General features: G+C 35.8%; 3 protein-coding genes across 5 annotated transcripts; 1 reads left to right on the top strand and 2 right to left on the bottom strand.

Annotated features, from left to right (window-relative positions):
- Positions 1 to 51,010: 51,010 nt before the first annotated feature.
- On the top strand, positions 51,011 to 68,454 carry LOC129266474 (potassium voltage-gated channel unc-103-like). The gene is made up of 11 exons (XM_054904330.2): positions 51,011 to 51,098; positions 52,627 to 52,815; positions 53,759 to 54,031; positions 54,623 to 54,865; positions 56,725 to 56,875; positions 57,611 to 57,819; positions 58,654 to 58,785; positions 59,759 to 59,879; positions 60,351 to 60,544; positions 61,057 to 61,291; positions 62,595 to 68,454. Exons 1-11 carry the CDS (start codon positions 51,060 to 51,062, stop codon positions 63,644 to 63,646), a joined length of 2,838 nt encoding a protein of 945 aa, XP_054760305.2. The 5' UTR covers positions 51,011 to 51,059; the 3' UTR covers positions 63,647 to 68,454.
- Positions 68,455 to 69,135: 681 nt separating this feature from the next.
- On the bottom strand, positions 69,136 to 81,387 carry LOC129266475 (obscurin-like). The gene is made up of 11 exons (XM_064103448.1): positions 80,282 to 81,387; positions 77,100 to 77,193; positions 76,286 to 76,615; positions 75,516 to 76,005; positions 75,160 to 75,317; positions 74,587 to 74,895; positions 74,067 to 74,220; positions 73,349 to 73,494; positions 72,664 to 72,786; positions 71,640 to 72,250; positions 69,136 to 71,213 (listed from the first exon to the last, which is right to left on the bottom strand). Exons 2-11 carry the CDS (start codon positions 77,155 to 77,157, stop codon positions 71,205 to 71,207), a joined length of 2,388 nt encoding a protein of 795 aa, XP_063959518.1. The 5' UTR covers positions 77,158 to 77,193; positions 80,282 to 81,387; the 3' UTR covers positions 69,136 to 71,204.
- A 393-nt stretch (positions 81,388 to 81,780) lies between these two features.
- Positions 81,781 to 115,606, bottom strand: LOC129266476 (cell adhesion molecule DSCAM-like). Of its 3 annotated transcripts, none has more exons than XM_064103445.1 (17): positions 115,290 to 115,606; positions 112,269 to 112,420; positions 111,150 to 111,294; positions 105,428 to 105,607; positions 104,351 to 104,443; positions 101,854 to 101,981; positions 99,115 to 99,292; positions 98,386 to 98,510; positions 97,349 to 97,505; positions 96,337 to 96,499; positions 95,485 to 95,636; positions 94,413 to 94,564; positions 93,855 to 93,972; positions 93,037 to 93,206; positions 86,875 to 87,001; positions 84,041 to 84,190; positions 81,781 to 83,505 (listed from the first exon to the last, which is right to left on the bottom strand). In XM_064103445.1, the coding sequence occupies exons 1-17, from the start codon at positions 115,372 to 115,374 to the stop codon at positions 83,282 to 83,284; spliced, it is 2,499 nt and encodes an 832-aa protein (XP_063959515.1). In that variant the 5' UTR covers positions 115,375 to 115,606; the 3' UTR covers positions 81,781 to 83,281. The 3 variants fall into 3 exon arrangements, with proteins under 3 accessions (XP_063959515.1, XP_063959514.1, XP_063959516.1); XM_064103444.1 differs by having other exon boundaries at positions 83,969 to 84,190; positions 115,290 to 115,562; XM_064103446.1 differs by lacking the exons at positions 81,781 to 83,505; positions 84,041 to 84,190 and adding an exon at positions 84,197 to 84,360 and having other exon boundaries at positions 115,290 to 115,562.
- Between the last annotated feature and the right edge of the window lie 28,573 nt (positions 115,607 to 144,179).

Here is a 144,179-nt window from a genome sequence, read left to right as displayed (position 1 = left end):
TTTACAGACTTTCTCACGAAATCAGTATTTTACTGCAACTACTGTCATTTAGCTTTAATGCTGTGTTGTTTATGTAACTAGACGTCTGTGTAAATTTTACTTTTATTCACAAATTAAGATTAGAAACAAGCCTTCACATCTGTATTATGTTTTCCTCGAAATTCGCTTAACTATGTCTAACTTCGATGTTCAATTGCTATTGAAAACCATCTTTGCAATCAAGGCAACTTCCACTTGAAATGCCAGTAATGATTATTTGTCTCCTCTTCGTCCAGGAGACGTGAAATTATCTTATCTATCGGATGCTTATGATATCATAATTTTCATCATTCACGTTTGGGAAATGTGAAGGATGAAGATGAAAATTACATCTACGTATCGTCATGCATTGGAATGCCGCATTCCGTATGCAAACTGTGCATGGACATAATTGAATAGCAAATTATACTGGCAATAAAGGCAACTGAAGTTTAGATAATAACAACCCCCATGTCAATTAAAAAAATAAAGATAAAAGATTAATTATGATAATAACAATGGTGACCATGTTAATGATATATTATGATTACACAAAGAAATTAAACTAAAAATTAGGATGATAACAAAAATAGTAACGTTTATGAAAATGATAATGGTGATGATATTGAGATGCAATTATGATTGCAATAGTCATACATTCTTCAACTATTCACAGGAATTGTTTTATACCAACAGGCATGCATTTAATGAACACAGTATTAGTACAGTCATTACATCATTAAAGAAACCCCGCTGTCAATACAATGGTGAACTATAGACCCATGATACATCGTACATACGCCTGAAACACCTTTTTTTAATAGTTAACCTAGAACCTACGCAGAATTCAAGGTCATAAACCGATGAATTATTCAGTGATCATCCTTTCCGTGTCATTCTTCTTATGAAGGCTAGATCTAATGAAACTATGTTTGATCATTGATGCATACCTATACTGTGGAACGCTGATGTTTATGATCTGTTCTAATTATCGATAGTGTCTAGCTGAGATACCATAACACACACAGCCACCTGTTGTCTCGCCAATATTGATCGCCTTAAAACAATTGGAATAGGCACTATCTGATAAATGTTGGGGGGTTAATATTTTGTTTTTCTGTTTTGTTTTACTTCTTATACTCGATTCACATACGATATTAACATAATTCATGTGATATCTCTTGATTAATGCTATTTGTTTTACTGTCAGTTCCGGCTTCATTTACTCTCATGCCAATGCACACCCAAATTCGCTCACTCGGACATAATCATTATCCACTTCGTGCGATGTTTCACCCATTCATCCACCCTGTAACCTGTTGCTATCAAAATGTAACTCCAACATGTAAGCGCAACTATATGTTAAACCGATTTAAAAAATGTATACTCTATATCAGGGGTTCTCAATAGGTGGCGCGCGCGCCACTTGTGGCGCACCGAGCCTTGCGGAGTGGCGCTTGGGAGCCGGTATAAAAAAATAAAGGAAAAATAAGGGAGAAAAAATGTATCTACCAGTAACCTGGCAATAAGGTTTTGGTGATCATTTTAATACAAAGAGAAAACAAAAACTCTTTACTTGACACTTAATTGCTAATTGATTTCCTCAAATTCTGTCCAATTTAGCACTCGATAACCCCTATTATGGAGGATCGATGGTGTTCTCTTTTTTATTTATTCTACGCTGTACAAAGTTTTTGTGCCGCACAAGTGATTTGAAAACCCCGTTTGTAGGATTTCTATTTCAACGGCGAGAAATTTTGCATTTCCAGAGTATACGTTTTGGTTAAGAGTTAAACATCAAATGATATGATATTCAAAGAACATCCTGATCATAAAAGATTATGAATTTGGGACATAACAAGCAGAAACTTTGTTTCTGAAGCCGATTAAAATCCGATGTTGTAAAAGTGAAATAAATGTATGCTCAGATGCATTGTCTGCCGTGATTGCCTGCATGCACTCTTGCTTAACATGAACTGAATGAATGATACTGCACGTGAGTTATAGAGAGAGAGGGGCAGTTGGGGCGTTAGTGCAGTGCAACGCCTAATTTTCAGCCCTTGCAAAATCGGGGAACGTAGCTTCAACCACTGGCGTACAGATGGGGGTGACGATTGGGGGGCCCAAGTGTTTCATGGCCAAGAAAAAAAAGGAGAAAGGGAAAGAAAAGGAAAGGGAAAGAATGGAATATTGTATTATTTTCTTAATATTATGTCAAAATATAGATATTTGTATTGCAAAGTTCAATATTTTTGCTTCAGCTGCCATATCTAGCCCCCTCATTTTTTTTTTTACTCATTACGCCACTTGCTTCAGCCAATATATCTGGGGCAGAACAGTCTGAACTAGTGGTATCATTGGTATGTTGTGAAAAAGTCACTGGTCATTTTTCTTTTAATATTGATATTGTGTAGTTTGTTGGCATTTGTATTTCTTCTGTTGATATTAATTAGAGCCCCTCTGGGCAATTTAAAAGGCCTCATATTCCAAAACGTCTGGGGGCTCTGCCCCCTCGACCCCCACCAGGGGCCTCTGAACCCCCTCCGCTGATACATTGCTGGTTTGCGCAATGGACAGTGGAGCATTACAGATTCTCAACATGAAATGTGGCGCTTCAAAAAAAGTAATTGAGAATGGCTGCTCTATATAGTATGGCTTTTGTGCAATCGCAATACTGCAACATCGCAACTGATATTTCATTTATTTCGTTTGTAATTCTTCATATCTGTCATTGTATCACTCCCCTCAAACTCACAGACCAAGACACAAATACTCATGCACAAACCTTCCCACAGATACACACACGCACCCTGCATTTCTTCCACACACACACAAACTCACCCTTTCACATATCACTCCTCACGCGCGCACGCACATATGCGACCCTATACAATAACCCACTCACCCACGCCTTCTTTATCCATATGCCTCTATATCCCATTCGCCTTTCCGTTCATTTATCTATTTTTACCTCTGTTTTTATTGTGTCTGAAAAGACATCTCCCGAATAAGAACAAGGAAGACACAGAATGTTAACATAGCATCTTAATCGAACGCACAAACGAAGTTAACACAAACAAGTCGGTCAAACCGACTTTTGAACTTTGCTGGACAAACCGGGTTTTCCACATCCGTCTGTTGTGATTTTATTTCCTTTAAAATAATCCTTCCGGGATTGAAAAAATAGCCAAGGTAGAAACTGCACCTGCCTCCACGTTCTCTATAATATTAATAGCACTATTGAATTAAATATGCATCATGCAATTCCTCGGAGAAGTACAACGCTCACCTCCCCCAGTTTCATGCCGTTTCCAAACTCACAGTACTAAACAGGGTCGCATTTTATGAAACTTTTTGCGCCAACCGTGCTACTTGGGAGGTTTTAGCCCAAATAAGGGACCACTCCCTGTCTTAAAATAATGAACTTACTCCCGGATTTCTAGGACATGGTTTTGCATCTATGTCATGCATGTGTTGATCTATTCTCTGTTTTAGGGTTCATTAATAGTAATTACTCTTTATAAATCTTTTCATTCTTTATGTATAGTGCTTGTTAAGGAGCAAAATATTATTAAAACTGAAAAATAAACATTAAAAAATGTTTTTTATTCGTCTTATTCTCTACATTAGCCCCGTTGGTACCTGAAAAATGTATTTAGCAATTAAACTTTAAAGTATTTTAATATTTTCTGTTCGAATCCACCTTTTTATTTCAAATTTGAAGCCCCCCCCCCCCTCCAACCCAAGACCATAGCGATATCCCACATGTATTTAACATGATTGCATTGTGTCTAGTATGCATATGGGGAAAGGTATTTCAGAAGAAGATAATTTCTGCGCTGAATTTTTACACATTGCGAAGGAGCACTCAGAATGTACTATCTCTATCTACAATCTAGTAGCTTAGAAATGAGTCCCAAGGCTTCGGCATGCTGCATCCAATCGTTCCTCCTCGTCTTATCATCAGAGTATCAAGTTACAGTAATTGAGTAGTGACCATTGTCAGTCTTATCCGCCAAGACAATTGTAAGAAGGGAGTAAGTGACAAAGTAGCAGTTCTTTTAACACACAGATATAAACTTTTAACACACACGGATAACACATTTATGTTATTGGGGAAAGTGATGTTCTAGTAATCATACATGCACGACCGTGGTACGAAGCCATTTCGATGTAGTAATACAAAATACTCATATCTTATTGTTGACCTGGACCCATGTTTACCATTTCAACATGTTCAAATTGATATTTCCATTTATATTCATATCAGTTCGATGATTTAAAAGGGATTACAAAATGGAAAGAATTAGATTTCTGTATTGTATAATTATGTTCACATTATGTCGATAAAACATGTTTGCTGATCTGATATGATTTTAATTTCATCTTGTTAATGAATAAATGAATGTCTAATAACAACTACTACCAAGTTGGTAACTCGGAACACAAATCACATCTATCAACTAATTTCTTACCTACGTATATATGTTTACACTTCTTAGCAGTATTCAAGCACTGCAATCACCAATATTCTACCAACATGCAAGTAACGCCATAGTCATAATAACTGCGTGCTTAGGTCTCCCTAGTCGGGTTCTTACGCTTATTTAAACTTCGGGGTTCAAGGACAGTATTTGGCCAGCCACTTTAATCTGATTTTGTCGTTTGCTTCCTTTTGCCGACGCGTAGGTCAGTAATGCTCACTCATTGAGCCGACATAGTTCCACCACGAGGTCATGGGTAACATTACGATGCACGAACCGATATTGGTGAAATGTTGTTGAGATTCAGATGAGGCACGCCTTAAATAGCAAAAATGAATTACATATTTATAAAATAAAAATCAATGAAATCATGCTTGCCCATTTCCCCCTTTCTTCACATAATTATTCTCTCAAAAGTTAATCACCTAATAAAAAAAAGGGATAGATAATTTTGTGTTAACAATATCAAGATACGCGCATAATATATATATTTATATATTATGCGTGTCTTGATATTGTTAATGTACTTAAATGAGTTGAATATTTATTTTGTTTAGTTCGAAAATATATATTCTTTTCTTATTTCAAAATAACATTGGCATAATTACTTGTTTTTATAATATTGCAAACTAGGATAATGATACTTACTATGATAGTCACCATAAGGAGTATTCCAACATAAACAAGTAATTACATACTAATTTTCTGACGCAAGAGACAAGACAATTTAAAGGAAGTGACACATTGGCCATGTATAATAATAAAAAAGCTATTGTATATTGCCATGATGCATTTATAAGGCATGTAAATCCTCTCGTACAATTTAGGAAAAAAGGGGATTGGGAAATAAATGATATAAGATGTATGGATGCAAATGAAGAAAAGCTTAATGACTTGCTAGGTAAATTGATAACAAAGTGAATAAGTATATGATTAAATGTTTTCTAATGATAAAGAATAGACACATAGAGAGATGAATAGATGAAATGCATTGGTAATTATTGAATCAAAAGGGAGCAAAGGGAATAAATGAACACAATCAAAACTAATAAGAAACAATTGATGTATTGTATATCAGTAGTTAAAAATGACATAAGGAAAATTAAAGTAGATATCAAATAAAACATGTATTTATACAGTGCGTATAAAAAAAATGTAATATTTTTTTGTAATATCTTGAAGATTTTTCCACATTTTAATATTGGCACAGATCCATTTAAGCAAATGACGATATAACTGTTGAAAGATATTTCCGCTTGAGTGAGCACCACTTACTTTTGAAAAGTTAGTGAAAAATGATTTGCGCAGAACTTTAAAATAGTTATGCGAATACAAGTAGACCTTAATCATGAAGAACATGTAAAATTTAGCTAGTAAAATTTATTTGAAGATATCTTTTACCCTTTTTAACTTGTTTCCTTGCCCAAAAACTTCGAAGAATGCATTGTTCCCCACCCCACTTCCTCACACACCGAGGCCATCGTGACGACATTTGCTTTACACTGAGCTGTGATTTACATGAAATTGCTTAGACTTCATTTTCATTTTGTTAATCATTGTCAAGCTTGGAAAAATTTGGAGAAACAAGTACAAATGAAAAATGAAATGTAAACCCACTTTAAATGATAAAAAATGCTGGAGATGTCTGATATAGACTTTTGTTCAGATTTAATTATGTCCTCAAATCCAGCTGGCGTAAAAAGGGTAAAGGTTGTGCTTGCTAAGTGTTGACATTTCAATATGGGTGGCAAAGTTGTTACAAAATGCTTGAATGTATCCATTTTAATTCAATTGACTAAAAAAAGGGAAATGTATGAGAGATGTTTCGCAGGGTGAGTTTGATGTCGCCCTTTCTCCTTGACACAGCGAGAAAACGAGCATTTCTGCGCAAACAGATTTCTGCGAGCTTTACAAAAATGGACAGTGCTCACTCAAGTGTAGCATTCTGTCAAAACTTTTACTTTCATTAGATAAATGAGACCCAAACCCAAGATTATATGTGAAAAATTACCCACATGTTGTATACTTTTTAATTCCCAGGGCTTTTTCAAAGTGTAAACTTTTTTTGATACGCACTGTAAATGCGGCCATTGGTAAGCCGCACGCTCCAAGGTGCTCTCATGCAGGCGCATCACTCGTATTTCATTAAGTTTTATATGAGTGGAATAGATCAATAATTTCACGAGTAGAGACCCACTACCTACCAGGTGCAATATGATTCACTTAAGGCACACACTTGAGATAAGAGAAAGTATTGGTTATGGATGAAATTATATCTAATATTTGTTTCCATATGATGTACGTTAGAAATGGGAAGCCAGAAACATCAGAAAAGGGGTCATTTTTTTAATTGTATGACATAATATTTTTTCCCAATGCATTGTGAAGGTCGTAAGGCAATTTAGTATTATGCCGACAAATGACACTGCAGCTTAAAAAGGAGGGCGGAGTAAACCTCCATTCATTTTGCCCACGAAAATGTGGAATAACATAAAACAACGATATTTTATACAAGTTATCATAAAATTCGTAAACCTGATGAATTTTGACATATTTCTTTTCATGTGTAATATGATACCAAGTATCAAAGCGCAGTTGAGTATATGCACATAGTAACTGCGCTATATAAATGGACACATTATTATTATTATTATTATTCAATTCAAATGAAAGATGGAATTCATAAAAAAATATTGACGGTAAATTAATTCTGCAACTGCGTTTTATGAAGAAATTATTTTCCTTCTTCTTCTTCTTGTTCTTCTTCTCATCTTCTTCATGTTATTGCTGTTCTGCTTCTTTATTTTCTCCTTCTTCTTATTCTCCCCCTTTTTCCACTTCCTCTCCTTTGTTCTTTTTCTTCTCCCTCTTCCTCTTCATCATCATCTTCTTCTACTTCTGTACGATCGTTTTCTTTTTAGATGGAAACAACATGCGATTCATGGACAGTCACATACCTTTTGTAAGAATATATTAAGCAGTAAACCTTGCTCTTCCTATACCTGACTTAATATTTAAAGCATTTTATTTAATATTTTACGCCCGCACGAACGTGCATGCCCGATGTAGCTTCAATGAACGAAAGCGAAGGATTAATCTTGAAGCCGTGAGGAGCATACTATTTCATAGAGATACGGCGCAATGGAATAGTAGCCCGAGGGCGCATGGGCAATTGAAAGAGACAAATGCTATTTAATTACGCTTCATCGTAAGGTGTCAAGATGAAAATGGGGTCGAAATGAAATCTAATGGTAAGGACGGTAGAGAATGCTATCTAATGGTATGGTGGTGTATAGTAGTATGCTATTGCAGTCGTTTCACTGACGTCAGTGTTTGAATATAAAATTTCCTCTTATTTCATATGAGAAGACAGTTAAGTTATTGTTATTCTTACAAATAATAACGTGTACCAGAATATTTTGGTCTGTATCTTTCGTTTTTTTTACAATCGTATGTTCGTTAAGGCTTTGTTAAAAGCCAATTTATATGAAAGGAATTGCCAGTGGATATTTTTATGTCTTCGCAATATCTTGCTAAAATTAGTTTTTTTTTTCTATTTAGATTTGTAAAGCCGATCTGTAAATTTCATAGCAGAATTATATTAGCTACTCAGTTTGTGCTTCATAAAATATAAGAAAACGTAAAGAAAAATTATATTGACTTTAATGTTCAGTTTTCGTCACAGTTTCTAAGCGTTTAAATATGATTTCCTCTCATCACTTATATTTCCTATAATGCCATAATAAATTTTTAATACATTCGTTAATTTGAAAATTGTTCTAAATGCCTTCACATGCCATTTTGCCATTACTTATAATTTTATGTGACGCTGTATTAACGACTGGTGAATGTTCAATGCATTTGTAAATTGCAGCAATGGGAGGATAATTGCCTATAATAGTTCTTGTTAATTGGAATTTATGTCTGCACTGTCTGCATTTTCAATCCAGTCTAATGTCCCTTTTCCACTTTCCGCCTGTATTAAAACCAACATGAATTTAAAGTGGCTTTCCCATGCAATATTCCATTGGGAAGCATATCCCACTTGTAACAGTGCAAATTAATTTATTCTTGTCGGCGTATCTAAAGCGTGGGAGGGCTATATGAAGGCTCCGTGCCCCGGGTGCGATTTTAAGCGACTCACAACGAAAAACTTGTTTCGGTTAAATTACCGCATACATTCGTAATTCCGAAGCTTCGTTATTCCGAAGGTTCGGATATTCCGAAGGTTCGTATTTCCGAAGGTTCTTCATTCCGAAGGTTAGTTAGTCCGAAAACGAAATGAGGTTCGTAATTCCGAAGGTTTGTTAGTCCGAAAACGAAGTGAGGTTCGTAATTCCGAAGGTTCGTTAATCCGAAAAAGAAATGAGGTTCGTAATTCCGAAGGTTCGTTAGTCCGAAAACTAAATGATTAACTAACCTTATTTCGTTTTCGGACTAACGAACCTTCGGAACAACGAACCTTATTTCGTTTTCGGATTAACGAACCTTCGGAACATCGAACCTTATTTCGTTTTCGGATTATCGAACCTTCGGAATAACGACACAAATGTTCGGATTAACGAACCCTTTTACGTTTTCGGATTAACGAACATCGAGGTATAGGCAATTTACGTGTTTCGGAATTACGAACCTTCGGAATAAAGAACCTTCGGAATTACGAAGTGTAACCAAATTAAACATATGACAAAGAGGGGAGAAGGTAAATGAGAGAAAGAGAAGGATAACTTGCTGTCTACATGGTCTAGCTGCAAACTGAAGGACGATTATAGAGAGAATGCAATATTTGGAAAGGGGCGAAATTTACTGCTTGCCACCGCCTATTTTGTCAGTACGCCATACCTTTTCCCCTGCTATCATGTTCATCAGTGTATATCGACATCGTATCCAAGTTTTACCACCATTTCGACTCAAAGCTTAAGTTTAAGTATTTTTTTCTGTTAATGCACATAGATTTGATTCTAGGGATGAAAGTATAATTATAGATGCCACGTATTAAGAGTAATTCCTGTTTAGGTTCAAGAAGGGGAGAGATTTACTGATTTACATAATCTCTTCTTAGTGTCATATGGGTATACTTGTAATAGATTAAACGACCATTTGTATCCCAAGAAGCATGATTCCCCTTTTTGCTGGCATGTAAGAAATCAGAACTTGATCTAGCTTCATTCTTAGCTTATGTATTCCATCGCGGGAGCTTTCCGCATGTTTGGCTCGTTAAGAGAAATGCGTAAGATGAGGAACAAATCCCCTACTCAGATAAACCCGCATTTAGGACGCCAGGCACAATTTTCGGAACAATATTTGCCCTAAACTAGCCCTTGATTGGTGCTACGGGCGGTGTATTATGAGGATATTATGTGCTGGTTTTCCCTAAAACCCAACTGATGAGAAAACACCGCTACAAAAGATCGGGAATATGAGACCGAGTTTTACTTAAAGTGAAAGTAGATTTCTGACGAACATCAGGAGTAATCATTTCCCCTTTTCGCTTTTGTTTCTCCTTAAGCAGGTCATAAGTACTCTTGTGTCGCGTGATACTCATTTTTTTGCTGAAGCTGTTGCGTCTTGCATGTCTTGCACATCTTAGTCCGTATGCATAGTGATAAATTCAAGAAGTGTAATTATAAAGAAATTTCAAACTTGAATATATTTGTGCATGGTTGTATCGGAGTGTTGGCTGGGTGTCTGTAGCTGTTCAGTATAATAAAGCTACATGAATGTTACGAAAAGCTGCGATGTCAATTAGCCTATACAAAAAAGGAAGTTAAGTGAGAAAAAAAAAAATGAACGCAATATATAGGCCTACTGCTATAATTTGTGTATATATAGATTTAGACTATTTAAAAAGAATGATTCCAAAAATTATTAACAAGTATCAATGTGTAACAAAAAGGAGGCATTTATCATATCTTCAAGATTTGTTCAGCTTATTTTTTCCTTTCATCCACGCGTTGATAAGTGGGATTATGTCTTTAATCCAAAGCTGCCCAGGATGAATTTCTTAAAATCATGACCGACATTCCTCTGCTTCTTGTCTGTTTTATTCCAAGTTATCTCATGGAATGAAAAGGTCATCCCGCTCCATACACTAAGTGAATGAACCCAGGCAATATTACATTTCACTATTCATCTGCCTCCATACACCATCTTCAATATAACAAATGGCGGGGAAAAGAGGGGTTTCATATTGCTGATAATGATGAGGACCACTCATGGAATTTCATTGCCAAGTAAACTTTTATCAAGGAATTGTGAATGGCTAAGCGATGTTCTAAATGAGACGAAATTGTATTGAACAGTACATGCGACAACATAAGCATGGACTATGAATGTGAGAATGCAAAAAGAAAAAAATATTATTCTGAAAATGCTGCCTTTTTATCCGATAGACATGGTAAACGCACGTTCGACAGATTAGATATTAATTATGTTTATTTGATTTAGCATGTTTATTTTGCAGATTAAATCACCCTCTTCTTGAATTCCTAATACCAATGTTTTATGTTTGCCCCCCCCCCCTGTCATTAATCTGTACTTTACATTTGTAAACCTCTGTTTGAGACAAAGCCTTACCGAATTTCCTGAGGGCAATGCCCTGTTTTTTTTCCAGTTTACTTCATCAGACGAGGACCGGTGATAGAACGGGTTGAGTGAGAGGGGTCAGAGTGTAAGTGCTTGATAAAGAGAGAGAAAGAGGAAGACAGAGAGAGTTAGAGATAAATGAAATCTTGGTTTGAATAAACTGTGTGTGTGTGTGACAGAGAGAGTATATAAAGAGGGAAATAAAGGCAAAGACAAGGAGTGGCGGAAGGGGGGGGGGGGCAGGGAGAAAGATATGAGGGGATGGAAGATTGTCCAAATTAATATTGCTTCCAGATATCTCTAAATGTATGAGGATAATCTAGTCATCCCTGTGTTTATTTTTGTACATCTTTTTTTTCTTCTTGAAATTGAGTACAATGTACTTGTCAAGTAATATTTTTAATCAATATGCAAGAGAATGTTATAAAATGTTTTGTAGGCCTGTTACTCTATTCTTTTGTTAAGTTTACTACTCTTCAAAATTGAAAACATTTTTAAAAATACCGTATCGAATATCGCCCTGGCATCTAAATGAGTCAAAATTATGCACAACCAGTCTGCAGGATTCTATTAAGACAGAACTATGAAAACGAGGAATTGATTTAGACTGGCATTTTCAAGTAACAGTTCCATTTCATAAGTGCTTTATGCCGTGGAAGGCGGTTGGTTATTTACATACCTTTTAGTTCATTAATTATGACTACTCACCTGAAAATACGCCCTAATCTACGCTTTAAGTGGGTTAGTAGTAATAACATTGCAAGCTCTCGGCAATTTCTTGAGTACCAGTTGATAAGGTTTAGGTACGGGTTATGTCAATAGTTACGTCATAACTGCTAATGTAACGTAACAGAGAGAACATCAGTGTGTTATGCCGGTCAATGAATCGCTTACTTGCCCAGCAGTCAATATACGACTATATTTGCATGATTCTGAAAGTAAATTACAGTGTATCATCCAGGGGTATATATTAAATGCTAATGCCCTTTCGTCACAATCAGAACGATCGTTTGAAATAATCATAGCGGGGAAATTGGGGGAAACAGATATTGAAAGTTCGTGAATAGAGAGATTACATTGAATTTCCAATTCCATTGAGTTATGAGAAATGGATTCATGACATTTAGCCTCGATTTCAATTTTGTTAGTAACTGATAGGAGGGGCTCGGGATGAATGATCATAAGAAAATGGTTTGCATATAATGTAGTCAGGGGTCACCTGAACTTTGAAGAGATGAAATATTTTTTTTTACTATAACACAGGAGTACATCAAACCCTCAATGCACAAACTCTGGTTTCGTATATCAACTACGATTCAATTTTGTGGAGTATGTTGAACTATGAGTCAATTGTTTGGAGTATAAATGCAGAAAATATAGAACGTAGAAATGTAAGCCTGTCCTGGTTTAATTATGAACAAATCCCAACATCAACATTTGAGAAGTATTAAAGTGGTCACGTTGACTGCATGATGATATTTTCTACTGTCCAACATAGTAACAAATTACAAAGATTATGCGTACCATTAAGATCTATTAAGAGTGTCAAAAGTGTAACCAGAAATTATTGGCAAAATGTCTTATCACTCAAATTTTCATTCGCAGTCATCATATTCCTCGTTATAAAGTCCCATGACTAAATTAAACAAATAGAAATGATACAGGTACTACATTCATTTTCTTTACCTTATTAAATATTTGATGATGCAAAATGAAATTTAAATTTAGCGCTGGCGGGTGAAAACCATTCCTCCTTCATCCGCTCCTTTTAGAGTTTTTGGGTTTACACTACCTCCCCCTCCTGCATGAAATCCTTGCTACAAATGTGCCGGTGAAAGTCTTTCTTTTGGGTGTTACCGCACCCATTGGTGAACTTTTAAACTTGAATTCTGGTTTTATTGTGAATGGTTACATGACACAAGTCCGAAGACTCATAATATCATATTTACAAAGTAAACAAAATGTTAATGTATATCATTACACAATATAATAAATAAAATGAAACGATCCAATCTAGTTTATTAAGGAATATTCCGTTAAAAGCAGTCATAACCAATAAATGCAAGTCAGAGTCAAGCTTAACGAGGATGAGCATTATCTATTAATTACACCTTTGGGGTTTTCACACGTCTTTCATCTCTGAATTATGGTCAATCGCTCGCTACGATGGTTGCTTTCAATCATGGCGATAGTTTTAGAAAAGACCGATTAATATTTCAGACTGTCTTTATCCACACTTCCTGGATCCAACGAGCAGTTATCTGTGCTGGGAAGAATAGATATGTCGTATTCGCAAAAAGGATTCAGAAATGCATCGGTATTTGCCCGTGCACTCTCTGGGGAGTTGACGGATCACCAGTTGTCGTGTAGCTATTCGAAAAATGATTTGTAAAACAAATTGAGTATTCAAGTTTAATGATCATTTCTCTATTTCTTTCACACGTTTTCCGTTTTAATTGGGCCTATCAGGCTTCTTTACAATCATAGATAGTGAGATGTGATCCGATATATGAATGAGATGCAAAACTTTTTTGTCAAATATGAAGCAGGCCTGTATCACGATACATAAATATTACCTGTTGACCTTACTTCTCCCCATGGTATGTTTTGGGAATGGTTTCATACCCAAAAGGAGAGGAAGACTAAATCATCTCCATTTTGATCTCAACATACACCCACATTATTAGCACATACACATTATCATCATAGAGCTATTAGCTCCATGCTAGCATATAGCAATGAATGAATGACTGACCGAAATCTGAGTTCGGGTAGTCCTTTTGACGACCAGCATATGCCCATGAAAGAACGGTGTACCTTGAAACCACTACAGTCTCCTTCTTCATCATGGAAACACCTCGAAGTTACATGGCTAAAAATTTGTTGGAATTTGCCAAAACGTATTAGAAGCTTTGATAATAATATTCATCCCATCATCACCATCCTCCTCCTCACCATAACCACCACCATCATCAACATCGTCATCATCATCACCACCATCATCACCACCTCTACCCGCATCATCACATATCATCATGTACGGAATGTGGCTCCGACCAATGGCATCAAGGCTATTGGCCACTTTGGTGTATTCACTAAGCGTTAAGTGAATTCTTTAACCATTCCATACCCCTTCTTGATGAAGATGACATCTGAATGTTAACCTCTCTCTCCCAGAATGACCACACTAGGAAACTATTAATCATTTCTGATGCCTCTCGTCTCAAAGATGCGCTCTTTTATTGATTAGTGCTTCACTGGCCATGCAGGTAGAAGGCCATGGATAACAGCAAAGTCTATACTGCCTGTCAATCAAGTCGTTTACCTCGTACTGCGTGTAAACATAGACCATCAATACTCCATCTAATTCCCAAAGACCCAAGTCACACTGTTATATTCACAATGTGCCAAAGGGTTAAGCAATGCCACACTGAAAGTGACTAGTTTCAAAATAAATCATCAGCACTAGAGTCTCTATTGAGTGTAACCTATTGCCGTATAAAAGCAGAGTGTACATTGAAACAAGCGTTGAGAGAAAGAGTAATTAATTCCTTAATGCATGCGTCTTACTTTACTTTTGGTAAATTCTTTGACCGATATGTCACAAAGATCTGTTTTACATGGTGGTTGATTTCATTTCGGCTATATTTATGTCTTATGGTTGCTTATTTGTTGAATATATATTATTTAATTTCTTAATCTATTTTGTCTCTGGTTTTCTTCATCTTATCCTCCTCCTCTCCTTTTCCGTCTTCTTTTTTCCTTTTCTTCTTTTTTCTTCTTCTTTTTCTTCTTCTTCTTTATATTTTTGTCTTCGTCGTCGTCCTATTCAGCCCCTAGATCATATTCATCTTCCTCTTTCCTTCCTCTATCCATGTAGGGTCCATGCTCTATCTGTTCATATTTTTCTTCTCACGTTTTACCCATCGTCCATTTACCGTGATATAGTGACTGTAGTGACGCCATGTAGGATATTTATTGATATTTCTCTTTTGTGATAACTCAAGTTTGCTAAGTACCTTGTCTCCATGATTGATAGTAATCCTTTTGCACATTAAGTCTGGTCTGGATTTGGCTGTTGGATTCGTTGGGTAGGGGGGGGGGGCAGCTCTTTTGACGATATTTGCAATGGACACCAAACCTTCCCACGCACTCTGCTTTTTTTTCAAAGCATGTGTATACTAATATGTAATTTTCACATGATGTATTCAATAATTTTATTATAATTTTGAATTAATCGTCTTCATATTTGGACAATAATTACAAAGTGTGTAATTGATTTAAACTGCATTCATATTGGCAAATGTTTTAGCGTGTGTAAATGTTTAAAATAATCAATACATGCTAGGTGTTAGTCGATTTCCTATGACAAACAGATAAAGAAATGATAAATTTACGGAATTTTGTGAAAGGGTTGAAATACAAAATATACAGGTTTATACTCACCCCTTCCATGCCGTATCTATGTCTATGCCCTTCTCTATCTCTCTCTCTATCCCTTTACCTCTTGTTTGTTTAAGCTATACGTTTCCACGTGTACTAGATATTGACCTGTTCGATAGCAGCCGTCTCCCAACAAAACGAACCTGGTGGTCATTTTGACGCCTCTTCTCTTTTTCATTAATTCAATATTTGAATGAGATTAGAGGATGGCAGGACAATCTAGTTACAGGAATAATTTATTTCCATATCGGATTTCATATTCATACCGGACTGTTAGTGTAACCTCTTAGGTTCATCAATAATTGATGAACGCCCTAATGAAATGAATATTTCATTAGAATAGTCGTCCATCGTTTTGTCTGCAACGAGATATAAAATCATGCAGTTCAAATAGTGAAACTGAAAAAAAAAAACCATAAAGTGTTGTAATCGGGCCATACTTCCCTTGTCGTGGCTGGGGTATTGTGATCGAATTATTGCTGATGGAACTTTAATGAAATTGCCCCAGTTCCAAGTTCCACTTACCTCTTTGTCTGGAAATATCAACGCCTTAACCAGTTCATCATTTTGATGGGTAGAGTGAGTTGTAAATGATTTTCATCACATCGTTACAATGATGCCATAGTTTGTTCTGTTAAAGTACCGCTGAAAAGGATAGACGTAATGCTGTACAATTAGCATGAATCGTTCGTGGTAACCCATATGCTCACACATGTTGTAAATAGCTTCATGATACTTGGAAACTTTGATTTTTTTCTTGCCTTGAATGAATGTCAGGGCATTATAGTGACGAAAATTCATACCCCTATACTTATTATAGGTCTTAATTTTGTGTACGTTATCAAGGATCAGTGGATATTTTGGTTTATTTCTCTCAGACAAATGAGAGGAAGCAATTATCACGAATGTTTATTATCTTACAAATTAGTGCACTGTGCAATATTCATGATATTGCCTCCCTGGGTAGCATTTTATATGCCATTTATTCTCAACAAACCAGACAGATCTCAGATCCAAGGGAAATGGGTATCTTTTGATGCCATTGCGCGACTTTCATTGGCTAAGATTTTAAACGCAGCCATCTAATGAAGATATGAAGTTCCTATCACACATTACACAGACTAGGATAAACTTTTAGGAACGTAGGGACTTGGTATATTCCCTTTAAGTGGAGTACTCTTCTATCTTGCAAATATATAACCATCATCGCATTTGTATGGATGATTTACGGTACGGGCTAAGAACATAGCTAAGAACGACAGAACATGGTGGCTCATAAGTATAGCACCCGCCTCATGTACAGGAGGTCGTGGGTTCGATCTCCGGGCGCGAACCATGCTAAATACTTGAAAAATTTGATCTTTTGCCTTCATGGAAGTCGTTCAAAATATTAGAATGGAGAACTGTATTATCATAATGTTGGTTTGGAGATGGCTTGTTACAAATATCACATTTCTTTAAGATCATGTCGATTGGCATTTAAGGAGATTCCCAAGTCATTTCACATAACGGAACCTTAACCAACTGGTAAAACCTTGTCCATATTGTTTGGTAGACTATTGGCTTTCGGTACAGCATGACGAAGGAAAGTGATTGTATAACTCTATACAGAAACGGATTATCAATGCCGGTTGCCTCTTCATCGGTTGGCTCTTCCGTATACATGGTATACCTCTGTCTATGGGGCATCCTAGCGGCGACCATGGGGCTTCGTCTACATTTCATCCTAACTCGCTCATGTTTGTTTCTTATCTAAGCACGTGATCAGCTCCTTTCCACATGTTACCTTGTCACCTGATATATGAAGTGGCGGGAAAACTCGCCTGTAATGAATGATAATAATCTTAATGTTCCTAGCGACCTAGTAAAACGGAACCTTTCGCTTGCGGGAAGCCAGGGCTGATTTCCATCTGAAAGACTCGCAGTCTGTTGCTCCGGGGAGTTGTATATTCCATCATGCTCGCTCTGCCGTTCAATTAGACCATCCCTTCTTGTTTCTTCAGCAGTATTCGCCCGGCAAAGCAAAGTCTTTTCAATAAAGAAAAATATAGAGGCGCTCAACGAATCTCCTATTCATGAATAGTCAATGCCTTCATGTTTATTTGTCGTCTTCATATGAACACCTCCCAACATTGCTTTCCATCTTTATTATTTGATTTGTGTATTAAACGTGCTCTTTCACTCATTGCCGAGTCAATGAAGTGAAAATATAACATATTAAGTACTTACTCAGTGTGCCTCAATAATGCAAATTTGAAATGGCGTTTGAGAAGGCAATTATGCAGGTACACGCTATCGTCCACTCGTTCATTTTCAGTAGTTTTACTTTCTGCTTTAAAAACATTGACTATGCGTTCCGTGTCTCTCCCAAAAGGGAGAAAATTACCGTCCAGGCGAACAACACAGTCTCATACATAATAATAATAATACAAAATCCGAATGACTTTTAAAAAAAGACGGGATAGGAATCGCAAAGGTAAACTCTCCTTTAAAGTGCCAGGCCACACCGTAAATCTTGTTCCAAAGGCAAATATGATTTAATGCATGACATCCATGATGCATATCTAAAAAATATAAACCTTTCTCATACATATTATTTATTTTGGTTAGAAATATGGTGGCCAATCAATCTTTTGAGAAATTCGGGACTTTGCTCGGAAGCATAATGCACCCGTTTTCGTTATCGCATGAAGTAAATCGGGATGCATTTCAACGTCGCTGTGACGCAGTCTGATAGTGCTCTTGAACATACGTCATGATTGAGTTTGGTATGCAATCATTTTAAATTTCATGAATGAATAAACATAATTTTTATTATCCTTTGACAGTCAGAGCAGTAATGCATTATCAACGATTAGGCTACATAAACATTAATGATTCTGAGCTATCTGTTGGTAAAAATAACTTATTTGAAGCTTCGCGAGACGCTACTTATTTATTTTTTTCTTCCATGTCAAATGTAACATAATATTAATGTATATTTTTTTCTCTTTTGCTCTGACAGACGGAGTCATTGGTGAACCCTGGCTTGTTCTAAGTCAAGAAGGTATGTCATTACTTTCCTTATACCAGTATTTCTGATTTAATTTTTAAAATTTTCTTTGATATTGGCAGCGCAAGATTTAATGCGAATCAGTTTTGATATATCATTATGTATATAAGAAGGTAGGTGAGATAGATGGTGAATCAAGAAAAACACGAATGTTATGTTGTTTTCACTGAATAAAATAAAATTGTTAGTATCTTTAAAGATCACGTCAACCCTCTATATAGTTCTGGTCGATAAAAGGGCAAATCTTAAGAAATTTTTAAAATAAGACAATTGTATGTTATTCACAGCTACCGGTAACCAGTAATCGAAATCTAGTTTTAGCCTTTATCAAGGCTATCATCATCGTTTTTGTCATCTTCAGCCATATCATTATATAATCAGTATTCAGCATAGCTAATTTTAAATTCACACACGATTGATATTATAATAGCCAAACGCATGCTTTAATTGATTGCAAGGACCAGAATTCATTGACATCGAAAATTCAAGCTTGAATTGTCGAAATTTGTCTTAATGGTTTTAAAATTGCAACTGGATTTCTGCCAGAGTTAACGGGGATTCAGAAAGGATTAGGACATGGATTAAGTTTGTCATAAAGATATTGTTTGAAACTGGTTCGTGGAGTCAATTGGATTTTTTTGGCTGCCGTGTAATCAATGGCAGTAAATTAGGTTTGATTGAAAGTTTCAATCAACATATGTTAGTCATGGATATCATTTTTATGTATGCAATCTATCTATTGATAATCCTAACCCAGATAACAGTGATAGGTTCTCCATAATAAATGTGAAATCGTTTATTTCAATCAAAGTGAGTTTTGACATGGTTGAAGACAGAGAGATTTAAAAGCATGAAAATTCACCAATAGAAATATTTCGTACGGGCGCATGTTCTTGTACCTGTGAGAAAAGTTTCGCGTCATGGTCATGACCAGATGGCAAAATAACCTGTTTACTGAAATACCAAACCTTTTTTTTTATCTACACGTACATAAAACTAATTACACACGCAAACATTACATTGTTTAGTCCTTGGCTCCTCATCCAATCTACACTGTATTAGTTTCAGATTGTTCTTACTATTTTTAAACGCCATGTTGTTTGTAAGTTGAAGGCAATCACTTCGAGTCTCTAGTGCTGTTCATATTAAAACATATACCATGCATGGCCATGATTTTCATTAGGCGAGTATCGTATAGATGAAGCGAGTATTATATCAAGTTATTTATTTACTTATTTCAAATCTTTATCCAGAGTAGCATGTTCAGCTTTATAAAAACAATAATGTCAAATTACACAATATGTACAATTAAAACTTCATAAAAATCACTGGATCACTGGTCTTCCGCGGGGCTCTGTAATATTATCTACGTTCATAAAACACGTAATTCGTAACATAAAGAGAACTAAAACATTTTCTTATAAAAATAATCACAACAAAACAAAACAAAATAAGGCATTATATATACACAAATAAGACTCAGAATGAGAAAAAAAAAATGATAAAGAGACTAAGAGAGAGAGAGAGAGAGAGGGGGGGGGTCAATACAGAGAGAAAGAGAGGCAGACACAGAGAGAGGGAGAATGTGAGATATATGGAGAGAGAGAGTTGAGGAGTGAAGAAATAATGTGTAATATCTGACCAATCAACCATAATCCATTTTTATATGATAGCTCAGGAGACAAACTAAATTGAAGAGGTAATTATACATTCATAATAAAATAAAAAGCATGGGCTGCAAGTTATGGGCAGCGATCTCATTTTATATCCCCGATTGCATTTAGATTATTCAAGTAGTAGTTCAAAGGATGATGGTCGATTTCTAGTCACGTTATGGTTTTAATCAGACGGTAATTAATATGGCAGTACACCAAGTCAATACAGACAGACTCATAATCTTTCCGCGAGGTAAAGCGTTTATTACTATGGAATATTGGTACAGTAGCATCAGATAGACCGACTTCAGAGCGATACGAGCTATGTAATTCGCATACGTTATTACTTACAATGTATAACTAATGACGAGGAATCGGTCGGGTTGGAGTTGGTATCGATGGTATGACTGAAGCCACTGCTACAGATACTTCGGTCACATTTGCTCTATGGCGGCCGTACGGCAAGTCGAAAACAGCCGTTTTAACATTTTTTTTGTACCAGCTACATTATAAGTGGTTTAAATAAGAATGAATAAAACGACTGTTTTCGAATCGCCGTACGGGCGCCGTAGAGCAAATGTGACCGAGGTATTATTTGCAAGTAGGATAAGAATAATTTCCAGATTTATAAAGTTTTAAAGACATGATAGAGTCAATGAACTTGAAATAAACAACGAGATATGAGCCACTGAAGGTTGCTTTATTTGAATTGTTATTTATTAGTGGTTAAAGACGGCTAAATGCGACAGGTATTAGCCGTTAATTTCGGCTAATTAGCGTTGCAATAGACGGGAATTACAAAAACGTTCTGACAACATCTGTGTCCATCTACAGTCCCATTATTATCACGATATCCTCTTAACACCCCTTTCATCTCTGTTTGAGGGTTTCCTCCTGTCCTATTTTTCTCTCGTTTTTAAAGACTTTATCTTCTTCCTACTTCTTCTTCTTTTTCTTCTTCTTCCTTTGCTTCTTCCTCTCCTTCCCTTCTATTTCTTCTTCTTCTTCCTCCTTTTCTTCTTTTACTTCTTGTCCCCCTCCATACTCTCACCCTTCTCCTTCTCTTCGGCTAACGATTCGCCTCATTTAACTGCCAAGGAATCTAGCAATTAAAATTGTGTGTGTGCTTGTGTGTGTGTGTGTGGGTGTATTTGTGTAGTAGAAGTCCAGGTAGGCAGGTGTATACGAATTATATACAGTGCGTTAATGAAAGTTAAATAAGAAAAGTCATTCAGATATTTGACTTATTCTACATAAAAGAAAAACCCGCAGGCCTTGTCACCCCATTCTGTATACCCAACTTCCCTACCATTATCTACCACAAACACTAGGTAAAACATTATCACAGGGGCCATAATCACCCTCTCCAGCATACCAATTATAAACCCATCCTTAGAATTATCAAGTGCACAATTTAGACCTTGAGAAATTGCTCTTGGAAACAGGCTGTCTAGACGTATGCAATTCAACGTGTCTAGAATACCAATGACGCAGTACATATATACATACACTATATATATCATATATATTTTCTTTTTTCATGAAGAAAAAAAATAATATAGCTTGTGTTAAACGAAATTGTATAAATTCATATACGTTGTTGATTGAAAACAGGTTTACCAAAGCTGGGATTGCAGGGCGGGCTGGGCCCTTACATTTAGCAGAAAGAAAGAGGGGTGAATGGGGGAGAGCTTGAGAGAGGAAGATTGTTGATGGGGGGATTCATCAATAATATTACGATGGAATGATATCAAATGAGAGAAAACGACGGTAAAGAGGGAGATGAAAACATTTTGTTGAGCGAAAAATAAATAGAAAAAGATAAACAAGGGAAGGGGGGGGGGCACCGGAGTGAATCAGGATAGAGGGAGGGGTGCATCCAATTTCCATTTGGATTAATAGTACGACATAAATAAAATATCGACCATTACAGCAATATATCGACACCATAAACTGCAGATGGACTGTAATGGGCCATTTGATGTAGGATATACCAGGTTATAATACAGGCCTAGACTCTCGGCATAAACTTAAATGTCGGACAGTCCTTTCTCATCAATACTGATATAGGATGACAGACGAAAACAACAAGGTACATGCACGCCAATATTGAATGTCGTTTTCTCCTATTCCATAGCCTGGACACGATCTTTGAATCCAACTTTATATGAATCTCGTTTTTTTTTCTTATTCAATTTTTTTTTCAATTTGCAAATAAAGTGAAAAAATCGCCCATGGTTTTCTATTAGGAAGTGCTCATTCCTCATTATGACGGGAAATATTATGCGAGAATGATTCTTATAAACACGATTTTTTAAATCAGTATCAAAGAATAGCGTTAGCTTCAAAAGAGTCACCTCGCCAGTAAGCCCTAAAAAAAAAACCAGGTTTCTAGCCATTCCCCAACTCCAATCAATCACAACACTAATATGTACCTTTACATCTTTTTATTGGAAACGGCGATTACATATTTTGAAAGAGAGGGGGGCTCGTTAAGACTTCAAAAAGAGGACGTCTCCTTTTTCTCTAATGAAAAATATAAAATGAAGATAAAAAAGGGGTATTATACAGTGCGTATCAAAAAAAGTTTACACTTTGAAAAAAATCCTGTAAAATTATACATTTGTAATATTCTGAAGATTTTTCCACATTTTAACATTGGTACAGATCCATTTAAGCAAATGAAGATATAACTGTCGAAAAATATTTTCGCTTGAGTGAGCACCACTTACTTTTGAAAATTTAGTGAAAAACTATTTGCGCAGAACTTTGAATTAGTTATGCAATTAAAAGTAGACCTTAATCATGAAGAAATTATGGAATTTAGCTAGTAAAATTGATTTGAAGATATCTTTTACCTTTTTAAACTTATTTCCTTGCCCAGAACACTTCGAAGAGCGCATTGCACCCCACCCCACTCCCCCACACACCGAGGCCATCGAGACGATATTTGCTTTACAATGAGCTGTGATTTACATGAAATGGCTTAGGCTTGATTTTAATTTTGTTAATCATTGTCAAGCTTGGGAAAATTGTGGAGAAACAAGTATTAAATGTAAACCCACTTTAAATGATAAAAACTCAGTGAAAAAATGCTGGAGATGTCTGATATAAACTTTTGTTCAGATTCAGTTATGTCCTCAGATCCAGCTGGCACAAAAAGGGTAAAGGTTGTGCCTACTAAATGTTGAAATTTCAATTTGGGTGGCAAAGTTGTTACAAAATGCTTGAATGTATCCGTTTTATTTCAATTGACTAAACGTGCAAGGGAAATGTATGATAAAATTTTCGCAGGGTAAGTTTGATTTGGCCCTTTCCCCTTGAAAACGAGCATTTCTGCGCAAACAGATTTATGCGAGCTTTACAAAAATGGACAGTGCTCACTCAAGTGTAAAATCCTGTCAAAACGTTTACTTTCATTGAATAGATGGGACCCAAACCCAAGATTATATGCGAAAATATTACCCACATGTTGTATTTTTCAAAGTGTAAACTTGTTTTTGATACGCACTGTAGAGTTAGTTCAAGTTCAAGTTCAGGTTTTATTCAAAACCAAAAACATCACATCATAATCAAAATAGATATACCTACAACGCAAATAAGTCCATAAACATACATCAATTAGATTATAGCATAGACGAATTGGTTTTAGGACCCATTTAAAAGCAAAGCTTGTGAGTAGGGCCCTGGAATACTTATGATTATTAACATAAAACATAGGATATACTAATCTTCAAGATACACAAGGAGAGAAGGTTAAGATGCTAAAAATAGAATTGAAAACTATTACAAACACACATATATACACACAACCACGACCACATCCACCCACATATGAAAATACTAAACATAAATGAGTAAGTCATCAACTTAAATGCAAATACATCAACTGAAAATACATATTGAAGGAAATTAATCACAATCTGTCAAGAAAGCATGTTTTGGATAATCTTTTGAACATGACCTGGACGTTTCCTTTTTAGACGACTCTTCTTTTTTTCATTTTTGTTTGTCACTGAAACAATCATACGGGGGCAGGGAGGGCAGCCACTACACCCTCGTGGTGCTACTCTTCTTTTAAGAGACAGTAGCCGATATAAGATAAGACGATGGTGACATGTAGGCAAGTAAGTTGCTATAGGAATAAGTCAATGAATATGCAAAAATCGGCGCAATATGGGGATATAAAAAGGTGGCGACATCTGTCATTTTGATATCAATTCATGTATGATCCAAACCACATGATGGTTTTTATATAGGGTATAACATAGATATTTATAGCTGGAGAATTCGGAGGAAGAAGGGGATGTGGTGGTCGGGTGTAATTTTTTCTCATAATGTAGGAAAATAGAGATTGTTTCAGGAGTAGATCAAGTTGTATACCAAATTGCAAATCATAATGCTAGTTTCAACTGTGCCCTTGTTCGTTTAGATTTTTAAGCATCAGTTATCAGATAAAGTACTATTCATCACTAACTCGTTCTTCGGAAAGAACGTAAACCATCGTTTGTTTGATGCTTGCTTGTAACTCATAGGGAATGCTACCTTCCCAAACACAAGCACATAGCCGATTAGTAGTTCTTCAAACCCCTTTCAAATAGCCATTAGAACAGTCCTGTGTTAAATTAGAATAACTTTTCACCGAGCTGATGATATACTTTGTCAGTATTTGAGACAGCTGTTGCTTACGAGTCTTTTTCTTTTTCTCTAATTTCGTTCATTCACAAAATGATATTAATGAAAATAACGTGATAAAGGTAACAGTACTACTACTACTACTACTACTACTACTACTACTACTACTACTACTACTACTACTACTACTTCTACTACTACTACTACTACTTCTTCTTCTACTACTACTACTACTACCACTACCACCACCAGTACTACTACTTCTACTACTATTACTACTACCACTACTACTACTACTACTACTACTACTGCTACTATTACTACTACTACCACTACTACTACTACTACTACTACTATTACTACTACTACTACCATTATCACTACTTCTACTACTACTACAACTACTGCTACTACATACTACTTCCATATACTACTCCTACTACCACTAATGCTGCTGCTACTTCTATTCATATTGCTTTTACTTTTACTACAATTGCAAGAGTTGATTCCTCCCTCATTTCTACTTTCGTTACTCATACCAGAGGGTATTAATAACTTTGAGGATCATGTTTAAAAATTGGAAAATAACCGACCTTGGATGTTTCTTCTAGGAAGCCGTCTTTAATTAATGATGTGAGAAAAAATAAGTCATTTAGAATATTAGGGATATAAGCCTGTGTAGATTATAGAATTACGAAACTGTGATTATAACAACAATTCAGGAACTTAAATAAACACATCAAGACGGTCACAGCTCGCAGGGATATAGCAAAATGAGGCTTATATTCTTATTTCAATCTGAAATATCTTGAGAGTTGAATCTCAACCGATACTGTGATATTTCAACACTAAGTTTCGCCCTTGAAAAGAAGCACTCATTCCCCTTTAAAGAGAACGGAATCGAATTTGTATTCAGCGATTTCTTAACTTATTCAAGAAGCTGGCAATGTGATTGATGGCATCCTCGAAACACAATCTCTTATTAGTTTAAGCGGCGATTCGGCAACTTGGGATGTAAAGAAAAACAGAATAGCACGGAGCAGAATGAAGCAATCAGAATTATTGAAACACAGGGGTAGCTACAGGGATATATCTACCCTTATCCTTTTTTTTCAAAATATCAAACAGGGAACACAAAAAAGGAGTACAAACCGGTAGACCGTTACAGCAAATAACATGTAAATGAACTTGCCTATGCCCTTGTATTTTTAAAATAAATAGACAGGACTCAAAATAAATTGAGGTTACCTCGAGTTGAATAAAAATTGATAGCACCGACTTAATTGATTTGATAAATGAGCAATTATTGTAATAGTGTGTAATGCTTTCCTCACAACGTTAGCGTTAGCAAGGATATTTTCATTTGCTGAGTTATTCATCAAATTGATTAATATCCTGCAATAGACATTCACGGTCAATCGGTGAGAAGCATGTCCCTATTTATAAAAGGTACACTTTAGACAATGTAATATGCATCAAATTAAAGATTATTTGAATCGTCCTCGCGTTTCCCTTTTTTAATAGGAAGGATTTGTTTTTCATTATTTGTAATAAAATGAGACTTATAACACGCTGTTATCAAATATAACTTTGTGGTCGATTCCTTATTTTACCTTTCTCGTCATTGTGATGTTGCCATTATAGTTCATTTTGTGCACACATATCAGATTGATAAGATATGACATTATGTAAAAATTATTTACCAGTATCATGATACACATTTTTAAAATGAAAATATGTTTTATTTCAATATATTTATATATTCATTCTGATTTATTAGCGGCGTGCATGGTGTATATTTTATTTCTAGCGTTACATTGTAATCGACGGTTTTGGCTCGATTTTTATTTCAGGCATGTCGTATTTCAGCATGTTCAAATTATTGATTTGTATGATTCCCACAAGAAAATGTTGTTTTAAATCAAGCCTCAGTCTAATTCGTTGTGAATCTCATGAAATCTTCATCAAACCTCTATTGACATGTCCATAAAATATCCACTCGTAAAAATACACGTATAGCAGTGAGTTCACTTAATCCTGATCCAACCTGATTAAATTTCTCCGAGTGAACACATCCCTTCCGCGAACAAACTGCGTGAAATCAGTTATTGCACTGATTGTTATGGAATATAGCACTCACGCTTAATCTTATTCATTAGATTCGGGAAACAAGTGAAATTGGTTGATAAAGACTCTGGGTCATGCTTGGAATAAATCAAAATGAAACAACCGGTAGAAGGCCTGACGTGATGAATCATAACATAGAAATGTATACGAGGGACTGCATATGATATCGGTGTCGGATCAAACACGATTGCGTGTTGTTTATTTGTGCGATGTTTATATAGCTGTTGAATTAATTTAATTCAGATGATACAATGTCACATGGACCATATTTTGGTAGTCAAATTTGCCAAGGTTGATAAAACATCTTCTAAGGCAGGATTTGAACCTGGGGCTTTGGTTGTATAGACCCACATTAAATACATTACATTTTATATATTTATTGCAAAACTGAAACAAGTTTCATATTCAATCCATCAGTGTTTTTTTCTTCAGAATAACAGTCTGTTTAAAAAAGAAATCCTAGGTTAATATTCAGGTCCTATATGTTTAATTATGATCCAACTTAAAGTATTCTATAAGTCAGTCCTAAAATTATGTGAAATTGATAAAATCCAATAATTTGGTTACTTAACAAGCAACTTATGCTTTAATTGGTTCTTTTCTCACGATGAACAAAAGTACATTTCGTATTTTTCATTAGTATATCCCATATTACCATAAAAATGAAATGATACTGATACAGATTCCTGCCAGATTCTGCTTTCCATAGCTAAATCAAACAATTACATGTACAAGTGCAAAGCCGTATCACACCAGTCATGGGGCAATTTTGACCGAAACGATGAGTATTAAATCAATAAAACCTATTCAAAATTATTGATATTGATGATACCAACTGCATTGTGGGGAATCTATTGTTCTACAATTCAAAAATCCGATATATGCGATGGGGCTACATGTTATCAAGCTTTATTATACGCTTTCCAATTTCGTTGGGATAAAGGTTTGGGTAAATAAAACCGATTTGCTGATTTTATTTCCCTGGTATCCTTTTGGGGATTGAAATCGCTCTGAATGTAAATTAAGTATATATTGGACCATCCACTTGAACAGTGAAGTTCTGGCGTGTAAATTATATTCCTCACTATCGTGCATTATAATTATGTAGTAAATGCGATATACCGTCGTGCGCCAGCCCCCACCAAATCAGGTAGAATAAAGTATCACGAAGGGGATTATACTAATCTTTCGGCATACAATGAAAATATTCATCAGGTGTATCCCCAAATTGCAAATAATGCGTAATCTTTGGTAAATGGATTTTCAAGACGAATATATACCTGTCCATCTCTGTATTGGAGCACATGGGAAGAGATTACACAATACTGACACCAGGGATACAGGGACAAACGAGGACTAGAAAATTGAAGATTAACCTCGTTCACAGCAGAATCGCTGTTAATGCCCCTGTCACAGCTCGTTAATCGACTAAAATCGATCGATATTATGCCACTAGTAATAGCGCAATGGATTCAATCGGTCTGGAGCTTGTTTCGCCAATGTGACGTTTCCATGATCGGAATAGCTTCGATGAGGCAGGTATATATTTACGCTTCAAAATTCATGGATCGCATCAGATTCGACTGGAGCCATTGTGTGTTATTGAGGAAAATATTCGAACTGAAAGCTCAAATGACAACTGTACAAATTGCGACGTTGTAATGTAATATCAAAAGGATTCGATTCATAAAACGAGTCGGATTCTAGGTTTTTGTATTGATACGAACATGTATTTTGGAAGTTAACTTTCAGTCTTATGACATATGGTAGATACTTAGAACAATTCAATGGGATCGATATAGAGTAAGATATTCAACATTGTCCCAAATTTGCTGATAAATACTTATTTTATAATTACTGACAGCACTAGTTGTACATAACTTGATCGCTGCTTTTGCACACCATAAGCGAAATATGTATTTATTAAACAAAATAATAAGAAGAAGAAACTGGTGCAGAGCGATAAAAGAAGCGTAAATGTACATACTTTTTTGCTGGTTACTCCTGCATAAAACAGCTCTTGTTTGAATTCATGGGTTGGTCCCCCGTAACGATGTTTGCGGTGTTATTCTTCAAGTTTCCGTCGAATTAGCATCTGGGCCCCCAACCACATCCTCTCCCATGGCTTCGAATAACCGTCTTTGCTCTTTATAAAAAAAGCTATGATCTAACAATGGTTGGATGCATGAAGCCCTATGGCACATGAGAAGATAAACATGATAAGGGTTGGTAAAATGAAGGTGAATCTCGCACATAAAAGACCATTCAATATGATTTGAAAAAAAATCAAGAAAAGTCAGACAAAATACTGAAAATATGATCAATATCGGACACGTAATCACAAAGCGATGACATTTTGAAGATATGCATTATGTCTTGTGAAACAGTTCTAGGCATGCCTTAATGAATATTCAATGAGCAAACCGATATCATCTCCCGACTTGTTCTTTTATATTTATATACGATATCATAATTATTCAGAAATTTTCTTCTAAGAACTAAAAAAAAAAAAAAAAGAGTGTTAACTGACTTAGTTTATTAGTTATTCATTGCTGCAACTTATTTCATTATGATGGAGACATACCATTCACTGATTTATGAATAACAATGAAACGAGTATGAATTCATGTAATAACATAAGAAAAAAGAGGGAACTTTAGAAGTGACATCATCAGCCAATCTAATCAATATTCATGACGATGTGTATTATTGTTTTCACAAAATATTGCTAAACTTCAAAATTCAATAACTTTGTTATCAGATTTTGATGAAGTGTTTAGTATATTGTTTTGTGAAGTTTACTTTCAGCGCGGGTCACCCATTTAACAGCACTAGAATCATAAACATTTCATGATTTCATAAACATTTTCCATTTAAACACGTATGTTTTGATTTTAGTAAAACATCAAAGGTCCATCAATTGCATCTTCTCTGGAAAATATATACACATGTATCTGTCGTGTTGCCCTGTTTATAAAGCACGGCAACGAATCAGAGTATGATATTGAATTATGCAGTGACTGTTGAATTCATCATTTCTTTAATGGCCATCGTGCCAAGGCAGTTGTCAACCTGCATGGCCAATATCATCAGAATGGCTTCCTGACTACATGTTTCATATTAATATATATTTTTTATAATTTGCAGTAATGTTTGCTATTAGATTAGTAATGAGTGTACACTCTCTTGCAAAGACATGAAGATGAAGACGCCAGATCGTATGCATGGGACCACAACAGTTATTAGTAACTAAATCCAGGCTGTACTTAATTAAATCTAAGCCATGAATATCTAGCTAAGTGACCTCTGTCCTGGAGGCATGCACGGTGAAACAGCTGATCTGCTCATTTGGAGCATATTTTCATGAAGAATATCGATCTGAATGCTGTTTTATTAATGCTTACCAGCGAATTTGCCATCATGCCCTTTCACAGCGCATGTTCTGTACCGCCGTATGTTTGATGCCCGATACGGTGCATGAATGAAATGTCACGTAGTTATGGGATGTCCCTACCCGCACACACATACCCCTATTTGAGGTTCAGCTCATTTTTGATTCTTTATATTATTTTGTGATGTTCAAAAACTACAAGACAGGTTCCCTCCTGCTTCCGTTCCTTTTTTTGTCTTCAATGCTCTCATCTTTGCTGTGTCTTCCTCCTTCTATATCATTTCTTTTTCTTCTTCTTCCTTCTCCCCCTCCTCCTCTTCCTCCTCTTCCCCCTCATTTTTTCTTCCTCCTCCTTGTCTTCATCTCGTAATATATTACTATCATATCTCTTTTTGTTACTTTTATTTCATCCATCCTACTTGTTTGAATTTGCTCTCCTTCATCCCTCCAGGCCTTCTCATTTATAATTTTCTCTTCTGCCCCATTTTGTTGTCATTTACATTTGTTTTACGAATCATTCCTCTGTCTTACTTCTTCTTTTACCTCTTCAGATACGTCTTTCTATCCACCTTCATCGCTTTTTCCTTTAATGTTCTTCCATTTTCATTTTCCCCCTTCATCAGGCACAATGTCCACTTTTCAATTCTAATCTTGTTGTTTTGCAAAAAAAGAAGAAAAAAAAGTAGATCATTTTCGATCAAGCTTGCAAACGAGACCAGGTATGTAGATTAACTGTTTTGTGATATTCAGGGAGTATTTTACCCTTTTTTAATCGATTTCCTTTCTTTTTGTTATCGTTTATATTGTGAAAGTTGTTCATCTTTGTTCCAGCCCTTCAAGATTCAGACAGCAGTGGGATGCTGGAGTGCTAGTGTCTGGTTTTGGCGGTTAGGATTGGGAAAAACCTTAACCATCATTGTATATTGGGCTACATAACCAGGCTTACCTCCTAGCAATACTCGAGAACATGGCCTTTACTCAGTCTACTTTGCTTTGTCCATCCAAGTAACAAATCACAAGTTGGTGTTGATTTGTGCCATTTCTGTAAGAAGCGTTTGACTCCTGCAGCGAATGATAAAAGCAAACATTATACAAACTGTATAAAGGCTATGTGAATGTGCTTTATTGAGTGTCCTACACCCTCGGGCAGAGTGCTGAAGAAAGTGCTTTGACTTCTTCCAAGCCACGTTCACACTGTTTTGCCACAAAGGTGAGATGAAAAACAAACTTGCACTGAAACTGCAATTGCGTTTAACCAGTTCTCATTGCATAAACTTTATGACATTTTGCCCCCATGGCAGGCTCTAATGAAGATGGTATGCGCTATTAGATGGCGAGATTTGAATATTTGAATATCTATCATGTGAAACATTTTTAGAACAGTTGATTTAAACATCCCTCTAGAAAAAAAAGGAAAACCAAAAAAACATTGAGAAACTGCAAAGTCCAAACCCGATCATGCATTAATCCCGTGCTCTACATGTGTAACACTAAGGTATACACCATCGGGCCAGCGCGGTTGTACAGTTTACTATGCTAATATATTCTCATTTTAATGACAGTTCCACATTCATGCTGTTGGCAACGAGGCCAATGCTTTCTAATTTATAGCACGAATCTTTCGAGCTTGAATATTGCAATTTATTAAAGAATCAAGCATTGTTACATTGTCATTGACAAATTAATTTCTTTGACTATCCTATAGCCACTGTAGGTTCCATTTTCAAGTGTGAACGCCGCAATTTCACTGATCATTTGTTCTCTGTTGGAGTGGTAGTAAATTCAGACCAAGTACCTATTGACCTGAGGCTGTACTTCGGTCACTCAAGGACAAAACCGCTGATTTGATGACCTGTCTCTCTTTCTCTTCAATCTTATGTCATCTTCCTTCATCTTTCACTCGTTCTCTCTGTCTGTATTTCCCTTTATCTTTTGCCTTTTATATCTCTTTTAATTTATTTGTTTCTCTTTCTATTTTGTCTTTATATCTCCTTTTCTTCGTGTGTCTTTCTCATTCGTTTTTATCTCTCTCTCTCTTCGTTATCCGCTCATCTCTTGAGACAAAAATATAATCCTTACCCCGAGTCCAGGTTCTCTTTGATCATCTCCCTTTTAGCAATCTTTGCTTACGATCCGGACTATACCTTTTGAGCTTAGAGCATTTTTTTTTCTCTCTATCTTGTTTATTACTATTATTTTTGTTGTTGTTATGAACCGACTTCTGTCGCAGAGAACACGACCTCGTTAACACAATTATCTGTTGACATGGTGATGTGATGGTTAAGACCAATAGTGCCCTATACTTGTACCACCATAAATCGACCGTGCCTTTACTCATAATCCAATTTTACAATTGCAGACTTGCTTCTTTTATCGTCTTTGTTCACGGACATTTATCTAATATCATCATTTGTTTTGCTGGTGTTAGCGCCTGAAGATTATACTTATTCTTGAAACATACTTATCCTTCCAAACGCCTTCAGTGATTAAGCATTCATTTGCAAAATGATACTTTATCTATCGCAGTATATTAAAATACATGGCAACGTATTACATATATGTTTTAATGATGCTGTCTGTGGCATTCGGTCAATAAAATTAATGACTGCTTTCACCTGTTTTAATTGTGTCTGTGCTCAGTGATTCAAATCGGCAAGCAACACCTCTTCAGTACCGCCCACTCCATTTAAGTAGCACTTGATTTCCCACTCTTTATATTAACTGGGTACTTTCAAACACTAAATGAACTGAACGTTTGTCACACTAATTAATCTTAAGACGTTTGTTAATGTAACTGTAGCAAGAAATGTTATGAAAATAATGAATTTTGCAGAAAATTGTGCCTCTAATAAAACAAAACGCAGTTTCAGTAGTTTAACATCTACTATAGATAAAATTATCCACAGTAGTTTGTAATCTGCCATAGGTAAAAAAGGAGTAATTAAATGTGTTTTGTGTGTGTAGAAAATCATTACTGCTGGCTATTTGGGTATTATCAGTGGCGGATTCCGGTAGGGCCACATGCGGCCAATACCCCAATCCCCTTTTGAGCGCAAAAATAAAGATTTGTTAGGAAAATATATGTCGTGCCTACGCCAGTGAGGACTTTTCTTGTTTGTCTATTTTTTCCCTAAAATAAATCATCATTAATCTGGATTTTAAAACTTTTTATTATCATTATTATTATTTTTCTATTATTATACTAATTTTTTTGGGGGGGTGCGGGTTGTTATTTTTTTAGTACAACCACACCCCAACCCCTTTGGAAAATCACAGATCTGCCCCTGGTCATAACATCAAATATATATTAGGTTGGGGAAGGGGCTCATGAAAATAGTTTAATAGGGAAAAGGGGGAGTGTACCTTAAAAATAGAGTTAGCATCCATCATAATAACCTCAAAATGCACCTTGATAAAAAAGAGCTTTGGAAATAAAAAAATAGTGAAGTCGGATTTATCCAATTAAAAAAAAAAGATAAATCCTGTTCTAACATTAATCACGTGATTGCAAATGTGAAAAATGGAGAATGGTATCGATTATTTAAAGCTTGATTACATATGATATTGAAGTAAATAAATTCTTATAAGTATCTGGTGTTCCTTCCCGGTATACAAAATAGATGCATGCTTATTCTTTACTTTAAAAAAATACATAAATAGGCTAGGGTTTACATTTACATTCAAGATTTAAAATCAATATAAAGGATATGCATACGAATCAGAAAGGTTTTACTGAACAAAATCGTCGTGAATCAATAGAAAGAAAGAAAAAACAAACATTTGTAAGTAGGGACTGGTATGGTCATTATAGTAAAAGGAATTTAAAGAGGAAATGACCATGACTACAGCATGTTAATGAGGCTGTGGTCGAAATCTGGTCAACGCATCACTACGTAGTCAGAGTTAATTGTTAACAAGTCAAAGGTCTGGTGTAAAACCATTTCTATTGCGCTATTTTAAGTTGAGCTGTTGTTTTCCTTCTCCAGTTTTTGTTTGTATTCGATTTAATGCTTGCATGTATGTTGATATTTTTCATCGCCAGAGGGTTTTTTTTCTGGGTTGGGCTTTCGTTCTAGTTTAACACTTTTAACACTAAGTCTTTTTATAAAAACAAAACAAACACAACATTAAAAAAAAGTTTGCAAACGGAAGCAATACAATAACACCCCAAGATCGATGTATAAAGCAACGACCATTTTTTTCGTAGCGTATTGTTATGATAAAAAAAAAATATATATATGATATTTATACTTAAAATGAAAAATCTATCTAATAGGTCGTCTGACCTTCAATATATGTGGTAACAGGTACACAATGAGTGCCTGCCACTGTCGGGTTTAGAAGAGTTTAACATTTAATATTCATTTACTATTCAAATCAATAACGTAATTTTGATCAAATTAGCAGTCAGTACAATAAACACGCATTTTGGACCATAAATGAAATGTTGACGTTATCAAGTTTGTGACAATTGCCAGTGATGTCAGAGGAATCCTATAATTCATCTCAACCTTTGTATGTCGCCCTACCCCTACACACAAGAAGTGTCTTGTCTAATTTTGTATCGACGGAGACATGGCAGACGCGAGTTATCTTGAGATATCTCTCTTTCACTGTTACTGTATCTAATCTGTTAATTTTAATATTTATAATCCCATTTCAGTACTTTTTTTCGGATATGTCACGGCACAACAACCATAGAGCCCACACGTGATTAACTACAAATGCACCACGAAGAAGTTACATGTTATAGGTCATGTTCCTTCTTTAAATGTGTACCCAACGACTCTATGTTTAACGCGTGTGGTCAAATAGGAATTGTAATGACAGTTAAATTAGTACTAATGAGAGTTTCATAACGTGTGTACCATACCAATGTTGCCCCTTTTCAATGAGTTCATTGTCGATGAGATGGTAAAGGTAGTATAGATACTGCAAAGGGGGAATGGAAACATAATATATACACACACGTCATGTATTTAAAGCGAGGTGGGGAAGGGGTGTATAAAGGGTACTTCTGACTAATGATATAATTCTAGATGAAAATATAATGACTGGCAAATATCAAAAGCAAGCAGAAAATGCTTTTGAAAAAATCGAAAAGTTAATAAGGAAGGATTTGTTTAGTTTATATAGAAACATTTAATGACATTGTTTAAAATACTCCCATAGACCAACACCCACCACCACACACACACCACACCTACACATACTCGTACCTTTTAATTAATGGTGTCCTTATGCTAACATTATTTGTCTAATGTGACTTTGACGCCAGGCGATTCTCACTATATTTTCATCTCTAACAGTCTAATATATTTTTGTTCATGTGAATGGTCAGTATTTGGAACAAGTTCATTGCAAAAAAAATATCACCATATTGATTTGACGATCCCCATTCTGCTGATAATAAACAAATACAATTCGGCACAACGACAGATAACAATTTTTTCTTAATATTTTTGCATTTCATTTTTCCCTTTAGCCAATTCCTCCTTTCTGTTTTTTTGTTGTTGTTGCAATTTTTGGTCATTTCTGTTTCTTCTTTTGTTCGTTGTTATTTTCATTTGTTTTTAATTTGGTTCATGCTATAATTTCTATTCGTTATCGATATCCCTCCCGCATAATTTCCTCCTTTTTTTGGAGGGGTCGCTTTTTCAGCATTCTTTTGCTTACTTTGTTATATTTTATGATTTTAGACCTTCCACAAAGATGCAGTATACTCCAAAGATTTAAACTGTTGCCACCTATCAAGAAGTGATGAAGTACGATTTTAAAAGGATTGAATAATTTTGAAGAAAGTATGATTTTACACGTGTGTGTGTGCTATAAAAGGAAATGTGTGACGGGGTGCGTGTGTGTTTTCTCGATCTATGAACACATTTCGTTCAAATAAAGTGTGTCACAATGGCATCATTGCATTTCGAAAGCTGACTGTACTTATCTTCTTTGTCGCGATGGGCACTCACACGGATATGACCATACTGTCTCTGTTACTCCCAACTTATTGGTTTTATAGTAGTTTAATGACCGGCCTGGTTCGTAGCTTTGGGGTCATCAAGTGAATGTGGCGCACGCCCTTGTCCTATCAAAATCAATTTTGCTCCTTCATATCTAAAGTGTTAAACTATTTTACAAATATTTGCGAATCACTTTCATGTACACGATGTACACTATCCAATATAAACATAATGTTCAGCGCGATAGCCTACGCTATAAATACCGGGACGAGTCTAGATTTCAACAAAGGTTTCAGGTTTCAACAAAGGTTTTAACAAAAAGCTATGTCTCAAAACTTAGAAAAATACCTCTGTAGTCATGGAAGTGCATATGAAAACCTGATGTCATCATTTAATATGGCGTCTTGATTTATCTATCAAAATGCCTTGGGATCACCACTGAAATATTGATATCTCAATATCTTAATAAAGGGATTTAAAGCTAGTATATTAGTATTTTCGCACTAAACCACAATATAATTTACCACATTGGTCGAATAACGCATCGTGCGCAATGGAGTTTGCAGAGACAGCTAAAATCAAACGCAAATTGATTTTTAACCAATTAAACGCACTTATTAGGGGCTTGCACTTGATTTAGTTCTTTTATGCGTGTGTGTTAGACACACTGGCCCGTATTCTGATAGCAGGTTTAACTTAAACTCAGGTTTAAAGTTGTGGTTTAAGTATGGATAGCCAATTGTTACATAAATCACTAATAGTAGAGATATCATACTTCAGCTCATTTGGCTCTCAAACCATTCATAATTGTCTAGGAAGTATAAATATATCATTGTCTTCACCATCGATGAATCAGGAAAGAGCACAGTAAACATAGGAAACGTACAACTTAATAAAAATGTTGATACTTATGGCTTCCCATACTTAAGTTAAACTTCAGAACACGGGCCACTGTCTTTATTGTGTGCTTAAACGCAACACTTTTTGCAACGGACCTCGGGTGGGTGTTTCGTAAAAGCTGTTCGTAAGTTATGAGCGACTTTACGAACGACAGGTGATCCTTTCTTAAGGTAAATTATGTGCACACAATTGTCTTAGGTTTAAATCCTAAAAAAGGGTAACCATTCGTTCATTAAGTTGCTTGTAACTGACGAACATCTTTGTGAAACACCTACCAGGTCCATGTGAACTTATCCCTAGGAGGTGTCTAGACGTACCGCCGGATGGTGTTGTAACTCGAACCTCTCGAAGCAATATCAATAAATTACACTAATGTGAGCAGTAGACCTCCTTTATTAATCATGCTTTGCACACACCCTGACAAGACTGTCACTGCTAGTTCATCTTCTTTTCAGGCATGAGATTCCATGCACAGATCGGATAACGGTGTAATGTTCGGATTGGGAACACTGGGTTAGGGTTCTGAATTTGCTACAATTCTAAGAGTTTTTTAAGGAATTTTCCCGCTTTCTGGCACAATGCAATGTATATGTAGGAAATTCCTTGAGGAATATACATTAGGGCCTAGGCCTATAGTGTGGTGATAATATCTGTGAGAGGGAACATAGTCCCAATTCTAGAAGACTGTAGTAAGATACGTAAGGAAAGAGAGGGAAAGAGACAAGGGGATAGAGAGAGAGAGAGAGAGACGATAAATTAAATATCCATGATGGTAATGAACCTATCAAGGCCTTATATCATTTTTAGCGAGTTATTCCATGTGTTGTGAATTTAAAAGATTATAGAATAGTTGGGAGGTGAATCGGGTGAAATATTATATGAATTTATTATGACGTTCATATTACATGAATGTAGCGTATATTTATTCCGACCCCCCCCCCCCCACACACACACACTCACCCTCACACTTTACGTCAGCAATAATGTAAAAATACATATTTTTATCGTAATTGTAGCACTGTTGGAATGAGGAGAATTTTGAGCCCCACTCTTTAGCTCAACTCATTTGTACTGCTCTCTGAATCTCCATATTAACATTTCTCCCCTGTAAACGTACTCCATCTTTTCCTTCAAGCACCTTATTCTCCACAAGTTTGCTGCAAGGGCTTCACAAGTCGGTGATAATGTGACTTTATCCGCTACCTTTCTCTTCCCATAAGCGCCCTTAATCCCTGGCTCTTTCCGCCTATCCTCTTGCCTCTCCTTCTCTGAGGGCATGGACTGTCAACTGAAATAACTCACCATTCCTTTCTCTCAATCTGTACAGTAAATATGTGTTTCCAGGCGATACGTCCCCCGCACTACTTGAGAGGCGCTACTCAACCTGATAATTGTACAAAGTGCGAGCGCTTTAGCATGCACCGCCAGGGGCGATGATATTGTCTGCTGACCAATGCAACTGTTTATTGAAGAGGTATTTTTCTCAGGGAAATTAAGCTGCATTTCTACAATGATGTCATTCTTATGATGATAATAATAAGCCAGCATGTATGAAGAACACTACCAAGCATATAAGTTATGCGAGAATACCTAATTACATGTTCAAATGTTACGTCATAGTACGCTGGGAGCATTTTGATTAGAAAGAGTTATTTTTAACATTAATCCGTAATCATTATTGCCTCGTCTGGCCACAAAAAAAATGATCAACTATATTTTATACTTGCCAGCCGATGCACTTTCCTTGGCCAGACATGCCAGATGTCGACCTGCATTTACTGTAGATGCAAGATGAGACGCCACACTATTTTTCTCAACGTTTTCTTTTCATTTTGAACATGGCACCTCCATCTTTTTCTGTCATCCATTTGTCTGTCTGGAAGAAGCACAACACCCCTGAAAGATAATTCTCCAGCAGTAAAAAAAGGCAGAATACATCTGGTTGGAATGTCGTGTACAAGTATAGTAATATAAGGGAAAGAGTCCGATATGGATGGGATGGAAGGGAATGACAGAAAAAGAAAACAGAACTGGAAGAACCAATAAAAAACAGGTTGTCCCTGTAATTGACATTCCAGCAAGACTTGCTATCATAGAAAATGGGGCTTTGATGTTATTTATAAAGATTTTTTTTTTCTGATTGCTCTTTGTATTATTATTAACTGTTTATTAGTGTGTCGTTCAGTATAATTGCATACTCTTACCATGTATAGTGTCACCTATTTGGGGGTATGCATTGCCTTGCCATGTACATTTATATTTCTTTCTTTTATATTTGGTTACAGTATGCATATACCTACATCCATATAAACATATAAATATATATATTGATTAATTAATTCATCTCTTTTTTCAAGTGATTTGTCAACTTTAATTTTGTTTATCATTTGTATTATTCATTTATTCATCAATTTATTTGGAATTGTATTATTGTCATAAATAGGTAATCTAATTTAAACTTACTTTCTTTAAATTGAAAATTAGTCGTTTTTGCCCGTACGCCTACAATAGTCAAAGAAGAAAGAATGACGTCATCGTTATACATGTATATGAGTAAATATACACCTTTATCGCAAGACTAAAGCGGGTGTCGCAGGTCATATTACCGTATTATACATCGTTCTCTACGCTATTCCTGAACATGCCATGTATTGTTTACTGCATTTATTTTAAGGTTTTGCTCATTTTCTCCTAAATATATTTTGTTTTTGATGACGTAGCGCGCAGTCAGGATAGTTCGTTTTATTGTTAGGTTACCATGGTAACGCAACAAGAGAATGGACAACAATAGAGTATGTCCTTGTCATTACTCAGGATGATACGTGCTTAATGAAGACCTTCGACCATGTCTGCCTCGGTCTCCTCTCATTCACTCTCGTCTTTCTCTTGGCCACCATATATTTCAGTTCTTAAGATCATTACCCCTCCATGAAACGTGTGATAAGTCAAAGCATTGCGATGGAATTTAAGCATTTTTTTATTAGTTTATTCAAACTAAGTTTCCGTCTCTAGAAATGTACGTTTGATGCATGTTTATAATTATCAGGCAACTTGAGAAAATACAGTGATATATCAGTGAAATAATAAATGCTAATTTAAAAAACATAGTGCTTTATGAAAATGTTACACGAACTTATCCAAGATCCCATCTATTTGTTTTCAAAATATACTTATAAATGAATGAAATAAAATAAAATATTTTAATCAATTATAACTGGTAAAGAGCTCACATAAAAAAAAGGCAGTATGATGTTGTCCATCTTAAAGTTCGAACAGAACGCACCGTTTGACAGGCTAATAGTATTCCTTGGCAATGCTGCAACAAAATGGAAACTGCAAAAACAACAACAACAACAAAATGCCGGGAGAGCATATTTATGAGTTTTAAAGACACTCAGCATAGCTACCCAAACTTTGGTTTTCAGCGTTTTTTTTTTTTTTAGTGTGCGCTAATAACATTCCCAGGTGTATAATCCACGCTGACGAGTGTTCGGGAAGGCGGGTAAACGATTTTTACATGCCGTCATCAATTTACCACCTGATTAGTTTTATGCAGTACTGTTTGCTTTTTAATGCGCAATTCATTTTCATTTGCTATCTCCAATGAGGCGGTTAAAGGCTGTAATTGGTGAATGGTATAGCAGGTCCACCACTGTAATTGGACATGTACTAAAAAAAACCAAATAAATACCATGTTATGCACAGATTTATATTTGTAGTACATTACTTTTTAGTTAATTTGATCAGTGATACGGATAAGCGTTGATTATTAAGATTATCATGCATCATGGTTTCATTACAACAAAGAATGCTGAATAACTTATTTCACTGGTGATACATGTATAAATAAATCCTTGCTCATTTTCTGTTTGATATAACTTTGAAATCAAATTCAGAGGTGCTTTCCAAGGAGACTTTGAATTGAAGTCCCTTTTGAAATTCCTATCGTTCATGTACTTTCTCTTTTTTTAACCAACCCTCTTTATTATTTTCCATGATTCCTCAAAGCAAAGCTTACCTTTCCCCTTTATTTTTTGTCATTTATTCTTAGACCCCATCTCTCCTTCTTTTTCCACATTTCTTTGTCATTTTTACGGGATTCTTTTTTTAATCGATCTTTCCATTTGTCCACATCTCTCTTTCCCTCTTCACTCTCTCTCTCTAATAAATAAGCGGGATGTACATGTATTTTCATTTTATAATTTTTTTAAAAATATACTCATAGATAATTGATGGCACTATATGATATAAATACAAATAAAATTGTATATCAAGAACGATCCCAATCTTAATACAATGAAATGAAAAATAAACCATCGCATAACAAATAGAAATTACAATTGAATTTTTTGTCACAATATTATTGCTGATTTATCAAGATTTTATTTTCCAAAGTTGGCTCTACACAGTCAACCAAAGGATCACTGTGTTTTAAGAATTCTCTTGAACGCAAAATTCAATGCCTTTAGCAATCGGAAGTAAATAACTTTGAGTGAGTGAGTACCATCTTTACCTTGCCAATGCTATTAGTCTTCCTTGCAAAAAAATGAAATTATTAATAGTTTCCCGCCCAAGGCTTCCAGTCGTTTGACGTAAAGTTACGCATAATTTTCCGATTGCCGGTGACATATGATCGCCTTATTTGCGAGATATGTAATTCTTGAGAGATTTAGTTGGCTTCAAGCTTCATGCTATGACGATAAGAGCAAAGGAGCACTTGAATCATGTTTCCCTTTTTTCTATATTTCTGTCTCTACGAAATGTTTTCGTCTTCTATCATGGGGGGGGGTACCGTTTCAGAATATCAAAACAAAATAGATGGTCGATATTTTATTTTGTTATTTCGTTTTCATTACAAATGATGATGATGACCTCGACATACTTATGTTGATAAGCCCCCAAGAGGCATGTGCAGTACATACGGTCTAATGACAGCTTTTATTACGACAAAATATATTTGAGGAACTTTTGGTCCTATGTCGTTAGCACCCATTCCCGTCTCTTCATGAAAAAATATCTAAAAAATAAATGTCTAATCGATATAGGATACAGGATGCATATAAGATATTTCTTAACGCTATTTGAACTTGAGAAGTGTGCTTTACAGCATTGTTGTCACTACTGACACTTTCTCTTGACTATAATTGGCTGAGAAACATGGATGTCTGATTGTTGCTATGGTTACTGTCTGATAAAATAAACTTTGTAGGATAAAACACCACCCTACGTCAGGCTATAATTCATTATTTCACTTCAGTGAAATTTGGCTACCCGGTTTCGGTTCCTTTTCCACGTTGTCTGGAGGCGCATTCCCGATATGTCAATAATGTATACATGCATCGTCACTCAGTCCTCCTTTGAAATGAAAATAAATATCTGACGAATTGTCCCATAAAACATCAATACGTCACCCCGTGGAGCGTCTCAAGCCCATTCCTCCTCATGGCGGATATCAGTTGCATTGTGGTATAGTGATGAGGTTTAGACAGCTTTGCTCCGCCGGGACATCCCTTTACCTTTCATATGACACGTTTAATAACACCTCATAGAGTTCCCCTCAAACAACATTACGTGACAACGACAATAGCCTCTCCAGCATCCCACTCCTGCCACCAAATACTATTCCCCGGTGAATATCTTGACAAGGGGATAGTATTTGCTATCGGGTCGATGATATCAATGTTTGCCTCCATGTTAGCGTACGTCTGAAGTGGGTGATAGCAAGCATTCACAATCAGACTACTTCATTTCAATGGGTTGTTATTAGGACTACTTAGCAAGCTATACAATGAAGATGTATCGTCAAATCCATTTGTCTGTTAGAATGACTACAGTGTAATCATCAATCGAAATTGGTTCATAAAAGACCGTGTTACAAATCAACATGGTAAATACACACATGAAAACGATAATAAAATGGTATTTACCTAATCAGGCAACATTTTCATAGTACTCTAATTATGAATTCGTATAGGTGCGTATAAGGATTAATTTCGTATCTAATATAACTTACATTTACGCTTCTGTGAATGGTGGCTCTTGGGGCTATTATTAAGAATTTGTGGAGCTATAATTTTTTTTAGAATGACTATGCTATATAGTATAACGCGTGAATTATAAAATCTTAGTCTAGAATGAATCGTTTTATCTATAATAATGACGAAATTACTATTCAATTTTAAAGTTTTTTTGTTATCGCTTTGTGTCTGATCTTGATCACTAAACGTGAGAGCTGTTCGTTTCCCTCACTCACACATCTCAAAGTCTCTCACTCGACATTGTTCAATCCACTCCCAACCTCCTGTCAAATCGGTTTATTGACGGTTTAAGTAACATGCTATGTTATAACCGGCTCATTAAGAGTGTGAATTTGTTTGCTCGATACCGGCATCAACCTGTCACAATAACTCTTCATTCCTTCCGAAATGCGTCGCACACACCATTAGATGGGGATGCGTTCGCACTGCGTCGCTACCATGGCTAAACATACTCTCATCCTTTGCAGCGTTCGTCGGAAGCAACATTAATCATTCGCGTAAAATGTTTGCTCTAAATGCGTTGTAGTATTTGCAAAACCGCGCGGAATAACATCCGTCGACACACGATGTTATCATTTATGTCGTGTCAGAAATGCATGTCTCCTCCTCCTTCTCCTCCTCATCCGTCCTTTGTTAAAAAAGAGAATTCCTCTTGGATGAGCTGAAGTGGAATGATCCATCGGATTGCTTTACTAACAAGTCACCAAACATCACGCAAATGTTTGGAGGAGATAAAAGAAGATAAGACACAAATGCAAGTGTGAAATGCTAATGAATGCGGAAGTTAGCACTCCGATGACTAAAAACCTGTATGGTGAGATCTAGTTGATAAATTAAAAATGTATTGATACTGCAACGTTCAAATGTGTTCATGTGTGTTAATTTGTGTTCGACCAAGTAAACAACAAGCAGGATCAACCCCAAAAATGCTAGATTTTACAATCATTGTATTTTCAAAATTCGGGCGTTCTTGTTCTATCTGACGTGTGACCATGAACAAACTGTTTTCTTTTGACCAATCTTATGTGCATGACTTTGAATACAATGAAGGTAACCACCCCCCCCCCCCGAGAACTAAAAAGATAAAGGATCCAATAACAACTTAATTCATAAATCAACCTACCCGATGTAATATACATGTACTTCTGCTAATCGGAAGACTACTGCCGCATCCGTGCATGTTTGGTTTTCATACATTTTCAAAAGTATTAGTTTGTTGAAGATAGCAAAATATACAACAACATATGCATTTTTGTGTGTTGCATACGAAAATACATAAAAGATTGTTGTGGTTATCTTCAACAATATCCATGTCCCGTTTCTCCCCTCATCGTATATTTGTATTCCATTTTCTTTTTTTAATCGTAATATCATTTAAGTTATTATATCATCGTTTTCTATTTTCCCTTTTTAATCATTTATTACCTGTTCGTATATATACTTATTACCCTCTTACCGCCTCCTCCCGCTCATACTCTTCACTGCCTATTAATATTGATATTGATATACTTCGTCAAATTGAGGTCAATTCCTATTTTAACTTGATTTCACGTCGATGTATAAAACTTTTTTTTTCACTTCACATCTTATATCACACTAAGGTAAATCTTACTGTATTTCTTTTTATATATTTTTCATTTCTTCCTGATGTTCTAAATGTTTTAAAGTATTTACTCTCTTAACTTTTGTTGTGTTGTATATATTCATTTACTATTTTGCAATCGTACTTTTTAGCTTGTGTGTTTTCCTTTTTATAAAAGATCATAATGTGAAGCAGCCTGTGCGCCGATTAATGTTTTATCCTGTTGAAAGATGTTTGAATAAATAAATAAACAGATAGATAAATTAAAAGGTAATCTCATCATCTCATTTGACCATTCAGGCATATACAAACCATTCCAAAACCTTGATAAAAGACCAATATTGTCAGAATAGATTTTGAATAATACACCACCGGATATCGGTCCTTACTTCGAATTCTTGGATACGAGGTATAATTAACTTTATGTCCAAAGTGCTCCAAATGGTCTACTAAGAGGGCTAAACATCCATTTCAGAAATCACAATGAGCTCGGCAAAGGAATAAGCCTGATGACACTAATGGTCGAGAGAAAAAGTATTTTTTCGATTTTTTTGTATGTGAAAGGAACTGGACAAACAACAATTCGTAAAGAAAACAAAGGAGTTTAGAAGGGAATGAGCCCTAGTGGAAAGTTCATGTACGCACCGTGTGACATAGTGTGCCCCTAGCGTGAAATCATTTGCAAACACATATATTTGAACTTTTTAACTGTCTAACTCAGATATTCGCATAGTAATTATACATAATATCATTATCATCATACATGTCATACATGGGGTTTGTTTTATTCATCATTGTTGTCATAAATTAGTTTTATTTGTATTTATGTTGATATAAGGCCTTTCCTCTTCGTTATAGAATGACCATATTCTTTTACATTATTAGTGAGGTTGCAAATTTGTTTTTTCCTCTGTAATTGAAAATAAGATGTAGGAACCACATGTTACGTCATTTTCGTAATTTCTATTGATATTTTTCTTAAAATTAAAATTATTTTCTTTATATCGTTCATGCGTGAATAGTGGTATGTCTCGAGTACTATTTGTCCCTCTTTTTGAAAAGTAGGCTAATTTTATCATTGCTTATATACGGCAGTCAGCTGAATAAGGCAGATATAAACGAAATGAGACTCATTTGGATGCTGAAAGAAAGCATTGTTAGAGTAAGTTGAGGGGAAACGACTGAGATTTTCGAAATCAGTGGCATTTCACTGATAAGAACGATCTACGTTAGATATGAAATACTACATGCTAAATTTAATTGTTTGCCAGCCTCTTATACCACCAGAACACTCCTCGTTCGCATTCAGAAACGTAAATAATGTTTGGAAAGTAAACGTGACGACTGGGTTGATAGTCTACTATATGACGAAAGTAAACGGTCCGAAGCCTGGAGCTCAGGATTCTACAGTGGCCTCCAGGGGGACGAAGGGAAAATGGGGGAGGACTTGGTTGACACATGTGTTCGTAAATTGGGCGATTTACGTGAGCGAAGGGGGACGGAGTCTTAGTTTGCTTACTGACATATCCATTTCAGCTTCCTGGTTAGAACCTCTAGGCTACTCGTGCAGACTTTACCGTTTGTATGTTCATGCGTAGAATATTTTTTAATTTCCACCCCCCCCTTTCTCTCTCTCTTTCATTATCCATAAAAAAAAACTACAATTATTCAAGCTAGAAAATGTTTGCAGGGAATAGATATATATTATTTTCATACCGCCGAAAGTTAGTAATATGCGTATGAAGTTTGTATTCGTATTAATCTCATTAATTGCCTATCGTTTATGACTTTTTAAATCACTCTTTACAACTGATGGCGCTTCTTTCATTTTTACCACATATTATTATCATTATTGTTGTTATTATCATCATTGTTAGAAGTAGTAGTTCTTGTTGTAGAAGAATCCAAGTAAGTAATGCTGTTAGTGGCAGCAGCGACACTGCTTTTGTTTACCTGCAGTAATATATGAAATGGTAGAAGTTGTGATAGTGCATAAGCGAAGCAGTAACAGTAGTTGTAATAATAATAATAATAATAATTAGGTTCAAGATACTGCGATGGAAAATGAAGTTCAAATCTAAAAGTCTGTTTACCTGAAGACTAGTTTAGAGCGATAGATGAGAGGGATGCATTTGGACACCTATAGATAGTCCCGAGTGAAATAAGCCACCAATTGGAAGGGTTTAATCTGTGAAAGACTGGTGTTTGGTCATCAATCTTTTCAGCCCGAGAAATAGAATCGCCTTGGCAAATAAACGCTGGTAGATGAGCGAGATAAGGCCCGTTCAGAGAGGAGGTAAGCGACACCAGTCTGTTTAGACTTCATGGGAATGGTAATAGTTCGTTTCTACCTTCAAAGTTGAAGTTAGCAGGCTATTTTCTTTGAAACTTAAAGCAATAATTTATTTTTCTCTTTCGTCGAGAGGATATTAACAACAAAAATGAAAGTCGATAGTACAACAGTAATTGGAATTCAGGTGTCTCTTTAATTGAAGGTCCACCCAAAAGCAGTAGGACAATTAGAGAAATGTCCAACACGTGTATAAGAATGGAAATTATGCGAATTTTAGCTCATGTTTTGGCAAACCAGTATTCACTCTTCAGTCAGAATGCAAAATGAAGAAGAAAATTATTTCTCGAGCTCACGAATTAGTAATTGTCACATGACACACCGGCCACCAAAATAGACAAAATACATTTTGATAAAAGGAATTTTCAAAAAATCTGTATGTTATCTTTCATTTACTTCTGCTTAATCAGTTTGTATGAGTGGGCTTAAAAACAAATATGTATGCACATTTGCAGCTGATCCCTATTTTTCGTTAAGTTTCCGCAGTATAATTATGTAATTTACAGTTGGGCAATGTGCGGCTTTTTTACTTAACCTAATACCTGGCAAATGATGTATGTTTTTTTTATGAGGAACAAAATGTAGTTTTTCAATTTCATATAATTATAACCGAATAACATATCTTGATTAACTTCATAATTCGTTATTCTGTTATTGTTCAATTCATCAATCAGGGTCTAGAGATTTTTAAACGTTTGCAAAAGTGTTCAAACGCGACCCTTATTATCACGCATGGTGACAACAAGAATGTGCATAATTTTCACAGAATGCAACCTATTTTTAAAGGAGTAGGTGGAACAGTGCAAGCAAAGTGTGATGGAAGTTGATTTAATAAACTTAAATAATCAGGCAAGTTACCTATACGATTACCAAGAATGAGAGCAATTGTTACTTATAATGCTGAAAAAAATACGTTTGGTGACAAACCTTCAATTAGCTGGCCGTGCAAACAAATCTCTCAACAGGTCCTCCTACATACTTAACAAATAAAAGTTTATTGCAAATATTGACCAGAATTATTTATGCTGCGAAGCAAACGGCGTCTCATACTCATTCCAATCAAATGTTTCATTTCCGATATGTTTTCATCTTGTATCATTCATTCTTATACTCACATTAGTGATACATTTGCATTACAAGTGAAATTAAAATAGGGTTCTGTTAAATGAAGAATCACATTAAAAAACTAAAATGGGAAACTTACAAGGTGCTGTCTTTAAAATTTGGCAAAATCTCCCGTTCATACCTCTCTTATGTTCGTTTCCATTAAAATGTCATGTAATCGAACCAAATATTGAAAAAGTCGTCTAATTAAGACGCCGGATCAATATGCATGTCTAATGTATCTCTATCAATAACGATCGCATCTAATCGACTCGTTATTTTATTTCCCACGGGTTTCTTGATGAACAAAACCCAAGTATCTGGCCAACACCTGTAGTCACAAACACCCAAATCAATGAGTGCTTCCTGTGTTATTCTTCAATTTCATTTTGTTTCTCAAGTCTACCGTACATCGTACAGCGCGTTGCTGTAATTGCTATGAATTTGTGCCAAACATAGCGCTGATTGGATTGTTTGCAAATTCAGTTTAATTTGAAGCGGATGCGTTTCCCTCTTTAGCAACTTGAGGACGAGCTTTCGACCAATAGTGCATCGAAGTACTCTTTATGGACTTGTATGTATTTTGGGCATGTTGGCAGCTACAATTTAAATGTGTAGTTTGAATTGATTCGAGGGCTAGCTTCATTGAATTAAGGTGGTTTGCACTGTAATTTAGTCAATATGTTTTTTTCTAGCTGTTTTCTAGCTGTTAGAATGTGTTTTTTGTTGCTGGAATTTTGAAATTGGACATTTAGAAGTAGATACCTGTTTTAATGCGTACGTCATCAGGGACTCATATTGTAAAAGGATATTACTATACTAAAGGTGACTGTTCTGGACAATTATTGCTTTTCATTTATGAATTATGACAGACAGATGTCAACTATTCTTTACAATATGTAATCTTTATCATACAAATATATATATATACATGCATATCTATATGTATATATATTTTTTTTCGAAAAGACGCCCTAGCTGTACGGACTAGAATTGAGTGTTCCTAATTTTTTTTAGATGCTTACAAATTCTTAGACTGGGTGAGATGGATAAGTCCAAGTTTGCGGTCACAATCGGTCGTATATGCAAGCACTTGCATCGCAAACTGCAATACTGAGCATATTTCTGCGATTTGCACGCTTGCGTTGTTGTGGTCACATATCATCCATACGGATACCTGTTTGAGTCTTCTTTGTGGCCGCTGTACAACCTATTTTATTATTTTTTTTTTCGTACGTTTCGCAAGTGGTAGGTGGTTTGCCGGATCAGGTCGTACTTACACTTCCGCACACGTATGGAATCATTTGTTGTGTGCTTCTCTTGTCTTTGCGTCACCATTGCGACCGCGTTAGCCTGAAAGCAGCGATGTGTCTGCGTGCTCCTAATTTCTTACTCAGATCGTGCTCGACACGTGTTTCCTATGGAATATCATTGTCCATGTTTTGCCAAGTAGGATGCGCATACTTTGAGTACGTCGGGTTGCTTCTCTTGGCTTTGCAGAGGGAAAGTGCAATGTTAATCAGCCTAGAGAACAACAATGATCGGTCGAGCAGGTGACCAAGCTGGTGGATTATGAGGTCACCGACGTTAGGTGTTGGTGTAATCCGTTCAACATAATGGATGAATGTTGTTCATCGTTGTTCCTGTGCACCTTGCCGGTGGGGAAATGTTGTCAAGAAGGTGCAAGCTATGTTGTCAGATCACGGTTTAATGATTCGAATAGGCCGTTGAACCATTGCCAACATAACCAATGACGTCATCTATCGCTCAAACTCATTCATCGAATATGAAAACAATAATTTTAGCCTGAGAATATCAGAACAGGTGTTCACCTCTAAAATTAATATATGAATATGTGTTTTGCCGAACCAGATTCTCTCCTAATTTAAGATTCACCAAGTGTTTCTGAATAACCTAATAGCCTTTTTTTGCCCTGGCGTAGATCAAGAATGTTGACTCTGTCATGTCTGTAGTTTATCAATACAATGTCAAACACGCAAGTACTTTATAGAGTCATACTCAACCCCGAATTTAAGTAGCTACTTTGTGCATTTTGAAGTGCCATTATTCCTGTGTTTTTTTCCAAATCATCATTTTTACAGTTTTGGTAACACAATGAATCATCTTCTACAAATAAGAAATTTACATCACGTTCAATCCGGAGTTCATTTTTTATTTACCCGAATTCGTTATGACAATTATATAAAATATGAAATAAATTATCAGATGTCCGCAATATTAAATACAGGCGCGCACTAATTTGGTAAACCGTTAAAATAGCAATCCTGCGACCGGATTCGAGCCCCAATCAGTGGTCTAGTACCATTTGTTAAAAAAAAAAAACATTATTTTGTCGCTGCCAGGTTTTAGAAAGCGTAATGAGAACGGTGTCTACAGCACCTTTGTCCTTCGGTCTTTTAGTTTCTTACTAATGTTTCTTTTCAATAATGATAATTGAAAAATAAAACCTAAGCCACCACCACAAAATGTGAATAGAGGTGGGTTGTCAGTGTCAGATGCTCGAAATTAGATATGTAAAATTTTTTTGTGAACCAACATCCATTTTACCCCCTTTAGCTTACCTCAATTATAACCAAGGAATTCCCTTTATCATGCCTGTTGTCCAGTATGTTCTCTATGCCGAGTACCCTAGCTCAGTTGACTTAATTCTTGCTAATATTATTCTTGCAGAATTCTGATGTTCTGGCGGTAAGAGAGACGGGACATCTATCCCAATGAGACGAAAGAGAAATGTCTCCACCGATAAGTCGGAGGTAAGATGTTGCTATGGAAACCATGCTCAGCAATCGTTTGGAACTTAACCACACCTAAATTCTGCTGCATATAACACCTATAATTTTGTATATTTTTGAAGCTGGTCATTAGTGAGATATCAACATAATAGACCTCAATGTCAATAAGGGGTAGGTCATGTTAAAATTTTGACTGTTGCGATTTAGGAAGTCTTATCTGATTTATATACTGTGGAAAATGTGAATTAATAAAACCTGTTCTGTAATCAATTGTTCTAAAGTTTCAAAACCATGTGAACTAAAATTGTTCATAAATAGTAATAAATATAAAATCAAGTATGGTGTGTCTGTGACTATGTTCATGTAGCGTGTAGGGGAAGGCGGGGTAAGTTGTGACACTTTTTGCATTTTGCATGATAGAATTGATATGACTAATAATATTGTAGAAATAAGTACCTTGCCTTTAAATATGATAATTGGGAAATCTTTTTCACCTATATTCAACTTTCTACCCCCACACTGAAAGTCGTTGTGACCTTTGAAAAAAACGATGTCAAGTGGCACAACTTGCCCCATCTGTGGGGTAAGTTGTGCCACCTTCGAGGGTAAGTTGAGCCACAAAAACTATGTACAAAATGTATGCGGGAAGAACCAGCATGTCAATTTTTTATTTAAAGTCTTTTCACTTGCTAATTCTCTAAAAATACTAACATTCTCTAAAAGTAAAAGAACTGTCATGTGAATTTGCTCTTTTCTGCCTGCATATCGATGGCTTTTTAAGGTTTGATTGTGTTTTCATTTACATTACCATACGAATTACCATGGCCCAACTTGCCCCATGTTTGCTGGCTCAACTTACCCCAGTCCGAACTTAATGCGATAATTTCGCATCCACACATTTCTTATGTATCCATCATGTAAAAAACTGTGACAAGAATGAAGATCCATACTTGGACTGACAATGTTGTTCATATGCTTTATTATATGTAAAGATATGTGTGTGTAAAAAACACTTATCTATTTCACACCCTTTTTTACTTTTTTGGCTGAAATTTGTATTTTTCTCTCTAAAAAAGTACTTTTTGTTTCAAAGTTGAAAACAATGTGGTGGGGTTAAGGGTTATGTAATGGGTCATCAATACATGACACCACCATAATGTCTAACAAATTCATTATTGGCCTGGGGGCGGTGGCTCAACTTGCCCCTATGCTCAACTTACCCCACCTTCCCCTAAGTATTTAGATATTCCAAGGTCACACCAACGAGACGGACTCGAGATGGATCTGGTGGGTGTTTCATAAAGCTGTTCCTAAGTTAAGAGTGACTTCAAGAACGACGGGTGAACCCTTCTTATGCACTGAATAATAACCAATGAACATATCATTTCCCACAAGAAAGGATCACCGGTGTTAACTTACGAACAGCTTTACGAAACGGCCCACAGGTTTATTACATTATTTCGAATTGCATGTCGTAGGTCGGTTTGGATTCGGTTTCGTTGGTGTGACTATAACCTAAATGTATTCTGCTTCATGATCCTTTCACCAGGTGTTACGACTGACATCAGATGAGATCAACCACAAGAAGCTTCGCGTTCGTCAGCTTCACAAGTTTACTATCCTTCATTATTCACCCTTCAAAGCAGTTTGGGATTGGTTTATACTTCTCCTCGTCGTTTATACAGCCATCTTTACTCCATATTCAGCAGCTTTTCTACTTAAAAATGATGAAAACAAGGTAGGCATTGTTTATTAATTGTCTGTGAGTTCATTGGAGTATAACGCAAGAGTGGTTGTAAGGTGATACGCAGTTCCCCCCCCCCCCCATGCCTGCATATGAAATTGGTATAATGTATAATGAAATAAAACATTTGAATCTTGCAACTTTATAACATTTCTGTAAATCATCTAGGAAAAAAGTTTCCAATTAAACGATTTGGCAGCTAAATCGTATTTAGCACTTTATTCATTTTTTTTCATATTTTTGGCGACCAAGGCAAGTGAAAACGATCTTTAAAAGGTGTGGTGTCTGGAATGTGGCATTGAGGAGAGCAAATATGCTACTTCTATTGTCTATCTTTAATACACGAACTGATAATCAAAATGTGGGCAAGCCCTGAGGTCGATTCAACCGTAAGATATATATGAAAAAATAAAAACTATTACATATTATTATGTATGCTTATAATTATTATTACCTTCATTTGTAATGTGGTGTCACTATAAGAGGTCGTCAACTCCTTCTCAAGGATTTAGGCATAATATATATATTAATAACATAATAAATCAAGTAAATCGTTATCTACCTTCTGTGAGCAAGTGTAATATGTTAGAAATGATCGAAGAGCGTAATTATCATCTACCTTTTGTGTACATGCGTGTCTGCTGGGCGGGTGTGAAGGTGCGCGTGCGTTTTTATACTTTTCGTTAAAATTTGGTGTGATGGAAATGCAATCGGGTTATTATCGGCCATACTTGCTAGGAAATATACTGATAGAGACATGATAGAGGGCGCAAATCCACTCATGGCTATAAGTCCTGAGAAGTGGCTACTCATTGGGGAAATCTGCGCAAATTTCTTTGTTGTTTTTTATGCTAAAATGGTAATGTTGTTCATTTTCCTGATATCATTATTTTTTTAATTCTAAAATACTGTTTCTTCTTCTCCACTGCTATATCAGGCAAAGCTTAACAAAGATGCTGATACCCGAGATGGTGACAGTCTCTCCACCAGCTACACCCAGCCATTGGTCTTCATCGACATGGTGGTCGACGTCATGTTTATTGTCGATATCTTCATCAACTTCAGAACCACCTTCCTCGACGACTCCCTCGGCGAGGTCGTCTCGAACCCGGCCAAGATTGCCAAGCATTACTTGAAGGGATGGTTCGTGATTGATGTGCTCGCCGCCATCCCTTTTGATCTTCTTCTATTCTCTGTTGCAGCAGACGAGGTTTGTCTTTCCTAGGTGGTTTTTCATAAGTACGACTTAGAGTCGTACTTAAATTTCCTATTGCGTGCGGTAAAAAAGGCATCACTTAATTGGTCAAATCATGCTAAAAGAACGCTCACTACTGAATATTAATCACGATTAATCAATAAGATTGCGCGTTACATAACCATGTGCGCGTCGGCATTTAAGCATGACTCTATAAGTAACACTAACCTCTGTGAAACACCCCCTTACTGGCTTTGACAATTCAAGAAGGGGTTTAATCGTAATAATGAAATTAATTGCGAAAATTATATTATATTCGCATAACAATGATACTAAGAGTAATTTTTTGAAGTGATACACTTCAATGCAGGAACTTACATATGGATAAAAAAATCATTATTGAATATTAAACGAAAGTAGCAGTAAATGAAATAAAGCTATGAAGCTAATCATGATAATCATTTTAATACGTGATTTGTTTTTGTAAAGGTAGATCGACTCAATTTGAAACCAGTCATTTCTTTAATCATTACTGGTACTAAATGATTCAAATACCATTTTATTTAAACACCTCCCAATATCTGATTCATTTTCCCCAACTTGCAGAAAACGACCTCAGCAATGAGCTTGTTAAAAACAGCCCGATTGTTGAGACTACTACGTGTTGCTCGTCGTTTAGACCAGTATTCTCAGTTTGCTCCAGCCGTTGTGTGCCTCCTCATGTGTGCCTTTACTCTTGTTTCTCACTGGATGGCGTGTATATGGTACGCCATCGGGGAGCAACAAAGACCAGAGATACAATATGGATGGCTAGACATGCTAGCGCAAGATTTATTTACTCCATACACGGTGAGTAAAACATCACATTAATATTTAATTTGAATATATTATTCCCACAGATGTTGGCTCCCCAACAGGTAAACAATAAAATACATGCCTTTTTGGAAAAGAAAATCAGCATGGCCAATGCAATTAAACACAGTGTTTTCAGACAACATAACACTTCATAAGCATCGAAGTATAATAAAGAAATATTAATTCTCACGTATTATATGTGTATTCATGAAAATTGAAAGTGATAACGATGCAGAGAAGTGTCTTAAGGTTTGCAAATAATTTTGATAATAATAGAGAGCTCTTAAAAAGAGTCCATCAGATGACAATTTTCGAGTAGCCTGATAAATGCTGAATTTCTTGCATGACAAGCTCATTTTTTTTGCATTTTATATTTCAGGGTAGCTTTCGAATTCCAATGTGCTGTAGACATAACGAATTTTGATGATGAAATATGACAGGGAAAAGGCAGCTTGCCATGACTGCCAAAATAACGAGTATGTCAAACCACGAATCACTGTTGACAGCGACTGTGTGAATGTCTGATTTACCTGCCTGTAATAACGTCAATCCTTATAACGCCTAAGGGGAGTGATTCAGGCGTAAAGGAGTTATTAGATTCTAACACCTCCCAGGGTACTAGTTACCTGCTGTCCCTTGATTGGTCACTTGAACGACACGTGATTTTATTAATCAACTTTTGCGCATTTATCAAGGGTTGAATTCACTTCTGCTTGCCCTCCCTACTTCGTTCAGCTTTCGGTCGAGTTACGATATAACATTGACTACACATTAGGAACAACAAAATGAAACATATAATGCTACTATCACTTAAACAAAAATGGAAAATAATCATTTTTTAATCACACAAATGACGTTTAATTTAGGTAAACTTTTGATATTCAAGCTTTATCAAATGTTGCAAATTCCATATATTCTGCTAATATAATAATTACTTATACTGGTAAACAATTTATGCCAACTATTTCCAAAATTTTTTGATGTTCTTTCCCACATTTGTCAATTGTTATTCTTTCTCGTATGTTATCACGTTCATCTATCTGCAGGTTTTATTACCCCTCTCTACCTCCCTCTCTCTTTTAAATCTTGTTTACTCTCATATTTCTCTCTTTCCCTCTCTCTACCTTCTACCCTGTCACATCCGAGGCTCAGGGGCTTTCAATTTGTAGCTTTCCAATAGTGTATCTCGTGGGAGGGTAACACTTACACCTCACAAGTTTATGAATTAAGATTAATCTCACCCCCAGGGGAAGCATTACACCATTCCGATGCTTCCAAAAGATATTGAATTAGTCTCGAATGTAATGCCACAAGCGTGGCAAGAGAAATATTGGCAGGCAAAAAGATTGAGTGCGCAATCTCTGTAAAAAAAAAAAAGATGAAATGTACCAAACATATTTTAACAATTCAAGGCAAATGCATAGATCACGTGGTGCATTTTTACCATATGTTAATGATGCTAGGCCTATTAAAAAGAAGGGGGGTGCCATTTGGATATTTTGATGTTCGTATATGACAATTTTATTTGAAGATTACATCCAATGTTTGATTTAATTTTCGTCTGATTTTTTGAGTTTTATTTTGTATATTGATTTCCTTTTCTGTTTAAGTGTGTATGTTGTAATTGTTGGGTAATGGTAACAAAAGGCAGTCAGGCAGCCCCCTTCCCATCTCCCTGTGTCTTTTTTTAAATATACATTTCAATCTTAATTTATCTCTGTCTCTCTCTCTTTCTCTCTCTTTCTATCCCCTCTCTTTTTTTCTCTCTATCCGTCTCTTTATTTCCCACATTCTATCAAACAACCATTATTAAAGTATTTTTTTTCTATTTATTTGTTATGCCCTCTCTACAGAATGCATCTACAGGTGGTCCATCATTAAAAGATAAATACGTGTCATCACTATATTTTACTTTAACAACTTTAACAACAGTGGGATTTGGAAATATAGCGCCATCAACGGATGCAGAAAAACTGTTTGCCATCTGCATGATGCTTATAGGATGTGAGTATACCGGTAGCTCCTTTATATTTAGCTACCCTTCATTTTTTCTTAATGCATTCACTTAAACTGATGAATTTATTGTATTTAGTTTATACACAAGTCTTCTTTGCATTCGGAACCTTGCCAGAAGTCACCATACATGTAGCTGCGTGGCGGGCTGCGTGGCTTCTCATAACCGATTCTAATTTTGGATCATAGACAAAAGGGGGTGCAGGAAAGTCATTAAGCAAGGCAGCATATCGCCTTTGTATCGGGATTTCTGCTCTATAAATACATAGTGCAGACTTTTTGACATGGTGTCTTCATTTTACTTCTTCAATTGACTCTTTTTAACAGACAATTTGAAAGACAGTCTGTTAGACAAAGTCACCCCTAGAAATAGAATCAAAGATTGGTTGTATATGTATATTGCGTTGTCCCTGTTGGGTTGAGTGAGCGGATTGGAAGGTACAGAGACGAATTTGAAATCATTTAAATTACACGATTAAACGGTTAACCACGAAGGAATACCAACAAGTCTTCATCCCAATAATACAAAAAAGCAGTTTATCCAAGTCGGAAATATTACGTTCAATCAAAGTCTACCCTTATTCAAATTTGTTACCAATCATGAATAATTATTTTGCCTAAATATTAAATGAGGTTATTTTCATTCATCAATATCAAATCCATAGGATATGTGCTGACAACATAATACAATCACTGACTCTCTTTATTCTTTTTTTTTCCGTTCAGCGCTCATGTTTGCTTGTATCTTCGGTAACATGACGGCGATCATCGAGCGTCTTTACGCCGGTATATCCCGGTACCAGCAGCAGCTAAACCTCGTTAAAGAGTTCGTCAAGTTTCACAATGTACCAAATCCTTTACAAAGTCGGTTGAAGGAATACTTCAAGCATGCCTGGGTCTATATGAATGGAAATGACTTCCATGAAGTCGCAGAAGTAAGTGGATTTAGTCAGCATATTCATGTTTGATATATCCTGCCTGTGTCAGTAATGCGACCGTGTCCAGGGCTCTATTTTCTTTTGTCTAAATCAATGTATAAAATGTATATGTTTTGTATTTACTGTTCCTTTATTGCTTTCTGTTCAATAATGTGATGCAAAACAACAATTGATTGATATAATTAGTTCGATATAGTCATACTATATAGCCAAGGTAAATAGTGATGCCAGACCAATTGATTAATTCGTGTGTATAGTTATAAAAAGTGCAAGCAAAATTGTAAGCAATTTTCGCACTTATTACCTATTCATTGTTTATTAGGCCTATTGTTAATTTTGCCCTGTTATGGAATATTGAATTTTACATACTTTAATCTGGCATCAATCGGTTATCCTTGTCTACAAATAGTACTTATTCATCTCTTGTTCGGGGCATCTTCTAAACAAACATACGGATACTGCAAAGGACGTACACGAGAATAATGTAACAATATGTTTTTGCTCTTCGTTTGAATCAACTAAATCTTTCTGCACACTCTATCTTTTCACTCTTTAATGTGTATTCATAATTTAGTAAAACATAGCCTGAATGGCATTCCCCCCTTAAAAAAGAACAATTTCATTCAGTGAGGGGGAAGGAGGAAGTGTGTAGAAATATATGTGTGTCCCCATTTCCTCAAATCGTATATGAGATGGACATTGTTATCGCAAGCGCTGTGATACTTTTTGTGGATAGCGCATATAAATAACCGTTATTATTATCACATGTCGGCCTAAGTACGTTCTGTGAATATTAATAGGCTTATGTCTTTTTTTATCTTCATGCAATAGGTTATGGCCGACTTTCCTGATTTTCTTCAAGCTGATATATCACTTCATTTAAATCGTAATCTTCTCAAAGAATCTAATGCATTCCGAGGTGTCAATCATGGATGTTTACGAGCGTTATCGATGAAATTCAAGGTATTATCATATTAAATTAAAAAAAATGAATATGTGGCCAGTCATCCCCAACCCAACAATAACTTGCCAAAATGAAGTTTAAGATTTTCGTTGAGCTTGAGAAATGCACATCCTAAGCTTTAAAATGATACATGGTTGTCAAACGTATTCTACAATAATCAACACAAGTATTTGATTAAACGTAAAAAATTCAGTGAAAGTGTTTGAAAAAATAAGGTGAAAACGAGGTTTACTAACTCAAGGTTCACTCAAGTATGGGACGTCATCACTGTGTAATCTTAATGGAACTTCCAGGCAGTCCGTTAAATAAAATGTCAGAAAAATTCCTTCCTCTTTTTATTTTACAACTTCAAATTCTGTTAGTATTAAGTAGTCTCCCTTAAGAGTCTCCCTTTCAGATAAGATAATTTTCTAATGCGTAATTTCTGAAGACCAACTTATTCTTTGAGCTATATACAGACAACCTTTCCCGGAGACGTATAGTTGTTGGTGATTGGTCACATAATATTCAGTCAAATAATGTAAATTACATTGTTAATATATTATACTCCAGGCTAAAAAAAAATATGACCTAAACAGACACAATACAATTAGGGGGAGAGTAAACACGGAAACTCTTCAAGTTGAAAAAGGAATAACAAAGTTTTGATGTTTCATCTCACTTTTATTGTATTGCGTCTTTATATTGTGTGAAATCATATACATTCAAACACTACACAACATCGTGCAAGTTAAATGTTTATCCCTAGGTTGTACATTTAATTGTTTTGTGGAACTGATCACTTTTTCCCTTAGTAATTATTTGACAAAATGTGTTACGTCCGATTCAATGATTTATTTAGTGTTTCACTTGTCTTATTCAAATTCTCTCCAATTTCAAAGTATCAAACTGTATATTGCATGATGTAAATGAAACCAAACATTGCTAAATTCACAATTCCATTAACTTTTCTTTATATCTTCTTTATATTAGACGACGCACACTGCTCCAGGTGATATATTAATACACAAAGGCGACTCACTAAATGTCATGTACTTTATATCGAGAGGATCCCTGGAAATTTTACAGGGAAATCTTGTTCTAGCAATTTTAGGTAAGTATAGTTTTTTTCATATCCCCCCCCCCCGCCCAATTCGCATATAAATTCGGATATAAAGTACAAAATATATTACTTGCAGTTACCTTTATTCATGGTTACAGAATAAACAAAAAACAAGTGGCAGATACCCTCTTTTCAATTATGTTATGATTTTAATGTAATATGATCGGAGCTCATAATAGATATAACATTTTACTATCACGTTGTATTGTTTTCTATTGCAAAGAAAGAATTTATGATATTTGATCTGATAAGTTCTCATTGTCATGATTGTATATTTTAAGTGGTATCTATGAAGTTCTACGGGGACGAAATATCTTATCTCCATAACGTAGGCTTATTCTTTAAATGGGATTATTTTGATATGCATTTCAAGAAGATGGTATCCTCAACCAGGTTTAATACACACAATAATAATTGTTCAGGAACTTTATGTTCGTTCTTCTCTTCTGTTTCAAAATGCAGGAAAGAATGATGTTGTAGGTGAAAATTTCTGTACGTGCCAGGATGTGGGGAGGTCAAAAGGCACTGTGAGGGCGTTGACCTACTGTGACCTGGTGACATTGACAAGAGAAGATCTGATGGATGTCATCAGGTCATATCCAGACTTCAAAGATCATTTTGCTGAGAGGGTTGAAATCACCATGGATATGAGAGATGTAAGTTCACTGCAGTGTGGGCATGCAATGCTACTACAGGCTTTAGTTTTAACCACTACTACATGTATGTGTTCGTTGAGCGTAAAGAAGACCTAATTATGGATCCAGGTTTCGTTGTCTTTCCATCTACCCGTCTACTTGAAACTAGCAACCGAATCTACCTGTCCCTTTTCCGGCCCTAGTGAAGAAAACAAAAACGATATCTATAAAATATCTCGCATCGTGTAAAGAGATACCTCCAATAAAAAGAATCTTTGAAGGGGTTTATTGAATCAGATACAGATATTGTTTTGTTTTTGTTCTTTTTAGCTGCCAACGTTTATGACGGGCAAGCAAGTTTCCTTAGCCAGCCTTGTTTTGTTTTCTTTTTTTGCGTGAAATATTCTAAAAGCAGCTCCAGATGTTATTTTACAATGGATACAGTTGGCATATTACAACCGTACAGAAATATATGACAAGATATATATTTCAAGACCTTAATCTCCTATTGGTTTTATTGTTTATGATATCAGTATGATACTTCTGAAAGAAGGCCTTCTGCGATTCCTGAGAAAGACGTTGAGGCTGACAAGACACCGCAAAAGAAAACTTCAAATTCTAGAAACAACCTGACAGTCAGCAATACTAGATTAACCATTACACCTATGCAAAGTTCAGAGAATCTCCAAACTATCTATCGTTCTACATCACCCAGTACTAGGAGACGATTCAGAAAGCGGAGCGAGAAATCAAGGTCACAATCACAAGGTGAGCATACCGGAAAAGGGTCCGTTTCATGAAAACCTCTACCCTTGGAACGATTTAGTTTACTGGGGGTGCTGATGTAAATTCGGAAAGCAAAAAAAAAAAAAAAAAAAAAGGTTTTACTCCAAAATGGATGTCACATTGGTACTAAGGAATAAGAACAGGTTTTTGATACAAAATGGAGGTAAAAGAAAGGGTTTCATTGCAAAATGAAATGAAGGTCATTTTGGTTACAATTTCATTTTTTACACAACTTCCAGAGTACCTGGGGTGCTGCCTTTGAAGAATAATACATGCAGCACCCCCAATGGTTTTTTTTTGGAAGGGGGGGTGTTGAACCCCACTTTCCTGGACAATGACTTGAACTTTGGGACCTGTGAAACAAAGGTGAACAATTATTCGCCAATTTGAAAGAAGATTTTGATCGGTTCCTATTCATGTGCATGGAAATATAATGTTGAAACGCTATTTCATTTTGCGATTATAATGGCTAATCTTTGTGTTATGGGGGCCTGCCGCTTTCATTGTAGCTGCCAAGCAAACCGACCCTATCGACCAATTGTGACCGAGGCATTTCATTATCTTTTTTCGTCATCAAGTCGTCATCCAATCCAAATCAAGGAAAGTTGTCAGATCTGAGAACTTTCCTTTATGTTGATTGGATGAAAAGTTATGTACGATGGCAACTGTCGTATAAAATTGAGTTTGTCAAAATGAACATCTAACAAGTCTTTTCATAAAACGCTTTTCACGAAATCTGGTAATTTTTTTTTTCTTTTAACAATAAAGAACATCGAAACATTGCCATATTATACTGGCAATGTGTCAATGTTCGTTATTATAAAAAGAAAGAAAAAATGGCACCAGATCCGGAAAGGGTTCCAAAATAAAGAAATCTCGAAGACGTGTTATCCTTATTAGCCATTACACTATAAACAACCATTCAAATCTACAAAGGGACATACAAAATGAACGTAATTCAGGGCTATCGAACTTTGAAAAGAAGGAGTGTGAACAGAGACCACGGACCTATAAGACAAAACGTGACAATTTATTACCGGTTAAGTTTACGCTTGATTGTACATAATGGACAATGAAGTAAACTGTATTAACAATGTTCAACCCCACTCTATTAAGCGCTAGGCCTGTGGGGTTCAGATGGGGTTGTGAGGGAATCCTTTAGACCAAACTGTATTTGAACTGTTGGTAACTGATATCTAAAACATCAAAGAGGCGGGAATTCCGCGGCTATGCCCAAAGGGATGTCTTTAACTCTTTATTTTTCTCCTCTGCCTTACATTTACAGATTCTTCCAAACGTACAACGGTCGACATAGAGATGAATAGATTAAACGCTGATGAGGATGAGGAGGAAGACGAAGGTGAAGATGCCCCCATGATCCCCAAACACACCAGCAGCCCCCGCTCTCCCAAAAAACTTGATCCCATTCCACATAGTCCTCTTAGAGAAACTCAGCACATGGCGATATCAGAGCCACAGCTGACTGAGACAAGACAGAGAGGGCGTATATCAACAGGGTTGGGAATAAGAGGAACGCCAGAGGGCGCCCCAACTAGTTCATCGACAGGACAAATTGCACCACCAGCGGTGCACATTGTGGATGCGAACAAACTAGTGTGTGATAAAGCAGTGCATAAGAGGATAGATGAACTATACTTGCAGCTTGATAACATCGAAAAAAGTTTTGATGCAAAAAGGAATGAGATAATTGATGTGTTATTGAAAGAACAAAAGCAGAAAGAAATGGCGGTGATTGCACAGACAATGCAACAGGATGCCCAATCTTTACTTCATAATATCATGCCGTCCACCAATACCAATGAGCAAATTCCTAGTGTGTCGAACCGTGTCCCTGCCACTATGGCATCTGTTATAACAGGAAACAATGGTACTTCCAACAATTTACACGATGTCGATAGACTCTTAAGCCAGCAGTTTCCTGGTGATCAACCGGTGGATGTTCCAGTCCTGCTACCGGAATCAAATTCCCATTCAATGCCTCATCAACAATCCATGTATTCCTCTAACACTATGCCACGTGTAAAGAAGTGCGAACAACCAAGCACGCCGTTCGCGGAAACGCAAACATTACAACGGCAATCGCGATCTCCGCGATCAGACAAGCGACCGACGACGCGTTCGCCTCGCCCAAGCTCCGCGTCTGGTCGTGTCTCTACAGCACATCGCTCTGTGTCTGGCCACAATCTTCAGTCTGCCTCGTCTACCCCTTCTGTGAGTGGCCGGTTATCTACAGACACCAATGAAGTTATATGGCTAGAACGAACAGATGATTCAAGGAGAAAGGATGACTCCGTCCTTTCGTCAACGTATTGCTAACAAACGGAAGTCATTCTTTATGCGTATGGTACATGTTTTCTTATTTGTTTCTAATACTCGTATTTGCCACAAGGGTACCATACAACGTTACAACAGGCTGGCGATCCATGGAGTATAAATCTGCAACAATAATTATCAGTACGTACGTACATGAGTCACATTGAATCATTTTGTCCACGCTGTTGAAGCGCGACTAGACATATTTAATCAAGCGCTTACACTGTGGGCAGGACATGCGCAACGCATTATCCTTCGTTTCCTTTGCGTGCACCGGAAGGAATACGAATGGAGGTTTTGGCTGGAGAGGACCAATCACAGAATGGAATTTGAAAAACTCGCATCACGTGTTGAATACATCACGTGATCTTAAGCCGAGTTTGTGTCGTTAGTGAATATGAAGAATGCCTACGTCTATACCTATCCATGGGTGGGATTTCATAATATTCTAATTTTCAACTACAAAATTGATTTATATACTAGTATTTACTCCACGATTAATGTTTTACACTTGCGAAACCGATTCCAGACCGACCAATCTATTTGCAATGACGGTTTGGATCCGGTTTCATTGATCAAGACGGTTGACTGTCGAACAATTGCTTATTTCATGGTAGTCGGATTTTATAAAGGGTCCGGTTTCGGTTGTACTATAGTCTCTCAAACATAAAGTTATGGACAAATCTATATTTTTGTGGTTGTCATGTTTATGATGAAAATCTTTTTATATTCATTGTTTTGAGAATTATAATATTATAAAAAGGGCATCAGCATGCAATGAAATAAATATTCAAAGGTAAATCATGAACGAGGATAATCTAATTGAACGATTTTCCCTCAATTCTTTAAACAAGTTTAACTTATGCCTCTCAAACGGAGTTAACAATAACCACAGCATAATCTACAAATTTAAATATACGAAAGATTAAGTGATGAAAGACCAGAAAACATGTCAAATTTTACTACATTCAGTTTCCACTATATCCATGTCTTAATCAAAACTAATTTCTAAACCAAATTAATGAAATATTTCGTCTTCCTATTTAAGTGTCAAGAAAGACACATTGCAATTTTTTTTATATAGATTTCAAAGAGGTGAAAACGAATTTATAATGCAGTAAAGATAATAATTAATTGCAGAACTATTTCGCATACTTTATTATACCTTTCATTTCTCTAAGTTTGTATTCCAATATTCTGTTATTTTGTTTTCTTTGCTTCTTAAAGATACTACAAAACACAATCTCCCTTTCCTTTTAAAAACAATGTGTATTTTATTTTCTCGCATATTAACAAATTCCATCTGCACAACATGCTATATAATTTGACCGAAATATCAATTGTGCAATGTTAGGAAAACAATCTAACGATAGAATAATTTTGATAGATATACAGAGAGGGAGGAGAAAGAGAGATACGGAAATGAGAGAGTTTGGGAAGGAGAAAGAGAGAAGAAAAATAGAGAGTGAAGGAGGAAGAGAGGAGGAGAGAGAAAGAGAGAGATGCAACCAAAAGGGGCAAGAGTGAACAAGGAAAAAATATTGTAAGTAGCTGTGGTATTTTACGGCGTCGCATTAGAAAGAAAAGATACTTCCAGATTTTTTATAAGTGAAAGAAAATTTATTATGTGTTAGATTAATTACCATTGAATGTCAAATCCCATTTTGTATTTTATATATTTTGTAAATATGTATGATATCAAAGAGTAATCTCTCAATAGAATTAGGAATTATATGTATATATGTATCTCCAGAACGAGAATATGTTTGGGTGTACAATGATGAGCCGATTATCACATTTGTATTCGATAAAGGTTGGTGTGTAAACAAACGAAACTTTTTTTACTGAAGTTTACAGATTACATGCGCTTAAGTTTTAAGCTTGCAGTCAGTCATCGATAATTAATAGAAATATCTCTGTTTTCACATTTTAGATTATTACACAAGTCTTTTTTCCAATTGCATTCTTCTCAAATGAATAAACTATTTCATAATCTCATAATGGGGTTTATGTTTCAAAGAACGTAAGCAGAGTGCAACGAGTCCCCGACTTTAATGTATTTCTGACATTAAATATGCAAATATAATGCTAAGTGTGTATAACGTTCCTTGTGTCCAATTACAAACTTATGAGTTAACATGTTAATGCTAGAAATTGTAATTACTAGATTGATCGCGCTACTATAATGACACTTTCATACTTTTCATTTTTTCTATATCATCTGTTTAAATATGATAAGCCGATAACGAATTGCACGGAGTAAAGTCATTTGACTCTTTTTTAAAAGGGCAAGCAATGTCACAATTCTTAAAAATACGATTTCTTTTCCTTATTTTTTTGCTTTGTATTTTGTTTATTTAAATTGTGCAGGTAATATAAACAATTATGTCTGTCACATATTACAAAATGAACCTTTCTCCGCTTTGTGATAAGACACACCTTATTGCGCATACCAAAGTTTAATTTGTTAACTGCGCTCGATATTACAGTAACAATTCGCAGCTGTATATTTTATTTTTTTCTACAATATTGTTGACTGATTAACAGAACAAACGGCCAAGAACAAAACAACGAATTTTCCCATTGTCCATTAATTCTGTTCTCTTCAATTTTGCATGATTCAGTAAACTTCCCGCTGGTATCTTTCCTAACCTCAAACGAAAAATACCTTTAGATTAAGAATTCAAATCATACTATGACTGCGTTTGTCTCCATGAAAATTATGTTCTGCCTAGCCTAATCTTATATTGAAACTATTCCCTCTTATAATGAGTACCGGATTTGGGTGAATACATGTCCATATATTTGCTGCAATGTGTGCACGATTGTTTTCTTTGTCAATGCAAGCATAGGTGTGAACAATACTTTACCAAAGATATGATACTTCGAAAAAAGTATGTGGTTTGCTTACTTGTCGTTAGCATATTCAGAATCATTTCCTATGGCTCGGAGGAATTTTTTTTTCTCTCCCACCTCCTTGTACTATGGAGCAAGGATTTTTCTCCCATCAATTAACACATTTCCTTCATTTTTAGTTATTATTTTACGTGATCTTGGACATACAATAGAAGAAAAAAAAAGTCATAATGAAACTTATACTTCTATGTTTTTTAGATAAAAATGTGAATGGAAATGCTGATGGTGATACTAATGATAATAGTGAGGAAACGGTGATGATGACAGAATAATAATCATGATAACGTTAACCAACATAGCCTTAATAACGAACGTAACTAAAATTTAAATTATTAACAATTTCCGATAAAAAATAATAATGAAAATATATAAAAAAAGATATAGATTTAAACTACAATTTCCATTATATATTTTGTCTTTCAACATTATAATCTGAGATGTGTTTCACAAAGAGTAAAGCGTGACTTTAATTGATATTATTTCATAAACATTCATTATCAACCTGCAGCACAAGTCCCTCTGAAAATCTGTGTAAAACATGCTCCTATTTGCTAAAAAAATTATAGGAAATTCCGTTGGAAAATATCTGACATTTCAGAGTTTTAAATTTCCCTTGTGTTCAAGAAAAAATATATATATGATTTAACGATTGTAAGATATTTGGTTTAAATGCATATTATGTATATAATTTGGTTGCATTTGTAAATTATGATTGTTCTATGAATTATCTAAAATGTTGCTTAGATTTATTTTTGCTGAACCTGTACGTCTGATTAGCTGTTCATGATTTGATTTGATTTGATCTGCTGTGAGCTGTAGTTTCTATGATTTGTTTTTAATTATTTTCCTTTTTATGGAGGTATACGTCGACCCGTTCGTTAAGGTTAAGAGAATGGAAAGATTGGGGACCGTTGGAATATGGCAAAGAGAGTGAATTTTTGATTGTCCTCAAAAAAGTTGCCAAAGTTAGAGACATAAATGTGGATCGAAATTTACATAATTGAATGACATTATAAATAAACAGTATACATATACATACTCTTCAAATTTAAGCATTAATTTAAGAATTTCAAAGTGCATACATCCAGACATTAAACTAATCGGAGAAACAGCTGGGAAAACATTTCGATCTTTTCATCAATTATATTCTTGGATTATGCATGTGTATTGTTTATTGATTTTTTTAGACATTTCACAGAAAAATACTTTTTACAGCAAAAGAAGAGAATATTTTCCAATTACCGCGTTTGCACGCTGTCTCCACTCGCGGGTCAAACCCGCAAGCCGGGCAGCGTGTAAACACGTAATAATTGTGAAAGCTGGTAAAATATGTCCTTCCTCGTGAATATATATGATAAAGAATGTACAATATCACGTGCTAATGATAATTACTTTACCTTCTCTCAAAATTGAAATAGTTTAAGATTGATGTATATGTTTTCTTGTGCGTTACCTGTATTCATGTGATTTTAAATATCACATGAGGAGTAAAAATTAAATACATATACTTTTCGTTTACAAATAACTAATCATTGTTGTTGAGCAGTGATGCAAATTCAATAATTTATGCCTCTAATTGCATTGATTAATTAGATGGCATGCACTGTTACGATTGGATATTCCTCCGCATAAATATAGGCCTACATGACTTTATTATTCCGCTCCATCCATAACTAATTTATTCCATAAATTCACTCCATATATATTACTTTAAATCATTCGTTCATCTATTTGATAGCTTTTGTTTTGATAGTGGCATAGCCAACTTACTTTATTTTTAGCAGTTCTGATCTGGTTTTGTGTTTTTTTTTTATTAAAAAAAAGAAGATTCGCGAGTCACCTACTAATTTTTGTTTGGATCTAGCAATAAAGAAAGACTTCGTGTGGAAATCTATAAATGTATTTTGTGGGACTGATTTGCTGTTTAAGGTGCTGACTGATAGCAAAATTGAAATTCTGGTGCAAGTTATATTCCGAGAGAGAGGGCAGGGCAAAACGGATGGGGACGGTGATTAGACTGCTGGAAAGCTCCAAGATGGGAAGGGAATGAAGGGGGAGAAATCCCCTCGTGTCTGTTTGCATCTTTGAGTTGTCAAGCAGTAAAAGCAAGAAGAATAACGAGAGAAAGAGGGAGAAAAAAAAGAAAGGGAAGATAAGTAATGAGCCAAAAAGGGCGTGATGAGTAATAAGAACTGTATTAAAGAGAAATTCATACGCCCCTATCATAATATCCCTGCGCTACCCTTGTGTATTCTTAAACGATTCACCCTCCCCCCTCCTCATCTCTCCCCCTCCCTTTTTTCTCTTTCTGTATGTTTTTTTCTCTATACCCCGCTCGCTCTCCATATCTATATATCTGTAAAAACGCCTACAGACACGTCGTTCCGATGTATTAAGCGCTTTATAAAAGCGGATTATTATTATATGCCACTCCCACTTCTCATTCCGTTCATTTTGCTATCTCTCTCCCTCTCTCTTCCTCTCTCGTTTCAGTTCCTCCGCTGTATCGATCTCCCTTTCTCGCGTCACCTCGTTCTTTTATCTGCACCATAAATATTTAGATATTTAGTCAGTCCTTTATGATTTATAATAGTTGCATTCATATTTAATTAACACATTTCATAATATCAATTTACATATTTCAATTTTGATCATTTATATCCAGACTCGTATATTGCTGACATCACAAAACTATTGATTTCTCAATATTTATTTCATTAAAATTCCAAAAACATAATTGAATGAATTTATATTTTAGATGATAAAACTGAAAAAGTTGGTTGATGAAATAGATAAAAGCTAAATAATAAGTAACAATATAAAACATGGTGGTTTTTAGAGAGATCAAAGCCTCTATTTTAGATAAATTCCCCTGCTCCGATGTGCTATTATTTCTACAATAAATATGTCTTATCATCAATTCAACACCCCTCAATTATGAATATTCAGACATGGAGCGTTGTGGCCCAGTGGATTAGTCTTCGGACTTTGAAACAGAAGGTCGTGGGTTCGAATCCCAGCCATGGCGTAATTTCCTTCAGCAAGAAACTGATCCACAATGTGCTGCACTCAACCCAGGTGAGGTAAATGGGTACCGGTAGGAAGTAATTCCTTACAAAGCTGTGTGCGCTATGAACGCCTAGCTTAGCCGGGTAATATAGGAGCGCCTTGAGCACCTAACAAGGTGGATATGTGCGCAATATAAATACCCTATATTATTATTATTATTATTATTATGCAAATCTATATATTTTTCCCAATCAAAGATTAGTTTCACAAGGTGATTCATGTTAAATGCAAACATCAAAAACTGCAAAAGTTCTGAGTTGAAACCAACATAAATTTGATATAAAAATTATTACAAAATCGAAAGACTGAACTTTGAAACATCACTTTTTTGTAGAATTTAACAAAAAAGTATTGCCAAGGTAACAAACTAAACTCTGAAAATCAAACTCCTAAGTTGGCCCCTCGTGAAATATGGTACAATATGTCATGTCCAATATATGACATCTAAGAAACAATTTTAAAAGAGACGAGTTGAATAGCTTATCTACAGCTTATTGGTTTAAAACTTACATGCACGCAGAACGCTTTAACGAACATTTAAAAAAATGTTTTGTAAGATTTCCTTCATGCCAACGAGCAACCAACAAGTCTTTGCCGAAAATTGGCGAATCAAAACAGCGGTTTTATCCTGGACTCTTAACAATTGACATATTTGAATTTTTTTCGTTAGCTCCGAAACTTGGAACGAAACTGCCGTTCCGGTTCACCAACTGACGACAAAGACTCCCCAGATGTTCATGTGATTTGACTTGCATTTTCAATATATTTACTGTGTTCTTAAATTCGTCCTGCGTCCATGTGCGAAAACTATTATCAATGCCTAAAACGTTGTCATTTAAAGGATGTACGATAACAGAAAAAACAGATAATGTCCCAAGTTCAAGTGAGTGGAGCCGGGCACAGTTGTCAATCCAGATATTACAATGATTAAGCACGTAGCCGACTTCTAAGGCAATTGGCTACCCGATAAATGTCCGGGTTTGATTCCGGCAGAACATCCTGCCAATGAGCATTGTATTTAATAAACTAGCACGCTGCTCTTATATCTTACATCAAATAAATGACAACGACACAGGTACAATCGCGTGTGCACATGATTAAAAGACAATGGTCAAAATACTTATCTGACACAACCGCTAAAATTAAATTAGTGTTGCCAGATATTGTGATAGACCTCTATTGTCTGATGTCCAATTGGTTTTATCAGGCTTATGAAATACTTCTCAATAAGGCACGCTTGTAGCTAATGTCATTATATTGCTTGTCCTCTCCGCCATTCAAACAGTCCGCGGACACCCAAAATCCACAAATGTTCGACTACTTTGGATCCAGAACTCTTCGTATCGCTTGGTTCAGTCTCAACATCGACCCATCCATTTAATGGCGGGTGACATTAACGAATCCAATACCGTCCTCTCTTTTCACTCGCCTGATGGTTTGCCTTGACGTCACGACTCAGAAAGCAGTCCCAGTCTTTGATTGCGGATTGATATCAAACATGGCAAGAATGTGACTTGGTCCTTGAACCTCCCGGCAAATGTGTTGCTTTCATTTGCTCTGCTCATGTTGATGCCTCCTAAGATTTCTGAAAGGAATCAAGGAAGAAAAGAAAGGAAATTAAGTATAATTTATTTCTGAATTCATTAAGACATTTTTAAGGTAAACTTCAGTTATGAAAACGTAAGTAAAATTGGGTAACGTTGGATAATTTGGTATAATTTATTTAAATTTTAATCGGATATTATATTCCAGAGGACTTTATCACGACTTATAGCTCTACTCCTCTACCAATTTATTACTATACTAATCTTAATTCGTTTACATAATGCTTATAATAGTAGTGATAATGATTATATCATACATCATTAGCACATTATAAGAATAAGAGAAAAAAAGAAAATGATTGTAAATGTTCCCTAGATATATTCCTTATATTTGAATGAAAGGTCATTCAGATATTCAGGCGGATAACCTATCGCAATTGTGAGGAAATCGTAAAAGAAATATTTACATCTTTCTTGTGCTTCTTGTGCTTCTTCTTCTTTTTCTCTGGCTCAGGCGCAGCTAGATCCGACCTGAGCCCTTGAAGTTCTCTTAATTTCCTCTCGTATTCGTCTCTCTTCTGGTACTCTCCTGGAGACAGCGAGATCTTTCCATTTTGACCCGACTTGTCCTTGGAATCTCTTCGACTTGACCTAGGAGCTGAGTCAGGATCAGCCGCAGGGTAGCCATCTTGATAGTGAGGAAGTGGCGAGTGTCCATCGATTGGGTACATAGGAGGGTATGTCGGGTAGACACCGGGGTCACGACTATTTGTACCAGGTCTCCTGTAGCCAGTAATGGTTGGCAGGACATCATGATCACCATCTCGTGTACTGAGCGGGTTGGGTGCCCTTGTAGAGTCGTGCTCTAGGACCTTTGACTTGTCCTTCTTGTGCTTCTTATCCTTCTTGTCTTTCTTGTCCTTCTTGTGCTTCCTGTGTTTCTTGTGCTTCTTCTTTTCGTCAGTAACTTCTGCTTTGATGTCACCGTTTGGTAGGCCATCCATGTGGGTGGCTCCGATGAAGAAGTTCCTGTTGGGGATTCCTTTAGTCATTCCACCGGCTTCAGGATCTGGATGAACTGGAAAGAAAACGAAAAAAGAAATACTTAGTACACAATTCAACTTTGATTTCGTCTGAAGTAGACATAACCTAAATGCCATTGCTGATATCCCTTCAAAATTATAATCACCCTTTTAAGTAAATTCTGATTATTACACGGTTTTTCATGAAGAACACTAGTTTTTATTAATAGTTTCGTTAAATCCCCACCATATACCAATATCAATTTCATTTGCTGGTATCATGGGAGGGTTCAGCGGGGACCTCACAATATCCAGCCAATGTGACGATTATTCCTCTAATACGTATTTCAACCTTCTAATGAATGTAAGCTTTGCTCGAAATCCAACAATAAAATTCGCAAGTTTATCCAAAATCGCCTGTTATTGATTAAGGTATTGTGGCAAGGAAAATCACTTGGTTGAAACTTACTTGTTCGTTTTTTCTTATTCATTCGGTGACAGACCCAGACAATAAAACCGATAACGATGGCCACAAAGATGATCGTTGCAATGAGACCGAGGGCAGCAAGCACGTATGTCGTCAAGTTATCCTCTGTGAAATAAAGAGATAAACAAATGAATGAAATATATTCAATCCGGTGATCATACTTCTGTTTGGTAGAGAAACATTTTATTCAAAATCAAACAAGAAAAACAATTAATTCGATTTACAGAAAAAAAATCAAGAAGCAATTCGGTGATCATAGTTGACAGTGAAACGTCATATACGTCCAAATATCATGATTAAACGGACAGGACGAAAGATATAAGAAACACAAATATTTCTTAAAGATGTTTAAACACAACAGCAACATCCCAGATTACCCAAATTGAGTATGGTAACACGCGAGTATCATGTGTAGATTAAACATGTTGAATAATAAACTAACGCAACGTTCAGTACGCGATGAATTGTACAAGTAAAACAAAAATCATCATTGAATATTCCTCTTAAAATTCGTCTGGAAGATATTAACACGGAATATGTGTTATATGTAGAATATATATACATTTAACTGCCTATGCAAACTCTAGCCTATCTGATTAATAATCTCTGTGAAAGAGAGAGAGGGGGAAGGGAATGTTGAAAGGACCTTGCGAAAAAAGCCTCGTACCTTTGATAGTCAGGACAATACTCGTACGCCTTTGGTCAATACGGTTGTAGGCCTCGCACTGTACTGTGGAATCGTCCATGCTGAGAGTGGCACTTGATATGGTCAGCGTAGAAGCGTCCTTGCCATTGGTTGTTTCAATTACAAACCTGGATAAAGAACAAATCAGAATAATTATTATAGTATTACTCTGCCTTAGCTGTTCAATATTGCCCTATCGTCCATACCAACCTTAATCCAGTATTTATGGCATCGATGTCAATGTCCCATTATCCTATACCCGTATTTCAACTAGGAATTGTTTATAGGTTCTTTTAAGGATACCCTGATTGGAAGTGTAGGTACACAAGGAGTACTGCACAATATCTAATCCCATGATGTTTAACTCTAAACTTCTAACGCAATAGACATTGAAATGATAAAGTGCAAAAAAAAAACTTTAAAAAAAAAATTATGAGTGTCACTATATAGTCATGGATTATTTTCGAAACCGGAGCAACTTTAATTTAAAACAGACTGGCCGATGTCTTTTTTATTATTATCATTGTGTGTGCAAGATCAAATGCGGAGTTAAAGGACCAGAACTCAGACAAGGAACAAACCCTTCTTCATGTACTCGGGGAAACTATGGAAGGATTCCGCCGAATCATCCAAACAACATTTTGAAAATTATACCAGGATGCAAATAATGATGGATCAAGGTCAGTGCAGGAATTGTTACCTGTCATCGGTGGCCTCTATCTCAGCTCCATTGTAATACCATCTGTACCCTAGGACAACCGGGTCTCCTGAAGCACTGCATATGATTTCTCCAGGTTTATCCTCCTCGATGGTCAGTCGAGTCGTTTGGGCGGTAACATTGATTGTTGCAATCACTGCATACGACACAAACAAACGTAAATTAGACTATTGAAGTTGAATATTCACAAAAATGCGAACTGACAATGAAAGATGACTTTTCAATTGATATACATATTTCAAAGCTCAATTAAATAGTTCCTTGACAAAAGCCTTCATTGACTAAATTGATTTCCTGTTACTTTGGGACAAATTTGATGATAATCATATCGATTGTTAATTAAATGCCTCATTGATTTCTACATTGTGTGAGAAAACAAGAAAAACACAATCAAATGGTTGATAGATTGATTGGTAGGAAAATTGATTTCTAGAACATTGAAACGACTGAATGGTTGTCACGTGCAGAGAGAGATCGCTCTGTTGATCAGTTGATAACTTACAGTCAAAAGAGAGTGCAGGCAGCGAACATTCCTTTGGTTCGCTATACGCCGGATGCGTGGATCTGCAGGTATATACGACACCGCTTAGCTCCTTGGTAAGCGAGAAGGTGATCGAGTTGGATGCACTTGATTCCTCGTCCGTTTGGTTTCCAGAGAAAGCGTTAGGATCGAGATCGTTTGACCAGGTCAATGTTGGTTGAGGGGAACCACCTGTGGACTCGCATTTGATTGTTACCACATCGCCCTCGCTGAGGATACTTGCGGGTGTCAAGGAGCATTCTGGGGAGGCGGTGTTCGGTTCAATAGCAGCTAAAGAAAGGAGTGAAGAATCGTATTCAAATTAGGAAAACATTATGGCGTTTATGTTCATGGGGTGATAGGGGAGTTGTGTTCCCTTGGGCAGATAGAAATCATTAAGCTGTTCTCAAATTTATCAACCGGCTGAAATGCAGTGATAAATGTGTTACACTGAATCAAGCAAATCAGGCGTTAAAGCATAACGCTTGAACAAAAGCTTACTCTAGACGTAGGAAAATTAATGATTTATTATTTTGTACACAGCACGATGCATACCTGTTACAGTGAAACTAGCCGGAGATGATGAAACGGCTGCTTGATCACCCTCTGCTGTGATAACACAGAAATAGACACCTTCGTCGTCCTCCTCAACTGTGCTAAATCGAAGTTCATACAAGCCCTCCTCGTCGGTTCCTGCAATGGTAATGCGCCCGCTGCAAAATAGAAAAGAGGGAGACGTTGCCGTTATTAGAGAGGGGGAACAGAAACAAATCATTCCTATCTGCTACGTACTATGGACTAAATAATTTATGTCGGAGTGAAGGCCATTCAATATTCATGTTTTAACATCAGTACTCTTGCTTATGTGCATGTGTGTGTGCATTTTTGCTATCCTTTGAGTGATAACTTACCTAGAATCCCCGTTGACTAGATCCCTGTCCCTGCTGATCTGGACACCATCTTTGATCCAAAGCACAGACCCTGCTTTAGCTGACACGTAACACACCATGGAAGCTGATGTACCTACAGTAGCTGAAGTAGCCGAGGGTGGGATCACAATACTCTGTATCTCGCTGGAATCCCGAATAGTCAGAACGGCTTCTGTTGACGTGATAGCGGGACTGTTACCGGCGGCAGCAACGCGGCATACGTACGTCCCCATGTCAGCGTTCTCAAGAGTAACAATCTGGAGGTTGTACTCGCCAGCAGATGCAGAACCGACGATGTTGTAACGAGTGAGACTCGTGTCTGTAATCTCCGAGTCGTTGCTGATAGCGGTGCCATCTTTAAGCCACTCCAGGTTGCCCTCCTTGTTTTCGACGACGCATGGTAGTGTGACAGCATTACCAATGATGCCCTGTGCTTCAGTGGGTTGTGAAGTAAATGTCTGGACAGGAATCGCTGTGATTAAGGAATAAAAAAACATTACGAGTGTGATATTACGATGCGAAACTTCCGATATGGAATGTGGTGGCGAAGGAGGAGACGAATATTAAGAATGCCAACATGAATTATAGAAAATAATTAAAGGCGATCAGAATAAATTGATAGTCCCCATGCAAACCACACGTGCATTTTGATTAGATTATGAGTTCTATATTGTGAAGCTCTAAAGCCAAATGAATCATACTGCATTAGAAATCCCTTAAAAATTTGTGCCGAAATTGGACCAAATACTTACGTGTGACTGTAAGCTGGGCATCCGTCGACGTAAGGGCTTCGCTTGAGCCTGATGCTGATACTCGACATTGGTAAATCCCCGAGTCGCTTTCAACCAGATCCGTTATTTGAAGATTGAAGCTCCCGCTGGGATCGTCTCCTGTGACAGCAAACCTAGCTTCATTCTCTGAACTGATGATGGTTCGCTCGTTGGAGAGTGCCGTGGTTCCGTCCTTGACCCATGTGACAACCCCTTCCTTGTCCGTTACGGAGCACAACATTAAAACAGAGTCGCCGATGTTAAGGTCAAACGTCGCTTCGGGCTGGATGGAAAAGGCCTGCTGCCCATTACCTAGATTAACATAACAAGATGGCGAGTGAAATACATATGATTAAGAATCTTACCCTGTCCATAATTGTCCTCAATAATAGTTTGGATAATATTCAGCTGTTAGTTGTAATGACTGATTATAAAAATGAAACTTAATCTAATTCTTCATGTTCCATGTTGTTGATGCATTGACAATTAACTGATGCACTAATATATTAAATATTTCAGGTTTAATTGCATAGAAATTAATAGACATAGAAAAATATCCGATATTTTTACTGGGAATGCTACGCTATAGCATGGATTTGTAGAGACATAAATGAAAAATAGTTATGCATGTAAGTAAGAATGCATGGAAATTTTGCCATAAAGGTCATAGGCCGCTTTTCGCATCCGGCAAGTAATATCTATCTTAAAATGCCTTTTTGGGAAGCATTTGGTGTGTCGAATCATCGTCTATTAATCAATTATCGACTATAGACAGATCGGGTCGAGCTATACTTACAATGATTGGCTGTGTACATCATCATGGACACCACCACTATCAATCGTAACCGAATCATCTTTGTCGGTACTGCCTGCAGTATCCAATGAGAAAGCTGAAAATGAAATACAAAAATCATGAGTTTTCTGATAACACTCGTTCACTGACATCAATAAAACATTATACATAACATTCATTTGAAATATTAGGTCCGTTTGATATATAAAGAAAACCACTGAATCTGTTGATCGATAACCGCACTTAATCAGTCGATAATGAACTAAGAAACAATGTTGTTTATTCGGTCAGCTGTAGAGTGATGAATGAAATCTGCTGACCAGCATTTGGCTTATTTGATTTTGTTCTGTCGACTCATTTTATAAAAAAAAATAAGTGAGCAAATTAAAAGAAGCGTTTCAGGGTAAAACCTAAAACTGACTGTTGATATCTTAGCACCAAAAAGGCCTGTGTATTTTGTGCGTTTGTATTATTATTTTATATACTTATTCATCTATTCATATATACATTTCCCGGTCTATTCATATTTTTTCATTTATTTATTTATTTACTTATTTATTTAATTTAATTTATTTAATTATTATCATTCCATTTCATTTTTTGAAGAGTTGAAAATATCTTACTAATATGTAAGTTTTGTACATGTATGTATGATTTGAATGCAAGTATATATTTTTAATCATTCTTTCGTTATGCTTCTTTATGAACTACTCGTACATAATTTTGTACGTGGATTTATATATGACGTATACGAGAAAAAAGTGGGCTAAATTCAGGAAGCCAAAAAGGTCTCATTTAAATAATACTCCTCATGTACGATTGTAGATATGTGTGCAAACCAATATTGTGCAAATTGCATCCTATTTTTTAATCAATTTCAAGGCCTTTCTATCGATATTTAGATACAATGGAGAGGTGTAATCCCCGTGCCAATATCATTCTCATCGATAAAGGATTGGGAAAATGGGTTGTCATAGCAACAAGTAAATGAGATCGTCGGAGGAATATGGAAGGTCTAACACAAAGGGACCTGTCCCAGTCGGCCAGCTATTGCCACACGAGTCAATTAATCTATCTGACATATCAACAATACACGATAAAACCCGTTTTGGGGCATTGCGCTCGAAAGCAGAACTCAATGAATATATTATCAAGGAATATTTGTATTCAAATTATGGATACTTAATTATTGCAATATTATTTTTATTGACACGATGAAGATGGATTTCGAAAGACTGGTGGGATATTCTATAATATAATATAATATAATGGACCATGCTCCGGCGATTCGATACGGTTAAAAGTCAGTGTTGTGAATTATATCCACGGAGTTCCAATACGCTAATTGCATTGTTGCCTTTTAGAATAATGGTAGTGCAATTAATTTAGCAAATGGACATCGAAGGTAAGTTGTGCTTATCATATATTGTTCAGATCATATTCGCGGTATCTGTGTGTGGCGCAGGAAATCGAGAAGCAATCATAATCATTTTTCGGAAAAAAAAATCACCCACGTCATATTCATTATCGTCATCAGTATATTTTTTCGTCATTTATTTTCATCATTTACATTTTTTTTTTCAAAGTAGGATCATAGTAAACATACATATAACTTCCCCATCGATATTCATAAATACAATAGCCATGACGTTAGCATTATTTTCAAACGAATAAATTCCCATATTATGAATGTTCCTAATACAAGTGATTAATACCACTGAATGAATCTGATGATAATGAGTTTACTAAGAACGAAGATAATGAGTCATAATGGGCGTTGGTTCTTTTATATGGCGGATCTACTCCAATGGATGGGTGCACTCATGGCAGAGGTCAAAGTTATCCTAATTAGTTATATAAAAGATATATGCTTGCATCTTTGTGTGTCCATTTTTGACAAATGTTATGGACAACCCACCCCCACAAAGACAATAAATTAACAAAGACAAATATACATAAGTAACGCTTAGTTTTGAATTGCACTTAGAGTAGGCCTATATTCCATTTAAGATCTAAATAATATCGGTAAATAATTTCTTTTTAACGGCACTTGATGCAAATATATTAATATCGTAATCGTTACGAACCCCACTGTCGATGGTTTGCCATGAACATTCAAGTGTATGGACGTATTAGAGAGATTATCGTTAGAAGAAAAAACACTCTAGTCAAAACACGAGTTGAATAAGGGGCTTGAGTCAAACGCCCTTACAATGTACGAGATCGGTGTTTACTAGTAGTCGGCATGGGGATGTGGTATTAAGCACTGCTTTGTTACGTGTTTTAAAGCTAGTTCGCTGTCAACACGTGGGTAAAAAAGGAAACATTAAAAGTGTTGATGTACTGTTGCAGCTGATCTCGATCCACTATAAATATTTGTGATTATTGTGATATTAGTACATTAACCACGTACTTCATCTCGCGTACCTACACGGTCATTGTATACATAAAATACAAATTGATAGAAAGGTGCACTCATACATGTACGCCTCTGATCATTCAGTAAATGTCCTAATTTTAAAATATCCAAAAGTACAATATCACATGAAAGTAAATGTAGGAAAAACATAAATGAAGAAAATCATAACATAAATCAAATGCTGGATATTTTCACTCATTTTTATTTCGATTTATTAATACAGCAAAATATATTTTTCGTCTTGTTTTACGTCAATGCATGTTGTTGCAGATTAATTTAAATGGTATATATATATATATATATATATGTATTCCGCACATTAATTTAGAGAAATAGTTACTGTTGAAGATGATGGCAAGTACGATTGTGATGACGACGACGATTATGGGGAAGTGCCTTGATCAAATCTCGAGACAAACTTTAATTTGGTTTCGATAAAGTTACTTGGTAACAAAATATGTAATAATATTAAGCAGCTTGACCGATAGTTCTTATAAAATTTCAATGATTAATTAATAAATACTAAAGAGAAAATCACATTATTTCTTAATCTGATAAATAAATGAAAGAGAATGAGAACATAGGAAGAGGGGTAACGCCCACTGAGTCATGGCCTTGCGTTGCAACATCCTTAATGATTTCATTTATAGTATAACTAATTGAGAGCCACATGTACAGATGAGACTCTTATCAAACTATGTTCAAATCAGGAGAAAAAGTGATATTTAAGATTGAAAACATAATTCGAAGACGAAGAAACACTTACCTCAAACCACGATGAAATAGATCTTGGTCAGTGGTTGGTGTATAAATTTGTTATGAATCCTACAACGAAAGCCTGTTAAACGAGGCCAAGTATCTCTCGATGATGTAAAGTATATCGCTGGTAAAAATTATCTAAAAATAATTTTCAATAAAGTATTTCCGCAAAAACTGCAACAGTGTTAATTCGTTCTTAACACATTAATAGTATATTCCAATGAAAGTTATGGTATTCCAATACCATGTGTGGATCTTCGTGGAGTGGGAGGGGGTCAAGAAAATTACTCGAGGTGAACTCGCGATGCAACTGTATGAGTGTGCGAGTTAGATTGATAAGGCATTATACCTGACCGATGTTGTTGTGTGTTATTCACGAGATTTAGGAAAACAGCAAGTCCGTAGCAACTGTTGTTAACCAGCCAAACAACCCGCCATGGTATGCTGACTGTGAGTTGGTCTCGAATGGGGCCCTTTCATTGTTACTCCGTGCTTCAGTAAACCGCGACAATGCGGAAGGCTTTGCGTGCGAGAAGGGATACCAATCTACACCGCACCGCTATTGTCATCTTCTTAAGATCGAGAATGCTTGCTCAACCACTTGTCTGCGCTCACACGTGCCATGGTTGAAAGCACAGCGCTCATTGGCTGTTCCCTTGGATATCAAGCATAAACAAGGTTACTTACCGCCAATCAATAACGCCGTACGATAGAGGGACTCTTGTACAAAGCGGCAATTTGACTGACAAAGCCTGCAGTAATATTTATGAAAGGATTCACTCTAGGTATTGACATTACTGAAGAGAAGTTTGTACTGCGTTATAACATGCGAGACTCGCTTTGGGATAAAGCTCTGTGTTCTGCGTCGGAAGAGTGTAGAGAAGCCTTGAATAGATATGGGTCGATTTCGCTTCCAATAAAAGTACCAGCCGTGACTCGAACGACTATTCAGTTTCCTACCTTGTTATTGTTAAAGGTGTCAGGCTGGAATCCTGACTCTTTGTTTACGTTAAAAATAATATAATCGAGCCAAGAAGGTGACAGAGCAAGCACCCGTTTACACGGGTTATGCCTTTATAAGTCTCCATCCTTGTCACTTCTCAGCACAAGTACAGTATATTTATTGGAAGCAAATCCCAAAGAGTGGAAGATGACGCGTGCTCAGTGACGACATAATGTTTTAAAACATACAATGGACAAGTTTGGTTGTACTTGCGTGCAAAGGCTTAAAAATAGTTAATGAAAATAAACACGCATTTGGTGGGGGTGGGGGAAGATTCCTCGATAGTACTTGAAAGGTAAAACCGGTATATTCCGTCTTCTAGTGAAAAGTATTTTTGCATCGTGACGATTGCCAAAAACTTTATTGGAAAACATTGTTGGAAAAAGGAATTTCGGGCACGTGACCCCCTCCCCTCTACAACTTATTCCAAGTAGTTAAAGTGATCAAATTGATATCAACATAAAAATAAACAGAAAACTAATCACCACAATAGCGGAGCTAAATTCCTGTAAAAGTATCTCATTTATTTTTCTTAAATTCATATTCGTAATACAAGAAATATCTTCATTCACATTCGTTTCCACTTTAAATCAACTTCTCATCATTGCAAACTACTATATATTTCCAACTTAATTTCTAGTGAGAACATCACATATTCTTGGCCTAACACATATTAATTTTGTTGAATTTTTTTTAAATGATTCTAGTTTAAAATAATAACGTTTGTTCGAATCGTTTCACCGATCTATTTAAACATTTTTGGCCAGATAAAAGTCTACCCCTAATAGATATCTTAACTGGCTAAAACTAATGTGGGCCATAAGCAGATAAGAAAGAATACCTCGCAGCAATGTACACAAATCTGAAAATGCTGAAACACCTCTTTGGAAAGGCAAAAACAATTTAATATCTGAAATGTTGCCATAAAATAACGCGGTCGGTTTCGTCCTTGTGAATACCTCGCCATAAAAAAATATACCATCCACTTAAAAAAATAACGACTTTTAATAGAAAGTTTACTTTGACTTCAACCTTCTTAATTCACATTGTACAAAATATGTAATATCATTAAAAAACACGAATAATGTATTGAAATAAGAAGTTTGATATTGCTTCGACTTCGTATGACTTCAATTATTACAGACAAATAAATACAAGATACAAACATAATGAACAAGGCATTAAAATAACATTATTAACTCATTTAAAATGAACAAATGAAAGTATATACATGCGACTCATTGACGGTATGAAAGCTTCATAAATAAGGTATTATACTTTACATAAATGCATAGATTATCTCGATGGTCGCTTAAAATGTTCAAATGTAATTTACAATAACAAATATGCAGACATATTGCACGTATTCAGGGAGAATCATATGATAACGTTTTATACCACATGGCCCATGTTGCCTAAACACCACACATCTAACAGGACCAGCCGGAATGAGAATAATAAAAGGAAATTCGAACAGCATTCAAGAAGAGTTTTGAAATCATGCACTTGACGTTTGCGTAATGACACGAATGAGTAGTAGAAGAAGAAGAAGGAGAAAAGTTAGGAGGAGGATAAGAAGAACCTATATTTACCCAGGTTGGCCACTTCAGCTGTAAGATGTTCGCGCAGCGGAGACTGCTCAATTAACGCAACATGTTAATATTACCCTTTCTCATTCGCATACGCTTGACTGGAAGACAGAAGGTCCCATTTTTTTTCTAGTCTTGCGTAGGCCTATGATTCGGTTGGGGATCGAACCCACGACCTCCCGTTTATGAGGCGGGTGTTCTACCCCCTGAGCAATCATGCCCGGTATCGGAAAATCTGAATGCACAGAGTTGAACAAAATATCCCACTTATAAATACATATCATTGGTGAGTGAATTCTCACTACGGACACGCTACCCCCCCCCCCCCCCATTCTTCCAAAAGCTTACAGCCGATCATTATCTAGGTGCTTTTTTCAACACGTATAGTCAATAGCTTTATAGGTTTTATAAATTATTATAGACCAGAGTCATTTGCTGTTCCATTGGCGTCGGAAGTACCGGCGATAGGTTTTCCATTTTTATCAGTGATTCCGTTGCTATCTGAGGGATTCACATCCTGTAGTTCAAGATTCTCGCTTGTAATATTGTCTGATCCACCGTAAGCTGGATTAATGTGGGACGGCGACTCGTGGAAGCCGTCGACCAGGGCTTCGCCATCCTCTATACCATCTGCTCGTTCTATAAGTAGAGTGATAATAAACATAAGAGCAAAATAATGTTTCCAATACAGTATCACAAAGGAGTTTCAGAAACATGCCGAATATTTCTTGACATTTATATTTAGCTCGAGTTTGTTGACACCCCCCCCCCCCTCCTGGAGCTGGAGTTACTATGCAGTTGGTCATGTTCACCCTAATTGGGGCCGACAAGTACGTTTCCGAAGATTGAAAGAATGTCTATCCCCGTAATCATGGTAATGCATTTACTTACCTCATCGGTATTTTTTGTTTCTTATTTCGGAGAGAATATCCCGTAACAGATAGGGACAACAGTGCACAGTAAATCCTCATAGAATTGTCTTTCTGCTTGGTATTTTATCATCCTATCATACTAATCATCTCTTTTATAATAGACTGACGGCATGGGTGGAAATTTAGTTTACTCATTTGCATGCGTCACTTGTTATCATCAACATTCTAACCTGTCTGGCGAAAACTTGGGAAAGATTTGTATTGAATTGTAACCCTGGGAACCGCATTGCCAATTGACTCACTTCTGATTCCTGCTGGATCTGGTTTACGTTTGCAAGCGATAGCAAAGACCACCACCAGGATGAGAAGAAACAGACCACCAGCCACACCCGCTCCGATATAGATCAATCTTAGATTATCCTCGGACATACCGCTGAAGATGTTACTAAGACCTGGCCGAAAAAGTAGAATAAAACGACACGATGAATATCAATCTTAGATTATCCTCGGACAGACCGCTGAAGATGTTACTGAGACCTAGACGAACAAGTAGAATAAAACGACACGATGAATATCAATCTTAGATTATCCTCGGACAGACCGCTGAAGATGTTACTAAGACCTGGCCGAAAAAGTAGAATAAAACGACACGATATATATCAATCTTAAATTACTCGGACAGACCGCTGAAAATGTTACTGAGACCTGGATGAAAAAAGCTGAATGAAATATTACGATGTATAATTATATCAATTCTAAATTATCCTCGGACAGATCACTGAAGTTGTTACTGAGGCCTTGAAGAAAAATATATCGAAATAAAGATCAGAAATAGATATAGTATTCCTCCGAAATTTAACTTTGCCCAATCAAGCGGCCCCGGCAGCCACTGAGCAGCGTCAGATCGACGAGACATAGAGCAACGTCGCGACGTTGATCTATGCCTTAAATCGTTGAATGCCCAGGAATTATCACCAACTCCCATTTTTGGGGTCTTGCACGGCGGGAGTTTGAACTCCCCACCTCGCGGTTGTGAGGCGGAAGCTCTACAACTGACTCAATACACCGATATATATATCAATTTTATATTATCTTCGGATAGACCACTGAAAATGTTACTGAGACTTTGACGAAAACAAGTTAAATGAAATGATACGATGTATATCAATCTTAGTTTGTCGTCAGACAGACCCACTGAAAATGTTACCGAGACTTGAAACGAAAAAAATGAGAATGAAATAATACGAGGCATATCAATTTTAGGTTATCCTAGGACAGGCCGCTGAAAAATGTTAACGAGACCTGGGGCCCGTTTCATAAAGGACTTGCAACTGTGCTATTGTGACAACTACCATGGAAAACTTGATTATGATTGGCCCCTGAACGCTGTTACTGTGGCAAAGTTACAACAGTTGCAAGTCCTATGTGGTGTGTTGGCTCAGTTGGTAGAGCGTCCGTCTCACAACCGGGAAGTCGGGGTTCAAACCCCGGCCGCGTCAGATCAAAAGACGTTAAAGGATGGGAGTTGCTGCTACCCTGTTTGGCGTTCAACAATTAAAGGGATAGAGCCTTGTCGATCTGGCGCTGCACAGCGGCTGCCAGGCCCACGGGGAAAAACAAATTTTCAGAGTATTTCATTTCTGGTGTCTATTTCGAACAATAAAATATGGATTTTGAGGAAAAAAAAAAGATGTTTATATAAAACGGGCCCAAGGACGAAACAAGTTGAATGAAATGATACGATGTATATCAATTTTAGATTATCCTCGGACAGACCGCAAAAAAAATTTCTGAGACCTGAACGAAGAAATAGAATGAAATGATACGATGTATATCAATTTTAGGCTAACCACGGACAGACCGCTGAAAATGTTACTGAGGCCTTACAGAAAAAGTTCGAAATAAAAATCAGAAACAGAAATTCTCCGTAATTATATTTTCCCCAATCAATCGTGGCCCCGGCAGCCACTGAGAAGCGTCATATTGACCTTGCTTGAACTCCCGACCTCCCGGTTGTGAGGCGGAGGCTCTACAAACTGAGCCTCTACACCGATGTGTACCAATCTTAGATTATCATCGGAAAGACCACTTAAAATGTTACCGAGACCTGGACGGAAAAAAGGTAGAATGAAATGATACGATGTAATAATCGATCTTAGTTATCCTCGGACAGACCGCTGAACATGTTACCTAATCCTGGGCAAAAAAATACATAAAAAGTGAAATAATAATAGCTTGGTGTTATCCTGTTACATGTTATCCTTAACTGAATACGTTTACTCTAGGGTCAGATTGGCGGAACCCGACTCTATTCTATGAGAGCACACATTTCCCTCACACTGTTATGCAAGGTGACAAAAGGAGGATTATAACTCGTTCTAATTATCCTAGAAGGGGTCATTAGATTAACTTCAAATTTGTCACACTAATTAGGCACATCCTGTTCTTGATTGGAGAAAAGTATCAATGAAAAACCTTCAATAGTTCTCTAACCTATAGGAGTTCAAATTAAGGAGAACATTTTGCTTTTCAGAAAAAAAGCGAAATAATCCCCCATCAAAAAAAAAATATATGGGTCTAATCAAAACTGTCAAAAAACATCTTCGGTTTTTTTTTTAAATACATAAACGTGTACTAATTCAACAAATAAGAAGAACTGAAATTGGAACCTTCTCACGGTTTCTCACCAAAACCACTTTCAATTTATACCCTCCTAATGAATATCACATCGCGTGACCTATTATGAAATTTGTTTATTGATCTTTTATTTGGCTTTTCTGTTTTCACAAATATAATTTGCTACTAATTTGATAGTAAGGCTTCATTCCCCTTTACAATATTTAAGGCGGAGTACGAATGGTCATTAAACAGGGTCGTGTGGTCTAGTAATTAGAGCTTTGGACTCATCATTGGAAAATTGTGAGTCCAAATCACAGCTCTGCTATTATTTCAACTAAAAAAAAAAAGGCCCAATGGTATTTTTGTAGTCTATATCGATCAGCCACTATGACTGATTAACCTGGACGTAAAACGTTTCATAAAATTGGTTATATTCTATATTGGCGTTGATGCAGCGGAAAGCTGCTTTGCCGAGATCCTAAGATAGTTACCTCAACAGAAACAGAAAACAACTTACCACCTTCACCATATGAGTCGGTTGAAAACACCTGTCTTAGAATAGTTCCCTGACCAAGTTTGTTGCTTGCCCACATCTTTAGCTCATAGGTAGCGTTAGATCTCAGCCCTTTGATTGTGTGCGATCTCTGAAGGGAAGGAAATACAAGAAATGTATCGTTTTATTGCTTTTACTGAATGTACAAAGCTAAGAAAAGAATTTGAACTTGCACATTTGGTCTTTGTAAGGACCTTATTAAGACCAGAGTTAACATCTTCACCATCAGCATTATCACATTGGTTGAACCAATGTCTTTATATCATCTGTTATCGTACTCGTCACAATTCCCCCAATTCACCATCGAAACCACCATCTCCATCCCCAAATGTTCGTTAATAATAATGTATAACTTAATTTCATCTGATATAATGATAACCATGGACACAAACAACACCACTCCTTCCAGGACTACCGCCATTATCAGCATAATGAAAGCGATATCTATTATAGGTCTTACACACTGCAAAAACTCCGGTGTTGATTTAACGGTTACAGCCCGATAGACCGCGGGTCCGATAGACCGCGGGTCCGATAGCCCGCGGGTCCGATAGACCGCGGGTCCGATAGACCGCGGGTCCGATAGTCCGCGGGTCCGATAGACCGCGGGTCCGATAGACCGCGGGTCCGATAGCCCGCGGTGTGTGTAAAATTATGGTCAGGATATAGTGAGATCCAATGCCATCAAGAGGTCAAAAGGCCAATGATACGAGTCCATTGGGGTTATATAACGATGACCCAAAGGACAATCGCCCCCTGACATCTACTTCAAGGAAAATATTATCCCCATATTTTATCGTCAGGGACTGTTACCCCCCCCCCGGAAATTTACCCTCTAGACGCCATACGGAGCCATCGACTTGACGACATGGCGAGATACTTTATCTTGCCATGTCGACTAAATAATGGCGCGATACGTTATCCTGCCAAGTCAGTCCACTTATAAAAAGTTATATGTCAACATGGCGAGATATTTTATCTTGCCAAGTCGACTTAAATAAGTTACATGTCAACATAGCGATATATCGGGATTCTCGCCGGGACTTGTACACTTCATATCTCGCCATGTGGACATATCGACTTGACAAGATAGAATATATCGCTATGTCGAAATAATAAGCGTATTAATTACTTAGGCGGCGGAAGCGGGGGGGGGGGGGACCTTTCCTCCTAAATTTGAGGTGGGGGGACGGTCCCCCCTAGATTTTTAGTTGAGAACCTTTTTTTTTGCTTGTCAATTTGTTTTCTACGTCCCCCCCTAAATTGAGGTGGACCCCCCCTAAAATCTATTTGTCCCCCTAATTTTGGTTTATAACCTTTTTTTCTTGTCAAATTTTTTTCAAAATTGGTGGTCCTTCCTATAAATTTTAGTTGATTTGCTTGTCAATTTTTTTTACCTGTGTCCATCCCAAATTTCAGGTGGACCCCCCTAAATTGTTTTGCCTTCCGCCGCCAATGATTAATTAAGACATGGCAAGATAAAGTACCACGCCATGTCGTCGCGTTAATGGCATTTTCAAGGCTCCATACTAGGGGTAATTATCCGGGGTAATTATCTGGAGGGTAAATTTCCGGGGGGGGGGGGTATCAGTCCCCGCCGGTAAAAATATGGGGATCATATTTTCCTTGAAGTAGTTGTCAGGGGGTGATTGCCCTAATTGGGTTATTGTTATAGAACCCAGGCGCGGATCCAGGATTTCGTGGAGAGGGAGGGGGGGGGGGCAAATTTGACCTGATTTTTGGCGCCCATAATGTGTACTTTTCGAAAAATGGCGCCCACTCCCTCCCGGCCAGGCTAACTAAAGTGCCTTAAATGGATTTTGAATTATCTTATAATCACATTTAAAAAAAAACCAAAGACCACTTTTTCATGTGTTCTTGAAAAAAAAATCCACGAATATAAAATGTAATATCAATGGGAGCGCAAAGCACGAGCGATTTTTTTTTTTTTTTTTTTTTTTTTTGGGGGGGGGTTCAATTTTTACCAGAGTAGGCCCTACTAGAATATTCTGTGAACGGGAGCTGTAGTTTCTGTACTGTTGTGTTAGAATACCCTTCAATAATATTAATGATAACCTCTTGGGAATAATGCAATCTCGAAGCAATCGACTAATTCTCCTCATCAGTGGCGTATTTATTCAGCATGGGTGCACGGGGGGGGGGGGGTGGGTGGCGAGGGCACCAAGTTAAAAAAATTAATGAAATGGGGGGGGGGTAGACGTCAAAGAAAATCTGATATTTCATTCTTAAAAACAAATTGAGGTATCTCACAAGGCCTAAATAAATAATGAGAACGCGAAGCGCGATCTGATTTTTTTTTTTTTTATAGATTTATCATGTATTATATCCTGAAAGCCTAAGTCAGGGGCGGACCCAGCTTCCGCCATTAGGGTGAGGGGCCATTTTTCACCCATATTTTCCCCGATCGGCCGCTCAAAGTTGATTTTGTTTTTGTTTCTTTGAAGGGGTTGTCCCAGTGCCGTAATGAGCCAACAATTTCGAGGGGGCTCGATATGGTGTATCGCATAAAATTAATAAGAAGTTGCCAGTGAGCGAAGCGAGCAAGCAAATATGCTGACATTTTTATTACAAAAATACAAGGTTGTGATAGATTTTGACATAATATTTTGAAAATAATATTATATTTCATCATAATCCCTTACATTTTCTCTCTATTTTTTCTTAGTCTTGATTCTCTCTTTTTTTTGGGGGGGGGGGCAAAACACCCATGTCCTAACAGTCATTTCCTAGCTTTACTTTATAAGCAACATAAATGTGTAATAATCTCTTAAGCCCTATGTAATCTAAAAATGAAATTTCATGTATTTTGTCCTGAAAATTGAACATTTTGGGCAATGTTTGTGAACCTGAACAGCGTATGTAACTAGATAATTACCACGAGCGCGAAGCCGAGCAGAAATGTTAAATATTCGTTCTGGCCTGGTCGAAAAGGAACATGTTAAGGATGTTTTGCAGTTAGCCATTAAGACGATACATATTTCAACGATTAAATAATGCGAGCGCGAAGCGCGAGCTGAACATGTTTTGATATTCTGATTCGAAACTGGATAATTTTAGCACGTTTTGAATAAGATCAAGCTTTGTATCCTAAAAACATGCGTGCGCGTGTTTTAGAGTTAGACAGAATCCTGGCAATCTGAATACATTTCATTTTTCATCATAAAAATCAATAATGCGAGCGCAGAGCCCGAGCTGAAAATAATATTTGAAATTCCGATATAAAAAGGGTCAATTTAAGCACTGTTTACAGCACTGTGTATATAGGGAAATTTGATAGCACTATATAAATAATGCGAGCGCGAAGCGCGAGCTGATATTTTATTATTTATTTGACCTAGGATCGAGACATTTTAGGCCTAAGGACATTTTGTCATCATATAAGAATGATGACTATCTTCTCTTTCTTTTCCTAAACATTTATTTCTGAAAAAGGGACAATTTAGTTAAAATGAATTTATACAAATTTTATTTCATATTTATTAATCTGTTAAGCCTAATGAGTGTGTGAAATTTGTTGACAGTGCATGAGGCCTGAAAACTGGATATTTAGGTATTTTTGTAATCATGAATAGGATTCATTGGTTGATATATTTTTAGCAAATAATGCGAGCGCAAATCGCGATCCGGATTTTTTTTAATGGGGGGATTTAAGTAGTTTGTTATAAAATTAATATATAGGTATACATAACTCACCAATCAAAACGCGAGCGCACAGCGCTAGCTCATAGGCCTTTATTATTTTTTTTTACAATCGAGACACCTGAAAAGGTATATTTAGAGAATCTTATATGAAATATAAAAAGACAATACGTAGGCCTACTTGGCATATAGTGCGAGCGCACAAAATGTTGATTCAAACCATAAAACGGACATTTTCCAGAGCACTTAAAACATAAATTGGTAAATAAAACAAAATAATGAAAGATCGATGTCCGAGCTGAATTATGTTTTGTATATTGATATCAAAACTTGATATTTTAAACTACATATCAGCCTATTGGCTGTATTTATATACTGACTTAAGAAGGACTAAGGTATAATTCCTATTCTAATTGCTTGTCCTTTTCTCTTCCTTTTTTCTGTTTCTTACCCCTTTTTGCGCCACCATGGGGGGGGGGGCAAAATCTTTGCCCCCTGGATCGACCTATGTATGTTGACTTGAAAAACACTAACACTTACATGTGGGATTGAAGCAGAGGATGCATACCTCATTAATCAAATATTGCGAGCGCGTAGCGCGAGCTGAATTTAATAATAACCCTTTTTTGTGACCCTGAACAGGGTATCTATCTCGCTAAACAGACTTAAAACTCGAAAACATTTTTTTTTCTGTTATCGTAAAAACGGGATATTTTAATTCAGCCGCATTAATTGAAGTATTTTGGCAGGACATATATTTTACTATAAACAGGCAATGTTGCGTCCCCGGTCGAAAATGAATTTGCATGAAGCCCTCTAAGTTCAAGGTCAATTTGGCGCCCTCGGTTGAACATAAACTTGGCGCCCCCATCATGTGAAATATAACTTTGCCCTCCCTCCCCTCTCTGAAACATGTATTTGTCGCATTATGGTCAAAATTCAAATTAGCGCTCCCCTAGTTCGAACATCAATTTGGTGCCCCGCTAGATCGAACATCAATTCGGCGCCCCATAGTTCGAACGTCATTTTGGCGCCATCAAATCGACGTCCAGGTCAACATCTCCCTCTTCCGTTTCCCATCTCCTTTTCTTTTTTTTTTCTTTCTTTTATCCTCATTCCCCTTCCTTCCTTTCTCTTTCTTTCCCCCTCTTCTTTTCCCCCCTTTCTTCTCTTTCCCCCATCTTTTCTTTCCCCCTTTTCTTCTCTTTTTGCTGTCTTTTCTTTCCCTCTCTCTTTTCTCGTTTTTCCTCTCTTCCCACTTACTCTCTCTCTTTTTTCTTCTTCTTTTCCCCCTTTTCCTTACTCCGTTCTTTTCTTTTCTTTCTTTTCCCTCTTCCACTTTTTTTCTCTTTTCCCCTTTACTTCTCCCTTTTTCCTTTTCTTTCCTTCTCCCTTTTTTATCTTTTAATCTTTTTTCTTCTCTCTCTCCCCTTCCTCCCTCTCTCTCTTTCTTCTCTTCTTTTCCCCTCTTCCTCTCTCTCTCTTTTTTCTTATCTTTCTTCCCATCTTCCTTTCTATTTAAATATTCTTTTTTTTTCTTCTTTTTCCTCCTTTTCCTTTCTCCTTTCTTTTCTTCTCTTCCTTTTCCCTCCTCTTTTTTCCCTCTTCTTTCCCCTTTTCTTCTCCCTTCTTTTCTTTGTCTTTCCTTTCCCCTTTTTCTTCTCTTCCTTTCTCCTTCTTACTCTCTTTTCTATTCTCTTCTTTTCCCATCTTCCTCTTTCTTTTTTAATTCTCTCCCTTTTCCCCTCTTCCCCCCTCTTTTTTTTTGAGCTGGGGGTGGGGGGGGGGGGGGTGAGGCAGTTCCCCCTCGGCCCTCCATGGATCCGCACCTGATAGAACCCCATGGCCTCGTATCATTTGACCTTTGGACCTCTCGATGACATTTGATATATCTGATCATAATTTTACACACACTGCGGACTATCGGACCCGCGGTCTATCGGACCCGCGGACTATCGGACCCGCGGTCTATCGGACCCGCGGTCTAACGGACCCGCGGTCTATCGGACCCGCGGTCTAACGGACCCGCGGTCTATCGGACCCGCGGTCTATCGGGATGTCCCCGATTTAACACCAGCCCGGAATGTATATATGTCCACACCCTGCAGAGAAGTATTTAAACAACACCAGTTCGGAATCAAACCGATGTTGTTTTAATAATAATCTGGTGTTAGACCAAAACGAAACTGGTGTTAACAAGATCTCTGGTGTGGACATAAATACATTCCGGGCTGGTGTTAAATCAACACCAGAGTTTTTGCAGTGTAAGATCGTAGTGTGGACCCTTATAATTCGACTAACAATCCCCATCTCAAAACCATTATCAGTCAGTAGAGCTAGGTAGTTAGTATCGATCATATCACACTTCCCATTAAGCTCAGATTAATGACTGGTCACGTGATTCGCTTCAGTTAATCATTTTATCAGGATCCATATCACCATAGTATAATAATACATAATGCCTACCATGTTCGGAGGGAGCTTGTCTCTGGACCATTTACCGGTCTTCGGTGATATCATTCTGTATTCGTATTTGAAACTCGTCACAGGGTAGCCACCATTACCAACGACGTTCCAGTCCAATGTCACTGATCGACCCGAGTGCTTCAGTTTAAGATTTAGCATTGGAGGTGCACCTAAAGTGAGATAAAGGGAGAGAAGGGAGAGGTGAGAGAAAAGGAGGAATGAGGTGGCAGGGGAGAATGAAAGAAAAAAAAGAAGCTCATATGGAAGTTGAAGTTACTAGTCATTTTCTGTTTTGGGGATGCCAACAGAATATAAAATATCCAACTATATTTTTTGTTCACAGGACTTCGAGTTAATATTAGTAAAAAAAAGTGGGCATGAAAACCAATTTTCGATGAGAATGCTTGAAGTAATTTCATCATGTCCCCCTCAAAACGTTCCCCACGATAATGGCAATGTTATGAAACGGACGACATTTGATTGATTAGTTGTTCTGTACACAATCAAGATCAACTTTATCAAGCAGATGACACGGCAATGATATGGTTGACGAATATCTATCAAAGAGATATTGAATGAAGAGCATACAATATCAAATGTTGCGGTGATGTTTCTAGTACTATCACGTTTAATACAGTAGACATGTTCAAAACAAATCTTGAAATATACTTGTATATTCAAATGTACCTCAAATTAATAAAATTAACTCACTAACACATCCTTTCGGGATTTTTTTACTTTCAGAAGTGCCTAGAAATGATTTAAAAGGTAATTTTTGTTTTTTTATTATCATCATTAAAAAACCAACGGATACTTACTATTGACCTTGATTCTGATATCTTGCCTGGCTTCTGTGATGTTATTGCTCGCTACGCACAGGTAATGGCCGCTATCCCTTGCAATCAGCCGTCGAAACTTTATAGTCCCTCCCGAGATCTAAAACATGGTCAAACAATTTGTCAATTTGCGGCTATTGTCATTCCAACCTCGATCGCATGAAGTTCTTATATCAACTTTTATTATTTTCCGAACGTTACACCTTCAACAATGGCACTTTACAACGCCTGTTGCTAACTTCTCCCTCAGATTGTAAATTGACACATCAAAATGAGCAATTAACCAATTATCAAAGTCAATTTAGTCACATGTTGCCCTTACCTAAATCATAAAGAACTAGTCCCCGCGTAGTTTAAGTAGCCTAAACACTTTGGCTATGGGATTTCATTTTCTTTTATCAAACTGGCTACAGCTAATTATAATCTTGATTATGATTAAAATAGACATATAAATTGTATTTATTGTTAATGATATATTACACTTCGCTACATTTACTAAGCTTTAATAAAGTGAATCCAATCGTAAGATGAAAAGTTTACCAATCTGTGCGAGTCGTTGAGCAAATGAAGTCCCCTGTACAGCCACTCAACAGTAGGGGGCGGACTTCCCTTTGCCTTACATTCTAACGTTAAGGGTTGGCCTGCATCCCCTGTGTGAACATCTTTTAATCTTGGGTAGATAACAACGGGAGCTGTAGAATCAGAGAAAATAAGGAAAAGTCATACGAGTTGTTTAGAATTGCTAAGTTCTTATAGGTTAGAATCTACCAGGCAACATTTGTTTTCTTAAGGGAAGCAGATTGGTGGGGTGGGCACAGTAGCGGACCGTAACCCGTAGGAGACAAAGCATTGGAGGGGCACTTTATTGTTTGTGAACAATGCTGTGCCCCCCAATGCTTTGTCTCCTCCGGGTCACGGTCGGTCACTGGGTGGGCATGTATTGAAACATTCGGCTGAAAAGTAATTTGTAATGCAAATATGAACTCATCAAAGTTAGAAGTTAAACAATAAACATTCCTCTCACGTTCACTATCAATTTTGTTTAATTAATAAGTATTGAAAAAACAAAAAAATTATATTTTACTGAAAATATAACAAACACTTGAGATGTTTTAAACAAAAATAATACATATTTTATATTATGAATATGTCTCACTTATGCGCCATTGAAAATTATGCAGTGCGTGTTTTCGCTCTATTTTAATGGCGAATTCATTGTGCGTGTGTGTGTGTGTGTGTGGGCAGGGGGGGGGGGGCTACAAACAAAATAATATGGAAGACAAAAAAAGGATGGTGAGCAAAATATAGAAATTCAAAGAGATAACAAAAGAGCAACCAGTACGAAACATAGTAATAATCGAAATAATCATGAATTCTGCTGATCAAATCAATTGTGATGATTGGAAAGATGATTATCAAACTCTGTCAAATCATCATCACAATTTCGTCAATACAAATTGCGGGGCTTTTTGTCAAGGCTCCACGGATAATAATAGAGTATTCTCGAGTCCATTACACGACAAATAAAAATGCTCGTTGCTTACAAGCTCGTGGGTGAAGTCTGTTCTATATCGGACCATGTATACAGCAAGAGTGTTTGACAAATACTGACCTGCAAATAACACTTTGGTTTCTGCTCGTATAACATCGGGATCAGCCTTTCCCTGTTCCGTAGCTCTGCAAACGTAAGTCCCTAAATCTCGCTGACTAACCCTCAGAATAGTAAGAGTGTTGTTCATTATCATGTATTTACATCTTGGCAAACTAGTGCAAACGGAAGAAAAAAGGGAACATAATGAAAATGATAAAATATCAACAATATTACAATATAAATGAACTAAAAAGTTTTTAAAGCGTATTCAATATTTTGTCAAATAAGTGTTTTCGTTTTAATTTTTAACTGGTTTATATAAAAGTTTATTCCATGAAACAGTTATGATGTAGATGGTATCACATCAAAGTTAATTTACTGGAAAAAAAAGTTGGCGATGTTACATCAGATGCCAGATCCAAATAAAGTGTTTTCATATAGGCCCAATGAAAAAAACCCACATAAATTATCACTTTTTAAGCATGGAGTAAACCGTTATTCTTAGGGTACCATATCTGTCTGATATTCTTTCACTAAGATTAATGTGTAAGATAATTTGTCATTGCACTTTTTTGTAAATAAAAAGTAAATATTAAAAAAAAAATTCATGTATTAAAAAAAGCACAACTAAAATTTTGACAAGTAACTAGTAGCTGAGAAAAGGGAACCGATGTATTCTTCACTTTTACAAAATTCGAGTGTTATTATGATAGTTCTGGATTATATTCCACTACAATTGTCGAATGAGAGGCTAAAATCCCCCTTTTTTCCTTCTAATTCCCCGCCCTTTTTCAGATGCGTATCTGCCCCTATATGGGGTTACGGGTTACTTTGCATCACAAAACTTGAACGTTTGAGCCAAAAAATATTTACCTATCAGCTTGACGCGGTGTACACTGGGACTGAATTGGTGTTCTATTTTTAAACCACTCAATTCGAACACCATAATCGGCACCGCCAACATCACACACAAGCTCTGTCGAGTTGCCTTCTTCTACTGCTACTACAGGTGGCGCTCTTTCCCTGAAGTATATACCTTGATATGAAACAGAAAGATAATCATCAACGGTTTCGAGAAAGACAGTTATTTCAGTACATCCACCCCGCCCCTTTCCTCAAAAGCCATTTTGTTTTTCGAACTGCTAAAATCATGAGCCATAATAATTCGAGAGCAAAGCAACATTTTAGATGAACCAGAAACAAAGGCACATCATTTTTAGAAGCCCCATGAAATAGGGGTTGGATGTTCATGCTTTATTGAACTGCCCAAATGATAATGTTGAAAATGAATTCTTGAATATTTTATACCATGTTAAGTCGTAAGCTAGGCCCCCAAAATAATGATATAGCTCAGACCCTGTAGCATTTAAATTATTAATGTTATGTAACCAGTGGCGTACCTAGGATTTTCCACAGGGGGGCCAATTCCGCCAAAAAAAATTGACAAGCAAAAAAAAAAAAAAAAGGTCTTCAAGACTCGTCAGGGGGGGGGGGCAGGGATATGTCCCTTGCATGGGTTGTGTCAGGGGGTAGTCTGCCCCCCCGTAGGTACGCTAATGTATATAACTCAAAGTGCCTTGACCTTACCCAATGAGATTGCAACATTTCAGTAGCTTACAGCATTACTTTTAATCATCAATGAAACAGTTTTGAAAGCACAATTTAGGGGGGGGGGGGCTAAATTAACATTACATTTTAGAGCAAACAGTAATTTTAACGAAACAATACAACACCAAATGCCCGCTAAAAATAAATAAACAACAACAACAAACCCTTCAAGTAAAACGACGACGGATTATCCTATCCCGATAAATAAATTAATGAATAATATTTGCCTGTGCGTTCTCGCAAATTTCATGGAAACTTATTCACACGACGGACTTACCAAATACATCTAGTCTTGTTGTATCACTGTATTCATATCCAATATCATTAAAAGCTTGGCAGGTGTAGTTGCCTGCATCAGCTTCTATAACTCTGTCGATTGTAAGGATTCCATCCCAACCTTCATGGAAATGTGTGTTGCCAATACGTGGTATGGCCTTGCAAAACGAACAAACAAACAAACAAAACAAAAGAAAACAATTTGAGAAAGAACATAACAATGAAGAAAATAATAGGGTGAACATTTACATAAATTGTTAAGAAAAATCAAGTAAATGTATATTTACATTAGTCCATTATTTTGTACTTGCTTGATTGCCTTGAACAAGTATCAAAGCGCAGTGGAGAATTGTGCACATAGTAACTTCACTATATAAATGGACATATTATTATTATTATTTAGCAGCATCTTGCTGTAATAAAGTTTGGTCGGACTATATTACATGGAACGAAATATTATTCTTATTACACATCTGCATTTGATGCGGGGACAAGACAGTAAAGAATGACTAATCAATTGTTTCGTCCTATTCCGAAAGATCTCTGATTTCATAAATCTACCAAGACCGAACAATAATGTTTTGGCATCATATTTCTGTGTAATTATTGGTGTATCTAATTCCGGGCTTTAATAGTACGTGAAAGAAACAAAATATTTGTACACGTCCTACTTCGATTCAGGAAAAATAAATTGAGAAGAATTATTAAGTCGGTTTCTAAAGATTTTTCTCTGTTTTGTTTGAGTTCATGTTTCGAGTGATCTATAATTGCAGAGATCTACCAAGACTACATAACAGTGATCCATACTATTCTGATAAAGCACCTAATCCCTTTCTTCCAGGTCATTTATGATGAATAACAATGAATGAATTGGTTTCTTAACCATAGCGTTTGATGTTCGTTTAAATTTAAATTTGAATTCCTTTGTATTTGGGATTATCTGTATTGGCAGGATGGAATCAAATTAATCAAATTCGCCAAAAAAATATGAATAATACAAAGTGGATTTGATTAATCTGGTGAAGAAATAAAACTTACTCTTTCATTCATGAACCAAGTAAATTTTGGTGGAGGGAACCCTGTGGCCGAACATTCAAAGACAACTTCCATCCCCACGTGAACAGTTCTGATCGCAGGATGTACAGAAGTTATTCTCGGTGGGGCTAAGAAAAAAAAAATAAAAAACAACATTTATTTTGGACAGTCGAATAGGCATTGTTAGGCGCTGATTCCTTGACACTAGTAACATTATTTACAGGAGTATTCCCATAAATTTTACAACAAATGAATGAAGCATTGAATGAAGTGTCCAACTGATCGCTTGACTTGAAATAACTCCAGAGGAATGGATGATAACTTGTCCAAAGTATTTGTTAAGATTGGTAGAAGCTTAAAAAATATTGCACAAGTCAATTAAACTTTCATCTCACTCAAAGATAATCTATTTAAGGTATTGTCTAAATGAAAACAATTCAACCTTCAGGTCCTCAAACACAAGCATAGGCTGATTTTAAGAGGTCCTTATTCACTTACATGTATCTTTTTTATTACTTTGTAACTTCTTGATTATGTTATTTTTGCCAAATATTAAATCAAATTGAAACAATCATGAATATTGAATGTACGCCGATATCCGAGAAATCAAAGACATGTATTCGGAATTTTATGTTGTTATTCATCTGAATATTATTTGCCTTGAATAAAATCAAGTTATACTTGATTTGTATAAGTAATGGTATGTATTATGTGACATGGCTATGTTCTTACCGTGCACTACAAGATCAAAGTTTGTGCTGATTTGTTGATTGACATTGGTTGCCTCACACCGATACATCCCGTTATCACTAACGTTGAGGGCGTCAATATCAAGTCTTGACCAGGATACCCTTTCTGAGTACATGTTGGTGATTACCATGTGCGATGAGTTTGAAATCTGCTCGCTATCCTGTGAAATTAGAAACATATGAAGTTAATATTGCGGGTTTTTTTGTGAAATCTTGGATAATGTGAGCATGTTTTACTTAAACATTTTATGATGTATGTGCTGTTAAATGCACAGTGGGAATGGGGGGGGGGGGGTTGGGGGCTTCAATTGATATTCATAATAGACGGTGATTATCCATCATTTTAAGGGCTATATTACCTTACTGATACAGACAGCAGATTAATTGTATCTTATAACCACTGCACCCTTAACGTCAAAATGTTGAATCGTATTTATTTAAATAACCAATACTTAAGATATGTCCTAATGATATATATCTTTAAAAAAATATTCGCTCTTCAAAAAACCGCATGTTCAACATTATCATTTAATGCCCCCCCCCACCATGACACAATCATGACAATGAAAAATCAAGTCTGACATTTGAAACCATAAAATAAACCAAAAGGGTATGTATTCCAGCTGTGTCGAATACAAGTTAGGCTTTAAATAATCCTAGATGACTAGACGCATAGTCAGTTACAATCAAATGCAAAAAATCTCAAATGATTGAACTTATTATCAGGTGGTTTTCCCAACTTGACATTTTAGCCTATCCTCAAGATGTTTTAGTCGTCACAATAACAGTGTGGCGCGTTAAAAGGTGAAAAGTTCAACCCCATTCCGAATATGTCATCCTTCACATGTCTCCTAATTTCAATTTGTATTTCTAATCTATAAAAAGTTATAGGAGAACAGATTGAAGACATGCATATCTGGCTATTTATGAGAGGAAATGGAAATGCAACAAGTCTTAAGGTCTTGAAATAATACTAGGAAGATCCATGCAAACCTCTTCTGAGGTTTTTATCTTAAAATGAAGAGTTCACTGCTAGAAGGCGATAAGTGAACATTTCTTTAGATATAGACTTTTGACTTTAATCAATTAATTGATATTTCATTGACGAATTATTAAATTGGTGAGTACCATGATTTGGAAACGACCAGAAAACAATACAACACATTAGATATCGACAAATATTAGATAAGAACCCTGGGATAAATGCCTTTCCGCGTATCTTAGGCCAAACTCTGTCATAAAAAAATCAAATGACAATATTGCCATAAAATGATGTCTTCCATCCAGTGGCGTACAGAGGAGGAGGGGGGGGGGTTGGGTTGACTCTTGTCCGCCCAAATTTTGTCACGACCAATACAAAAAAGTCAAGGAAAGAGAGGAGGGATATATATGATATTATTTCTAAATATTATATTAATTATCTATCAAAAACTTAGATTTATTTATTTATCGCTTCCATGCGATACGCCATGTCTAGCTCCCTCAAAACTTTTGGCTCGTTAAGCCACTGCTTTCAGCAGGGCACCTTGAAAATATGATTCAGTTCCAGCGTAATATTGTTCAAGATAATTAACACACACCATAAGCAACAAATATAATAAATTTTTAACTGACACTGCTTTGTATAAAGTTTTGAATTCACATAACAATTTCTCTAAACTGACAAATATGAATTTAATTCCTATTTGCAGGAGGGTCTCAAAATAGGCCAGACACAAAATGAGTCTTTCCTGCCAGAGATATGGGGGCTGTACCTTGGTGCTTTCATGACAATCGAGCAAAGAGGAGTCATACAGGAGAGCTCTGAGGCAACTACCGGGTCCCACATATTTCTATGTCCCACTCACGACAAGAGCAACCCTTTGCAGTGTTGTCAATATTAGTCATAAGAATAATGATTAGTATTTCTTCGCCGCTGTACAAACAAGTGATCAGCCATAGCATTATTACGGGATTTCCTTTATCTTTCTTTCCTTTTCTCTCCCCTGCCCCCCCCTTCATTGTGATTTTTATTAGGGGGGCTGTCTGCCCCCCCCCGTCGGTACGCTGAATAACATAAGTTGTGATTCATCCATGTATTTGGCTTGTGAAAATCTGTATTATCCAAATCATATTAAAGCTTCTCGTTTAAATTGGCAAAAAAGAGCATTATGGCTGATGGACTGTTCCAAGAAGCACAAAAAGCATAAGTTTCGTTAAGTCTTTAATTTGCTGTCTTCAGAAAGCTTTATCATCTGTCTGTGGTTAGCGTGTTTGCCTGCGATTTGAAGGTCAAAATGTACTAACCTAAAAGTCTTTGTATTTGGTATAACAAAGTGAGAAATACGATTTGCATTCTAAAGCCAGTATATTATCCCTCAAATATTATGAATAAAGTATTATATAAGCAAATTATATAGTGAAGCGAAATATAACTCTTGATTTTAACTTTGATCCGTTAAACTGTGTATTGCTGGCCACTCAAATTCTCATATTTAAAGGCCAGCAAGCGTGTCCAACTCTATAACACTAAGGGGTTGCATAATTTGTTACGCTCAATTAAAACAATTAGCAATCAAGTGTAAATTTTAAGTTAATTGCCAGAATTGTGATTTATTCTGACCTAAACGTGACTTGTTATTGACTGCAACTTTCTTGCAACGCCCCAAAAGAGTCATAATCAGTAGTGTACTTTGTAAAGAAATATTTGTTAACGAATGCATTCCGACATAATAATACTCACCGATCCATTTATCTTGTACCACAGTATCCTTGCGTGAGGGAAGCCCGTCACGTTGCATTGCACCGATATATTCTGCCCTTCTGCCATATCCAATACTGATGGAGGAATCTCTACAAACCTCAACGGCCCTAGTAATTAAAACAATTTGATTAGAGTTACATTGTTCTAGAAATATATCATGATACCTAATGTATAATATTCTATTATTCATTTTGCAGATCCAAAATTTAATCTTAATAACACTGATTACTTGTTCTTCGTATTGTAATAAAATAGATGTAATACACTTCTAATTAACTTATTTATATGAATGAATATGTCATTATGTGCATGTCGACATTTTGTATTTGTTGCTCCTTGATTTATGTATATTTTTTATGATTGTGTTGTATTTTGTAAAATTAAATTATTAAATTAGGTAAAAAAAATGAATTTTCATTAAGTTGGACAATAAAAACAACAATAACAATAACATAATAATTCCGGTCATTCATGTTAATTGTGAAATGTAGCTTGTAATTATATTTGACTGCATTCGTACTACCAATATTAATGATGATAGTTATAATGAAAAAAAAAACCACTATCGAAGCAAGTAAAGTATTATGCTATGAACATGAATATGATAATACGCTGATAATACTTATAACAATAAAATATAAGTGTACATTCATTATTCTATTGATAATGATACGAAAAATTTGTTGAATCACTGACATCAATAATGATAGCAATTGCAATACTATTGAAAATAAATTAAAAATGACAATTTTAACAATAGAAATGATAGAAAATGGAAATCATTATTGCCAATAAAATGTAAGGAAAGCGATGTTATGCTCTTAATGTATAATATTTTGTTTTTAAAAAGTGCTCTTTTGAATTCCTTTATTAACCTTCCTTTGATTTTGCAACCTTTTTAAAAACGATTATTTTTTTTGCTTGTTTTTTCTTTATTTTGATTAGATTGATACTTGTTACGATTCTTTGTATACCTAAACTTGTTTTCTTTAAGGTCAAGGCTCTGACAAGGACACATGGATTACAAGCCAGGGAGTAATGATACATTGGAATTAACTGTACAAGGATATCAACTCTGCTTTTAGGTCAATATATCAGTCTCATTAATACCTCGGTCACATTTGTTCTACGGCGGCCGTACGGCGAGTCGAAAACAGCCGTTTTATTCTTTTTTTTTCAAATCACCTCTATGTAGCTGATGCCCTAAAAATGTTAAAACAGCTGTTTTCGACTTGCCGTACGGCCGCCGTAGAGCAAATGTGACCAAGGTATAAAGATGTGACTCTAACGGGTTAAGTAAAATCGCTTTTATTGAGTCTTATGGGGCATTGCAAAAAGCTTGCGATCTTTGCAAGTCAATTTTTGTTACCGGAATCAAGCATATGCCGTGCAAACTGGCGTAAATCCTTGCGTAACCCCTATTGTTCAGGAAGGGTTGGAATAATAGATCATCCCCCCTTGAACAATAGGTGTGACCCAAGGATTTACGCCAGTGGCCGTGCAATCAATTGCAAATTTGCGATTGATTGCTAATCTGCTCCATGAAACAAGGAGTGTAATCTGATTTGTTGTAGTTAAAAGTGATCAATCAATTAATAATAATAATAATAATTAACATAATTTATATAGCGCTTATCACAAAGAATGTCTCTAAGCGCTTAAGGAAAATACATAGGAAGACAAGAAATTTCAGCTAAAATCAAATTATACATGTTAAAAGTGCAACATAATATTTGCGATTGATTGTAAATATTTTCTTGCAACACCCCCTTAGACATCATACACAGTCCTGCTCCGTGAGAAAATATCATTATAATAATAATGATGATGATTATAACGTCTGAAGATCTCCCCTGCATAACATAATTTCTATTCTAAAATGCAGAGCAGAATTAAAGTTCTAATTACTTAAATTTACGCTCGTTAGGGGTCATTCTTTGTCGAGTGAGTCATGGGGGTGACACGACACTTGCTTCTGTGACATTTACTCGTATCTCAAAGGGCACAAGGTTAGAGTTAGCATTCTAATCGAGTTTTTGGTTCAGAATAATGTAAATATAAGGATTAAGGTTAATTTAGTTTTGGAGGTTAGATTTTATGTTTGGGTTAACGTGCAGATTTTCCATCGAAGCAAATTTTCATCGCAGAAAATGTCATGCAATCATTATCGGATTTTTTTTTTTCGGAACAGTTTATCATTTCATGATTAGTTGTGACTCACTGCCCATGGTTTCTTACAATAGTAACTGGAAATGAGTCGTTACTCGGCACTGCTGACAATCTTATTGGCAAATTGACAATACGTCTTTGAATTTAAGATTTATATTTGTGTCCGGATAAATAAAACGAATCAATACCCTTTTTCATGTACCATGTGTAAGAACACCTCAGAAATCGGCATGGTTTGCTAGTGAAGCGTATTCTACGAACATGACGAAAGAAATGGTGGGCCCGGGATGGTCGCCCCTATACTTACATTGAATATTAATTATAGTAACCGGACTGGTGACTGTTCCAAAAGGGTTGGTTGCCGAACATTGGTATTGACCTCTATCAGAATCAGAGACGGCTGGAAACAAGAATGATAAAGACAAAACTCTTAAGAAAACTTTAAGAAAAAACATGAAACTATTATGTTTATCAGGATTTCACATACCAAATAAAAAAACACTTTCTCGACTCGTTGACGTTGACACCCCCTTATTTCCTCTTCTCCATCTCTCTCTCTCCCTTATTTTTTTTATCTCTCTCTCTCTCTATTTATCTATCTATCTATCTATCTATCTATCTATCTATCTATCTATCTATCTATCTATCTATCTATCTATCTATCTATCTATCTATCTATCTTTCTGAATTTGTCTGACTGTCTCTCTCATACTCTCTTTCTGTCCCCCCTCTCTCTCTCCAGCACACGAACCCCAACAAAACGATCGACCAAAAAAACCCAAGGCTTGTGCAAAACAAAAATCTTCATTACTAAATCATATCTCTTTAAAATATGACATTCAAAGAATGAAGGTATTATATCTCACTTGATATTGAAACGTTAAACGAAATATGATCTTTTGATTTTTTTTTTATTAAAAGACATGCTTCTCCAATTTGATATTACTGACAATGCTGTTTTGAACTGTCAGAATCTGAATTCTAAGATGAAACTCCTCTTGAAGAACATTCATCGTGAATCATAGATACCCGAAGATTTCGTTCTAAAATCCGAGACAGGTGTTCAGGAATAAATTCTCTTTCCATTTTTGTTCCGAAATAAAGAAAGAGAGAAGGAGAGAGATGGTGAGGGGGGGGGGGGGGGTCTGGAGACCCCCTCTCTTTAATGGAGGCTGAGACTTTCTATTGCTAACTTATTTTTTTACCATGTTTACTGCATAAATAGATTGTTACTAATTTGAATAACTTAAATAATAATGTTCATGGTTTATCTATAAACATTTTCTTTCAATTTCGAAATCAGTAATCTGCTGACTCAATTTCGACAACTTCAAACAAGTCACCATATAGCAATCTTGAGAATACCTCTGAAACGTATACTTACATGCAAAACTAATATCGAGACCATCGAATTGGACATTGGCCGAGGGTGCCAATGTGCGCCCATTCTTCCTCCATATAACATGGGGCAACGGAACACCTCTTACTGGACAGGTCAAGATAAATGGACGAGAGAAATTGGCTGTGACCGTGGTTGGAACAACATCAACTAACTCTGGGCCATCTAATTGAGGAGAAAATGAGAGAAAAATAATACACGAATGTAATTTGTGCAGTGAAGATAATGTAAATTTGTAAAGTAAAATGGTGTTGAAATTAATCATATTAATTGAAAACTATAATTATTATTATGTGATGCTGATGGTGGTGATAAACGTCAGTATTAGATATGATCCCATCATAATAATGCAAAACGTGATGATAACAATTATCTGTTAGAGTGAGGAAATGAAGTATACGGAAAGATTAGAAAATAAATCTTGAAATTAAGCTTTAGTGTTAGGGTAAAAAGCATTTCAGATTTTTTTAAAGAAAGGATATGGTAACAGACTGGAGAGTATCTAGCATATGAAATCAATTTAAAAACATTAAAAAGTTATAATTATGTCTGACAAGTTGTGATTGTGATTGATAGGATTTCAATTTGGATAGTTTCATTCGATTTTCACCTTTAATAAAGAGGCAATATATCCAGACAACGTGGCAAAATATCGTCTGCTAGGCCCCCTGTATTATCGAGGGGCTTACGAAGTGACTAACTTTGACAGATTCTGCCAACATTACGTTTTGTCTTTGCTTGAAAGGAAGGAAAGGAGGGGGAAGCAGATCTCGACTCTGTAAGAGGATCTTAAGGTCTCTCTAATCATGATGATTCATTCATTGTAACTGTCATCAACAACCACAAACTAATTGAATAAAACATTCTTCAAATGTGTCATTGATACAAAATTCTAAATGTTTGTCTTTACAAATCAGTGTCCTATTGAAAAAGAAAATCAAAACAAGAACGAGAAATCGGGGTTATTGAATTCATCAGCTTCTGCAAAGAAATATTAGTTTATTTATTTTACCTCCATCTTGCTTTTTTGTGTAGATCAGCAAGAACTATATGTTTTTCACCCTGAAAGGGTAAGGGAAAGTACATCTATCTTTACTAGATATTGAAAAAAAAAAACATGTATGTAAATAGGACTCCATTCATGTTATATTTGATATGTTTTTAAGATCACTAAAGCCGCCTAGGTTGTTTTCTGTTCATAACCCCCCAAAATACAGGGACGAGCTTGCACAAAAATACAGGGACGAGCTTGCACAAAAATACAGGGACGAGCTTGCACAAAAATACAGGGACGAGCTTGCACAAAAATACAGGGACGAGCTTGCACAAAAATACAGGGACGAGCTTGCACAAAAATACAGGGACGAGCTTGCACAAAAATACAGGGACGAGCTTGCACAAAAATACAGGGACGAGCTTGCACAAAAATACAGGGACGAGCTTGCACAAAAATACAGGGACGAGCTTGCACAAAAATACAGGGACGAACTTGCACAAAAATACAGGGACGAGCTTGCACAAAAATACAGGGACGAGCTTGCACAAAAATCTTGCAGAATCCCTTTAGGCATGTATAGGAGTTTGTAAACAGAACAGTGTAGAGTATTCTTGTATCAAAATGCATCACGAGCCATACGATGACTGTAAGCTTTTTTTTCGATACAAAGTATAAATAGTCATATTACAAGGCACAATAAAAATAATAGTTAATATGTTCACTCTTAAAATGTTGGGCAACATACTGTCCACACAACAATAGGTTAACAAATTATCGACTTCTCAGTGGGTAGTAGTTTTAAACCAATAATGTGAGATGTGGGTGAAAACTACACAGTACTGGTTGAAAACTACCAAGAGTTGGATACTTTATTACCCATTTCTTGTATGGAGAGTATGTTGCCCAACATTTTAAGAGTGTACATTTTAACTATTATTCTTTGAATGACATTTCCCCATTATTTTCGACGCCATAATACGGGGGTCATTTTTTATGAATCACTACTTTCACTTGCTTTTGAAAACAATTATCATTTGCAAAATTTCAGTATCGTGTATCGAAACCATATCTTTTTTCAAATGGGAGCAATGTCCTACTCTACACGGACCTGGGTTGAGTACAGCACAATGTGGGTAAATTTCTTGCTGATGGAAAACACGCCATAACTGGGTATCAAACACACGTCCCTCAAACGTGAGTCTTAACCACTACGTGTAGACCAAGACGCTCCTACAGATAGGAGTTACCATGGTGATATTTCAACGTTCCAAAGTACATAAATGCAATATGCGATAAGGGCGAGTGGGTATGTTTCACCATAATAGGTCCATGGTTTCACGAAATGTGTTACTCTGAATTTCCGAGCCACAAAGGTGTTCTAGCCAAGTTATATTCGTTTCGAAATTCATGTCGGGTCGAAAAAGTAAATGATGCATGAATATTACCGATCAAAGTAGTTGCGGTTATAAGGACCTGTCGTCACACGTCTGTGATTAAGAGCCAAAAAGTAACATTTGGCCCAAAGACATTGCAACTGGTAAAAACTAAACCTGTCTCATGACATTCTCTTTGCCTATTTTTATCATTAGCTGGCACAAATCCGATTTCCCAACAAAGATTCGAGATATGAGTAACAGAGAAGAAAGTTGTCCTTTTTTGGCTAAGAATAAAGATTTTAATGAATTTCAATTTGTCTATATCCTTTTTGGAAATTACCACTGGAATGTAATATATAATAGCACACGTGTAAATATAAAGATATACATGTACATGTAAATGCTTGTGTCACTCATAAGAATATGAGGAACATTATCAACTAAAATATGTTTGTAAGGTGTGCAGACATGGAGCCCCCTGCATTGATTTGTTTACTTCATATGACAAATGTGATTTGCAAGAAAAAAATGTTTACTTGAATTGAATTGAAAAGTCGGATCCCCGTTAAACTAAAACTATCAATATAATTGCTACATGTACGTATTTCCTATGATATCATTGCACAGGCAGATTTAAACATTTAAAACACCATTCATTGATCAAATGCTCGGAAGGGGATGTAAATGACCAAGTTGCCATTGACTTTGATACCTGCTTCGCCCCTAAACAGGAAATACACATTATTCCCTGATTTTGAAAATAGATCACGGATTATCCTAAACTTGTCATTATGTTAGCATGACAATGGTTATGCCAATGAGATATATAACCTTTAGTTCCCCCTTGGATGAATCTCACTGGGAACTGAATTTCCTATCGCGGTCACTTTCCCCCTTTAGCCTACCACCTGTACCCCCTAACTTCTATTCGCCGCAATGTGAGTAACAGTAGGGGTGAGTCATAGGGGTGTAAGCTAATTGAATGACCACGTGAAGGGGTACACCAATACCCTCCTCGAAAACTTCTAGTGCGTTTGAATGTCAGTTGGAGATCAGTTTTCTTTTGGAGAGGTTTGAAGGCACCTTGCATACAGATTAAATAAGATTAGGATTGATATGTTAGGATATTAACACCTTTTAAAGATATTGACCCGCATGGGCGTTAATCCCGTTAACAGGAAAATTATCCCCCTCAGAAGTTATCTAGTCGGAAACTCAACGTGACTTTTCCTAATTGGCTAAAACACCTATATCACACGAGTACTTGCCATTCGGGCTTGCTATCGAGAAAAAGAAAAAAGTGTCATTTAACAGGCAATTTATTAAGCGCATATCTAACCGTTCTTTTATAATGCATTGTTATTATTGACATTGTGCATGTATTATGTTCAAACAAAAATTGAGAACAGGTATAGCTTATGTTTAAATCAACGAATGTTAATTATTCCCCTAACAATACTGAGTGGAAACGATATATTCCTTTATCGGTTGACTAATTTGAGGAAACATATTATGATGTTGAATGAAGGTAATGTGGGAAATTGTGTTACTTATTTTCAAATTGGACATATCATGTTCATACATGTTTTTTTTTGTTTTATCTATATCAGATATTACATTAGTGGAGGTCACAGGTATAGCTTATGCTTAAAACGATGAATGTTATCCCTCAACAATACTAAGTGGAAATTATATATTCCTTAATCGGTTGAATAATTTGAGGGAACATATTTATTACATTGAAGTAAGGTAATGTGGCGAACTATGTTACTAATTTTCAAATTTGACAGATCATGTTCATCAAGTTCTTGCATAAATTTTATCTATATCAGATATTGCATAAAATTTATGTAATATCTGATATAGATATAATTTAATGGAGGTCACATTAAACATGTGTTTTGATGTTTTTTTTTTGTAATTTACTCACCAAGAGACCTTCGATATACTTTTCAGAGAGTCAAACGATGCCTTATATTGAATGCATTAAAATGAAACTTTTATGGAATAATTCACTTTTCATAACATTTGTTAATATTTTTGTAACAGTGGTTTTTATCGTGTATTTTTAAAGGGGAATCCAACCCAAATAAAAACTTGTTTTTACTAGGAAAAGAAAAAATCAGACAAGTTGATAGGTGAAAGTTTGAACAATATTGGACAAACAACAAGAGAGTTATGAATTTTGAAAAGTTGTAAATATTGGTAATCACTATACCCATGGAGACTTCAAATTGGCTGCATATTTGTCATAATTTACTTACACAGTTGCCAATTTGAAATCTACACAGTATTAGTGATCTCAATTTCAAAGCAGCTCTAACCTTCTTACAGCTTGTCCGATTTCTTTGAAACTTTCACCACTCTGTTAAATTTATTTACACCTTCCCAACACAACATTTTATGGCCAAGGACGGATTTCCCTCTAACTGCTTTTATACTACTTATAGATATGAATCGTATTCGACACGATATTAAAACAACTAAGTTTTGAAGATTTACCTTAAATATGCCTCTTCCTGCATCGATCAAATCTAATTTCCCTAAGTCAGCTCCATACAGGGATATGCAATGAGGGACAATGTAATTTCATGGGATGACAATATACCACACGTTAGAACAGGGTATGTCATGATTAAACTGATAATTCATAGCGATATATTCTTCTCTTCTACATGCCCTACACATATTAACCCTCTGTTTTTAAATATCATATCAATCAAGCAAAAACTGTATAATGTGGCTCTTGTTCAAAGATATGATTTGTACTATAAGAATGTCCAAATATACTTCATTAGCGTGCAATAATGATATGACGTTGTGCATGAAGCGTCCCTCACTGATCTCACGATGTGGAGGAAACTTACTAATACTTTTTGCTTTACATTAAAAGAATCTGGCAATTGTTATTATGTCATTTCTATATATAGCCGTTATTTACCTGTTTACTGAATACCTAGATTATCACCTCAAAATTCACATGATCTACCAATTAAGAAATAAAAGAAGGAAAATACAACTGATTTTTGGAATATAAAACTGATTTCCATATAAAGTTAGTCCCCTAAAAATGATGATATAAGTGCGTATCTAGTAATAAGTGGTCTTTGATAAGAGGCTTTAGACTCCGTATTATTGAATCTGAAATTTCATTTTATTTTCATTGCTATTTATTACTAGGAATCATGTTGTTGCAATAACTATCTTTCTTGATATCATCATAATTAATTTTGTTTTCGTTACTAATATTAGCAAGATGAAGATGATGATGACTCGCATTATCATCAGATTATTGGAATGAGTATGTCTCCGTTTTTTATGTTCAGGTACTTACATCCTACAGTAAGTTGAAACATACACCTGACAATTCTTCTAGAATTATCAGTAACACTGGCCGTGTAGAAACCAGCGTCTGTCTTTGTAACTTCACTGATGATTAAGGAATCCGATCGTATAGTATGTTGAGGTGATTGGACAATCTGAAAAGCGAGAGGAAAAGAACAAAATGTTTAAGAAAATATTTCTCTTTTTTTATAACTTTAAACATAACTGCGTGTCAAAAAGCTTGACATCTTCAGTAAACTAACAAATCAGTCAAAATGACTAGTTAATAGGGTCAGCTGGGTGCAACTGTTATTCTTAGTCATATTTGACTATTTTCTAGTCGTATTTTACTAGAACAGAGTTATTTCTAACTATAATATATGTCAGAAAAGGTGACTAGCATATCAGTTGCATCCAATTGACTACTTGTCTAGTCAGTTTGACTGATTTGTTTTAAGAGTGTGATGGCTTAACATCGTAATCCAGGAGCCTGATTTAAATATCACAAGCAACTGTACAAAAAGCTGGTTTTCCAGCTGATTCGGTACCAACTAGGAACAATTATCGTCCATAGGATATTTGCGACCAGTGAAAACAGATTTTTGTTCTTACCTAGGGATTACTTAATGGATGAAATTAGATAATATCGAATCGATAAAAGCTTGAATTTCAAATGATTCCAGATGCAAGTCTATATCCAACATGTATATCTTTTCCTTTTTCATCATAATCTACACCTCACAAATATCAACAACAAATATATAGACCAACCTTTCTCTTACATCATATTTCCATGCATTATATTCTATTTATTCTTATTGTGGTACATAATTTGGTGAATATAGACAGCTTCTAATAATATTAAGATAGTAACATTAGGCTTCAAAGATCAAATGGGGAAAATGAAAAAAAAAGAGTTGTTATAATAACATTTATTTTAAATCTGATATTCACTTCCTTATTTACCAAAACTAGTTATCTGTATGATGAAATGGTAAAAATGTGTCAAATCAACTGTTTTGAAGTGTGGTGTAACTTTCCTTGCATCAAAAGTAACCATAGTATAGTAAAAGGGTTTTTTAAAGCCCAAACACTAACAAGTAATGTGTACAATATCAAACTATCCAACCTCATTTCCAGGTGTAAGATGCATTGCCGGTGAGTATTGCCATCTGTAGTAAACTTGACCCATGACCCCTGACACGGGGCAGGTCATTTCAAAGATTTTGGTTCCTTCTGGGCTCATAAGGTCCTGTCTGGCCTGTGTAGCTAGTTGTAGACCTACATTAAATATAAATGATAACGAATCACTGATGCATAAATGATGATGGCCATGGTGATAATAGTAATGAGAAAAATATTTATAATAATCATAAAAATGATGACAATGATAATAATGACATATGAGTGTTAGGTGTAATCAGCAAAGTTCATGAGGGTTCGCAACAAGTCGTATGGAGCAAATTTTCAATAAATAAAGGAGTGGAAGATTTTCCATCTGTTTGAAAATTAAAATCAAATCTAGAACTAGATATTGACAAAAAGATATATTTTACTCTTTTTCATTTCCCTTCCTTTCCTGTTTTCATTTTTTTTTTACTTCGTCTTAGAAATTTTGGGGAGCCAGTGTATATATAATTTTTAAAGCTTATTTCAAAATATATTAAAGGTAATATCCTTAAAGTAATTATGTATGAAGATGTGAAGATACTGTATACCCGTGTGTGTTTGTGTTTCTATTTCCAACAGCATCATATTTGGAATATCTTTATTTTTTCTGTCTCTCTGAATAAAATTGTTTAGAGACTTGAAAGAGTATTTCGATGAGATTTAACAGTGTAATTGGTTGTTCATAAGTATACTGTGAGGGATAACAGGACTAAATGGACCATTCTATAGACATGCAATTTCTATTGACCATTTTGAACACACGTGTTGCCTATAAACACTTAACGCAGAAAGCGTTAAAAATGACTCGATGTGATTAAGAAATTTTGATTAGAAGATAACAAAAATGATTCATAACTAAAGATTTATAAATGATGTTATTAGATGCAAACTCTATCTTGTGGCACTTCACAACCACTGCACACATATAATCGCGTGTATGGGACTACACGTAAATATTCGACCATACATTTTGCCTATTTAGGTCACCGTGGACATAAGAATTGAGAGGGAATGTGAAGAGCAATCGATCATAATAAATGCCATTTTTAGATATAACATTTTGCCTTAGTAACATTAAAAATAAATGAACTCAAATTATTGTCTTCATCTTCCTCACAATACGGATTTCCCTTTAAACGTGGAGGAATACTAGCAGGGGGTATTACGGGGAGGAAATTAAGAGCGGAGGCGATGACAGTAGCATGGATTCTGAGACCTGGTAAACTTTCGTTTAGACGGGAAAGGGAAAAAATCTGCTACATTCTGCAACTTACAAACCCCGATGAAAAAAAGTGAAAAGAATCAGGAGGTGTTTTCGATTAGGGTTTCTTTCTTCATTTTATTGAGGACGAATGAAAAAGTAAAAGAGCTAATGAAATGGATGTTCTCCCGAGGCCCTAGATTTCAAAATGAATACGACCCCCCCCCCTCGTCCGCCTCCCCGAGATTGTATGTATTTACGGAATAATGATTCATTGAAATACATAGACAAATAATTGCTGTAATTTTTAGATAATAATGATAAAATCAAATCAATCGAATCAAAATAAAACGAAATAAAACTCAAATAATCGTGATAAAACTTTAGAGATAGTACAATCCGTATTATTCTTATATTTTTACAGGTTTTTTTTTGTTTATTCGTTTGCTTATTTTTTGCTGTCAAAATCGTTAATTAAAATGTTAAGTTTGTCTAACAGTTTATATTCACTTGAAAAAGTCCAGCAGCATTTAATGAATACTTATATGCATTGTAAATGCATTTAAAAACAAATTTTCATGCTCATGACCAAAAATGACCTTTTTTGTTTCTGCCCTTTTGCCGCCCCCTCTAAACTTGGGAGGCAAGGGACATATAACGTCATTATTCCTAATTTGATAATACTTTCAAACTATTCCGTGTATTCGTTTTAAGATGATGACTAAGGTCGTGTCACAGAGGCCAATGCGAGTTTGTGCAGGTAAACCACTCTTCAAGTTCCTTCCTTTTAATTCCCTTCGATGCCATGCAGCTGTCAGTTGCGGGGGCACTTGTTCTCGGTTTTCAAGAAGACATTATTTGATAATTCATTAGTTACCCGGGTATTTCGTTCATGTAATTAAGTAGTGTCAATTACGGGCCCCTGGAACCTTGGAGAAGTTAAATCAAGTTTTTTTTGTTTAAATATTACCATGTCACCCCTTCCCATGTGCGCATTTTCTCACCTACTCTCTTTCTTTCTATCTCTATCTCTCTCTCTTTGACACGCCCCTCCCCTCGCACCAACCCACACACCCATGAACTTTCCTCTGTGCGTTTTTCTTTACATCCCCCCTTTCCATAAAAAAAATGATACAGCGCATGCATATAAGGTGGCTGATTTACAATGTGTAATATTTGATTTAAAGTTTGCTTACGGGGAAACTTTAATCATCCAATGCCAATCTCAATTTCGATGAAGTGGGAGCCTTTTCCCTGATAACGATCTGACCATTTTGATGATTTGTATTTTTTTTGTATCACACGGAACTATGAGTTTAAGAACGAGTTTTAAGTCATACTTTCTAAGTTTATGAAAAATCGCCAAAGGTCACCTACCTATGTTTTATTGAGAAAACAAATGAAATTGATGGGCTATCAAACCAGGTTGGCTGAGGTATAAATTAAGCATAATTTGCCTTATATCATTAATCCGATTTCAAGATTTAAAATCATGATATCAAGAATTTGTATTTGTTAACAATGCAAAACAATCTGATTATCAAAAAAGAATAGATACGATTCAATGCAAAAAGGGGGTGCCTTTGGCATGTGTGGTACGTCCGCATATCCCCTTTAAGTAGCCAATTCACCTGCATAAAACAACGTATCATTGTTAAAAAAACGATGTGACTTTGGCTGTTTGAACAACTTCTGATGAGCATAACATAAATTATACCTACCGGTATATATTATACCTGCAGTGGATATAGAGAGAAACATACAAGATAGTGTACGTACCTGCTGCATTAAGAGCACAAGCGAGGAGACAAACGGCGATTGGCCATAACATCCGGCATGTTAGTCCTCCAGAAACAACCATCATGGCGATGGGCAGGTTGAATACAGTCCAATAAGATCTAAAAAGTAGCTTTGTTTTGCTCGCTCCTAATTACTCCAATTTGCTTTCATACCTGATGTCTGATTAGTCCTTCCTGAATGCCGCAGAAGTAGCAATGTTGGTGCCTCCAATTCAGTTTAGTTCACTCTCTAACAAATACTCGCTCAAGGAACAACCCTCTCATACTCCACTTCGTGTGCGACAACGCACCGACACCTGTTACTTTCAAATGTGACGTCATGGTAATAACTATCCGGCCTCTAATTTGATTGGTCAAAAGTAGAGTAGGCATGTAGTGGAATTGGCCATGGTGTGGACTTGGACTATCTACTAACAATGTCAAACCAACTTTTTACAACGATCACCAATGTAACCATTATCAAACAGTATTAGTAGTATGGACGTTTGTTTTATTATTCTGCTATTTTAACAATCATGATCGTTGAAGTGCCAATGATGAAAAAACATGAAAAAATAGTGTTCGATCAAAGTATTTATGTTTGCTATTATTATCATTGTTATTGTTATTATTGTCATCACCATTATTATTATCAGTAGTATCATTAGTATTATTTTAGTACTAGTAGTAGCAGTAGTAGTAGTAGTAGTATTAGTAGTAGTAGTAGTAATAGAGGTAGTAGAAGAAGTATATAGAGGAAGAAGTAGTAGTAGTAGTAGTATAGTAGTAGTAGTAGTAGTAGTAGTAATAGAGGTAGTAGAAGAAGTATAGAAAAAGAAGTAGTAGTAGCAGTAGTAGTAGTAGTAGTAGTAGTAGTAGTAGTAGTAGTAGTAGTAGTAGTAATAGTAGTAGAAAAAAAAGTATAGAAGAAGAAGAAGTAGTGGTAGTATTAGTAGTAGTAGTATAGTAGTAGTGGTAGTAGCAGCAGTGGCAGTAGTAGTAGTAATAGTATTGTTTTCATTATCATAGCCATAATTATCATTATTTATTGGTATTTATTATTATTTTAGGGGTGATTTAATGCGTATTTTAATTCATTGTTTCCAGGCGTAGGGCAAAGGGGTAAAAATGTACCTGTAGACTGCCTCACACTCTCAAGTCTACTAAATCAATATTGGCCTATATGTTCTCAGCTTTAGCTACATATTTTTGAATAAATGATTTTGTTTAATTCATGCTATTGCATTTTTTGGGTGTTATTTTTAAGATATTGATTGTGGTTTACTGTTGTGAATGTTGGCGCTATTCATTGTTAGATTTTTTTCGTTTTCATCATCTTTTACCATCGTCATAATCATCGTCTTCATTGTTATAAGTAGTATCGCCATCATCATTATTGTTTGTTAATATCTCTGAATTATCGTGAATACCAAGTCGACAACAGTTACAGTACAAACTTATGTTACTGGGGATTACACATCTCTCGTTAGCTGAGTGTAAAGCGGTTGAGTTATTTCACAAATTAGTCATTGTCAGATTTATATCTCGATAGATATTTGCACCCGACATCAATCCATTCAAGCAGATTATTCGCGTTTGCTGCCATCTATTGGCATTTGGCAGAGAATACAACTGCTTGAGTTCTTAATAGGAAGTTTTCTATTCGGAAACATAGAGACACTATTGTCTCAAACCCTTCATGACAAAGTAGTCTTTTCTTTTCAAGATTCATTTAATATAAACAGCACTTTCGTCCGTGACTCTACACACGACATATTCGTCAGCATCGAATACGGTCCCGCTTCGCCAATTTTCACAAAGACCTCTCGCCTGTGACGTGTAATTTTACGAGCAATTGCAATACATTTTCTATGTTCTAAAATCCGTTCCCGTTGCGTGAACTCGCTAATTATTGTATTAGCATGTGACTTTTTTCCATGAATTGCCAGGCATGTTTTACTCGGTTTCCATGACATATGCTCGGGCGAAAATTGCTCCTATGGACGATCTGCACGCTAAAGGCAAACATAAAACACAGCCTCCAAAACTAAATAAACCCTAATCCTTATCTTCATTATTCTGAATAAATACTTGAGATTAAATGCTATGTTATTTCAATTACAAACCCATCTGAAACAAAAATACACCCTTTTTCCTAACTTTTAATGTGATTTGCTCGACGATATGAAGACGATGGTTGATAATCAACCAAGAGGATAAATACTAAAGTCCCAACTAGCGCCGAGGGTCAAGCCATCACACCATGTAATAGGTCCATGATCACACAGCCTGCTTTTCTTACGTATAAACTAAAACGATTCTGCTGGCAGTATTCTATGTCAATCACTCAGTTGTTCTTTTTTGTTTTTGCACATGCAACATAAAGAGAAAGTTCAATAAACGTGATTTAAAATACATTCATTTTTCGTAAACAAATTTGATTGTGTAGCATCATTCATTTTTTCTAAAATTAACATGTGGACCAAGATGTTTATTTAAATAAACTGTGTAAATGAGCTCAGATTATCAGCGCAACATTTGTTTTTGTATTAAACTGCGGATCTCCGATACAGCGGAGGAATGATACAAGGAAGAAGATGCTAGGCTTCCCACCACGATGTCGGTATTGGATCATTTTTAGAGAGGGTAGTATGCTTTTCAAACAGAAACACCAACGTTGACAGTTTCCCTTTATACATCCCACCCCAGGGCTAAGTTATTGAAAGACAAGATTGATGGAGTAATACTTCGCAGAGAATGTCAGAAATCTATGCCACGAATGCGAATTAGCCAATAAATGAATTATCTTCAGAAAGGGTCATGCCAACTGAAGACGTTTCAATGAAAGCAAATTACTACTTTATTCGGAGAAACCCATGTTTATGTATAGGGCCAGCTCTTGAAAACATGACATTCCATGGATTTTACTACTTTCGGAGGTTTCTTCTACGCTCATTGGCATTTTGCTAAGCGCATCGTTCTTTGAAAGACACCATAAACGGGTCCAGAAAACCGGACACGGCAGAGATTTAATATTACTGTTTTTGTGTTGTCTTATCTATAGCATTATTCAATGTTATTTTCCAGTTGGATGCAGTTCTAAAGTACAAGTATTTGTACAGCTAACTTTGAATTATTTATTATCATTTTTGAATGCCCATTTGCCAAGCTAATGGACGGTTTTATTCATTTTGATCGTCTATCCCAAAAGTTTTAATTAAGTCTACCCTAAATCCCTTCTCCGCCCCCGATTGTCTCTCATATCTTTCCCTCCAGCTATCTATGTATCTCTCTTTGTCTCTTCCCCTATCTCTCTTTCTCTCTCTCTCTACCTATTTATCTATATATCTATCTATCTATCTATCCATCTGTATATCTATCTATCTATCTATCTATCTATCTATCTATCTATCTATCTATCTATCTATCTATCTATCTATCTATATCTCTTCACCTCTCTCTCCCTCCCCTCCTTTCTCTATTTATCTTTCTCTCTATATACATGCGTGTTTTTCTATATCTATTCTTCTATCGTTCTTTGCATGATTAGTGTTTGTATATATTTTATTTTATTATTATCATTTTACACAATTCATTCAGAAAAAACACATTATATAGTCTAAATTTATTTGAATATTTTCCCATTCAGATTAAGGTAACCCCAAATCAAGACCTGTAATTATTATATTTAAATCGAATTGTTTATTCATTAATTTCAATTTTGTTCATTCGGACTTCGGAGTAAATTCTAATGCTGAATAAATGTTATTCCTGGGTGCTACGAGTAACACATCAGTCCATGTGTAATAATTTTCACCATATATTATGATTTACATGTATGAAAAGAGTAAAGAAAAAAAAATGCTATAGACATTCCATACATTGGATATGAATACAGTGACATTGTAAACATGTTATATAGAAACCATAACTGAAGTAAGATGATATAGAAATAGAATAAGACATCAAGGAGACACATCCATCGAATAATACGAAATAAACACTTATTCGTTACCAGGGAGATATACTTTACATACACCACCTCTCTTCATCTTCCATGAATAGTTGGAATGTGATGTCATTAGCCCACCTATTGCATGTGGTATGCATACTGTTTTCATGAAACATTTCTGAAGTCAAATAATTTCGTAATTTCCCCAATGATAATTTCTTTGATAAAAAATCGTCAGGTGTGTTATCTAGTGTAGTAATAGTCTGTTTGTGCATTTTTCATAACTTTTAACCTTTGCTCCCTCGGTAAGAGTTATTATAAAGATATCGAAGGAAGACGACACTTTTCGTTGGCCCTAGACAGTTGCTTATTGAGCAAAAGCAAATCTGCATGGCGTGTGATGGTCTTCGATAAAATATTTGTCGCTTGAAATTTTAGTTCACTTTAGTTCTTATTTATTTCATCTCTAGAAATAATGAGTACATATTTACATCAAATATACACATCAAGTATACAGATAAAGCGAATAAATCTTACAACAATAGCTTAAGATAGATACACAAGATATAGTTCGGCCTGTATAGTCATATATAGAAGAAGTGAAATAGGAGGACTTAAAAAACAATAATGGCCTTGTGAGATAAAGTCTCCTTAACAATCAAATGCTTATATGGAGGCTACTTTGCATATCATAATAAAATCAAATATATATATATATATATATAAACATAGGTGACATAAGTAAGGGGTGAAAGATATATACACAAAATATGATAGTTAACACATGTTTGAAGAGGTCAATATTGTGTGCATAAAAAAGTATCGAAGCTGCTAAATTATACATATTTTGAAGTAAAGTATTGTTTCAAACTTCTTTTAAAGAGGGAGAGATAATTGCATGAGCGAACAAAATTAGGTACAGAGTTCCAGATTAAGGGGAAACTAAAACGTATAGCTTTTTCCTTCCATCCATAAATGATACAAACTACTCATACGTGCATTTTGATATTGTACAGAATTACCAATACAAAACATTTTACTAATCTTATTTGGCAACTTTTGTGTGAAGTAGAAAAACCTTAATAGTTATATTTGATATTGATAAAGATGAAAAATATTCGAAGTATTCATTTTACGAAATGTATAAAACGATACCTTATTTTGATTTTATGAAAATGTAGGAGTTGAAATTAATTTCACTATTTATACTGTTTTTGTATGTCCAATCGTTGAACGCTTTTATTGAAATTTTATCACTCCGTTGAACATTACATTCATTTTCAAAATAACAAATTTGTATCATAAATAGACGATGGTGAAAAATTGTTATTGATATTAAAAAAACATACTCTGTTTGGGTTGTCATTTGTATTATTTTACCATACATATGTGCTATGTGTTATTTTGTAGTGGTTGAAAGATAGTATGTAATACAGATGATTTGATGCAGAAAAGAAAATACAGGTAGAATAAGTATATTTGGCATCCTAGTGAAATGAGAACCAATGCTTTTGGCGGTTCCGAGGTACGCACGCAAACTAAAATGCGCACGCGTTTGCAACGTTTATGCTTTTCCATTGCAAGTGCCCGGCGACGCCACTTTCGCTTCCAAAATCTACATCACTTTTCCAAACGAAAAGCTTAATCACGCATTAGAAAGTGTCCCATATCTTTGGAGTTAACTTTTTGGAATTCCCTGTGAAAAGCTGATAAGACTGCGTATAAATTGACCCTCACACTATTGTGTGAACAATATTAGATTCGAGGAATCGACTTTTCAGAGCATCAGAATGGGGAGTTGGATGAAACTTTCAGTTGTTGCTTTTTTGCTGGCCTTGGTTATTATTACAGAAGCAAGATACTCAAAGAATAACATGGATGTAAGTATATTCTTTAAAGTGCATTTACGATCAATGGTAGGCATACAATAAGGAATCCATATCCTATAAAATGTGATGTATGATTCAAAGATCTATCTTAATGTTATCATAAATTTAAAAAAGTGTGTGTGTGTTTTCAATTTTTTTTACTTTTCATAATTTTAAAATGCACATGTGTCATCGGTTAACAGGGAGAAAGGTGTAGACATAGCGTGAGAGATAGAGGAAGAGGGAGGAGGAGGAGTGAGAGAGAAAAAACAGAGATACAAAAAAGGGAAGACGGAAAGAGTCGGGGAGAGATGTATGCACAATTTGCTAATCATCTTCCTCTCTTACCCACACGGCGAATTTTGATACCTTTGAGAAAAGCACCAACTTCGTTATGAAATAATCTCTATGATATGATAATCGGATTATTAAGCTACTTTCATACCTTTTCAAAATTTTCAATCATTTTAAGATCGTTCGGTTACATTACTACATACATGTACATCGAAAAAAAAAAGCGTTTATATCTCTAGGAAGATAGCAGACGTCATTTCACAAAAAGTACATTTTCCCTGACAAAAAAGAGAATGATTAAATAAATAAAGAAATGTAAATCAGGCTAAGATCTGGAAAAATATCAACATTGGACAGAGGATACAAAAGTTGAATAAAGCATTTTTCCCGTTTTGCTAAATTTCACCCACGCACACACACTTACACCCCAACACACACCCACGCACAAAATAGAATTGATAGATGCAAATATGGAACCCGATGACGTCACACAACTTATCTTAAAGTTTATTTTATTTTCCCTTTCCACAATGTTATTTTTGCTCTCATACATTTATGGGAAATCCAGTACCATCAAATATATATATATATATTTATATATATATATATATATATATATAAATATATATATATATATATATATATACATATATATATGTATATATATATAAACATATATATGTATATCTTAATACAAAGAAATGCAAAATAAAATTGTGACAACATCAGCTTTCGTATACTTGCAGACCATTATAGTGCGCATGAATATTTTTGAAGAATTGGAAACTTTAAAATGGCATACTATTCTAAGAAAACTTCATTTAAAACAAATCAATGTTATGCTTGATTTATTTTCCAAATGGGTGTTTACGTGGTAGTCTGAAATCAACCCTTTACCGCAATTTCTATAAATCTCATTAGTTTGATTGTGCATACATCTTTCTTATCTTCTATTCAATCTGCTTTTAATGAATATTATATATTTTTATATGTTTGTCATTTTGCCTCCGACAAAGATTTTGCTAGGATCAAAAGCTTAGGCCCCCTTTTTGACTTCTTAATTTACTACATTGGCTCTTTTTTATTAGATAAGCAGTTTTCAGCAGCTTCTTTTTGCCTTTAATGAATATCGATACATTTTGGTATTACTCAAATTCAAATTCAAATTAAGTTTTTATTCCAACAGACCATGAAGTATAATACAAATTATTTTCATTGTTTTATGACAACCATTTACAAAACGAATCGTTGTCATAAATACACTATAAGCATATTCAATGACATAAATTATATATCATTATCAATATTATTCAATGCAGTCTAAAATAAAATATGGAGTCTAGTTAATTGTACACAATGCATGTATGGCATTACCTTGTATCTAATTTAAGATACCATCAAACTTGATGGGAAAAACGATTCAGATATAAAAATAAAATACCGCTGTGCTTTTATGCTATCATAAAGTCGGAAGTTTGTGAGAGACAACATCAACATTTAATTTATTTGTGAGAAGTAATTTTTCATTATTGGTCATTAATATTGGTTGACGTAGTAGAATATCACAGACACGAATAGCATGCCTGATTTTAATCGCGAAGGTCTTGAAAGTGCGCTCGCGCTGTTTAATTTGGATGAATTGGTAAATGCTAATATTGCAATCAAGTATCCAAACCAATGCTTCTATTTATTAAGATTCATGTGTGGTCATGGTAGTATTGGCTTGTTACCGCATAGTGGAAGATCATGATATCTAAGATTAACGACCGAAAACATGTTTCTAACTCAATCAATAAATCAAACATTCCCTCTTAAAATGAGACATAAATAGACAACTAATTACATTAATTAATTTATAAATGAATAAAAGCACAAATAGACAAATAAATTATAATACATGAGAAAATGTTAAGCAAACTAAATTTACTTGAATAAACCCCAAATTAATAAGGTAATTACAAAAAAAATATAAGTAAATAAGATTTAAAAATAATAAATGGATGAATGAATGAATGTATGAATGAAATTCAAAATTAATGAATGAAACAATTAATTAATAAAAATTAATTAATCAATCTATTTATTAATTTGTTATCAAATAAATAAATGATTATCAAATGGATCCCTTGAGATATAAAAATTCAAAGATGGTAAGAATGTCGATATGAAAGGGAATTAATGAATCTCGAGCATAATATAGGGGAACAGAAAATAAAAATATAAGGAGAGGGGTGTGATATAATTCACATGCAAGCAAGTAAGGGGCCAGTATGAAAATGACAGAGAAAGAGAGACTCTTGCGGGACAAAAAACAAAAACATTTAAAACTAAAATTTTACCCCTTTAAGGAATTAGTGTGAGTGAGAAAAGCTGCCAACTATACAGTGCGTCCCACAAAAAACGAAACCGAGATTTAGCGATGATTTATCATAACTTAATCATAAATACAATAGAAAAATTATCTACCAATGTAAAGCTTAGAAATTCATCTTTCATCTGATAGTACTTAGATTATTCCTCATTCATGCATGAGTGAGCTAAAACAATTTGAAGAAATGATACCAAAAACTCATTTGGCAGGGGTATCTGAATTTCAAAGAGACAATCACATGCCTAAAAATTTCAATATCTGCTCTCTCTTTTGATACGTTAATCACCGAAAATGGTCAAGAAATAAAAAAGTTATGTTCCCTCGAAACAATGCTTGTATTTCCATAATTTCATTAAATAAACGTGTTTTCACCGGTTTCCCCACAGAAGCTATCGCACGGTTAACAAAAGACTTAATGCATGGCTGATCGTCAACAAAACGGAGTATCGAGTGAGTTTGAACGCTAGCCTGTAAAACATCTTCATGTTATGAAATTATTGAAATTTAAGCCTTATTTCAAATAACCAGAACTTTTTTATTTCTTGCCCATTTTCTGTAATTGAGGTATAAAATTAAAGAGCAGATACTGAACTTTTGAAAATGTGGGTTTTTTTCAACCCAGATACAGCCCACCAAGTGACTTTTTGGTATCCCCTCTTCTAATTGTTTTTGCTCACTCATGCGTGAATAAGAATTAATCTAGGTAATTTCAGATGAAAGAGGAGATTCGAAGCTTTATTGTCTATTGTATTTGTGATTAAGTTATGATAAATCATCGATAAATCTCGGTTTCGTTTTTTTGTGGGACGCACTGTATGTTATCCGTTTGTAGACTTTAAACAGAAGTTCAACCCCACCTCAGACCATGAATCACGTGTTCGACACGCGCCAATCCAATCTGACCATACGCGTTAGACAGGTGGTAGATGACTGCTTCGTAATTCCCCTGCGAGCTAATTCCTAAATTCGAACGAAACGAATAATAAACTAATCGCCAAACCAAAAAGCACATACAAATACTCAAAACAGTTGCTCTTACTTGAAGGTCTCTTCAAGTTTAGAGTAGTCCGACAAACCACATCGATCATCATGATCATTGGTATTAAAGGAATATCTATGAAACTGCTGCTTTCTCCCCCCCCCCCCCATCTCTCTCCCTCTGAGATATAATTTAACGACAAGTTCTTAGACATGGAAGTGTAAACGGCTGGACCATTTGAATCCAAACGTGAATAGCATAAGGGTCCCAAGTTCTGTTTTTGAAGCAGTGTACAAGTTCCTGACATGATAGATACCTGACAAACCCTTTCCCCTGTTAACTTCAAGAATGCTTGGATCACTCTTGTGTTTGGGGAAAATGTCATTATGATTTGTTTTTTGCCCTTTTAAGTAGAAAAGTAAAGAGGATAATATCAACATTCATATTTAATCCTACTTTTATCTAGAAGTTATTATTCACAATGTTCTACCATTTACCTCTGGTTACTCGCCACATTGTAGTCGTACAAACCGTACTGACCACAGACGAAAGATACTGATTGTATGATTTAAATAGCCTGAGCAAGTATTTGAATTTTGCACTAAATAAGAGACGCAGTGCTTTCCAAATATCTATAACTACCAATCGACGCTAATTGTATCAATATTTGTGTTGGTTATCCTGTTATTGAGCTGTCGGCCAGCGAATAAGTAATATATAAATTATCAAAGTGTCGTATACTCGTTTAGTAGTCTAAACCAGACATATTTTTATATGCTCTCGCCATTTTCCTTGATATGATTAAAACGAACTATTATTTTATCATATTTATTCTTCAATTCATCTACCCAATTTTAATTCCCTATTTTGACAAATCGAAACTATATATCGATCAGAAGATTCCTACAACGATATCGACAAATATACCACATGTCAATAATATATAATCTTTAAAAGAAAACCACAATTGAAGAAATACCAACCGATGAAGCAAATTTACAAAACAAAATATATAAAAAAAACAAATCATCATCGAAAGTGAGAACAACATGAACAGTGATACAAATGATAACACTGAAGGTGATGTTGAAAATGACGGTGACTATTGTTGATGGAGATGATGATGATAATGACGACGACAATGACGATGATGATGAAATGTACAATAATATGGAAGAAAATCGGCTTTAATATTTTCAGAAGCGAAATAATATCAATCACCTCCCAAACAAAATAAATGAAACCATTCTCAACTATGAATATCACTAGAAAGAGTCCTTACCTTTAAAAGGATGTCCATATACTTGAATGACAGTACAAACAATATAATATACAGTATAATACCTCGTAAGATATATTATTCTTGCTGTCCGCTTAGTCCTTCTTTCGAATTGGACAGGGCAAAGGGCATTAATCTTCATACCAACGGGCTTTCTGCGGTAGATGTGAAAGTATTATAAGGTCAACGATGACAAGCACTTCTTAATAAAAGGTACTTCATAAATCCTTTGATATGAAGACGAATACGATATGTCATTCAATTAAGCTTTGAATTGGAATGTCTCCGATTACACTTTATGAGTGACTGCTGTGTATTAAAATCATAATGTGATTAGAAATTAATATTAAACAAAATTAGGATGAAGACTGTTTTTTTTTCTATAAAGGTATATTGACGAATTTATTAATACGCCATACCATATACAGACAGGGAATATATCATGAAGGGGAGACTTAGTCTTAAGGATGTTATTTTGTGAAAATAGGAGAAAAGAGTACACTACATGGATTTGGTTCACGTCAGTTTAATGCGTAATAAAGAATAGCAGAACTATAGGTAAATATTATATCGTACAGGAGATGGTCAGAACGCTGAAGGGGGGGGGGGGGACTGAAAAGAGATATAACAAGGGAAATTGGATTAAATAGACGGAGATGATGGATAAGAAGAATTTGGACAGGAAAAGATAGAGAATAAGGGAAAATTTGCACATTTACTTCGAGCAAAAGATTATTAGAGAATGGTGCATTGCTGTGACTTGCTGTGCAAGGACGTTTGGCTGAATAAAAACGTGAAAGAAACACCTGTTTAATAAATCACTACCAAACGTATAATAAACAAGACAGGAGATCGGTTAACACACGTGGGACCAGGCCAGTGAGCCCTGAAAATGTTGATTTTGTCTCAACGTACGCGGCGTAAGGACACTTCAAAGATCCAACTTTCACCTTGAAGTAGGTCAAACGAGCAGGTATTTAAACACACTTGGGATCAAATTTACGTGCGGGTTTACACGTCACGAATACTGCTGGAATTGAAAGACACAAGAGTCAAGACTCTTTCTAGAAACTACCGTTTATTTGAATACTCAATTGAAGGATATATCGATGGGAACACAATTATAAGTCATTGATTGAATATGTATAAGTTCAACGTTTTATGCAGTGCGATAAAGAACAATGAAAGGGATTGTCAAGGTCGTATGGTTGGTTCTTAGTAGGCCTAAGTATGCATTCCTGTTATTGAGCATATCATATGTATAGTAATTATAAATTATAATTATATATATATATATATACAGGAATGAAATAGGGCGCTATTCCTTCCCGCGAATGGCGTTTAAGCTCTGAATATTAAAACAAAATCTCTAAAACTTTAACCTGTTCTAATTTTGATATTTCTTAGATTATAACTCGATTAAGAAGAAAAAGCAAAATGTTGTATGGAAAGAGAAAAACGTCTCGTTTAGGTTTTTTATTCTTTTGACCCCAAAAGAAGGAGAAAACAACAAAGCTTTACCTCTCTTCCCTTTTCTCCTTTTGCTTTTTTCTTTTTCTCCTTTCCCCTTTTTCTTTTCTTTTTGGGAGCGCTTTTTATTTTTTTGGGGGGGAGGCGACCGCCCCCACGGCCCCCTGGCTACGCGCCTGCATAAACGTGACTTTCAACCGCGTGGAAAAAAACCCTTTTGCTTACAAGATTTTGTTCGTGCACTGCATGCCTCAGTAATTACTGCGCTCGAACAAAGTGTTTAGTGGGCAAGGCGGACCGACTTCCTAATTTTTTTATTATTATCTATATAATGAGTAAATATGATTTTTAAACATTGATTTTTTCATGGATCATAATATATCTCGTATTTCCCGCACATCTTGGAAATGAGGGAGGCAAGACCGTTATTAACCAATAATTATGTAAATTAATTTCATGATCCAATACTGTTGGTTTTACGCTTGCTGTAAGATTCAAAGGTCATGGTATGTATTTTAATAGAACAAATAAACTAGATTAATTCTCAAAATCTGTTTTCAATCATATGATCCGTTCTTTGTAAATCAATGGTCCAGGTTTTGAAATGTCTCTTTTTTTCTATCTGAAGTCTTCTTCATGGTCATTAACTGAATTCTTGTTAATAATAATTCCGTATCATATCAAACACTGGAAATATGATATTGCAACTGTTCTTAAAAAAACTAGCCAGTTTTATCAACGGCGCAATAGGGAAAAGATTATTAAATATACCCCTTTTTCATCTAAGATGCTTAATCCACTTCATAATACTTAATGGATTCACGGGTAATCGCAGCGACGCAGTAATGATTTCATACATCATTTAATTTGAGAAAATATGTTTCGTAAATACGAAGTGAAAATTATGTTAATGATGATATACCTATACCAGTTACAATCAAGTTTGTCTAAATGAACCTTGTCCATTATGAAGATTAATAACTTAAAGTGCATAGCTTTTTGTTCGTGTGAATGTGCTCTTCATATATAACATGCATTGTCATGATTGTATACATGAGAGAAAAATAATAATTATCTACGCTCGACATTTTTTCCCATTTTCTCTACCACAAAGCAAAAACTTCCTGTAAAGCATATAATACAAAATAATATAAAACGGAACCTACATAGTCTTTGTGTTCTTGGGGACAGTAAGCAAAATATAGAAAATTATAAAATGAAATAAAAAATATACTCAAGAGCCTTATGTCTTTTCTCCTAATCAAAGACAGGCAAAACTGATATTTTGGGCATATCTGATGGGCCAATAAAGCATATACACACTGCGGAACAAACTTCAAATTCAAAGGGGACCTGTTTACCATGCGTTTACCATAACATAAGTCACATTTGTTCTACGGCGGCCGTGCGGCGAGTCAAAAACAGCCTTTTTATGCATGTTTTATTCAAATTTACATAGTTATATGTACATGTAGCTGGTTCAAAACATGTTAAAATTGCTATTTTCGGCTCGCCGTACAGCCAATGTAGAGCAAATGTGACTGAGGTATACTAAATACTTTGTAACACAGTTACTCTTAAAAAAATGACACTTAACTATTTTATAACGTTAACTAGATTGCATCAAACAAACATTCCGGAAAGTTTATCCTCCATCAGAAACAATTTATAGTAATCTAATATTTTTTGGTAACTTACATTATTGTTTAACAGTGTGGGGTATTGTTTTGTCATTTTGAAAAAAAGAGATATTCTAATACCTTAAGAAACAAATTCTCAATCGTAAGCAATTATTTACGATATTATAATAACCTATCAGGCCCTTTTGATATGCATCATAGGGTGCAAGACAGGTAGGCGTTAGAATCTTAACTGGGACACAAGAATGGCTGACCTTTTTCGTAAGCATATACCTAAGTGTAAAGTGCGTAAAAGGTGGCCCTTTTACCGGCAGGTTGGAATAAAAGCTATATATATTCAGCCTCCACGGAGCCCTTGCCAACCTCGTTTTAATAAACAAGCAAAGAAGTGTATTACCAGTGTGATCCTAATATTGGTGTAACCTTCCGAATATGCAAAGAGTCCATTCAGAGAGTAAATATCCCCCAAGGAACGTTTCAAGGAACGGATATTGATCGGGACGAGAATACCAAGTAAGAATTACACAGTTAGAAAATTTGTCCTTAAAAAGTTCCTGCAGCAGAGTCTCGAGAACACATGTAATCCTACCATATTGCGTAATCTTACAGGAAATTGGTATTTGGCGTATGGAATCTTACAAATTTCCTTAAATAAAACACTCTTTTCCCCTTTTTAAACAGACCTGCTCTGTTAAATTGCAGAAAAAATCCTGTTTTATGAATTTACAGAATGATTCCGTTATAGCTTTCTTTAAAATCAGGGTTTTTTAACAGTGTAGTCAACCCCTCACAGGTTTCTTCCAGATCATCCCTACCAAAATTACATTTTGTATTCGGTCATTAGTGAATAACGTTTGATACTTTAGGAATATGTTTGGTTTGCATTTGAAATATTTTGGTGATTTGAACATTTTAATATTTCATTTTATCTGCATAGATCAAATTAGATAAAAAAATACTCTGATGAATTAATGGGGGATAAGTAAGTTGTTATAACTAAAGCAATTTTGAAAGAAAAGAAAATGATTATACACTTTGTATATAAGATAGAATGACACAATGCACGTGTCTCACCACGAAATTGCCAATTAAAACTAGAACTAGCTTAGAGTTTATATGCAGATTGATGAGATACTATAGATTCGTTGGTACCAACTTTGTCCGTGAGCGTGTCTGCTTGCGAATGTGCAAGGCTGGTGGGAGAGCAGAAATGTGAATGACTAGACATGGTGATATCTCCTTGATTATAGGTATCGACCACTGACTTATCTCTTTGGCTGGACTGGTCATCCAGACCACTGACCTATCTCCTTGGCTGGACTGGTCATCCATGCTCCATGCAGCGCATGCTTGCTCTTAACTAAGGTGGGCGCGGCCCGACAGGTTATCTTGCAGCGCGATGAAAGTTGCTGATAGCCTTCCTCTTTCGTTTTTCGGGCACGGAGACCTATACGACAGGCCACCTTATCCGTCCTTATGACGATTTAAATCTGGTTTAAATTTGTATTTTCACTTGGGGTACTTGTGCCGCCCACCCGCCCCCCTTCAATCATTTCTCACTTTGACAAAATTCATGTCTTTCGTTCAGAGCTTTCTGTTAAGAATGTCTCTTTTTTGAGCTTTTGCAACTTTCTTCTGAAATGCCACTCACGTTCTAAGACACGTCGATTCATCGCATTTGTAATAACGCGTAACACCCATCGAGATTAATATAGGAATCGTTGATCGAGGATATATGTATGGAATCTTTTTAGCGAATTCTCAAAAGATAACATTCCATTGGAAAATGGAATTCATGTTTTGCTATTGGTAATCCTAATTTAAATGCAAATCAAAATCCCTCACGGAAAAAAAAATAACCGATTGAACAAGTGAGAGGAGAATGCTCTGCTCTATAGAAAATGAAAAATAAACATTAACATGAAATACAACACTAATGAAAATACTCCAGAGGGGACTAATGAGAAAAGTGCGACTCTAAAATATCCTTGCAGAAAGGCAGCAATTATTCTTTGAAAAAAAAAAGAAATAATACACCAAAGAGACGTGTTGTTACCTTTGTTAAGGCATCCCAAGTTTAAATGATTATGTGATTATTTCCCGAATCACCAGTATAGTTCCTGCAAAAAAAAAAAAAAAATGTCACATGGTGTGTTTATAGTCAGTTCAAGATGTGTTCACACTGTGGACTACAATGTGTGAAATATCATTTGCACCAGAATGTACCATTTAGCGTTGCGAAGATGCTTCCACATTGTAAGCACTCTCTTCTACCTTAGATATATTAACGCATCTAAATGATCGGTTACACTGCGTTCTTGCCAGTTGGGATACCTTTGTAAAGTGTTACAAACCAATGTCCTGGTGCGACTGTCTGGTCTTTGGGCTAATAAATCGTTAATAGTGCATACAGTTGTGCACTTACCAAGGTTTTTTGAAAAAAGTGTTGCAATCCTGCATTGTGCAAGACCTTTAGGTGTTTATTGTTTAGATGGTGTCGATAGAGGTAATTATTTTTCAGATTTAATCCAAGTTTAATGTGAACGTAATCATCAAGCGACATGATGCTAATACCTTTGTCAATCATAACTTCATGATTGTTTCTTTTTGTGAATCCAAATCTACCCGTCACTAGTGAACCGTTAGAGATAGCATTCGTTCTTTAGCTTGCCTCTGAAAGTAACTCTTACCGTAACGGGCCTTGGATCTTGCAAAATGACATTTTCATCCACAACGTTATTACAAGGAGCATCCTCGGTTATTCATGCACAACAAGTATTACTAAAACCTTGGTCACATTTGATCTACGGCGGCCGTACGGCGAGTCGAAAACAGCCGTTTTATTGATTTTAATTCAAACCACCTATATGTATAGTTGGTACACAAAATGTTAAAACGGCTGTTTTCGACTCGCCGTACGGCCCCCGTAGAACAAATGTGACCAAGGTATTAGAGGACAGTATTCATTCAAGCCAAACACGACGGACCTGAAAGCTACACAGCTATCAGACTCTACGTCATTTTTACTACACCTGGACTGATTAGCCTGGGCATAATCCTCGGGCAATTTCACACTTCGTAACGCCTCTCTTCAAATGAATCTTAAGCAAGCGTGGAATCGTAAACAAGACTGATACCCTCAGCAATTCCATAAGTCCGTCATTCACTTATCCATATTTTTTCTATGTGTCTTTCTCTGTGTAGAAGCAAAAACCATCTCGGCCTTTAGTCAATATTTTGTTTCATGAAAACGCTAATTATGGCATTGTTTGTTCGTTTGTTTTTCTTTCAATCATAAAATACATAACAATATATACATGTAGAGAGATACAAGGAGTATTATATACATACATAATGAAATAAATTATAAACATTGATTAAAAAGAGAAAAAAAATATTAATGATTGAAACATGTTGAGAAAGTTAGAAGATAAAAAACAAAAGATCAAAAGACGGTTGGATAACCCATATTCAGCTGCACCAATTATATGTGCAGCTGGTCTTCCATGGGAACCAAATAAAAGAGAGAGAGACATATGGAGAGGAACATGAGAACAGAAAAGAAAAGACAAAAGAGGGAAAGGAAGGAAGAAAGAAAGGAAAAGGTATATAAAAAAACAAAGAAGGAGAGCAAAGGAAAAAAAAATCACTATCAGTTTGCTTACTCCCACCCCCACCCAACCACCCCCTTCCCCGGAAAAAAAAAGTTATAATAAAATAAACTCTAAAGTCAACATAAGCTCTTGGGATAATTTGTATCTGATATCGGATTATTCTTCAAGCAGATCATATGATTGAAACAATATAAGAAAACTATTTATAATCTAAATTCAAAATTGGCACATCGTAATGAATTAATCATTACTACTAATTCCAGTCGGTGTAGAATAAATCAGAGCACGCTCCACTTATTTCCAATCTGTTGATAGTATGATCACTTTGTGTGAAACGATAAGATCCAAATTTAATTAATACATTTCTAATCCAATCAGTCGCGGACACTTCAACATCTCTACTTAAAGTAAATAGGTCACTAATCTCACTTAGTCATTAAATGTATCCAATGTTTTCTTCGGTTTACTTTTTGTGGAAGTAAGGGAAAGCTTCGGACAGGATGATACTAAAGTCGAGGCATGGTTGACATCAAGACTAATTCAACAGCCTGAAGAAATAGGAGTGGATACGATACGATGCTCTTGTTCTGATGCGGATATTAAGTGGGATTGAGTTTTTGGGAAACCAACAAACCTGGTCGTATTGGTATTTCTAGCTGTGTATCGAAAGCATTTGATTTGGGTATCATCCGCAGAGATGTTCAAGAGTTAGTGACATTTATGCGCTTTCATCTTCTTTTAAAATGCTGCATTCTCCACCTAGGTTTAATTATTCGAAGCTTAAAAGGTGCATGAAAAAAATCGAATGTTACAAATGTATTACAGCGATATGTTAAGCATACAATTATCATAGAGTCAAACCCGTTTGTTTGTATTTAAGCAGAATATTGGAATAATTGAAATCCCGTCGAATATGATATAAATTGAAAGGTACAGAGATGAAATTCGAAGCTCGTTAAACGGAATGCGTAAAAAAGTTGCACCAGCAATTTATTATGCAAAGCCTTAAAAATCTATATTTCCTTTTATTTGTTGTCATCTTCTTTTTTTCATCGAGGAAGTCAGTTCAGGGATTAAAAACAAAGGAAAAAAGGTCATCCCCATATAATTTCATTGCGAAAGCAATATCTTGGGTGTTGAACACCAGATGGTGTCTATAGAGGACCACCCCTTGAAGTGTAAACATGTAAAATTACACCCATTAACACCAAACAGTTAAAAGGGATTGAAATAACACCAAACATCACTGGAGTATAATGACTGCGGATCTCTATGTCTATACACGCTACATAAACCTGGTTGATGTACATGTATATGACATCACCCAAAACAACCACCCTTTTCGCTTACCCATTAAAAAAAACCCTATTAATTATTCTTCGCTATCGAGACTGGAATATTCAATTATCCTGCTAAATCCTATTGCCTTTAAGAACAATTTGATTCTTGTGGACAAAGCTCCCAACATCATAGTTGAGTTTTACCAGTAATGAATGTAAAGTTCCTGATATGAATACTGAAAATATTATCTTGATAGAGCAAATAAAGCGCGTCGCGGTCTAGGGGCTCTGACTCTCGGCTTTCAAACAGGGTTTCGTGGGTTCGAATCCTAGCGATGTCGTGTCTTCCTTCAGAAAGAAATTATCCACACTGTGCTGCACTCGACCCAGGTGAGGTAAATGGATACCAAGCAGGATTAATTCGTTGCATGCCTCGAGCACCGGTGATGGTAGCTCGAGCTATAGTCAGGTAATAATAGCAAACGCTTTGCATCCATAGGGAAAAAGCGTTATATAAATCCAGCTATGATTGTTATTTTTATTTCTTCAGACTTATTCAGTACCTTGTGATTGTTTGCCCACACCACCACCCATCCCCCCCCCCCCAAAAAAAAAGGAGGGAAAAAACCCCTCCCTGTATACCATCATCTATTTGCTTAGAATCACTGACAAATTATTGTTTACAGTTAGACTTTGTTTTTAATTAGACTAAGAAAGTGATAAAACATTTATATTGATAACACAGCAGCAGATTGTAATATGTTATGATCTAGTAATGACCTCTAGTTTTCGAGGAGAATAAGCATGAAAGTATTTTTAAATGACTAAATGAAAAAAATAATAATGTTGCAAAAGTATCAAGGCCAAAATATTAAGCACTAAAGCTTCAATGTTTCTTCACGCTGCGTTTTGCAAAATGGCCTACAGGAAATTGTATACAGTGAAGCTATATACATGCTACATTATGACAAAAATGATTTGTTGCATATTTATATATTTAATTTACCGATGACCTCTACAACGTCTATAAGGGCAGTAGGCCTATATATCCTACGCTTTATATCCTGTTTAAAGCGGTCTCATCACGCTTGACTACCTTAGAAGCATTTACTTTCGACCTGACGTCCAACTTCCCCTTGTCGTTAATCAATTGACTTGTCAGGCAAGATCAATAATTAGAGGCAAAGTAATTATAGTTTAATATGACCCATTAATTAGACTCTGATGTGTAGGATTAATTATACTTCATACCCGGCGGTAATTATCGATGCTATAAAAAGACATCGATTATGGTGCAGACGGCCGATATCACGGCGCGTATTTTGGTATCAGGATGGCTGGATATATATTATTAACTCCAGTAAAATTTCGATTATTGGGCTACTTCACATTGTATTTAGATTATTTGGGGGAGGATATACACTAAACTTGAACTAACAGTTATAATTGTTTCGCCATTATCAACACTACTATTAATAGTAATAGTTGTAATAGGCGTGGTAGTGGTGGTAGAAGTAGTTTTGTTCTTAATAATAGTACCAGTATAGCTGCAGAAGAAGTAATAGTTACAGTAACAGTAATATAAGTTTTAGTAGTAGTAGTAGTAGTAGTAGCAGCAGCAGCAGCAGCAGAAGTAGTAGTAGTTGTAATAGTAGAAGTAGTAGTAGTAGTAGAAGTAGTAGTAGTAGTAATAGTAGTAGTAGTAGTAGTAGTAGTAGTAGAAGAAGAAGAAGTAGTAGTAGTAGTAGTAGTAGTAAAAGTAGTAGTAGTAGTAGTAGTAGAAGTAGAAGTAGTAGTAGTAGTAGTAGTAGTAGAAGTAGTAGTAGTAGTAGTAGAAGAAGTAAAGTAGAAAAAAAGTTGTTATAAAGTAGTAGCAGTCCTAATAGTGAAATAGTTCCATACTTACTATTATAATGTATTATTTCTAAATATAATTCTCTTCCATGTTCAGGCAAGAATTAAAATACTGCTAGCAATTATTCGGAAAATTCAGCGTTCCATAAATAATTTGTGAAGTTCTACCTAATATACTGCAGATAGATTAATGACGAAAGTCTGCCACGACCGAAATATAAAACGTTACTGAAATGAGCGAGGGTTAAGAATAGTACATTATCATTTTGTTTCAATTAAACCAAACGAGTTTGCCTAAGCTGCAATCCTTCATTCACTCTCGATCCATTGTTTGGAATATTAAAACAACCGTTATTAAGTCAAACAGTTTCTATTTTTTAGGAAGAGTGAGCCAGGGCTCATCAAATGCGAGTATTATGTTCACGCGCGCAGAATATCCAATTGGTATGGAGACAAAAATTGTGCGCTGATAATTGAATCAACCAGCGTGCCTTGTTGGGAACCACCAGATACCGTTTCAGCTTTAATTGTATCAATTTGTTTGCATTTCCTGGTCTGTCCTTTGGTAAAAGGCGCCTTATAGGAATAGATTTCCCAGGACTGTTCATCTTATCTGTCCCAGTCATGATTCGTTAACAGATCGCATTTCAAATGTTCCTCCAACTGGAGGAATCATTTCAATTCAATATAAAATTGACGTTATTGTTATGATACAAATACTTCGTAGTAGAAAGAGATGAAGCTAAGTAAAAAAAAAACATATTATTGCTCAGCCCTCTGCAATACACTACAGTCTATTTAGAAGGAATATCATCCAAGTAAAGATATTGTTAGTGATTTCCTTTTATTTTAACCCTTTGGGTGCGACGGACTTCCACAGAACCCCCCCCCAAAAAAGAAAGAAGGGAATACAGAGTATGCGAAGATAAGTAATTATGGAATATTCCATAATTACCCCCACCCTACCCTAGTGTAATGTTCGGTGTTGACATTCATCTTCTCTTACTCTGATTCATCGAGTGATCGTATCAACATAATGATTGAATTAGGAACAAAATGATTTTTAGGTTTTTGAATAAGTAATGAATTATTTTCTCCACTCATCTGCTCACGTCTGATTCTAATAGGGAACTGGGATTCACAGTGTGTTGATATAAAATATTTAGCTTGAATTCAATTGGATTCATTGCATTGGATATTCATCATTATGGGCTTAGCCGATAACTGAGTGGAAGCTCACTTTCCAACAAGCATCACAAAAAGCAGTTTGTTAGACACTTTCCCCGAACTGCATACCCAATTGAAGGGGAAAGTGGAGTTACCCAAAATAATGTTTGAACACAAAATTCGACTTCCCCAAAAACTAATTAGAATCTCATACATCCGACCACTTATGACATTTACACAGTTAAAAGGCAAATAAAACTGTATGAGGCCTGGGACTGCCATAACAAAGGATGCATAAAAGGTTAAGGCCCGAGAAAGCCTGATCGGAAATGTCACCAATTTGGCGGATAATTGCACTTATCAAATACCAACCCGAGAATGACAGGCAGATATGATGGATAAATAGACATCATGGATCCATAATGAACATTATTAGAGGGAGTGATACTGAATGTGCGGGGACAGTGTTTTACCCGGGTTTTTTTTCAATCTGACAACTTGGTTATCATGGTTATGATAATATCAATTTATGAATAATATGATATGAGAGTCTGTGCTGTACATTCCACTTAGTTATTGTTTGATAGTAACGTCACATATTTTGATATTTGTTATCAACTATAAAACGGGATAACGCATCCATTACCGTTGTTTTTATTTGAAAAAGAGAGAAGTTTATACATCTTTTACCATGCTTGTTTCTATAAATACGTTATTTTCCAAAAAAATGCTTTGGTTAGGGTTGTACGTGAATTAATGCCTGGTGTTTGAAAACTGTATCAGTATGCACTGGGGCATTATTAACCATTTCGTGCTTGACTAACTCGATATACCAATACGCGTTAAATATATCAGAGTTGTAGATAGGATAACGCACATTTGTGTCAATTTGAAGAGGTGTCACTGTTGTGTTGAATGCAATTGGTACATGTACATTAAAAAATAATTGTGTATGTTAATTTAGTTTTTTCCTTACTTCTCTCTTTCTTTCTTCCATACAGGCATTCAAGGAACTTATATTCAAGGTAAGACAGTTACTGTATTTCTTTTAGCTACTTTTGCAAATTGTATATATATATATATATATATATATTTGTTTAACAAATGCTTATCTGTTCCTCTTCTTGTCCATTTAGATATGCATGGAAATAATGAACTGTATGATATCAAGTAAACATCAATCCATTCAAGACATTAGTTAATATTTTCATCGCATTCTTCTTTCCAAAAAGAAATGCAATCGAATAAATATGTAAATACATATATTTACAATTGCCAAAATCGTTAAAAAAGTTATAGAAAAATAATTATAATTGAGGAACTTAATGAAGGTTGTAGGAAATATTTTAGGGCCAAGAGCACAATAATTCATATTTCATATTTTTAGTTCTGATAAATGTTTACAGTTTTGATAATTGCCTGGTAATTACATCGCTATCATAAAAGTTCATGAGTTTGTGAATGAACTACATCACAATCCCCATGTGTAAGCTTTTCAATCAAAAAGTTTATGTTCTACCATTATGAAGTGGACCTAAGCTTGATTGGGACACATAATTGGAGCTATTACTTTCCCACTCGGACACGGTGTGCGAAATATATATATATATTTTTAAAGCAGCATCATCTTATAAAAGTTACTTTCTATAAATTCTATTATATCACACAGCAGATGTTATTCGAAACAACAAGATGTAAACAAAAAGAATAGCAGTGGAATAAAGGAGAGAATGAGAGAAATTTCCGAACATGTGTGTGTTTGTGTGTGGGTGTGTGTGTATAATGGGTTGTTCATGAAAGAAAGTACAACATTAACTAACCTCAATTGGACATTCCCCAAGGTTCACTTCGATTTTAGGTCCCACAAGCAATTCTGAAATTAGACAGTTTGGAAGTCGGGTGATAATTGCTAGGGAAGCACAATTACCATAAAGTCGTTAGCATGGATCACTCTCGAGCGATAATCAAATTAGATTGGTCAAAACCAATCACGAGGTCGGTGACGTCGCATGCGACTGGTGATTTCTGATTGCATGTTCGTAGTTGATACGATTCCTGTGTTATTCATTTTCAACTCATTCAAGTTACATAAAGGCTTAGGATCGATATCAAATTTCAAAGCGACTATTCTGATTTGGTGTTCCATAATTTATTAGGGGTTTTGAATTATGAAAGTTCTCCTGTATCAATCTTTTTAGAAGTAATATCAAGTGTTGATAGGCGCACACTTTTCCGAAATTAGCACTCAGGGGTCTTTTTTGAAACATGTAAAATACTAAATTGGATTGTGTTAGTGAGATAAACGCAGAGTGATAAAGTATGATCCCTTTGGGGGATATCCCAAGTCATATATATATATATATCTATGCGCTTCACATATACATGAATTAAATATCTCAACTTATACAATACAGCAGTAAATTGTTTTGTATGTAACTGCGCCTTGCGGCCGGAACATAGTTTACTACCTGAAGAAAACGAATCCGAAACGGCTGTCTGGTTGCGATGTGACACCGGCAATGACTTGGGATATCCCCCCGAAGGGATCCTACTTTATCACTCTGCGTTCATCTCACTAACACAATCCAATTTAGTTTGGAAGGTACCCGCTTAACTCCTGGTGGTTTTTATTTAAATTGTGCGTCAGGTGCTGGCAAGATTTTACTCGCAGTGTATATTTATAAGAGGGTCTGATGACAGAAAGTTAAGCATGTTAAGGCAACGGGAAGTGGCAGCTTCTTAATGAACAAAAGTGAAGAGGAAGGGACGAATATTCTCTATGAATTTCGATGTAAAAGTCCCACAAGTATATACAAAATGGAAAAATAAGGAGGGTACACGTCCTGTAGTTGTATGCATTAGTTGCATCATCTTCGGCTCACAGTGGTCCACTCTTCCCGAAAGACCGAGAAAAAAGGGGTATCACTGGCCCCCTTCAGGATAAAAGAAACGAATAAAGGAAATGGGCCTAATATACTATTGATACACGTATTAACGTATTCAACCAATTTGTACAGAACAGAAGAAAAAAAATAAGTGCAAGTTTTCTTATTCACTTTATATTACTTTTCTTATAGGTTATGGATTATAATTACAGAAAAAAGGCATTTAAGAGTTCATATCCAGGTCAAACAAACAAAAACAAAAAAATGGGGGAAAATACTCATGCTGGGTGAATGCGAATGCTTAGCATATCTATAAAAAAACAAATTGTGCGAAATTATGTATAGTACAGAAAAAAAAAAACAGATTCGAAAACGACAACGACAACTTAAGATATCTGTTAGAAATAGCCAGACGGCTGGAATACACCAACATGGAAGAAAAATATCGTGGCGTAGGAATAATATGTCTCTTCTACCTAATGTATAGTGACATGCTAAGGATGTGTTTTCCATTATTCCTTGTAAGTCATGAATTTCGGATGACTGGTTTTCCATCCCGTTCTTATGATGTAAACTCCATCAGAGGAATATTAAAATTCCATTATACACCCGACTTGGGAAGGCAACAATTTGATGAGGAAATGATTTATCATAATATCTCGGTCTCTAAAATGAAAAATAGAGGGAATTCATGGCTAGTCAAAATCACTTTTGTAGCCGTGTGCTAGACCCTTTCTACTTGTATCATTTGGCTTTTGAAAACAAAATATGTTTTCTGAGGCATACATGCAATTATGTTTGCAACAGGGGTGAGCTACACACACAGTGGTAATACATTTTCCCCCGTCATTTTACTTAAGGAGCAGTTTTTTTATTTCTTACCTTTTACCCTATCTCTACATGACTATTACCCTACTTGAATACTTCATTAAAAAATACAATTATCTCGGTTTCCGCAAAAAAGTATACGGGCCACAATCTAAGATGGACGCCATTTTCTAAGAAATCGGCAACCCCCAATAACTTATTTATCTATTGAATATTCACGAGCATTTGGGGCCTTTATCCATGTTTAGGGACCAATGGACCCATTTATGCATAAAGGAAAAGTCGCAGATAATTGGAAACTCACTTGATCATGTTGATACAATTTTAAACGAATTTTCTCAATTTTCTTGCAGCAATTTGCATATCTGACTTAGGGTGCGAGATAAGTAGATGATGTTACAATACGTGACATATCCTATTTGAAACAGATCGGTGTCCTGATCAAAATTACACCACTTTAACTAAGTATGTTAACGAAAATTGAGTGAAAAACTGATATTGCGAACCCCTAAACCGGATTGGAGGGGTGATGGGGCTGGGTCTTAAAGAAGTTTGGAAAAAAAAGGCTTATTTTTATTCAAATGATTATTGAGATGAATCGTATAATGTTGGTCAGCCTGATGGCTCTTGAAAATACGGCAAGTAATGGTCATGGTGGTAAAGGGGTAACAGCATCCCCCCCTTGTAACAAATTCAAGCAATAGTCAGTTACCACTCTGCCACATAGTGATCGATTGCACCTGTACATTACATCTCTTCACACCAAGTATTTTCTTTGTTCTAGATGATTTGAATGTTATATTCTGGGTTTTTCGTACATGTTTTGTATTATGAATAATCATTTGACTTTGTGAACAGTGTTTTATTGATAAACTATAACTTGTATGATTTTGAACTGAATGATTTTCATAAATACTAATACAAAAAAATACTTGACAATCAATATCCCATACATGTAAACTTTTTTAATTAGTCATTTTATTAACATATATTCCTTCAGCCAGTGCCACCACATTTTTCAAAACAGTTATCCTTACTAATTGGTTAAATCATAATGAATTTACAGAAAATAGTGATTTTTGTTTAAAACATAAATAAAACTAGGACTGGATTTCGGGTTATATAATGACACCTACACATTAGCTTTCTTGAAGATTTGTTTTTTATACATGTACAGACCACCCTTGGTCTCAAATAACTGTTGAAATACAATAAAAAAAAAATGCAAAGATCTTTGTATTCTGATTCTTTCCGTACACAACACCTGCCAGGATAATCGGATACACAACTGGGTTAACTATCCCGATAATTGTACATTACGTAAACTTTCAACATCACACATTTGGAGCTCTGTTAATACATCTACCCTTTGCCGAAACCCATCACTGTCATAGACTTTTACCAGAACTAGGATTTGACAGGATTGTACTTGATAAAAAGAGAAACATGATAATGTTTGCAAGCAAATAAGTAAATTGACCGAAATAGAACATCTATGGCTAAATGACTGTCATGAAGTGTCATCCCAAATTGATGTTATCATGGAACTACGACAACATGATGTTATGCACTGAATAGTGTTTGAATTCACGACAGAAACGGAAGCTCTCATCCCTTCCTCATCAATCAAATATTCTATGCAATTTGATACTACAGTAGTTCCGATGGATTAATAAGGATTTAAAAAAGAAAACAACATTATATTAATACATGCTCACTCTAGTTTGAAATCAGAGAATAAAAACAAACATAATGATGAAAATTTGGGGAAAACCCCATGAAGCATTAATATTTAATATCCCTAAGAATTAGTTTTTGTCTGTAATATTACACTTTTCGCCAATATTCATTAAAGTGAGTGCTGTCATGATCGGGAAAGCAAGCTGCTTCAAATGTGATATGTTACGCCTCATGAAACATCCATTATTGTGCACCAAATATGCAAATTTATGCAAAAAGCAGAAAATAAGATTTTTAGAAACATTGCATTGCAGAGCCCGCGGAAACGGGAGATCTGGACGAGGTCGTGTTAAGCAAATGAAGTTTCGTACGCATATTATTCTTTTAAGCAAATGTTGGATCTTGTGATATTTTTTATACTTCTGTATGTAGCTGTATAGCACAAACCATTGTTTATGTTCGGTTTATTTGACTAAATTTTACGAGAATAGAATATTCAATACATTTGGCCCGATACCTTGGTCATAATACAATCCATGTTGGCGGTAACTGCCAGATACCATGGGAATTCTTCTCTTTTTACCGTCTCGTTCCTACCTGCGATGTCAAGAACTTCGCGGCAATACAAACTACTGAATGTATGCACGAAGACAGATGGGGCCCTAACCCCTGCTCTTTTGAGAGCACCTGCCGTTATTCGGACCAGTTATATCATGTATATTGCGTGCCTTCCTTGATAACAGAATATTTTGAACATGCTATAAAAAGTTACATGTACCACAGCATGTGTTTTTCAATGATACTTCTTTACAATTAAGGAATCCTGCTATCGATCCACTTTACAAGATTTATATTTAAAACTTATTAATTATGTAACCCTACCATTGAAAACAGTTTCGTTGACCGTAAGCATCTTGTGGATGCGTCAACTGATGCTGGCCAGGTAATATCAACGGTTTACCCATTGTTGAAAAGAAAATTCATTTTAGAATGAGACTTTGGGTTCCATTACCTATTGAATATGCCTTAAGATTGGGGTGAACACCAGGCCTTGTGCTGCTGTAGTCAAATGATCCGGCACCACACCCACACCTGTGCACGTGCTCCTATAGGACACGGAATAGGAGATTATTTATCGGTGTCTATCTTTTGTTTTAGAATTTTAAAATCAGGTGGAATGTAAAGGAGGTCATACTTGTTAACCGGATAATGAAACAGGCATTGTCTTGAGGGATACGTAATTAATTTGAAATCTTGGGAAGGACAGGTAAATGCATACTTGAGACGGACATCACTATTAACAAAGAGGCTATTGTTATTGGTAACTCGTTGAAAACTATCCTAAGTAGCACGAACATCTGCCCGGCCCAGATAGAGGAAGGAGGTCCAAGAAAGGAAATTTACTTTTGCTAAAGCTCAAACTTAGCTACATAAAATACAAATCCTAGGTTAATCAAGTTTTAAAATGTAAGGGTTAATATGAACATTACGTACACCCTATTTGTCTATATGATAAATAAAAACAAAGGTAAGAAATAAAGAGCAATCACGCACGGAAACCCAATCTTTAGATTTGATTTAGTTTGCAACCATGCTATCAATAGGTGGACTAAACTGGGAATAACTTCTACCATTGATTAACATATAGGCCGGCCTCCACGACTAGTTAGTTTTAAAACAAATTTTGGACAGCGGAGGAATGGCGATTTTCCACGATGAGGTGTCACAGC

This window comes from Lytechinus pictus, chromosome 8 (assembly GCF_037042905.1).
Source record: "Lytechinus pictus isolate F3 Inbred chromosome 8, Lp3.0, whole genome shotgun sequence".
In the NCBI taxonomy this organism is placed as follows: Eukaryota; Metazoa; Echinodermata; class Echinoidea; order Temnopleuroida; family Toxopneustidae; genus Lytechinus; species Lytechinus pictus.
The sequence above is the reverse complement of the archived record's forward strand: the minus strand, read 5'-3'. Positions and strand labels throughout refer to the sequence as shown.

Coding starts and splice junctions, on each gene's coding strand:
- LOC129266475 (XM_064103448.1), bottom strand. CDS start 77,157: ATGATTCGGTTACGATTGATAGTGGTGGTGTCCATGATGATGTACACA. Junction 76,006..76,285: donor TGCCCAGCTTACAGTCACAC/GTAAGTATTTGG, acceptor CCTTAATCACAG/CGATTCCTGTCCAGACATTT. Junction 74,896..75,159: donor GGCTAGTTTCACTGTAACAG/GTATGCATCGTG, acceptor TCCTTTCTTTAG/CTGCTATTGAACCGAACACC.
- LOC129266476 (XM_064103444.1), bottom strand. CDS start 115,374: ATGATGGTTGTTTCTGGAGGACTAACATGCCGGATGTTATGGCCAATC. Junction 104,444..105,427: donor TCTCGATATTAGTTTTGCAT/GTAAGTATACGT, acceptor TCTTGTTTCCAG/CCGTCTCTGATTCTGATAGA. Junction 94,565..95,484: donor AACCAAAGTGTTATTTGCAG/GTCAGTATTTGT, acceptor CTGATTCTACAG/CTCCCGTTGTTATCTACCCA.
- LOC129266474 (XM_054904330.2), top strand. CDS start 51,060: ATGAGACGAAAGAGAAATGTCTCCACCGATAAGTCGGAG. Junction 54,032..54,622: donor TCTCTGTTGCAGCAGACGAG/GTTTGTCTTTCC, acceptor CCCAACTTGCAG/AAAACGACCTCAGCAATGAG. Junction 59,880..60,350: donor TCTTGTTCTAGCAATTTTAG/GTAAGTATAGTT, acceptor TTCAAAATGCAG/GAAAGAATGATGTTGTAGGT.